Consider the following 126,077-nt stretch of genomic DNA (forward strand, 5'->3'; position numbering starts at 1 on the left):
ACAAGGAAAATAATTGAATAACAATGTAATGCCTCAGCATTAGCTCTTGAACAATATTAGCATAGTATCATATAAATAAAATGCAGTCGTAGAAAAATATTTACTCAAACCATTGGATTATCAAGACCATGGACAGCGACATGTTTGTTCATTTGTGATTTGTTCATTTGCAAATTAATCTTTGGAGAAAAGGGATTATGATATTTTTTATTCGCCAATGTGTCCCCTAACTCAAAAGTATTGGACCAATGGTATCGTATAAATCCTACCCATGGTTGTTTGATTGTCTACCTGTTATTATAGGCCTCGCCTTCCTTGTCTGTGCCAAGGAAGCAATAGACGCATGTTGCTGTAATTGTGACAGGAATCACGTTCCCGAGTTCCCTGTAAGGATGAAGGATGTCGCGGTAGCTAGGATCAGAGCTATCCAGCATGTCTCCTATGTGGAGGCAGTGGAAATAGCTGGAGTGATTAGAGATGCGATGGTAGTGTGTCCCACAGTCTGCAGTGAATGTCATGCAGGAGAAGGATCCGACACACTAACAGTGAAAAATGTGAACTTTGTTGCGTTTATAGCGCAAGTGATACATTTCACTAGTCTATCTAATATCAAATCTAAGAAGCTAGACATCATTGTGAAGGCACAAATATATTTGTGGATGTCCAGGGCTTTACAGCCGAAATGTTACAGGGTGTACTGAATGAAGAGATTCCCCTCCCAGGTTCCAGGGCCTGTGTAGGGATATGAATAGACATTTAAATCCAGCTGGAGTACTGATTTTTTGTTTGAAATTCTGGGTAGTAGCGTGAATTTGGTTAGTGTTTTGGTAATTGGTGTGAATTTGTTCATTCAAAACATATATATATATATATAGATATATATTTGCTACCCTTTCAGTAGGTGGCGGCAATACACTTTGAGTGTTGTCTGCCAATAAACCTCAAAGAGACGGGCAGCGTCTAGTCAACGATTGCAAAACGATGGCAACATTCATGGAACGACTGTCTTTCCTTCAAAAAGTAGGTGCTATTTACAAATATAAACACTTGGAAATAATATTTTGATATAATGTGTATATGTCACGTTTTAGGGAAACAGTAAATCGTTTTGTATATTCCATTACGCCCACTGTTTACTGTACCACTACAGCAGCCTAACTAACGTTAGAATGCTAGCACATCATATGACATCACACTCTCTGAACAGAACTCGTATGTCATCATCAGACTAGACTTGTACCAGACTTGAGCTCTACAGTCCGTTGATTTTTTTCTTCTCACACTGTATCTCCCTGTAGCTCAGTTGGTAGAGCATGGTGTGTGCAACGCCAGGGTTGTGGGTTCGATTCCCACGGGGGCCAGTACAAAAAAAATGCATGAAATGAAATGTAAGCATTCATTACTGTAAGTTGCTCTGGATAAAAGTGTCTGCTAAAATGTAAAAAATGTATCATACTGTTTGCTATAAAGCCAAAAATGATGACATGACAGCAATCCTTGCTAAATGGTCTAACATTATTCTGAGGTTCACCTGTTGGCCAATCCATGCCTGATGATCTCTCTCTCAGGTTCCCACTCTGATGAAAGCAACAGCAGATGATGAATCGCCTTGTCCTGGCTTCCTCTTTGAAGTATCACCTCCCACTGTATGATGATACAGTACTGTGTTCTGATATGAAAGATCATTTAGCAAGATTCACCTCTTTTCAATGTCAACCCAAAGACAGTACAGTTTGCATCTTTTACCCTCCTGCCGTGTAGAAATCTCCCAGGAGTCCACTGGGTGTGGTCAGTTCCTGTTGGAGTACCTGTTGAAGAGGCTGGAGGTAGAATCCTGCCATGTCAAAATAAAGGTGAGCTCAGCTAGCCAGGTTAGCAGGCTTTCACCTGCATTAAGAAACCCCAAACACTGAATTTTACCAGAGTTTGTTAACTGAGGCTGAAGAGGAATCATGTAGAAGAATGCAGCTAATCTTCACCATAGATAATATAATATATTAATCTGTTCCTCCTGAGACGTATCCCTCTTCCCTTTCCATCGTTTCTGTCCTTCCAGGTTCTGAAGATCTTCGTCCATCTCTGTGGCCACGGATCGCCTCACTTTCTGACAGAACTTAGACGGAACTCCACCTTCATCCAGCAGGCCTCAGATGAGATGATGAACATGACGATGATGATGATATGACCACTAACACACCTCACTGTCTCCGTTTCATCTTTCTATTTACGACAGTAGCATTTCAGAGAGCTATGAGTGTTATACTGAATGTGGGTTTTTCCCTTCAGTTTACAGTGGTCCCCCTGAACCCATCCATGGCATTGCTCTGTATCAGAAAGTGAGGGCCACAGCACAGGTAAGCCAAAAAAATGATAGACAATGTCTAAGCCTATCACTATCCCTCTATGTATCTCACACACAATGCTAATCCTGTCATTATCTGTCTCCAGGACACAGCCAGGTTACTTTTCACAGGCACAGCCTCTCCCCAGAACAGCACGTCTCCATGCAAACTAGCCATGCCCAACATGGGTGAGTACATTATATTGTTGTTATTCCATGTTCTGTATGTCTACCTTACATTTACATGTTAGTCATTTAGCAGGTGCTCTTATCCAGCACTACTAACAATTAGTGCATTCATCTTAAGATAGCTAGGTTGAACAACCACATGTCTCAGTCATAGTAAGTAAGATTTTCCTCATTAAAGTAGCTATCAGCGAGGTCAGAGCTAGTAAGGGAGAGAAAAACAAGTTAAGTGGTGGGGTTCGGAGGTGGTGCGAGGCAGGGTGCTGTGGGATCATTTAAGATACTCTTTGAAGAGGTAGGGTTTCAGATTGTTTTGGAAGATGGGCAGGGACTCTGCTGTCCTAGTGTAACCGATGTGAAATGGCTAGTTAGTTAGCGGTGGTGCGCGCTAATAGCATTTCAATCAGTGACGTCACTCGCTCTGAGACTTGAAGTAGGGTTTCCCCTTGCGTTGCAAGGGCCGTGGCTTTTGTGGCGCGATGGGTAACGATGCTTCGTGGGTGTCAGTTGTTGATGTGTGCAAAGGTCCCTGGTTCGAGCCCAGGTTGGGGCGAAGAGAGGGACGGAACCTACACTGTTACACTAGTTTTAGAGGGAAGCTGGTTCCACCATTGGGGTACCAGGACAGAAAAGAGCTTGGACTGGGCTGAGTGGGAGCTGCCCTCCTTTAGGGGTGGGAGAGCCAAGAGACCAGAGGTGGCAGAACAGAGAGCTCGGGTTGGGGGTGTAGGGTTTGAGCCTAGCCTGAAGGTATGGAGGGGCAGTTCCTCTTGCTGTTCTGTAGGTAAGCACCATGGTCTTGATGTGGATGCGAGCTTTGACTGGAGCCAGTGGAGTGTGCTGAGGAGCGGGGTGACATGAGAGAACTTGGGAAGGTTGAACACCAAGTGGGCTGCAGTGTTCTGGATAAGTTGCAGGGGTTTGATGGCACAAGCGGAGAACCCAGCCAACAGCGAGTTGCAGTAGTCCAGACAGGAGAGAACAAGTCTAGGATACGGACCTGCGCCACTTCCTGTGTGAGGTAGGGTCGTACTCTACAGATGTTGTAGAGCGTGAACCTGCAGGATTGAGTCACTGCTTTGCTGTTTGCAGAGAATGACATGGTGTTGTTCAGGGTCACGCCACGGTTCTTTGCACTCTGGGAGGGGGACACGTGGAGTTGTCAACTGTGATGGAGCGGTCTTTGAACGATCAGGCCTTCCCCGGGAGGAAGAGCAGCTCCGTCTTGTTGAGCTTGAGGTGGTGGGCCAACATCCAAGCTGAGATATCTGCCAGGCACACAGAGAATCGTGCTGCCGCCTGGTGTCAGAAGAGGGGAAGGAGAAAAGTAGTTGGGTAGCAATGACAGGAGAGACCATGTGAGGATATGACAGAGCCAAGTGACTTGGTATATAGAGAGAAGAGACGGCCTAGAACCGAGCCCTGGAGGGAAACTATTTCTGCCCAAATACTGCTACTAATGACAGACCTCTGGCTACTGAATTGATTACAATCAAGTTAACCCAATCCTCCTGACAGAGAGTTTGATGAAGAAAAAGGGAGGGAGGGTGGGAGGGAGGGTGGAAGAGGAGATGAAGCAGGGCGAGGGTGAGGGAGAGGGTGAGGGAGAGGAAGAGACGGGGGGAAAGAGGGAGTGGATCGGAAGAGAGAGTGGAGAAAGGTAGAGAGACAATGGTTGTCTTTGATTGCTGAGGTCTGGGTTCTCTCTCTTTCCTTCCAGGCATCGGGTCGGAGTCTGCCCATGGATCCAGAATGCAGGGGTTTGGATACAGCCCAGGGAAGAAGTTAACAAGTAGGCTCTTTCGAATACATTTCAAATGCATCCAGTCAAATCCATGTGCTGTCTGTCTCTTATATTGCTTTCTATTTCCGGCAGGTGGCGAGACCTTGATGGACAAGATCCATAAGGCTACTGAGTTTGTGGCCAGTGCGGCCCTACCCCCAACGGAACTACAGGGTATCCGTCTCCATGACAACCACTACCGGGCGGTGGTGGTACCCTCAGGCCCTGTAAAGGTGGCAGTGCCAGCATATGCCTACACTGTGCCTCCTCACAGACCCAAAGGTGAGAGAGGTTTGTTGGTGTTTTTAAATCGACTGTTATATTGCGCTTAGATCATTAGGCTGTTGTTACATATGGCCAGTTCCTTCTCTCTCTTCCACCTCTCAGTTTCCCAGGGGTGTCCAGAACAGGTGGGCGGGGGCTGGGAGGAGATTGACAGTGGCCATAGCTCCTCCCACAACTCATGTCAGGGGAACGCAGACCACAGCCAGGCCTCAGGGGGTGGGAGCAGCAAGTCATATGGCACCGGGAGCCAATCGGAAGCCAGTAGGGACAGCTTCGGGGACCAATCAGAACGGTGAGTCAAAAAATATATAAAATGATATAATAAGTCTTCACCGTCAAAATACTAAATGAGTCAACCATTCTGAGTCTCCCTTTTTCTCCCTCCATCCATCTTTCTCTGTTAGGGTGGAGGCCATGCAGTTAGGGGACTGTGGCCAGGAGATGGCGCTAATCAGCAGAATGACTGAGGTCTCTAAGGTCTTCCTTTCCAGAAAGGAGAGCCAGCAGTTCATCAAGGAGTTAGTACCGACCAACATTCAACCCTTATTCCTCTCTACCTTTACCTTGATTTTTGTCCAGTGTCTTTTGGATATGTTTTAATTCCCTCCCCTTTGTCTGCAGGTGTTCCACTCTAAACTGTGAGGTGGTGGTGGAGCTGCTCTCTCGCAGACTGCAGGACCCATCACAGACTGTCCAGATGGTACAGTCAATTGGCTGTTGGAATGTGCTGCTATTTTGACCAGATTTTTCTTGAAATAGAAACACGATCTCAAACATCAAATATGTGTGAATGTGCCCCCCCCCCCCCCCCCCCCCCCCAGAGGGCTCTGTGTGCTGTGGCCTGTCTCATGATCTCTGATCTGCTGTCTCTGGAGTAAATCTTCGGGGCGACCCAGAGGAGGCTGGTCCATCTGAGTGAGGAACCCCCAGGGGCTGTAGCCAACAAGGCCACCAAGGTAACCCATAATAACAACCTAGTTATTAACTTTTATAATAATAAATCATGTAAAACCAGAGAGGGAGCATGGGAGTAGCCTGGGTGTTAAAATCTAAGATGATCTACGATGATGGTTGACTATGAGCACATATTTAGTTTTGTATTGTAAAAAAAAGGATGGTTTTGCCTTCCAGATCCTTCGTCAATTTGAGGCTCTGATGGGCGTGCCAATCAGTGGTGCCAGACGTGATGCAGCAGCAGCCAGTATTGTTCTTTCCTCCTCCTCGGACCAGCCCCCTACTCTCACAAGTCCCGCACTTCTACTGCAAACACTCCCAGGTGGCACCACGGTCCTTAACCATCATAGAAGGAGAGACCCTGAGCCCTTACCTGGGGGGCGAACTCACCCCCCTCCTGTACTTGACCTGGGCTGGCACGAAAGGGGTACATCTGAGAGGTTACTAAATTACAACCATGATGATGAGGAGGATAGGTCTGCTACTCAGGATGAAGAGTTTGTGGAAAGTCAGACTGGGTTCAGGACTGGTGAGAACCAGCTCACCTCAGATCTTAAAGTTAAAGATCCAGAGCTCCATACAGAGAGGGACCCCATCCGACTCAAGGACCCCAAGATTGAGCAGCCCTGTGGGGGCAGACTCACTTTGTTCAGTGGCATGGAGCTGGTGACCAGAGGGAAGTCTGTGTGCCCATCAACCCTTACAGAGAGGAATGGAGACATGCAGCCTGAGGCGGAAAAGAGAGACGGGAGGGAACGTCTGAGCGTTGAAATGGAGAGCGTTACCCCTACAAACACACCGCTACTCTGTCTCAATGACAACAGGGATACAACGCCCATGTGCGACCTCTCGCCCACCAGCAGCCAATCAACCTCAGCCTTTTCTTTCCTTAACCTCTGACCTTGAACGGTAACGTTTAGGATAATGTCACCATAAGTATCTCTGCTCTAAAACAACGACTATACGGCTTGTCACGGGAGCCAAGTCCACAGTATGTTCAGTTTGCATAGTTATGTTTTGCAAAAGTGGAGGTAATTTTCATGAGCTAGTTCAGGTTATTAAGAACAGTTGTTAGAGTAATATGTCTTCTGTTCTTCCCTGGCACTTGGAGCACTTATACAATGTTTATATTTACAGTAGTAATGAGTGTTATTTCACAAGTGTGTTTTATTTTTCCTGTTGATTCACATTCAATAGGAATGGGACTGGTTGTAGAGTGTGTAGTGAAGTAATATTTGATATGCATATTAAATATATATACCTATATATACATCACGTGACTCATCATCTGACTCAGATTAGCCTATTAAAATGTTTGACTCCATAAAGATGATGAAAATATACAAGCAAGCAGTAGGCAATGAGTTGATTAGTAGGAATTGGTTTGAGTATTGTCAGATAGTTAATTAACATTGTACAATGAATGGATTCACATACAAGGCATGAAGCTTAAGTTGAAAGCATTACAAGGCATTATTCCAACCATATAGAGTGCAAGGTTAACTTACAAGACAAAGCATGAACAAAAAGATGCCTAGAGGCCTAGGTAATGAGAATTGATCATACAACCTTCTTCCATGGATTGGATACAGGACAAGAGGGAACAGAGGCATATAATTCAATTTATAACATTGAAGGTGTAACTCTTTCAACCCAAAACCAACCACCATTGACTAATCAAACAATACCAAGTTTACAATAACTTGACCACCAAGGCCCAATTTCCACAGAGCGTCACAGCATCTAAAGGCTTGTGTGGGGGATGAGATCAATGTAAATAACATCATTCCTGAGAGGACAATAAAAACCCTTTGCATCGAGTAATTTAGAAGTTACCCTGTACAGATATACAGGTTACCACAGAGATCACACAAACATATACAGTGCCCTTGGAAAGTATTCAGACACCTTGACTTATTCCACATTTTGTGATTTACAGCCTTATTCTGGGGCTACAGGTAGCCTAGTGGTTAGAGCGTTGGGCCAGTAACCAAAAGGTTGCTAGATCAAATCCCCGAGCTGACAAGGTAAAAATCTGTCGTTCTGAACAAGGCAGTTAACCCAATGTTAGCCTTCATTGTAGATAAGAATTTGTTCTTAACTAACTTGCCTAGTTAAATAAAGGTTACATTAAAGAAATTCTAAAATTGATTAAATTATTTTGTTCTCAGCAATCTACACCCCATAATGACAAAGTGAAAACAGGTTTTTAGGCATTTTTGCAAATGTATATAAAACATTAAAAAATACCTTATTTACACAAGTTTTCAGACCCTTTGCTATAAGACTCGAAATTGAGCTCAGGTGCATCCTGTTTCCATTGAGCGTCACTGAGCTGTTTCTACAACTTGATTGGAGTCCACCTGTGGTAAATTTAATTGAATGGACATGATTTGGAAAGGCACACCTGTCTACAGTTGACAGTGCATGTCAGAGCAAAAACCAAGCCATGAGGTCGAAGGAATTGTCCGTAGAGCTCCGAGACATGCTAGTGTCGACGCACAGATCTGGAAAAGGGTACCAAAAAATGGCTGCAGCATTGAAGGTCCCCAAGAACACAGTGGCCTCCATCATTCTTAAATGGAAGAAGTTTGGAACCACCAGGACTCTTCCTAGAGCTGGCCGCCCAGCCAAACTGAGCAAATGGAGGAGAAGGGCCTTTGTCAGGGAGGTGACCAAGAACCCGATGATCACTCTGACAGAGCTGCAGAGTTCCTCTGTGGAGATGGGAAAGACAACCGTCTCTGCAGCGCTCCATCAATCAGGCCTTTATGGTAGAGTGGCCAGACAGAAGCCACTCCTCAGTAAAAGGGTCCTAAAGGACTCTCAGAACATGAGAAACAAGATTCTCTGGTCTGATGAAACCAAGATTGAACTTGATGGACTGAATGCCAAGCGTCACGTCTGGAGGAAACCTGGCCCCATCCTTACGGTGAAGCATGGTGGTGGCAGCATCATGCTGTGGGGATGTTTTTCAGCGGCAGGCACTAGGAGACTAGTCAGGATCGAGGGAAAGATGAAAGGAAAAAAGAACAGAGAAATCCTTGACGAAAACCTGCTCCAGAGTGCTCAGGACCTCAGACTGGGGTGAAGGTTCACCTTCCAATAGGACAATGACCCTAAGCACACAGCCAAGACAAGGCAGGAGTGGCATTTGGACAAGTATCTGAATGTCCTTGAGTGGCCCAGCCAGAGCCCGGACTTGAACCTGATCGAACATCTCTGGAGAGACCTGAAAATAGCTGTGCGGCAACACTCCCCATCCAACCTGATGAAGCTTGAGAGGATCTGCAGAGAAGAATGGGAGAAATCCAGGACCTATATAATATGCGGTGTCAGAGGAAAGCCCATAAAAGTGTCAGAGACTTCAGTCACCCTAGTCATAGACGGTTTTCTTTGCTACCGCATGGCAAGCGATACCGGAGCGCCAAGTCTAGGACCAAAAGGCTCCTTAAAAACGTATACCGCCAAGCCATAAGGATGCTGAACAATTAATCAAATGGCCACCGGACTATTACATTGACCCCCCCCTCGACCCCCCTCCATTTGTGTTGTACACTGCTGCTACTCGCTGTTATTATCTATGCATAGTCACTTCACCCCTACCTACATGTACAAATTACCTCTAACCTGTACCTCCCACACTGAATCGGTACCCGTACCCCCTGTATATAGCCTTGTTATTGTTATGTTATTGTGTTACTTTTAATTATTTTTTACTTTAGTTTATTTGGTAAATCTTTTCTTAACTCTTCTTGAACTGCACTGTTGGTTTAGTGCTTGTAAGTAAGCATTGTTGTATTTGGCGCATGTGACAAATAAAGTTTTATTTTATTTTATTTCAGTAAATGTTTTATTTTCATTTAACCTTTATTTAACTAGTCAAGTCAGTTAACCTCAAGGATACGCCCCTTTTTTAAAAATGTTCGCCTAAAATGACATACCCAAATCTATCTGCCTGCTTCAGGTCCTGAAGCAAGGATATGTATATTCTTGGTGCCATTTGAAAGGAAACACTTTAAACTTTGTGGAAATGTGAAAGGAATGTAGGAGAATATAACAAAATAGATCTGGTAAAAGATAATAGAAATAAAAAACCAACCATTCTCTTGTATTTTTTATGTACCATCATCTTTGAAATGCAAGAGAAAGACCATAATGTATTATTCCAGCCCAGGTGACGTTTTGATTTTGTCCACTAGATGGCAGCAGTGTATGTACAAAGTTTTAGACTGATCCAATGATATGGTAGCAGCACAAAACATGGCACTAACATTATTGGGCACAGACAACAGCACAAAGTGTTGTCTGTGCTGATGTCTACAGAGATAATACTATAGACATCAAGAAAGCCAGTCAGTTGATTATTGACAAGTTTTTCCAACACTTTTGATAAACAGGGCAAAATATAATTAGGCCTATAACAGTTAGGATCAGCTTGATCTCTCCCTTTAAATAAAGGACAAAAAAGTAAAGGTTCTGAATACTTATGTAAATGTGATATTTCTTTTTTTTTAAAGAAATTTGCAACAATTTCTAAAAACCTGTTTTTTATTTGTCATTATGGGGTTTTGTGTGTAGATGAGGAAAATAATATTTTCAATCAATTTTAGAATAAGGTTATAACGTAACAAAATGTGGGAAAAATCAAGGGCTCTGAATACTTTCCGAATGCACTGTATATGTTAACCCTTGGCGGCGTTATCAGAAAGCACAACATTGATCCTCACTGCTACACAGACTATACACAACTTTACATTTCTGTCACCAGAGGATTTTAGCTCCACTGATAAATTATTAGACTGTATTAGTGATTGAAATACTTGGATGGCTCACAACTTCCTCCAGCTAAATCAAGACAAGACCGAGGTACTTATTGTTGGAGCCAAAGCACAGAGAGAGAATATAGCCGCACATTTTTATTCACAGGCAACAAAGTTAAAACACCACGTAAAAAATCTAGGTGTAATTTTAGATTCGGAACTAAATTTGAAATCACATGTTAGGAATGTGACCAAAATAGCTTTTAACCACCTGAGGAACATTGCCAAGTTGCGGCCGTTTCTCTCTCAGGCTGATACAGAGAGACTCATCCATGCTTTTATTACAAGCAGGCTTGACTACTGTACTGCTCTCCTGTCTGGCCTACTCAAGAAAGCCATTGGTCAACTGCAAAACATACAGAATGCTGCATTTGTCACGTTCTGACCAGTAAAGGGGTTATTTGTTATTGTAGTTTGGTCAGGACGTGGCAGGGGGTGTTTGTTTTATGTGTTCCGGGGTTTTTGGGCTATGTTCTTGTTAGTTTATTTCTATGTGAGTTCTAGTCTTTCTATGTCTATGTTTAGTTAATGGGGTTGACCTTCAATTGGAAGCAGCTGCTCCTCGTTGCTATGGGATTCGTGGGTAGTTGTCTCCTGTTTTGTGTCTGTGCACCTGACAGGACTGTGAGTGTCGGTCGTTGTTTTTGTATACGTGATTTGTTTGTTTTCTCCTTCTTTTTATTAAATAAAGAAGATGAGTATACACGTTCCCGCTGCACCTTGATCCAATCCTTATGATGCCCGTTACAGCATTATGCACCACAATACATGTCACACATGCTTTTAAGTTATGTACCCAGTAGGTCCCTCAGGTCCTCCGGTACTGGCCTTTTAACTATTACAAAGCCTAAGACCAAGAGGCATGGAGAGGCAGCCTTTAGTTATTATGCCCCCAGTCTCTGGATTAGCCTGCCAGAGAAACTGAGGGGGGCCGACATAATTAAAAGAGATCTTAAAATACATCTGTATAGCTTTGCTTTTTCTTAGGGTGCTTTTGAGTTCAGTTTGTGTCATTATTTTATTTTTTTTAAATCTTATGTTTCTTGTATAGTAAATATTTCAGCTTTTTAATTTTTAATTATTTTTCCCCTTTTTCATGGTATCCAATTGGTAGTAGTTACTGTCTTGTCTCATCGCTGCAACTCCCATACGGACTCAGGAGAGGCGAAGGTCAAGAGCCATGCGTCCTCCGAAACACAACCCAACCAAGCCACACTGCTTCTTGACACAACGCACATCCAACCCGGAAGCCAGCCACACCAATATGTCGGAGGAAACACCGTACACCTAGCAACCGGGTCAGCATGCACTGCACCCAGCCCGCCACAGGAGTCGCTAGTGCACAATGAGACAAGGATATCCCTGCCGGCCAAACCCTCCCTAACCCGGACGACTCTGGGCCAATTATGCATCGCCCCATGAGCCTCCCGGTCGAGGCCGGCTGCGGCAGAGCCTGGGCTCAAACCCAGGATCTCTGGTGGCACAGTTAGCACTGCGATGCAGTGCCTGAGACCACTGCACCACCTGGGAGGCCAATATTTCAGCTTTTATTTGACATTTTATATTTGTTTTTTTCCTGTAAAGCACATTGCATTTCATTCCATGTCTGAAATTTGCTGTATAAATAAAGCTTGATTTGATTTGCTTCATACATGTTTTTGTGAACACATACACACATAGTCACTGTTCTATTACCAATGGCAGTTCGGATAGGTAATTTCTGACACACAAAACAGGTACAATGTTGAAGTTTAAATAGGTCAGATAAAACCTACCCAATTATGGTCTCTCCATCAAACAACTGAGGCTGCAGTCTGGCATCTACAGTCTATCTGTATAAATAGGCAGAGTTGAGGCAGAGTTCATCAGTGACACATGGAATGAAAAGAGTGTTGCAAATATTGGATATTTCTGCTGTACTGTATTATTAGTAATCACTTTCAGTCGCACATTGTGGATGTGTTGAGTGCCAGGTCTCTCTCGACTCAGAGACATCAGTATCAAGCCTGTCTGTTTGTCAGGACTCCTTCACGTCCTCTTGAAAGTCTCCAAGTGCTGGCTCCATAGATTTTATTTAAAACAAATTTATTTAACCTTTATTTAACTAGGCAAGTCAGTTAAGAACAAATTCTTATTTACAATGACGGCCTACCAAAAGGCAAAAGGCCTCATGCGGGGACGAGCCCTGGGATTAAAAAAATATAAAAATAAATACAATATAAATATAAGACAAAACACACATCACAACAAGAGAGACACAACACTACATAAAGAGAGACCTAAGACAACAACATAACAAGGCAGCAACACATGACAACACAGTATGGTAGCAACACAACATGACAACAACATGGTAGCAACACAACATGGTAGCAGCACAAAAACATGGTACAAACATTATTGGGCACAGACAACAGCACAAAGGTCAAGAAGGTAGAGACAACAATACATCATACAAAGCAGCCACAACTGTCGTAAGAGTGTCCATGATTGAGTCTTTGAATGAAGAGATTGAAATAAAACTGTCCAGTTTGAGTGTTTGCTGCAGCTCGTTCCAGTCGCTAGCTGCAGCGAACTGAAAAGAGGAGCGACCCAGGGAGATGCATCTGAACACATACAGTCACTGTTTATTACTAATGGCAGTTAGAATATGTGATATCTGACAAATAAACACACACTATGTTCAAGTTTGAACAGGTCAGACTAAACCTACCTAATTCTGGTCTCATCACCAACAACCGTTGGTAAGCAAGCAAGAGGTGATGCTGGAGGTAAGGTCTTTCCCAGAGCCCCATTGATGGGCATGGCGGCGTAGATCCTCCTGGCCCCTCATCAAAGATACTGGTTGGTCACAGACAAACACACACAGAGCACTGATTAAATTATCAATGGTGGTTATGATTAGCATGGTGGAACCAACCTGATCACTGCATTTACCTTTCTATTTCACTTCCGATATCATGATATCATATATCACAGCAATCAGACTGGTTCCACCAGGCTAGCTTATTGGGACAAAACTCCAGGTCAAATGTCACCAACCCGACTCAAGTGTCCTCCCTGTTCCATTTATAGGAATGCTCACAGCGAGGCCATGTCTGCGTGATGCTGAGGGGCCCTTTACTGGTCTTCTCTATGTTGCGAACTGGACATCTCTCGAACTGCAGCAGGCAATCCTCATATCCAATGTACTTCCTCATCTTATGAGGTGGTGTTGACTGGAAGGGCCTGTGGCAGGGTGATACAATAGACAGCCAAGTGGTAAATTGCATTTTGTTATTAAGAAAGGAAAATGCTTTTTGATAACGCACTTCACAACCAAAATGACTCTACTACTTGTATCTGCTTGGTTGGGTAACTACCCTACTAGTTTATCAAACCGTGTATTTTTTATGCAACTTTTCACATAACACACATTACCGCTGTTGATGAAGCCGTCTGTGCCTTCATGGCAGTAACTCAGGTCAAGCTAATTCTACGTCGTCACTAATTACCACAGCCACAAAGTCATAAACCTTGCCTATTTCTAAAATGTAACTTCTTAAAATGTGATTTTAAACGTAACCGTTGGCCACCAAGCTAGCGTTAATGTTGCAGAGTTGGGGACCAACGAACTCCAACCACTTTTCCGCATGCTAGGTCCTTCGGCAGGGCATGCAAGCCAAAGAACTTTGTCTGTGGAGGCATGCTCAATCCGTATAGGGCTTTTCAGTCTCAAATGGCCATGATCCTTTGAACGCATTGGGGGCAATGAAACAACAGAGCCCCATTCAATGAAAGAAAGCAAAGTGGGCAGAGGCGATTTGCACATGGAGCTTGGCCAAAACGGGCATAATTTGTTGACATAATTGTAATCCAAACCCAACCTTCACCGCTCTGCCCTTTCATCACCATTTACCCGCTCTCCTGATCAACACCTGTGATTGCTTTATGCCTCTCTCTAATGTCAATATGCCTCGTCTACTGCTATCTTGGCTAGTTTTTATTGCTTTATTTAGAGCCCTCAGTACCGCTCAAAATGCCTTAGATATCTCTTTCGTCCCACCCCACACACATGCGGAGACCTCACCTGGCTTACCTGGTGCCTCCAGAGACTAAACCTCTCTCATCGTCACTCAACGCATAGGTTTACCTCCACTGTACTCACATCCTACCACACCATTGTCTGTACATTATGCCCAGAATCTATTCTACCACACCCAGAAATCTGCTACTTTTATTCTTTCCCCAACGCACTAGATGACCAGTTCTTATAGCCTTTAGCCGTACCCTTATCCTACTCCTCCTCTGTTCCTCTGGTATGTAAAGGTTAAACCAGGCCCTGTAGCCTCCAGTTCCACTCTTATTCCCCAGGCGCTATCATTTGTTGACTTCTGTAACCGTAAAAGCCTTGGTTTCATGCATGCTAACATCAGAAGCCACCTCCCTAAGTTTGTTTTTTTCACTGCTTTAGCACACTCCGCCAACCCTGATGTCCTAGCTGTGTCTGAATCCTGGCTTAGAAGGGCACCAAAAATTCTGACATTTCCATCCCCAACTATAACATTTTCTGCCAAGATAGAACTGCCAAAGGGGGTGGAGTTGCAATCTACTGCAGACAGCCTCAGAGTTCTGTCATGCTATCCAGGTCTGTGCCCAAACAGTTCAAGCTTCTACTTTAAAAACCCACCTTTCCAGAAATAAGTCTCTCACTGTTGCCGCTTGTTACAGACCCCCCTCAGCCCCCAGCTGCGCCCTGGACACCATATTTGAATGAATTGCCCCCATTTATCTTCAGAGTTTGTACTGTTAGGTGACCTAAACCCCGATATGCCCAATGCATTGAGGCTAGGAAACACTGTCACCACTGATAAATCCACGATAATCGAGAATTTCAATAAGCATTTTTCTACGGCTGGCCATGCTTTCCACCTGGCTACACCTACCCCGGTCAACAGCTCCACACCCCCCACAGCAACTTCCCCAAGCCTCCCCCATTTCTGCTTCACCCAAATCCAGATAGCTGATGTTCTGAAAGAGCTGTAAAATCTGGACCCCTACAAACCAGCTGGGCTAGTCAATCTGGACCCTCTCTTTCTACAATTATACGCCGCAATTGTTGCAACCCCTATTACTAGCCTGTTCAACCGCTCTTTCATATCGTCTGAGATCCCCAAAGATTGGAAAGCTGCCGCGGTCATCCCCTCTTCAAAGGGGGAGACACTCTAGACCCAAACTGTTACAGACCTATATCTATCCTACCCTGCCTTTCTAAGGTCTTCAAAAGCCAAGTTAACAAACAGATCACCGACCATTTCGAATCCCACCGTACCTTCTCCGCTATGGAATCTGGTTTCCGAGCTGGTCATGGGTGCACCTCAGCCACGCTCAAGGTCTTAAACGATATCATAACCGCCATCGACAAAAGACAATACTGTGCAGCCGTATTCATCGACATGCCCAAGGCTTTCGACTCAGTCAATCACCACATTCTTATCGGTAGACTCAACAGCCTTGGTTTTTCAAATGACTGCCTCGCCTGGTTCACCAACTACTTCTCAGACAGAGTTCAGTGTGTCAAATCAGAGGGCCTGTTGTCCATACCTCTGGCAGTCTCTATGGGGGTACCACAGGGTTCAATCCTCGGGCCGACTCTTTTCTCTGTATACATCAATGGCTTTTTAGGGGCACTTGCTCTTGAAGTATTTTTTCTCCAATGTATGATTTGGCCACAAATACGAGCATTATTTGGGTATGAATTAACAGAATATTAACTTTTAAAAGTGCGATTTTCCCTTGACAGTTACCTTACTTTAAAATCAAAGTGTAACGGTCGTCGTATGAAGTGGACCAAGGCGCAGCGGGTTGAGTGCTCATTTTTACTTTATTTGAGACACTTACGAAACAAAACAAGAGCACGAACGAACAGTAATGCAGGCTACACACAGCAATGCAAAAACAACCTCCCACACTTCCCATTACAAACACACCCCTATACATAGGACCTTCAATCAGAGGCAACGAGGAACAGCTGCCTCCAATTGAAGGCCAATCCCAATTAACTAAACATAGAACTAAACACCCTAGATCTAACATAGAAATACACTAACCTAGAACATAACCCATAAACCCCGGAACACTCTAAACAAACACCCATCTACATAACACATATCCCAACAAACCCCGAACCACATAAAACAAACACCCCCTGCCACGTCCTGACCAAACTACAACAACAAATAACCCCTTTACTAGTCAGGATGTGACACAAACAACCCTTTCAGTATTTGAAATAGCCTACAAACAGTTATTTCAAGGGTTTTTACATACAGTGGTGTAAAGTACTTAAATAAAAATACTTTAAAGTACTACTTAAGTCGTTTTTTTGGGTATCTGTACTTTATTCACCATTTATATTTTTGACTACTTTTACTACACTACATTCATAAAGAAAATTATGTACTTTTTACTCCATACATTTTCCCTGACACCCAAAAGTACTAGTTACAATTTGAATGCTTAGCAGGACAGGAAAAAGGTCCAATCCACACATTCATCAAGAGAACGTCCCTGGTCATCTCTACTGCCCCTGATCTGGTGGACTCACATAAATGCTTCCTTTGTAAATTATGTCTGTGTTGGAGTTAGCCCTAGCTGTCAAAAAAAAGGAATACAAAAAGGAAATTGTGCCGTCTGGTTTGCTAAATATAAGGAATTTGATGTGTAGCATTTACTTTTACTTTGTACTTTTACTCAAGTATGACAATTTAGTACTTTTTCCACCACTGTACTTAAGTATATTTAAAATGTGATACTTTTAGACTTTTACTAAAGTAGTATTTTACTGGGTTACTTTCACTTTTACTTGAGTCATTTTATATTAAGGTATCTTAATTTTAGTATGACAATTGAGTACTTTTTCCACCTCTGGTTACATATTCATATTAGCCATTATCCACCATCAAGCCATTGATGTATGCTACAGTATCTACCAGTAATTAATAGATTTTGAAAAGGGATTATCTTTGTCTTGAGCATGGTTCCACTGCATGTGCCTTTGCTAAATGGTTTTTGTAGCTGGCATTGTGAATGGCTTTTTAATTAGTCTGAATGTACAATTGCATCTGTTTTAGTGCAGCAGAGGAGGCCTCAGACTCAGCACACTGGCTTCAAATGGATTTTAGTTTAGGATCCATTCAGCACTCTTCCAGGCGTGGATGGGCTGCGGTGCACAGAGAAATAAACAAGGTGTGGGGGGGAGTCCTATGAATGAGTGTGAACCATAGGGCCTAATATGGTTTTATGTAACATTGACTAACTTTAACAGTGATGTCGACCTGTAAAGATCTTTGACTGAAGCTCATTGTGGTGTTATGCTCAGCTCATCTCATCTCATAATGAGACTTGTTGTGAAGGCTCTAACCTACCTGGAGTGGGTGATTCAATAGCTCTCTATCCATTTGCTCTCAAAAAACACTCATCACTCCATTACATTAGTGCCCCTTTTCAGTGTGCAATAGCCTATATTCCCTCTGTTGAGTAGGCCTATGGTATAACCTTGTAGCTGTCTCTCTTGTTGAGAGATTCTGCTCAGCTTCGATCCCCTGAGTGATGTCATGAAAGGCTTCTTGTGTGCTCAATCATTCATGTGCACTGTGCACATCTCATACAGATATGGCAGTATCTACACTAGATGTGTCGTTTTTCTGAACAACTTTTTCCTAGCGGCTTTATTTTTCTCTCCATCTCTGAGGTGTTATTTTTACATCCATAAATGATTGGCAGAAGGCAGCTCTAACCGATCCTGGTGCCCCCCTCACCCCATAAGTAGCTGTTGGGTGTCGACTCTGTGCAATGACTAGGTGTTGAGGACAGAGGAGAGACTCAAAACAGGAGTAATAATTGGTCAGCAGCCAATCCCCAGTTCCTAGAACTAGACCTATACCGACCTGACTGTCTCTTCCTCACCTTGTGAAGCCAAGGTGTTGATGGCGGACCACTGTAGCTATAGCAAGGTCCCCCTGTACTTTCTCTGCCAATCATTTCACTGTCATTTTCTTGACATTTTCTCTGTGCTTTTTGGCAGATAAGATATTTTACCAAATATATACTTCCATTTACCGTAATCACACTGAATACACAAGTTTGTTGAATAGAAAATCCAAACAAATAGGAGGACATTGATAGAATACAGTTGTCTTTGAGCCAGTGCAAGCTGATTGCCTGTCTTTGTCACTGATAGTTGGGAGAATATACAGTGCCTTTGGAAACTACTCAGACCCCTTGACTTTTTCTAAATTGTGTTACGTTTACAGCCTTATTCTAAAATGTATTAAATCAATTAAATAAATAAAAAACAATACCCCATAATGACAATGCGAAAACCGTTTTTTAAAACAGAAATACCTCCTGAGTGGCGCAGTGGTCTAAGGCACTGCATCTCAGTGCTAGAGGCATCACTACAGACCCTGTTTCGATCCCGGGCTGTATCACAACCGGCCGTAATCGGGAGTCCCACAAGGTGGCGCACAATTGGCCCAGCGTTGTCTGGGTTAGGGGAGGGTTTGTCCAGGGTAGGCCGTCATTGTAAAAAAAGATTTTGTTCTTGACTGACTTGCCTAGTTAAATGAAATAAAAATTTACATAAATATTCAGACCCTTTGCTAGATGACTCGATATTGAGCCCAAGTGCATCCTGTTTCCATTGATCATCCTTGAGATGTTTCTACAACTTGTTTGGATTCCACCTGTACTAAATTCAATTGATTGAACATGATTTGGAAAGGCACTCACCTGTCTATATAAGGTCCCACAGTTGACAGTGCAAAAACCAAGCCATGAGGTCGAAGGAAATGTCCCTAGGACTCTGAGACAGGATTGTGTCGAGGCACAGAACTGGGGAAGGGTCCCCAAGAACACAGTGGCCATCATTCTTAAATGGAAGAAGTTTGGAACCACCAAGACTCTTCCTAGAGCTGGCTGCCCGGCCAAACTGAGCAATTGGGGGAGAAGGACCTTAGTCAGGAAGGTGACCAAGAACCCGATGGTCACTCTGACAGAGCCCCAGAGTTCCTCTGTTGAGATGGGAGAACCTTCCAGACGGACATCCATCTCTGCAGCAGGCCTTTATGGTAGAGTGGCCAGACAGAAGCCACTCCTCAGTAAAAGGCACATGACGGCCCGCTTGGAGTTTGCCAAAGGCACCTAAAGGACTTTCAGACCATGAGAAACAATATTCTCTGGTCTGATGAAACCAAGATTGAACTATTTGGCCTGAATGCCAAGCGTCACTTCTGGAGGAAACCTGGCATCATCCCTACGGTGAAGCATGGTGGTGGCAGCATCATGCTGTGGGGATGTTTTTCAGCGTTAGGGACTGGGAGACTAGTCAGGATCGAGGGAAAGATGAACGGAAAAAAGTATAGAGAGATTCGTGATGAAAACCAGCTTCAAAGTGCTCAGGACCTCAGACTGTGGGCGAAGGTTCACCTTCCAACAGGACAACGATCCTAAGCACACAGACAAGACAACACAGGAGTGGCTTCAGACAGGTCTCTGAATGTCCTTGAGTGTCCCAGCCAGAGCCTGGACTAGAACCCGATCTAACATCTCTAGAAGGCCTGAAAATAGCTGTTCAGCAACGTTCCCCATCCAACCTGACAGAGCTTGAGAGGATCTGCAGAGAAGAATGGGAGATATTCTCAAAATACATGTGTGCCAAGCTTGTAACGTCATACCCAAGAAGACTCAAGGCTGTAATCACTGCCAAAGGTGCTTCAACAAAGTACAGAGTAAAGGGTCTGAATACTTATGTAAATGTGATATTTCAGTTTTTCTTTTTTATATAAATAAGCAAAAATGTCTAAAAACTGTTTTTGCTTTGATATTATAGGGTATTGTTTGCAGATGGATGAGGGGAAAAAATGATTGAACAAATTTTAGAATAAGATTGTAACCTAACAAAGTGGGGGAAAAGTCAAGGTGTCTGAATACTTTCCGAAGGTACTAATATATATATCAAATCAAACTTTATTTGTCAAATGCGCCGAATACAACAAGTGTAGACCTTACCGTGAAATGCTTACTTACAAGCCCTTAACCAACAGTGCAGTTCAAGAAGAGTGAAGAAAATATGGGTGCTGGGCAGTCAAAAACAATGATGATATCTACTTCATGAGTTTGAATCAAGACTACCACAACAACGGGTGGAGTCACATTGACAGCAAGCTTTCCATGATTGAGGTAGCAACTGATGGTAGTGTCTTTATATATATATATATACACTGAACAGAAATATCAACACAACATGCAACAATTTCAAAGATTCTAATGAGTTAGAGTTCATATAAGGAAATCAGTCATTTGAAATGAATTAATTAGGCCCTAATCTATGGATTTTACATGAGCGTGAATACCGATATGTACCTGTTAGTCACAGATACCTTTAAAAAAAAGGTAGGAACGTGGATCAGAAAACCAGTCAGTAAATCAAATCAAATCAAATCAAATGTTATTTGTCACATACACATGGTTAGCAGATGTTAAAGCGAGTGTAGCGAAATGCTTGTGCTTCTAGTTCTGACAATGCAGTAATATCCAACGAGTAATCTAACCTAACAATTTCACAACAATTACCTTATACACACAAGTGTAAAGGAATGAATAAGAATATGCACATAAACAAATATATGAATGAGTGATGGTATAGAACGGCTTAGGCAAGATGCAGTGGATGGTATAGAGTACAGTATATACATATGAGATGAGTAATGTAGGGTATGTAAACATCATATAAAGCGGCATTGTTTAAAGTGGCTAGTGATACATTACATCAGGATGGCAAGATGCAGTAGATGGTATAGAGTACAGTATATGCATATAAGATGAGTAATGTAGGGTATGTAAACATTATATGAAGTGGCATTGTTTAAAGTGACTAGTGATACATTTATTACATACATTTTTCCATTATTAAAGTGGCTGGAGTTGAGTCAGTATGTTGGCAGCAGCCACTCAATGTTAGTGATGGCTGTTTAACAGTCTGATGGCCTTGAGATAAAAGCTGTTTTTCAGTTTCTCGGTCCCAGCTTTGATGCACCTGTACTGACCTCGCCTTCTGGATGATAGCGGTGTGACCAGGCCGTGGCTCAGGTGGTTGTTGTCCTTGATGATCTTTATGGCCTTCCTGTGACATCGGGGGTGTAGGTATCCTGGAGGGCAGGCCGTTTGTCCCCGGTGATGCGTTGTGCAGATCTCACTACCCTCTGGAGAGCCTTCCGGTTATGGGCGGAGCAGTTGCCGTACCAGGCTGTGATACAGCCCGACAGGATGCTCTCGATTGTGCATCTGTAAAAGTTTGTGAGTGTTTTTGGTGACAAGCCGAATTTCTTCAGACTCCCGAGGTTGAAGAGGCGCTGCTGCGTCTTCTTCTACACGCTGTCTGTGTGGTTGGACCATTTCAGTTTGTCCGTGATGTGTACGCCGAGGAACTTAAAACTTAAAACTTTTTGGTGTGACCACCATTTGCCTCGCGAAGCGTGAAACACAATGTTAATTGTGGCCTGTGGAATGTTGTCCCACTCCTCTTTAGTGGCTATGCGAAGTTTCTGGATATTGGCGGGAACTGGAACACGCTTTCGTACACGTCAATGTTCAATGGGTAGCATGTCTGGTGAAAATGCAGAGCATGGAACTGGGACATGTTCAGCTTCCAGGAATTGTAGACAGATCCTGAAACATGGGGCCGTACATTATCATGCTGAAACATGAGGTGATGGATGAACGACACAACAATGGACTTCAGGATCCCGTCATTAAAATTGCATTGATAAAAATGCAATTGTGTTCGTTGTCCGTAGCTTATATCTGCCCACACCGTAACCCCACCGCCACCATGGGGCACTCTGTTTACAATGTTGACATCAGCAAACCTCTGTCCCACACAAAGTCTGCCATCTGCCCGGTACAGTTGAAACCGGGTTTATACCACGAAGGCACATTTCTCCAGCGTGCCAGTGACCATTGAAGGTGAGCATTTGTCCACTGAAGTCGGTTACGACGCTGAACTGCAGTCAGGTCAAGACCCGGGTGAGGACGACGAGCACACAGATGAGCTTCCCTGAGGCGGTTTCTGACAGTTCGCGCAGAACTTTTTTGGTTGTGCAAACCTAGAGTTTTATCAGCTGTCCGGGTGGCTGGTCTCAGATGATCCCGCAGGTGAAGAAGTCAGATGTGGAGGTCCTGGGCTGGATTAGAGTGGCATTTTATTGTCCTCAGCATTTGAAATAAATAATATTTTTGTGTGTATGGAACATTTCTGGGATCTTTTATTTCAGCTTATGAAACACGGGACCAACACTTTACATGTTGCGCTTATATTTCTGTTCAGTATATATACAAAGATATTCTATCTTCACCAGCTGAGCTCTGAGCCCTAATGTAGTATGCCACACTGTGTCATAGATCACTAATTGGCTGGATAGTGACTGTTTTGGATGCCACATCCAAAGCCAATCCCACCCGTGGTACATCGTTTCCTGTCTTCCTGCCCGTGCTCCTCTCTTGCTGTTACGATGCTATTGCCTTTCAGATTTCCCAGTCAGACCACGCAGGTGATTCTGCTAATTGAAGTCCTGTGTAGCGCAGTTGGTAGAGCATGGCGCCAGGGTTGTGGGTCCGATTCCCGCAGGGGACCAGTACAAAAAAAAGATTAAAATCTATGCAGTCACTCTGGATAATCGCGTTTGCTAAATGACGTAAATGTAATGGTTTACCCGCACATCCTTTGTCATGAACATTGGTAGATGCCCAGTGTTCTTAAGGCAGGCTGACATAATCAGTGTGGATGGTGGCAATGCTAAACGAGCAACAGTGTATATCCTTATATGGTCCGGTTAAACATCTGTTCCCTTGTCAACTCTACTCACCTAATTTTCCATCATTCCATCAACTTTCCTATCCTCCTTTCCATCATCTTTCCTGTCCTCCTTTCCATCATCTTTCCAGCAGTGTCTAGTTTTATCACACCAGGCGGTTCTCGATTTGTACATGGGTGGTATCAAGATTATTCATAACCCTCTCACTGTGCCTGTCTGTATAACAAACTACCTATCCTTTCACCCGTGGCCCCAGCAGCATGTAAGTCAAAAACTTTCCTCCAATCAGGAACTAGAGGAAGTAACCGTCTAAGCGCAGGGTTATTATGCTGTTGGATAAAGAGCCTGCCAGTACAGGTTTGATGGAACTGAACCATATCTGTGAAGCCTTTTCCTAATTTATTTAATACTATTGTTTATCTAAGGATATAGCATTTTGGACTAGTGGACATTGTTTAAGCTCATCTATTTCAATTGATTGGTCAATGATAATCTAGTACCAGGTAAACACACAACTCAAAAATGACCCGTCCATCATACAGACCCTACCTTTATGGACTGTAGTTACGTCAACATGCTACAACCAATCCAATCGCGCCATACGTCTGACGGTATTCTTCTTAACTCACGGTCGCTGTCCTTTCAGCACTAACGTGCGTAAAGCCAGGGATACTTAGTGTAAACCCAGACTCTTCAGGTGGTTTTATCATTTCCTAAGAATTTATTTTTCAAAATGTTCTTTCCTATGGAATGATAAAGTTTTGAAACAAAATATATCGTGTAATCCGAGATTGACTATGGTATTCCGAGTAGATTACCGCTTTCTCGGTGTGCATTACGCACCGGATTTGAAACGCTTAATCATCGGTTAGGGACCACCCCTGATTTCACTAAAGCTTAACGACCAACATACTGCCGCAGGTATGTTCTTTCTTTTGAGATTGTTGTGTTTTTACGCACTGGGACTGGGCTATGGGAAGCTTGTACGCGGACAGGATGACACCCCGGGCACGGGAACCCGGCTCCTATGCCGAGTCATCCCCGTCGGCGCCGACACATGTTTGGTCCCCGTAGGTCCCGAAACTAACGCAGCGACACAGGAGGAAGAGTTGAGGAACACAGTCATGCAGCTCCGGGAAACGATTCTCCAACAGAAAGAGACTATAGTCAACCAACTTGGGACCATAAACGAGCTGACTGCAAAGCTCTCCCTATGTGAGTCAGCCTCCGATGGAGGGAAGTATGATAGTGCTGGATCTTGGAGTAAAAGCAAAGATAATCAGAATACAATGGGAGATTTACCCAGAGATCCCAATGATACAATCGACAACCTCGGGAAGACCATGCAGAGTTTGAAGGACCGACTAGAGAACCTAGAGGTAAGGCGCAGGAGTGGATAGTAACCACATGACTCTGGTTCCTAAATAATGGAAAGGGAGTGCTGAAAATGATCGTTGTCAGTGTGAATTAAATACATCTGAAATATACCTAATTTTTGTTTTACATTCTTGGCCCTTGCTTGATTGTCTGCTTATTAAGTCATTGAATCTAAAGTGAACACCGGTTCCTGTGGTCAACGTTGAGTAGCCATTAACTTTGCTCCTATTTTGACCTGTAGCCTATATCCATCTATTTTTGCCACCATCCGGAGGCGTGCCCTAAATGGATTAGCCTTCTATCTCATTTACCTTCCAGTGATTAAGTTCCCTTATGTCACCTTAATCAACAAACGTTGTATTTCCTCTTAATGGCACAGTAACAACTACAGTGAACAAAATATGTAAACGCAACATATAAAGTGTTGGTCCCATGTTTGATGAGCTAACATAAATGATGAAAAACAGAAAGGAAAACGCCACACACTGCTGCTCATGCTCCCTGGTGATATTTATTTATAACAATGTTTTGACCATTACGTCTTCATCAGGCATCCATATCCCAGGTGGGGTTGGAAGGTCCTATATATATAGGGGCAGTACTCAGTGACATCACTTCCTGAAACAGGAGGTAAAAAATATATAACATAGGTTCACAATAATAACATTCAATGTATCAAAATATATGATCATACACAAGGAATGTGTCAATGGTGTGCGTTCTGGTAGCGGAGTCAGGTGCAGGAGAGCAGAGAGTTGTGAACAGGCACACACTTTATTGAGGCAGGAGAAACCAACAGAAGGACGCCACTGCATCGAAACCTCCGCCCAATTGGCAAAAGTGCAAAACGCGCAAACGGTCACAATAATTATGTTCAAACAAATAAACATACTTTGTGATAAAACACGGAACAAAAGAACACCAGTCTAGCGCGTCAAAATTGACACATAACATAAAACAATTTCACACAAAGACATGAGGGGGAACAGAGGAATAAATACATGTAGTGTGATTGGGGAATGAAAAGCAGGTGTGAAGGGAATAAGACAAAACAAATGGATAAATGGCTAGAAATGGCCCGAACAAGGAGAGGAGCCGACTTCGGCGGAAATCGTGACAGTACCCCCCCCCCTTGACGCGCAGCTCCAGTGGCGCGCCGACACCAGCCTCGGGGACGACCCAGAGGGCGAGGTGCAGGGCGATCCGACAGGTGTGACCAAGGCCGTCGTGGAACAGGTAAGGGATGTAGCTTATCTCTGGGCAGGTGTCTAGGAGCCTTACACTGGGCGCACACCGAGCAGGAGGAAACATAAACCCTCACATCCTTAGCCAAGGTGGGCCACCAGTACTTCCCAGTCAGACAGCGCACCGTCTGACCGATCCCCGGATGACCAGAGGAGGGTGATGTGTGGGCCCAATAGATCAACTGGTCACGAACAGCAGACAGAACGTACTGATGCCCGACGGGACACTGGGGTGGAGCGGGCTCTGTACGCAACACCTGCTCAATGTCCGCGTCCAGCTCCCACACAACCGGCGCTACCAGGCAGGAGGCCGGGAGAATGGGAGTCTGATCCATGGGCAGCTCCTCTGTGTCATACAGCTGGGACAGTGCGTCTGCCTTCATATTCTGGGAACCTGGTCTGTAGGACAGGGTAAACACAAAACGGTAAAGAACATGGCCCACCTTGCCTGACGAGGATTCAGTCTCCTCGCTGCCCGGATGTACTCCAGGTTGCGGTAGTCAGTCCAGATGAGGAAAGGGTGTTTAGCCCCCTCAAGCCAATGTCTCCACGCCTTCAAAGCCTTAACCACAGCCAACAGCTCCCGGTCCCCCACATCATAGTTCCGCTCTGCCGGGCTGAGCTTCTTTGAGACGAAAGCACAGGGGCGGAGCTTCGGTGGCGTGCCCGACTGCTGCGAGAGCACAGCTCCTATCCCAGCCTCGGATGCGTCCACCTCTACTATGAGCGCCAAAGAGGGATCCGGATGGACCAGCATGGGAGCCGAGGTAAACAGAGCTCTTAGGTGCCCAAAAGCCATGTCCGCCTCAACCGACCACTGCAGACGTACAGGACCCCCCTTCAGCAGTGAGGTAATGGTAGCAGCCACCTGGCCAAAACCCCGGATAAATCTCCGGTAGTAATTGGCAAACCCTAAAAATTGCTGCACCTCCTTTACCGTGGTGGAGTCGGCCAATTACACACGGCTGCAATGCGGTCACTCTCCATCTCCACCCCTGATGTGGAAATGCAATACCCTAGGAAGGAGACGGCCTGCTGAAAGAACAGGCATTTCTCAGCCTTGACATACAGGTCATGCTCCAACAGTCGTCCAAGTACCCTGTGCACCAAGGACACATGCTCGGCGCGTGTAGCGGAGTATATCAGAATATCATCGATATACACCACTACACCCTGCCCGTGCAGGTCCCTGAAAATCTTGTCTACAAAGGATTGGAAGACTGATGGAGCATTCATCAACCTGTATGGCATGACAAGGTACTCATAATGCCCTGAGGTGGTGCTAAACGCCGTTTTCCACTCGCCTCCCTCCCGGATACGCACCAGGTTGTACTCACTCCTGAGATCCAGTTTAGTGAAGAAGCGCGCACCGTGCATTGACTCAATCGCCGTGGCGATCAGAGGTAGCGGGTAACTGTACCTCACCGTGATTTGATTGAGACCTCGATAGTCAATGCACGGGTGCAGACCTCCATCCTTCTTCACAAGAAAGAAACTCGAGGAGGCGGGTGAAGTGGAGGACCGAATGTACCCCTGACGCAGCGATTCGGAGACATATGTCTCCATAGCCTTCGTCTCCGCTTGCGACAGGGGATACATGTGACTCCTGGGAAGTGCAGTGTCTACCATGACATTTATCGCACAATCCCTCCATCGATGGGGTGGTAATTGAGTCGCCGTCTTTTTAAAGAAGGCGAGAGCCAAATCGGCATATTCTGGGGGGATGCACACGGTGGAGACCTGGTCTGGACTTTCCACCATGGTAGCACCAACGGAAACCCCTACACACCTCCCCGAGCACTCTTGCGACCACCCCGTGAGAGCCCTCTGTTGCCAGGAAATGGTGGGGTTATGATGGGCCAACCAGGGAATGCCTAGTACCACGGGAAACGCAGGAGAGTCAATGAGGAAGAGACTGATTCTCTCCTCATGACCCCCCTGCGTCTCCATGGCCAGGGAGATGGTGGCTTCCCTGATTAGCCCGGACCCTAATGGTCGACTATCCAGAGCATGTACCGGGAAAGGTCTAACCACAGGAATAATGGGGATCCCTAAACTAAGGGCGAACGCTCTGTCGATAAAATTCCCAGCTGTGCCTGAATCGACGAGCGCCTTATGCTGGGAATGCGAGGAAAACTCAGGAAAACAAACAGGTACAAATAGGTGGACAACAGAGGACTCTGGATGAGAGTGGTGCATACTCACCTGGGGTGACGCCAGAGTGCCCTGCCTGCTGCCTCGACTCCCAGAGGGACCATCCTGGCATCGACCGGCAGTGTGCCCTCTGCGGCCACAGATGGTGCACATGAAGGCCCCTCCCCTCCATGGGCACCGGAGCGGGGGTGCTGGAAGATGGAACCAACAGAGCCCCCTCTGGACGTCTGCGGGTGCTTCCCGAGGGAGCTGGGTGAACGGTGGCCAGGTATAGGTCCAGTTGTAAGAGGAACCCCTGGCACTGTGCTGCCGTCCCATCATACTCCCTGGGAAGGGAGAGACGCATCCCACTGGAACTGGATCCGGATGGGACGGGTAGAGGTAACCCCGGTTGCGCTGGTCGAGGCGCTGGAGAGACTTCTCTTCCAGCAGTCCATCGTCTGGACAATGCGATCCATCATGGCACCGAGATGATGCAGCATTGCCGATTGTTCCTGGACGCGTTCCTTGACTCTTCTGACCGGTGTACCTGCTCCTGCTGACTCCATGGTAGGTGTGAAATTCTGTCAATGGTGTGCGTACTGGGAGCGGAGTCAGGTGCAGGAGAGCAGAGAGTTGTGAACAGGCACACACTTTATTGAGACAGGAGAAACCAACAGACGGACGCCACTGCGTCGAAACCTCCAGCCAATTGGCAAAAGTGCAAAACGTGCAAACAATCACAATAATTATGTTCAAACAAATAAACATACTTTGTGATAAAACACGGAACAAAAGAACACCAGTCTAGCGCGTCAAAATTGACACGTAACATAAAACAATTTCACACAAAGACATGAGGGGGAACAGAGGAATAAATACATGTAGTGTGATTGGGGAATGAAAAGCAGGTGTGCAGGGAATAAGACAAAACAAATGGATAAATGAAAAATGGAGCGGCGATGGCTAGAAAGCCGGTGACGTCTGTCACGCCCTGACAACTCTTCCATAGAAACTAACAACTTACTATGGTCAGGACGTGACCGCCGAACGCCGCCCGAATAAGGAGAGGAGCCGACTTCGGCGGAAGTTGTGACAGAATGTGATCAATATTTACAGTAATATATATATATATATATATATATATATATCAATATTTACAGTAATACTGTAAAAATGTATCACATTCCTTGTGTATGATCATATATTTTAATACATTGTATGTTAATACTGTGAACCTATGTTATATATTTTTTACCTCATCTTTCAGGAAGTGATGTCACTGAGTACTACCCATATATATAGGACCTTCCAACCCCACCTGGGATATGGATGTCTGATGAAGACCTAAGGGTCAAAACATTGTTATAAATAAATATCACCAGGGAGCATGAGCAGCAGTGTGTGGAGTTTTCCTTCCTATTTTCCATGAGTTTGCCTACAACTCCAGCACCTGAGGAAGTACCGGGATGTGTGTATGTTCTTCAGCTTTTGTAACTGAAAAAAAGGTCCCCGAAATTTTCCATACATACAAAAAGCTTATTTCTCTCAATTTTATTTGCACAAATTTGTTTACATCCTGGTTAGTGAGCATTTATCCTTTGCCATGAAAATCCATCCACCTGACAGGTGTGGCATGTCAAGAAGCTGAATAAACAGCATGATCATTACACAGGTGCACATTGTGCTGGGGACAATAAAAGGCCACTCTAAATTGAAAAGTGTTTAAATGTCTCAAGTTTTGAGGGAGCGTGTAATTGGCATGCTGAATGCAGGAATGTCCACCAAAGATGTTGCCAGAGAGTTTAATGTTAATTTCTCTACCATAAGCCGACTCCAACGTTGTTTCAGAGAATTTGTTAGTACGTCCAACCGGCCTCGCAACCGCAGACCACGTGTAACCATGCCAGCCCAGGACTTTCACATTCAGCTTTTTCACCTGAGGGATCGTCTGAGACCAGCTACCCAGGCAGCTGATTAAACTTTGGGTTTGAACAACTGAAGAATTTCTGCACAAACTGTCAGAAACTGTCACAGGAAGCTCATCTGCGTGCTCGTCGTCCTCACCAGGGTCTTGACCTGCAGGCTGTTCGGCATCGTAACTGACTTCAGTGGGCAAATGGTCACCTTCAATGGCCACTGGCACACTGGAGAAGTGTGCTCTTCACGGATGAATCCCGGTTTCAACTGTACCGGGAAGATGGCAGACAGTGTTGTGTGAGTGAACGGTTTCCTGATGTCAACGTTGTGAAAAGAGTGCCCCATGGTGGCGGTGGGGTTATGGTAGGGACAGGCATAAGCTATGGACAGTGAACACAATTGCATTTTATCGATGGCAGTTTGAATGCACAGAAACACCCTGACGAGATCCTGAGGCCCATTGTCATGCCATGCATCCGCTGCCATCACCTCATGTTTCAGCATAATAATGCACAGCCCCATGTTGCAAGGATCTGTACACAATTCCAGGAAGCTGAAAATGTCCCAGTTCTTCCATGGCCTGCATACTCACCAAACATGTCACCCATTGAGCAGGTTTGGGATGCTCTGGATAGATGTGTGTGACAGCGTGTTCCAGTTCCTGCCAATATCAAGCAACTTCGCACAGCCATTGAAAACGAGTGGGACAACATTCCACAGGCCACAATCAACAGCCTGATCAACTCTAAGTGAAGTAGATGTGTTGCGCTGCATGAAGCAAATTATGGTCACACCAGACACTGACTGGTTTTCTGATCCACGTCCCTACCTTTTTCTTTAAGGATAATCCTCTTAAGGATCCTCTTACGGATTGACCCCTTTTTTTAAATTTTCACCTAAAATGACATACCCAAATCTAACTGCCTGTAGCTCAGGCCCTGAAGCAAGGATATGCATATTCTTGGTACCATTTGAAAGGAAACACTTTGAAGTTTGTGGAAATGTGAAAGGAATGTAGGAGAATATAACACATTAGATCTGGTAAAGATAATAGAAAGAAAAAAACAACCGTTTTATAAATATTCTTTGTACCATCATGCTTGAAATGCAAGAGAAAGGCCATAATGTATTATTCCAGCCCAGGTGCATTTTTTTATTTTGGCCACTAGATGGCAGCAGTGTATGTGCAAAGTTTTAGACTGATCTAATGAATCATTGTATTTCTGTTCAAAATCTTGTATCAAGACTGCCCAAATGTGCCTAATTTGTTTATTAATAACTTTTCATGTTCAAAACTGTGCACTCTCCTCAAAGCGTGGTATTTTGTCACTGTAATAGCTACTGTACATTGGACAGTGCAGTTAGATTAACAAGAATGTAAGCTTTCAGCCAATATCAGATTTGTCTATATCCTGGGAAATATTCATGTTACTTACAACCTCATGCTAATCGCATTAGCCTACGTTAGCTCAACCGTCCCGCAGGGGAACCACCAATCCCGAATACGTTTTTAAGGAATCTGTGACCAACAGATGCATATATGTATTCCCATTCATGTGAAATCCATAGATCAGGGCCTAATTTATTTATTTCAATTGACTGATTTCCTTATATGAACTTAACTCATAAAATCTTTGAAATTGTTATGTATTACGTTTATATTTTGTCAAATGACCAAGAATGCAATGTGTTTCTTGGGATATTTAGCTCTCTTAGAGAGCTATGTTTCATTTCACATATAACGATGTTTAAGCTCATTCTGCATTAACAGACTTAGGAAACTGGTGTGAGACAATTGGAGAGATCCAATGTTCTCCATTAGTTACAACAAGGGCCCAGAGTTTTCCCTTGTCAGGTCATGTGGCCCTTCTGAAGACATACTGGTCTACACACAGTGCACCCGATTTCCACTCAGCCAATGATCTTTCAAAATTACACTCTTTGCGTAAACCTCTACTGATTGTCTTTGACCATCCCGCGTTGCCTCTACTTATTTAATTGTTTTGTGACATCTTCATCTCCCCCCACAGCAACAGCAGCAGAGAGCCAACACGTCGGGAACGTCATTCCCTAGCGAGCTGAGAGACCTGCTGCAGAGCAGGCTGGGAGATCTGGAGAAACAGCTGCTCAGTAAGGTCAACAACCTGGAGGAAGAGAAGTCTCTGCTCTACAACGAGACCGCAGCCCACAGGCAGAAGACAGAGAGCACCCTCAACTCCCTGCTGACCAGGATTAACGAGCTGGAGAAAGGTAAATAACTGGAAAAAGAAAGATATGACAGAGACACAAAAGGGCACACACAGACGTGCATACCCACTCACACATGCCTGGCAGCATACCACCCTGCATCCCACTGGTGGCTTGCCTCTGAAGCTAAGCAGGGTTGGTCCTGGTTGGTCCCTGGATGGGAGACCAGATCCTGATGGAAATGGTATTGGATGGCAAGTAGGGGACAATGCCCTGAGTAGGGTGCCATCTTTCGGATGGGATGTTAAATGGGTATCCAGACTCTCTTTGGTCATTAAACTTCTTTGGGATCAGTGTCCCTTCCACGGGACAGTTGAGCTAATGTGATTAGCATGAGGTTGTAAGTAACAAGAAAAGTTCCCAGGATATAGACATCTGATATTGGCAGAAAGCTTAAATTCTTGTTAATATAACTGCATTATCCAATTTACAGTAGCTATTACAGTGAAAGAATACCATGGTATTGTTTGAGGAGAGAGCACCATTTTGAACATGAAAAGTTATTAATAAACAAATTAGGCACATTTGGGCAGTCTTGATACAAAAATGTGAACATAATGCAATGGTTCATTGGATCAGTCTAAAACGTATTACATACACTGCTGCCATCTAGTGGCCAAAATATAAATTGCACCTGAGCTGGAATAATACATTAATACATTAATAATACATGGCACTTTTTGTAAGAGTAGGGGTCTTAACCCCGGTGTCCTGGCTAAATTCCCAATCTGACCTTCATGGGCACTGAATCATCCCCTATGTTCCAATTGGCTCATTCATCCCTCCTCTCCCATGTAACTATTCCCCAGGTTGTTGCTGTAAAAGAGAATGTGTTTTCAGTCAACTTACCGGGTAAAACTAAAACGCACAAACGTCTGTGTACACAATCAGATGACAGGAGTACACACACATGCAGCAGAAACAGGAAGACTCACATATTGTAAGCACAATGAGTCATTCAATCTACTATCAATTTACCTGCTTACTAACTGTCACTCACTTACTACACTACATAGTAGTAGAAGACTGAGGCTTTAGATAAAATCTGACAAACATTGGCTTATCATTTTGTTCTCTTATACCAGCATTTCCCATACTTAGTCTTCGGGACCCCAAGGAGTGCAAGTTTTGGTTTTAACTACACAGCTGAATTAAATGATCAAAGCTTGATGACCAGTTGATTGTTTGAATCAGCTGTAGTGCTAGGGCAAAAAACTAAACGTACAGCCCTTGGGGTCCCGAGGACCGAGTTTGGGAAACCCTGTCTTATACTGTCTTACTATATGCATACTGCGTATACAGTATAGTGTCGACTTCATAGACAGCTCTCCCATTGCTTTCTCTGTAGGTGGCGGTGGTTTCAAGTCCCCTGAGCAGTTTAAGTTGGTCCTCCCCCTGCGTACTAACTACTTGTACGGCCGCATGACCAAGAGCCTTCCTGAGATGTACGCCTTCACGCTCTGCATGTGGCTCCGGTCCAGCGCCGGCCCTGGCATAGGCACCCCCTTCTCCTATGGGGTGCCAGGACAGGCCAATGAGATTGTGCTCATCGAGTGGGGCAACAACCCCATAGAACTGCTCATCAATGACAAGGTAAGGGCACTCTAAATGACTCAATAACTCTGTGTTTCTCAGTAGTGCTGATATTTGAGGGGGAGCTTACCTTGCTTGACAGGAGTCTTAGTTCTTACTTTTAAATTAGATCTGGCTTTAATGAGGTTGCAGATTTTTTGTTTTTGCATGCACGGTCTAAAACAGTGTCTGGTGTTTTATACCAACTTTACCAAACCCTAACCTTCCTCCCTCTAATATGCACTTCTTCTTTCTGTTTGTAAGCATCGTTACCTTCCTTACACTCCTCTGCTATGTTGTTACCTGTCCAGGTGGCTCAGCTGCCTCTGTCGGTGCGTGACGGTAGGTGGCACCACATCTGTATCACCTGGACCACCAGGGATGGTCTGTGGGAAGCCTACCAGGATGGTCAGAGGCTGGGGGCAGGGGACAACCTGGCCCCCTGGCACCCCATCAAGCCTGGAGGAGCCATCATACTGGGGCAGGAACAGGTGAATCTGCTGGCTAGTGCCTCCTATCTGTAGTATACACAATTGCATATATTATTTGTATGTGAAATATTTTAACCTATTTTACTCTTGGTTTACTAAACTGCATCATCGGGTTTTCACAGATTTTAATTATACAGTAGCTTAGCATGACCATGAGTCCTGTGCTATAGGTTCTAGTGCAGTGGGTATCAACCGGTCGATCTCCAAGGCATTCGTAGTCGATCACCAAACATTTCTGTAAAAGACAATGATTAAGCCTTTTGTTCCTTTTTTATTTTTTAATGTTGAGCTGTTGGTGGTAGGTGCACTTGATTCAGCAGCCCTATCGCTGGGAAGTCAGTGTTCCCAATTTGAACCATTTCATTAGTCTGAAGGTAGAAGACTCCAGTCACCCAAGTCATAGACTGTTCTCTCTGATATCGCACGGCAAGCGGTACCAGAGCGCCAAGTCTAGGACCAAAAGGCTCCTTAACACCTTCTACCCCCAAGCCATAAGACTGCTGAACAATTAATCAAATGGCCACCCGGACTATTTACATTGACCCCCCCACCTCAACTAACCTGTATCCCCACACATTGACTCGGTACCGGAAACCCCTGTATATAGCCTCATTATTGTTATGTCATTTTCTTGTTACTTTTTGATTTGATTTTTTTTACTTCAGTTTATTTAGTAAATACTTTAACTCTATTTCATGAAATGCATTGTGTGTAAGTAAGCATTTCACGATAAGGTCTACTACACCTGTTGTATTTGGCGCATGCGATAAATACAATTTGATTTGATTTGAGAACGCCGCATACCCAGCAGGCTCAGAGAGCAAAACAAGTGCACCTATAGGTCTACCGCTGGCCAATAAGATTGCTCAGACCAACGTTTCTGCACAGTTTCCTCGAGCCATAGGCTGTAAAAAGAAACCTAGAGTGCACAGAAATGTTAATACTGTGAGATTTCCAAACTTTTAAAACCATGACCAGAGAGAGACTCAATGAATACAGCAAAGAGCTGATGTTTTTATACGTTCTTGTGTAAGTTGTTATTCAGCACTGTCAACACTTTTTCAACACTTTTATAAGCCATAAAATGTGTGTTCTCCCTACTTCCACTCAATCTACAACTAGCACTGCAGCAGCAATGAATGAGTATAGCAAAGTGTTTTGATAAGCTTGTGTTGTTATTATTAGCGGTTTGTGTCTTTTTTAATATTGAGGAATATTTAACTTTCTCTGGTCAAAAGAGTAACAACATGAATTGGTGCATGAGGCAGAAATAATGTAGTGCGACTTGTGTTTCGCCATCAGCTGGAAGACTGAGGGAGGGAGAGCAGAGGGACGGTGAGTCGGGTGAGAGGCAGCCTCACCGCTGCTCGCTCCCTCCCTCCCTCCCTCCCCTCAGACTGACCATCAGATGCAGGCCATCAGTCCAATAAAATACAAAAAGCTAATGATTATGCACACTCAGCTGTGCCTCACAAGTAATACAACAAATTATCTATTACCTGTGTTACTTAACATGTTGAAATATAATTTCAAAATGGTCTGAGAAGAACAACATTGGCAGGGCAATTCAAGCATAGCCAATATGCAGTGATAATAATTGGGCCTATAGCCTACTGCACAAACTTCATTGCTACAGAACTGTTTTGAATATGTTAATGTTGCATAGGCTTATGTTTTTAAGTCCTGTTTAAAATAAATCTGTGGTAGATATCGGCTTGCTTTTGGACTCAGAAAGTTATCTTGACTCATAAAAGGTTGGTGACCACAGCTGAATAGCAACCCTTGAGCGGATGGTACCTATTGGGAAAGCGTGCTGTAGAGTGCAGTCCAAATATGAATAGTCCAATCGCTAATAAAATCCTAACTATCAGTGACTTGAGAAAGCAAAACATTGTCTAGAGAGTACAGCATCCTTGAGTGTGACAGGTTGAGCCTGGTGGTACACAGCGAATAGGAGGATGATCTTATTGTTGTTGTTTTTAACGAGGCCTGTCATTTATGGCCTCAACAGGACATAGTGGGCGGGCGCTTTGACGCCACGCAGGCCTTTGTGGGAGAGCTGAGCCAGGTTAACATCTGGGACAATGTCCTGAAGCCATCCGACATCCTCACCATGGCCAACTGTTCCTCCTACACCCCCGGGAACGTGGTGTCCTGGCTGGACAGTGATGTGGAGGTGTTTGGCGGGGGAGCAGCCAAACTGTCTCTAGAGCTATGCCAGGACCGGCTGTCTGAGACTGAGTCTTAGGATGGGCGTCTCAGTTTGTCTATGACTTGTTTAGATTCATGTTCTTGATCTTGACGCATACTGTACATGTTACGTGTCATGCTTGTCATGTTTTGTTTAGCTGTTTGTGTAAGAAAAGGCTTTGATTGACCTAATTCCAGATAATTCTACTACACCGAGACAGTTATACTCACACACGTGCTGACACTCACATACAGACTTACACACCGGCAGACACAGACTTAATTACACTGGATTTGACATGTGAGGCTGGCTAAGGCTTGCGTGTGGCGTGGGTGGTGTAAGGCACAGATTAGCCGTCCCAGGACTCACATACAGTACAGTAGCCTAAGTCTCCTGGTCTCCTGATAGAGGTCATTAAAGCCTCTCCACGTTGACCGGAGACAGCCTAAGCAGATCTAGGCAAATATCAAATCAAACATGGAAGCCAGGTTTCCATGGTACAACCTATAGCAGAGATGATCAGTGACCAGCTATGATCTTTGAGTTAGTATTGGTAAACATGTCATAGTTATGTGTGGAAATTGGTGTTCTTGTACTTGTGGCATGTCTGTTGTAGTATAATGTTAATAAGGTTTTATTTTCCATGATTACCCATACTGTTTTCAAAACCCCAAGTCCACCTCAATGCCTGCAGCAGGAAATGCTGTTGTCTCACAAAACTGTTCCGTAATTATCATCTTGTTGTTTGGGACACGTTGGTTTGTTTAGGTCTACAATGTCTGTGCAGTGCATAGTTTAAGAACAAACAAAGACTAATTTATATGGGAGCATTGTTACTGTTAAATGTGTACATGTACATTTTTAAGCAGATAAGAACAATTTGTTATGTATGATATGAACAATACGTTAATGTGTACAAGTGTTTCTTTCCATGAAAACAATGTTGGGTGTGTAATGTGTGTAAATCTATTACACTGCTGACTTTTCATGTGGCCTTCTTTTAAGGATGTTGTGCCGGATGTGCTTTACAAACCTAACCTTTGCTTTGCCAATGAAAATGAACAAGAATGTGAAAAATTAAGAAAAAATAAAACACTATTGAAAAGCAGTCTACTGTTTATATAGCAGTTACATTTCATAGACCAGTAGCCTTAACCAACAAGTGACCAAAGCCTTGGTGGCATTAGTAATGCTTAATTAAGACATGACAAAGGTCAAAGGTCAACAGTGACATCACAGTCACGTGGGTACACTCCTACACACCAACTCCTACCGACTCCTACAAACTAATGTGAAAACATCTCCCTGACTCTTCAGCAAAATAAATGGAATATGGTTGTGAATAGAAGTGGGACAGGGTCAGTGTCCACTCAGTCTTCACTGTATCCACATGTTCATGCAATGCAGTCCTGTATTACTTATCAAAATCATTCACTTTTTATTCTATTCTACCAGAGACTATTTAGTTGAAGGCCAGTTTCTGTCTGGAATTCAAAGTCAGGGTAAGTAGCATTACTGAAGTACAAATCAAGTTACTCGATGGTATTGTAAGATACAATTCAAATACATATGTTTTGGTACAGTCGTGAGCAGCAAGTACAATTGTAAGTAACATGATACATATAAAGAAATAACAGCCACAGAGGTCTATTGCCTAACAAATACATACATTTTGGGGAACATAAACATGTAAATATAACAAGTTAAATTGCTACCAAAGAATTGATTTGTTTAGATGTTCTGCTCCATAAAAACATTTGTTATTGTGTTGGTGAGTCACACCAAACCCCAAATTCGAATTCAGTTGCTGCAATAAAATGGTACATGTCAATCAAGTCCATGTCTTTCAGCTCAAGGTCATTAGTCATGTGAGTGATGAATTAATCTCTGGTGCTCTGTAGCCCAGACAGAGAGGTGGCTGGCTGCTGTGCTGGTGGGGCCTTTAGGTAACAGCCATTAGGACCGTTCCCTACAGTGTTACTGGCAGCTCCCATCTATCATCATAGGTGGATCCAATCCTCTAAAATACCCTGGATGGTACTTTGTTTTAGGGGTCAGACTTCTGGCTGGGTCTTGGGATCATTAAGGCAAATAGTAAAATTGTAAAATGCACACAAACAGAGGAAATGTAAACTGCAGCGGTATCAAGTTATAATGAATGAATCAATAGTTCAATGTTACATTATTCATCCTGAACTATCCATTTATAACAAATGATCAATATTTTACTTGAATCAGACAAGCAAAGCCCAAATCAAAAGCGTGTAAATGAAGACTAATTGCGGTGCAAGTAGGTGTCAGCTCTGGTCCCGTGCTGCAACAGAAGGGTTTGGACCTCTCCTTTCTCTGCCCTGGACACATACAGTTGAAGTGGGAAGTTTACATACACCTTAGCCAAATATATTTAAACTCAGTTTCTCACAATTCCTGACATTTAATCCTAGTAAAAATTCCCTGTCTTAGGTCAGTTAGGATCACCACTTTATTTTAAGAATGTGAAATGTCAGAATAATAGTAGAGAGAATGATTTATTTCAGCTTTCATCACATTCCCACTGGGTCAGAAGTTTACATACACTCAATTAGTATTCGGTAGCATTGCCTTTAAATTGTTTAACTTGGGTCAAACGTTTCGGGTGGCCTTCCACAAGCTTCCCACAATAAGTTGGGTGAATTTTGGCCCATGCCTCCTGACAGAGCTGGTGTAACTGAGTCAGGTTTGTAGGCCTCCTTGCTCGCACACGCTTTTTCAGTTCTGCCCACAAATTTTCTATAGGATTGAGGTCAGGGCTTTGTGATGGCCACTCCAATACCTTGACTTTGTTGTCCTTAAGCCATTTTGCCACAACTTTGGAAGTATGCTTGGGGTCATTGTCCATTTGGAAGATCCATTTGCGACCAAGCTTTAACATCGTATCTGATGTCTTGAGATGTTGCTTCAATATATCCTCATGATGTCATCTATTTTGTGAAGTGCACCAGTCCCTCCTGCAGCAAAGTACCCCCACAACATGATGCTGCCACCCACGTGCTTCACGGTTGGGATGGTGTTCTTCAGCTTGTAAGCCTCCCCCTTTTTCCTCCAAACATAACAATGGTCATTATGGACAAACAGTTCTATTTTTGTTTCATCAGACCAGAGGACATTTTTCCAGAAAGTACGATCTTTGTCCCCATGTGCAGTTGCAACCCGTAGTCTGGCTTTTTTATGGTGGTTTTGGTGCAGTGGCTTTTGTACCCGTTTCCTCCAACATCTTCACACTGTCCTTTGCTATTGTCTGGGATTGATTTGCACTTTTCGCACCAAAGCACGTTCATCTCTAGGAGACAGAATGCATCTCCTTCCTGAGCGGTATGACGGCTGCGTGGTCCCATGGTGTTTATACTTGTGTACTATTGTTTGTACGGGTGAACATGGTACCTTCAGGCGTTTGGAAACAGTGAATTATAAGTGAAATAATCTGTCTAAACAATTGTTGGGAAAATAACTTGTGTCATGCACTAAGTAGATGTCCTAACCGACTTGCCAAAACTATAGTTTGTTAACAAGAAATTTGTTGAGAGGTTGAAAAACAAGTTTTAATGACTCCAACCTAAGTGTATGTAAACTTCCCACTTAAACTGTACAGATCACTACTGATATCAGGGATGTCCTGATGGGGCTGCAGTTCCATTTTAATGATGGGGCATAGCCTAGTGGTTAGAGCGTTGGACTAGCAACCGAAAGGTTGTAAGATCAAATCCCTGAGCTGACAAGGTACAAATCTGTCGTTCTGCCCCTGAACAAGGCAGTTAACCCACTGTTCCTAGGCCATCATTGGAAATACGAATTTGTTCTTAAAGGTTAATGTATGTAACAAAATAAATTGTCTCATAGTAATTTCAAACTGAACAACTACATACACTGCGAAATTCACTTGACAGGGGTGCTGACTGCAGCCATCCTTTGTTGATTTTTCATCAATGTTTGGTATAGATTGCCCCCTTGTGGACAGTGTAGAACAGACTCTTAAGTAATCAACCAGTGACTATACTTGGAGGAAGAAAGTATGCTTTTTCAAACAGGGCCAAACATTTTTCAACAAGACCAGAGATGTCAGTCTCCCACCTGTGTTGTTGTTGTTTACTTCCTAAGGTGACAGGCTATAACAGTGATTAAGGTAAGCATTGCCAAGATGATCCCAGCACAGGGAAGGATAAGAAAAGGTTATTGGAGGCTGTATGAAAACAAACTCAAAGGCCCCTGCAACTAAATGTTTGTGACGGTATCTGGAAAATAGCAGAGGTATGGCAAAATGTAGATTGTGTCTCGTTACAGTGAACCCACTGACCTTCCCACAGACTGACCCACACCCCTGGGTCTGAGGCGTATACTATTGAGTGGTGTGTGTTCCGTTAAACAATGTTGTAGAGAGAAACAAAAAAATACAATTTCCATTGGAACATTCTGTAATGTTCGATTCACTCCCCTGAACAATGGAGAATGTGGCCTGTTATAGTCACAGAGAAATGTATTCTGTGCAAGTGAGTGTACTCATGGTTCCCTCTACTTTTTCCGTGGTGGGAGGATGAGCAGTCGATGGTGACTGCAGCTGCTGGAAATGCCAGTTCCACAGAAACCTGCCAACATGTGTACACAAGGACAAACCCAAACTTCAGCCTTTATTCTGCAAAGAACCTCGCCTTACCAGTACAAGAAGCTTGGCAGTGTGGCTTGAAATTCTCTTTCGGGATTTCCTCTAGGCCAATGTGATGATCATAGAAAGTAACCACAGAGACTAATCAACACCAACACACACTCAGCTTTGCATAGAAACAGCATGATGAGTACTGGGCTGGACAAGAAAATATAAAACAGGCAGGATAAAGTGCTTCACTTTATTAATTAGGCTACAGCAAGCACTTAGACACTCATACAGATGTCTGTCTGTAGTAGATAGCACCAGTGGCAATGATAATGTCCAACAACAACTCACTCATGTAAGGAGACCACCACAGAGTAGTAGACCCCTCAGTAAAGTGCTGGAGTACATACATACTGCATATAGTAGTACCACAGTGGGTGGGCCATTGGATATGTAGGTGTGCTTTATGTATGGCACATTTCAAGGTGTACAGCACAGGGACAATGGTATGGATTGGGTCCAGAGCCCAAAGGATCTTTACCCACATCTGCCACATCCTGAATCCCAGTAGGATGAAGTTGCTCCTGGACACAAAACTGGGGTAAGTTTATTCTAGATTTGAGCCTATGGGCAACTTCTTCCTGGATCCTACCCAGGGGCTTGTTCCAGTGGGGTAACAAGGGTCTGGGGTGGAGTGAGGTCACGTAGATCCTGGTTGACCTCTGGTCTGCAGACTGCTGAAGTGGGCCTCCCTCAGGACACTGTTGATGTGGTCATAGGGGGTGTCGTTGCCATAAAGACTCAACGAGGAAATGGAAGGGTCTTCTGGCAAGGGTCTGAGGAGACCCTGGGACGTGCGGTTCTTCGTATATGTGCTGCCTCCTCCCGTTGTCCTCTCAGGACTACTGATACCACTACTGCTGTCACTACTGGACGACTGGAGCACAGAGAGAGAAGAACAGGTATGACTTACAGAAAATACTTGTTGCCCAAACCATCACAAGTATGTGTGTGTGTGTGTTCTGTCACCTCAGAGTCCCAAACGTCTTGGCCCAGCTTGGACTCCATGACGTGACCCTCCTGCCCCCCTCCTGACCTTTTGGCCTGGGGGTTCAGCTGGTCCCCCTCATTGTCTCCACCACGCCGCCGCTTCCTGTACACAGTGTGAGTGAGAGAGGCCAAGGAGTAAAAGTGAGAGAGTGACCATCTTAGAGAGAAATAGAGGAAGTTTGTGGTCTGTGTGGCTCAGTCGGAAGATCATGGTGCTTGCAACAACAAAGGCCATGGGGTTGATTCCCACTAGTGCCACCCACACTTCAAATGTATACTGTAAGTCCCTTAGGATAAAAGCGTCTACTAAATGGCATATATTATTAGGCCTATTTTGAGAGAGCAGGTGTATGCGTGAGAGAACACCAAGCACCCAAAATAGAGAGAGAGGCGATCTCAGGCACCGCCTAGTTACAGGAGCAGACGTGCTCAAATGATCAGCCATGGGCATAACAACGTATTGATCAGTACACAGGGTAGAAAACAACCAAGTAAGATATTAAACTGATACGGTGAGATCAGTTAGCTGTATTTGTCTCTCTTGTAGACTAACAGTCACTGAGGTCGATAGTAATTCAATAAGGCGTTATTGTAAGAAAGAAACTCACCTGTTTTCTGTCAACATTTGGGAGACGATTGTCTATGGCTTCTTTTTAGTGAGAAAGACGTTCGTTAAGGCCCCTGCTCTGGACACGTCTGAATGAAAACAACTCCTCTCCCTGGAAGCTTTCAGCCTGGCAGAAAATCTATTATCGTACGCACAGCAGCTCTCCCCAAACTTACCGCACAAGCTCAGTCAGGGCATTCTGATCTATCTGAATGCTAACGTTAGCTTGTTGAATAGCCTCCCTGCCCTGGTTAGCAAGGTAACAACCCTTGACTGGTTAAGTCTTGAGAATTGGGCATTCACTGTCACTTTCCCTGAATATGGATGCCAATTGTGTCAGTAAACTAGCATCTCTCTCAGTTAACGTTATGCAATGAAGTCTATTTCCAGACTCTCTCTGCTAGAGTTGGCTACCGTTCACCGTTGTTAGCTAGCTAACGTATAGCCTACGCTACTTTGCTAACCAGCTAGCATAGAAAACTGTATAAACTATAACGAAACAAGCGAGAAATTCCTCCAAACCGTCAATTTAACTCGAGTGTTGATAGTCTTATTTGAAATCGGTCAAACTATCATTCCGTTTTGGTGAAATGACAGATCCGAAAGAAGTACAGTACCAGGAATCCAAGCTAGCGAGCGAGCTGCTGCTAGGAAAAAGACCCAGCTGATAGTATTTACTTGACGTTCGATGACGTAACGATCCACTTGAAGCAGAAATCGACCGAATGCCATCTGCAAAATCTACAGTACCTTTTGCAAATCACATGTAATACATTTTTTTTTATAACTAACCATCATTGTTCTATCTACCTGTGTCACCGAAGAAAAATAATGACTGTGTGTCATTGTGTGTTGTATGTGTTATTGGTGGTTGCAAAAGTTGACATTTAGAAGTTATTTTTATTCCTCCACCAGTTCTGGAATTATAGGGACCATAATTCGATTTCTGCATAGTGCAGCTTTAAAGACAATAGACAAAAACCAAAAAGTCAGGAGGCTTTCCCAGCTAGCACAGTTGGTTCCTTGGAAGTTGTGGGAACGTATGTTTTTTGTTTCATGTTGGTTGTGGGAACGACGTTATGCATTTTCTGACTGGTAAAACCTATATATAGTTTTAAACATTCTGAGAACAGAAGTGAACATTTTGTCTGGGATTTTTTTTTTCAGTTGCAGGAATGTTCTGAGAACGTTTTACTCTGGTTCCCGAAAGTTTTATTAGCGCTCTGAGAACGGGTATTATAGGTTCTTTGGAGATTTATAATAACTTCCCGAAACATTTTATTGAATGTTTCAATAAGCCTTTTAATAACACTGCTCTCTTATTTTGGGCTAACTCCAAGCATAGATAGAACCAATGGAAATTAATTTCCTTATGCATGAATCATGCAAACACATTTATTGCGACCCTGCATCAATCTTTTGTATCCCTGGAATTAGTCCACTTAAAAAAGGTCATACAAGTTTTGTAGTGATTCCTATGTTGTTGATGTAAAGAATATTTATTGGTCCGTGGTGTGTAATGAGGAGCAAACCAATGCTGCACTTCACACATTTATGAAATTGCTTATCCCAGTTACTAATAAGCATGCAATCATTAAGAAAATGACTAAAAACTTAAATCCCTGTGGATTGATGAGGAATTGAAAAATTGTATGATTGAGAAGGATGAGGCCAAATTAATGACAAATAAGTCTGGCTGCACAACTGATTGGCAAACATATTGCAAATTAAGAAATCCTGTGACTAAACAGAATAAAAAGAAACTACACTAACAAAGATAAATTAGATGAAGAATGATAGTAAAACAACTTTGGAGCAACTTAAATGACATTGTTGGAAAAAGTCATACTCAGCTCCATCATTCATTGAATCAGATGGCTCATTCATCACAAAACCGTGATATTACAAACTACTTTAATTTAAATGTTTTCATTGGCAAGATTAGCAAACTTAGGCATGACATGCCAGCAACAAACGTTGACACTACACATTCCCCTCAGGAGACAGAAAAGATTTGGCATTGGTCCTCAGATCCTCAAAAAGTTCTACAGCTGCACCATCGAGAGTATCCTTACAGATTGCATCACCAGGCGGTGTCAGAGGAAGGCCCAGAAAAATTGCCAAAGACTCCAGCCATTTTAGTCATAGACTGTTCTCTCTGCTACCGCACGGCAAGCGCCAAGTCTAGGTCCTAAAGGCTTCTTGACAGCTTCTATCCCCCCACCCCCATTTTTATGCTGCTGTTACTCTCAGTTTATTATCTATGCATAGTCACTTCACCTCTACCTACATGTACATATTACCTCAATTAGCTCGACTAACCTGTGCCCCCGCACATTGACTCTGTACTGTTACCCAAAATACTTTTCTTAAAACTGCATTGTTGGTTAAGGGCTTGTAAGTAAGCATTTCACTGTAACGTCTACACCTGTTGTATTCGGCGCATTTGACAAATACATTTTGATTTGATTGTAATTTTGAATTCCATAAAGTGAGCATGGAAGAGGTGAAAAAATTATTGTTGTTGTCTATCGACAATGACAAGCCACCGGGGTCTGACAACTTCGATGGAAAATTACTGAGGATAATAGTGGATGATATTGCCTACTAGAAAGTGTGTGCCCCCAGGCCTGGAGAGAAGTAAAAGTGAATACGCTACCTAAGAATAGCCCCCTTTACTGGCTCAAATAGCCGACCAAACAGCCTGTTACCAACCCTTAGCAAACTTTTGGAAAAAATTGTGTTTGACAAGATACAATGCTATTTTACAGTAAAAAAAATTACAACAGAATTTCAGCACGTTTATAGGGAAGGACATTCAACATGTACAGCACTTACACCAGTGACTGATGATTGGGTGAGAGAAATTGATAATAAAAAGATTGTGGGGGCTGTTTTGTTAGACTTCAGTGAAGCTTTTGACATTATCGATCATAGTCTGCTGCTGGAAAAACATGTCTTATGGCTTTACACTCCCTGCTATATTGTGGATAAAGGGTTACCTGTCTAACAGAACACAGAGGGTGTTCTTTAATGGAAGCCCCTCCAACATAATCCAGGTAGAATCAGGAATTCCCCAGGGAAGCTGTCTAGGCCCCTTACTTTTTTCAATCTTTACAAATGACATGCCAATGGCAAAAAGAGGAGGAAGAGAAGCGCTACTAAGGTACACAATAGTACCTTTTGGTAGACAGAAGGTAGAAAGGAGGACCAAGGCACTTCATATGATTAATTAAAATGCCATTATTTGTATGGCATGTTCAATAGAAACAAAGTTTAAAAAATCTGATGCGTTTCGGCTGCATGGCCTTCGTCAGGGAGTACAAAGAAATAATACAATATCCTCTTGAACAGCTTTTCCAATTAGCCCTAATTTGAAGAGGGAGTGGTTACAAAATTGATTGGACACACCTAGTAAGCAATACTATACACATTAAAAAGTGCAATAATGTAGCTATGTTATCCAAAAATTCAACTCCAAGCTAGAAGTATCAGAACGCCTAGAAAGGCAGTTCTAACCTTAAATATGACAGGGAGAAGTGTCAAGAATAAGAAAGCAATATATTCCATATTACACTAGAACACAGCAAACATGAACAACAGTCTAAACATAGCTGAGGGCAATTGAGCAAAATGTCCCCTAGATGACAGCAAATGGACACAGCACGACCCTAAAGGAAATCCATATCTTCATTTAAACCAGGGTACTTAGTGGCCTGTAGTTTGCAAATCCAAAAACGTTCCCTTTGGTTTAACTGTTTAAGACTGTCCCCTTTTCTAATTGAGGCCGGAACATGATCAATACCCATAGCTTGTAGGGAAGCAGGGTTGCCATGGTGTAAGGACTTGTAGTGCCTTGCCATGGGGTAGTCTTCATTGCCTACCTGTATGGCGTACTTGTGTTCCGCTAAGCGATCTTGAAGGCTTCTCTTTGTCCGTCCAATGTAGAACACCTTGCACATTCCAATCTATAGATGACATGAGTGGTTTTGCAGTTAATGAAATGCTTAACTTAATACTCCATTTATAAGCGATGTCCACAAAATACTTTTTCTCTGCAATATTGCTGCAATGGTTGTACTGGTTACATTTTAAAAGAGCCCTTGGGTTTGTGGTCAAGCCAAGTTTTTTGAGAGTCACCAGGAAGATAGCTGTGGACTAATTTGTCATTTAGGGTAGGACATCTCTTAAAGCTTGTGAGTAAGCTTCGAGTAAAGCCAGTGTGTCTATGTATGCGGATAACTCATCACTATACACGTCAGCTACTACAGCGACTGAAATGACTGCAACATTTAACAAAGAGCTGCAGTCAGTTTCAGAGTGGGTGACAAGGAATTGGTCAGTCCTAAATATTTCTCAAACTAAAAGCATTGTATTTGGGACAAATCATTCACTAAACCCTAAACCTCAACTAAATCTTGTAATAAATAATGTGAAAGATGACTAAACAGCTGGGAGTAACCCTGGATTGTAAACTGTCATGGTCAAAACATATTGATACAACAGTAGCGAAGATGGGGAGAAGTCTGTCCATAATAAAGTGCTGCTCTGCCTTAACAACACTATCAGCAAGGCAGGTCCTACAAGCCCTAGTTTTGTTCGCACCTGGACTACTGTTTAGTAGTGTGGTCAGGTGCCACAAAAAGTGACTTTTTGCAATTGGCTCAGAACAAGGCAGCACGGCTGGCCCTTGGATGTACACAGAGAGCTAAAATTAATAATATGAATGTCAATCTCTCCTGGCTCAAAGTGGAGGAGAGATTGACTTGTATATGAGAGGTATTGACATGTTGAATGCACGAGCTGTCTGTTTGAACTACTAGCGCACAGCTCGGACACCCATGCATACACCACAAGACACGCCACCAGAGGTCTCGTCACAGTCCCCTAGTCCAGAACAGACTATGGGAGGCGCACAGTACTACATAGAGCCATGACTACATGGAACTCTATTCCTTGACAGCAGCTAATGAGGATCCATAATAAATACAAATACTGCACCACCAGGATGGAACAAGCATGCCATGTTTTTTTATGCATACAAAGCTGTTCATTTTAGTGTATTCAACCATAACCCCTTTCAAAAGGAAACAAGCACTCATTAGTGGCCGATTAGTGGGTGCAGCCAACACACCTGAACACACTTAACAATATAGAGGAGAGAGTCTTGTTGATGCTGAGAACGGAATGTTCTCTGTACATTACTAAGGTGTTCTTTTGGTTTTATGGAACAGTTTCTTAACGTTCTCAGAACAATTTGGGAACATATCTTTAAATAGAACCATGAGGAAACGTTACGCTGAAATACTGAGATTCCCACAGAAGAATGTTGTTTCTTAATGTTCTCTGAAATTTTTGAGAGCATCCCCAATGTCAAACCAGTTGGAGAACATTACCAACATTGAACGTAAATGTAACCATGTTTAACCTTTATGAAACGTTCTGTTAAAATAATGTAAAGTTCCTTAAATGTGCTGAGAATGTTCCAAAGCCAAGCAACTATCCTGCAACATTCAGAGAAAGTTGTGGGAAGGTTGTATGCAAAATAACCATAGTACAACCAACCTCTCACCAAGCTCGGAGAAACATATGGTTCTCAGAACGTTATGTTTCAGCTGGGTTTAGTTTCTGTTGTCTGAGCCCCACATATAAGGTGTGTCTTACCTGTGCAGTCTTAGTCTCACTTGTCGCTGAGCCATACAAGGCTCTGGAAGATGTTCTACGGTACAAATATTAAACATCCTTCTCAAACCCTAACCAATGCCATTAGGAGGGAGGTACAGTGTCTAGGCCTTTAGGGCAACTTCATCCTACTCTAACTTCACCTTACGTCACACCTGTGTCCTCTCCTCACCTCCACCTGGCTGCTCCACAGATGCAGGTGATCCAGCACCCCCGTATACACTTCGCACTGCCCTTGTGTCCAGCCGCTGTGACCTGACTGATCGCTACTGTAAGTACAGCCGACAAGAGCGGAGGCTCCTGGAGGAGGGTCTCCATCCGGGGGACGGGTCCTGGTTCATCACTGTGTAATCACAGCGGTCAGACGTTTCTTGTAGTTGGCCACCAGGTTTGCACACATCTCAGGAGGGATTTTGTCCCACTCCTCTTTGCAGATCTTCTCAAAGTCATTAAGGTTTCTAGGCTGACGTTTGGCAACTCGAACCTTCAGCTCCCTCCACAGATTTTCTATGGGATTAAGGTCTGGAGACTTGCTAGGTCACTCCAGGACCTTAATGTGCTTCTTCTTGAGCCACTCCTTTGTTGCCTTGGCCGTGTGTTTTGGGTCATTGTCATGCTGGAATACCCATCCACAACCCATTTTCAATGCCCTGGCTGAGGGAAGGAGGTTCTCACCCAAGATTTGACGGTACATGGCCCCGTCCATCGTCCCTTTGAGGTGGTGAAGTTGTCCTGTCCCCTTAGCAGAAAAACACCCCCAAAGCATAATGTTTCCATCTCCATGTTTGACGGTGGAGATGATGTTCTTGGGGTCATAGGCAGCATTCCTCCCCCTCCAAACACGGCGAGTTGAGTTGATGTCAAAGAGCTCCATTTTGGTCTCATCTGACCACAACACTTTCACCAGTTGTCCTCTGAGTCATTCAGATGTTCACTGGCAGACTTCAGACGGGCATGTATATGTATTCTTGAGCAGGGGGACCTTGCGGGCGCTGCAGGATTTCAGTCCTTCACGGCGTAGTGTGTTACCAATTGTTTTCTTGGTGACTATGGTCCCAGCTGCCTTGAGATCATTGACAAAATCCTCCCGTGTAGTTCTGGGCTGATTCCTCACCGTTCTCATGATCATTGTAACTCCACGAGGTGAGATCTTGCATGGAGCCCCAGGCCGAGGGAGATTGACAGTTCTTTTGTGTTTCTTCCATTTGCGAATAATCGCACCAAATGTCACCTTCTCACCAAGCTGCTTGGCAATGGTCTTGTAGCCCATTCCAGCCTTGTGTAGGTCTACAATCTTGTCCCTGACATCCTTGGGATGCTCCTTGGTCTTGGCCATGGTGGAGAGTTTGTAATCTGATTGATTGATTGCTTCTGTGGACAGGTGTCTTTTTTACAGGTAACAAGCTGCGGTTAGGAGCACTCCCTTTAAGAGTGTGCTCCTAATCTCAGCTCGTTACCTGTATAAAAGACACCTGGGAGCCAGAAATCTTTCTGATTGAGAGGGGGTCAAATACTAATTTCCCTCATTAAAATGCAAATCAATTTATAACATTTTTGACATGCGTTTTTCTGGATATTTTTGTTGTTATTCTGTCTCTCACTGTTCAAATAAACCTACCATTAAAATGATAGACTGATCCTTTCTTTGTCAGTGGGCAAACGTACAAAATCAGCAGGGGATCAAATACTTTTTTCCCCCCACTGTATGTGGGAGAGGATATGCAAGGTTAAACATTGAGTGGTACCATTCAGCTGATTTCACCCATCTGTGGGTTATTTCACAGGTTCCTATGGGGAGGGAGAGACAGGCCAGTACTTGGAGTTGCTGAGGGACTACTGCCAGGCCTTCTTTTGGGCTGATGGTTAAGCTATTGCCTCCAGTGACCACTGCCGCCATGGTCTGTGCATTCAGGGTCAACTGCAGTTCACGCAACCTACAGATTCACATAGGTGAGAGAAACCACCTCATGGCATACCCAGGGGCATGGGCCAGGGTTCCCCTTTGGGGATGTTTCCAGGTGCTATGGCCCCCAAAGGGTCACTTTGAGTACAAAATATACAGAAATAAATTATCCTTTGTCATATCCTCACATGGTCTCTCCTATCATTGCTATGCGGATGACACTCACCTACTCTACTCCTTCCCCCCCTCATATACCCAGGTGACAAAACATGCATCTCTGTGTGCCTGGCAGACATCTCAGCTTGGATGTCAGCCCACAACCTCAACCTCGACAAAATAGAGCTGCTCTTCCTCCTAGGAAAAGCCTGCCCAGTCCAAGACCTCTCCACGACAGTTGATAAGTCCACATAGTGATGGGGAATCGAAGCTTGCTGAAGCATTGACGTTTTCCAGCCAAGTGTGCCGAAAATAGGTTCATTACTCAAGGCTTTAATCAACAGTGTACACTAGTGGCACCTGCTGGTCAAAAGAATTTAGAGTAGCCAAATTATTATAGATGACTTACCACACCCGTAGCGTGTGCGCAGCCTAGTCTTTTTGTCTTCTACCAAACCAATACCAATCCAATCAGGTGGTTGTTAGACTAAACAAAGCTTCGGACGTCATTGATCACGTGCTTCTGATAAAGTGATACAGGCATCGGAACACTGCTTCTAAGTACACTGCTTTGCGTGCCTTGGAACTCCGGCATAAGAGGTAACATCGCTAAATCCATGGTGTCCCCCTTCCAGAGTGCAAAGAAACTTGGCATGACCCTGGACAACATCCTTTAGTTCTCTGCAAACATCAAAGCAGTGAGTCGCTCTTGCTGGTTAATGCGCTACAACAGGTGTATTCAACTCTTACCTTACAAGGTCCAGAGCCTGCTCGTTTTCTTTTCTACCTGATACTAAATTGCACCCACCTGGTGTCCCAGGTCAAAATAAGTCCCTGATTAGGGGGAATATCAAAACCCTGCAGCTTATCCAGAATGCCACAGCCTGCCTGGTGTTCAACCTTCTTAAGTTCTCCCATGTCACTCCACTCCTTCAAGGTGGAGCAATTACAGATCCTGGAGCATTGACAGGTTTTTCCACTGTCAGCTTGTGGATTTGAACTGGCGACCATTCGGTTACTGGCCCAATGCTCTAACCGCTAGGTTACTTGCTGCTTCCACATTTATGCCTATTCCTACCCTATGTTTGCCTCCAGATGGTCACCCATGAGATAGGGCAAATCTTTGGGGTGAAGCAATGCCAGTGGCTGCAGTGTGTCATGCAGGGCTCCAACCACCTGGAGGAGTCAGACACCCAGCCCCTGGACCCCTGCCCGCTCTGCCTCTGCAAGGTAAGCACATCATTTGCATAAACTTTGATACACTACTATATTCTGCAGCCTGGTTGCAAGTCTATTTCCCATGGTACAGTATAATGGGGTGACTTGTTTCTCTCAGGCCTTGCTGCGATGGATGGAGGAGGGAGCAGCTAGCCATGGACACCTCACTGTCTCCCAGTCTGACTCTGAGCCCCATTGTCCCAAACCCACCATGGTCTTCCAGACCTCCAGACAGTGGCAGATTTACCTCTAGATTCTAGAATGGTCACACTGCGGAAATAGATATGACTGATGAATGTACACAAGGATGAGATGAAGATCCTAGAATGTACATTTCTATTCAAAGTACTTTACTGACTTTACACATTATTGTGATATGTTTGATTTGTCCAAAAATATCTTATGACTCTCACATTATTTAATTGTCTAGAAAACAAACAGTTAAGATTCAAAAGTAAATACAACAATGTCATGATTTGTCATTCTCCTGCACTGTAAAAATTTTCTTTAACCAAATGCTTAATCAGCGTTATTCTGCCAGTTGAGTGGATTTCAAATGGATAACACATTTGCTCAAATGCTTGAAGAGGGGATGCCCCTAAAAAGCAACTTCTCGTTTTGAAAATTGCCTATGTTTCATCGATATGAGTCAAAAACATTTATTCTAGTATCATAATTGACTACAAAGTGTAAATAAGATCATTTTGGTCAAAAAGTAAGTCTTGTCCAAAATTGAGATTTGCGAGATGATAAGAAAAAATAGTATGTCACAGAAGAAAGGGTAAGTAACAGTTTTCTGTGGATTGTGTTTATTTTAATTCTGTCCACAGCTGACAGCACCCAAGTAATTTTCAATTCAGAGTGCAGCTGCAAGTGATCTGATCATAATGCCCTATGGAGCTAGTTAGGGACCATCAGTAAATGACACAGTGTACATGGGACAATATTTTACAAGGTCAATAGCTCCAGATTTCAATGACTTAACCTCAAACCAACTAGAAATTCATATACAAATATTGAAAGCATTTAATGAGACAACAAAATATGTGCAACATGAAAATGTTGTCCCATTTACATTGTGTCATTTATTGACCGTCACTAACTATACCCAGAGATGGGCTATCCAAAGTCAAACCAATTTTGCTATGGTCGCATACCAACCAGCTGAAGCTAATTGGCTAAATCATTTAGCTAACTTTTCCCACTTGTGAACACACACAAGAGACATCCACGTCAAAACAAGTCCCACGTTTTAAATTCAGTCATGGCTGCTATCATTTCTTAATTAGCCAAATCAGGAAGAGCAGTCCCCCTTTAAAGTTTGTTCACTCAACAAACTCGAAGTGAGCTGAATTTTAAAAAAGCTTTTTGAGTAAAATGTCAAATTCATGTTTGCCTTTGGAAGGCAACACTGTATGTTGGTTCAGCTATATGCCCAAATGTTGAGCAAACTCCCAATCCTATTGCAGCTGGTTGCCTTACAATTGTACATTGATTCAACAAACTCTCCTTGAAGTGAGCTGAATTTGAACAATCTTGTTGAGTAACATTATAAATGTATGTTTGCTCAAAACCACTCAACCATGCCCATCATTATTACATTTCCCAGCATGCTCTATTGCAGGTTGAATTTCAGAATATTTTGTTTCAATACCTGTTTTTGCATGTTCATTGATTTGGTTGATTAATCTTTTGATACGCAAACATAAATAAAATTTCTAAAGTAATTCAATCTGTTAGTGGTTGGACTTTTTAGACCCATTACTGAGGTGTCTGTTCCAGTTTATATGATTTAGGTAGTCTCAATAAACAATCTTACTTATGCTGGCAGTCATTCTGAATGCAGGTTGCAGGTGATTAAAAGTTCCAGTAGTTGGCTATCCTTTGCAAGTCAGCATAATGTGAATTGCAGATGTGGCCTGTTAACATGGAGTTTCAAACCACTGTGTTAGTGTGTAATTAGGCCCTCAAAGAAAGGCCTTGTGATTAATGTATTGTCATTTTTCCTAGTGTAAAATGAAACTATGCGAATAGTGTAGAATACATTCTCAAGTTCAATTGTATCCTGAACAAAAATATAAACTCAACATGCAACGATTTCAAATGTTTTATTGAGTTACAGTTCATATAAGGAAATCAGTCAATTGAAATAAATGAATTAGGCCATAATCTATGGATTTCACATGACTGGGAATACCGATATGCATCTGTTGGTCACAGATACCAAAACAAAATTGGGTGCTTGGATCAGAAAACCAGTCAGTATCTGGTGTGATCTCCTTCGCATAGAATTGATCAGGCTGTTGATTGCGGCCTGTGGAATGTTGTCCCACTCCTCTTCAATGGCTGTGCAAAGTTATATTTGAAATTGTCTAGAACTGGAACATGCTGTCGTACACGTCGATCCAGAGCATCCCAAACCTGCTCAATGGGTGACATGTCTGGTGAGTATGCAGGCCATGGAAGAACTGGGACATTTTCAGCTTCCAGGAATTGTATACAGATCCTTGCAACATGGGGCCATGCATTATCATGCTGAAACATGAGGTGACGACGGCAGATTAATTACACGACAATGGGCCTCAGGATCCCGTCACGGTATTTCTGTGCATTCAAATTGCCATCGATAAAATGCAATTGTGTTCGTTTTCTGTAGCTTGTGCCTGCCCATACCATAACCCCACCACAATCATGGGGCACTCTGTTTACAACGTTGACATCAGCAAACTGCTCACCCACACAACGCCATAAACATGGTCTGCGCTTGTGAGGCCGGTTGGACGTACTGACAAATTCTCTAAAACAACGTTGGAGGCGGCTTATGGTGGATAAATAACATGACATTCTCTGGCAACAGCTCTGGTGGACATTCCTGCAGTCAGCATGCCAATTGCACGCTCCTTCAACTTGAGACATCTGTGGCATTGTGTTGTGTGACAAAACTGCACATTTTAGAGTGGCCATTTATTGTCCCCAAGGTGCACCTGTGTAATGATCATGATGTTTAATCAGCTTCTTGATATGCCACACCTGTCAGGTGGATGGATTATCTTGGCAAAGGAGAAATTCTCACTAAGAGGGATGTAAACAAATTTGTGCACAACATTTTAGAGAAATAATATTTTTGTTTGTATGGACAATTTAGGAGATCTTTTATTTTAGCCCATGAAACATGGGCTTTACACTTTACATGTTGCGTTTATATTTTTGATCAGCGTATGTTCACTCAACCTAAAATTAAAAGTTGAGTGAACATACAATTCAACTTGAGAATGTATGTTTGTTCAGCTTTCCTCCCAAATGAGATACAATTGTAAGTTGAATCAACTATAATGTTATTTTTGGGAGCAAACTCACAATCCATTTTGTAGCTAGTTGCCTTACAATTGACCTTTGAAATCAAGTGTGAGCGTAATAAGGTTTCCCAGCTGACTTCATAAATCTAATAACTGGCCTCTACATATTGTTTGTATATCCTCTCTAACAGTACCATGAGCTAAAACACAGTGTTTTGATGTTCATGGAAGCCATAATAACATTGTTGTCTCAGTTTACAACAAAGGTTGTAGTGTTAATTTCACCCCTTACATCCAGGATGTTCAGTATGCCCTTTCCTTTATTCAGTGTGAGTGACTGGAGATATGAAACCTCTTCAGACTCCCAAAACCAGATCTGAAATCACAGGATAGAGATTCCTTATCCGTCCATGGCAGTCTTTATTCACATATTTGTCTGATTTGTCTCAATCAGCACTAGCTTAACCAAGACTTCAGTTCAGACTCTTATGGGGTTTCCTTCTGAGCTGTGTGATGTCTTTTCAAGTAAAGATTGTCATCAGTTGGCCTTTTTCAGTAATGATTTCCTGTTTCTGGTCCAAATCAAGGTCAACTTCTAGGAAGTCCTGAAGACTGTCTCTGTCCTGGGCCTCCTTCCCCTCTCGCTGAGGTACAGGGTTCCCTGGCCCCACCTGCAGGGGTTCTGGGCAATTTTGAGGCCCTCTCTTGCTGCAGCAGGGCAAGCCTCTCTTGGCTGGTCGTACCAGTCCCAGGAACACAGCTCCCAAACCCATACCCACCGCACACGAGTAGAAAGCTGAGCCGTAGTTCTGAGTCAGGTCCACCAGAACACCTGAGAGAGTACAATAACATTTTTATAAGTTGAAAAAATTCATTCATAAAAATGATGCACAAATTAATCAAGTTATTTCATTTGATGATAATGAAAATAAAACAAATGGTAAATCTATCATTAGTGAGAGAGAGAGCAAAAGAGACATGACATGACAGAGAGCTGTGAATAAATATGAGACCTGAATGCATCTCTTACCTCCTAGAGGTGGTCCGGCCAGCCCAGCGAAGCTCTGTATAAAGACATAGACTCCCGCGGCTGACGCCATCCTCTCTATGCCCACCACATCTTTCTCTGCCAGCATGGGTATATGCGTTGATGACACAGTGCCCATAAAAAAACCATAGAACCCACAACACATCGCCAGACCCCAGAACTCCCACACCAGGGTAAAGGCCACCAGCACCAGGCACAGCAGGACTACACATCCTAGCAGCACCAAGGGCTTCCTGCCTCTAAACAGCTTCCTGCCTAGCACCCAACCAATGGAGATGCGACCAAAGATCTCTGCAACCGCCATGGTGGAAAGCATGTAGGTTGCACGGTCGCGCTCCACGCCACGGCTCACGCTCAGCTCGATGATGTAGAGCTGAGGGGCAAAGAAACCCAATGTGGCGAAGAGGCCGAAGAGAGCATAGCAAATGAAGCTGCCTTCTCTCAGCACGGAGAAGTCAAGGAGTTTTGGCTTTTGGGCGGATACTGTCGGTGTCTGCTCCTCGTCCTTCTCCATCTCCTTCTTGCTTCCTAAGCACAGCTGTGAAGACGCCTCCTTCTCTCTTCTCTCTTTCCCCCCCTTTTCTCCCTTCTCCTCTTTCCCCTTCAGAGGAATCTCCTCCCCTGCCTTGCTACCATCATCCAGGACCTGGTGATGGAGGGACTGGACCCCAGAGTCCTCAGACTCTCCAGAGCTCAGGGAGTAACAATGAGTCAGCTTGTTCTCCTGAGAGTAGGAACTCTGCAGTGTGTAAGAGCTATCCTTAGCATATGAACTGTCCTTAGTGTACAATCTCTCCTTAGTGTAGGACTCCTCCTGTGTGTTCAGAGTATCCAGAGCCTTCAGCTCTTGGTCAGCCAGTCCACCTGTCTCTGTCTCCGTGGCTGGTCCAGGTCTGATGAAGATGGGTCTTAGCAAAACTCCACAGATGATGATGATGCCCTGCAGAGCTCCGATCACCACCAGAGTGTAACGCCAGCCGATACAGTCCCTCAGAGCAGAGAATGCTGAGGAGCAGATGGGGGAGAACAAAGAGGAGAGTTTTTGAAATACAATACTATAGTAGTCAGGGTTTGCAATCTAACCTCAAATTAAATGCGGGTTAATTTTGAAAGAAAAAGCAATTGAGAAAAGTGAGATTAAGGTAATGGGAAGTTGGTAAACTGAAACATTGTATTTTTAAAGAGAAACTTTGCTAGTAAGCAGAGTTTCCACTGTGACCTCTTACCTGGGGCGAGGGCGAACACAGAGAAGGACTCTCCCGTGGAGGCGACAGCTGTGACCAGGGAGCGTCGCTGGGAGAAGTACTGAGACAGTAGGGTGACGGTGGGCAGGAAGGTCAGACAGTACCCCAGACCTGTGTAGGGGAGAGGACACACATGCACACCCACTGGTGACAACACTGGTGCCGCTGTGACAGTTATGATGGTCAATATCCTTTGTGTATTTGTTTTGTCTTACCTGCAACGAGTCCGATGGTGATGTACATCTCGTTGATGGAGTTGGTGAAGCCACTGGCGATGGTTCCTATGGAGACGAGGAGTCCACCAATCATAACAACTGGCCGGAACCCAAATCGGTTGGTCATTATAGAAGCAAGAGGAGCTGTGAGGAGAGAGCGGATAGGTATCTCTTGTTAGCACGAAGATATGACACACTATAGAGCATCTGACCTTTTTCAGTTAATATCACCCTAAAAACATTATTATGAGGTCAAGCAGTCTGGCACAGTAACACAAGCGTTCACACTCAGCAGCTCTTCAGAACCAGAATTGCCCTGGACTAGGGTTTCTTAAACTATGGGTCTGGACCCAAAGTGGGCCCTGGGCATGTGAGAGGTTATGAGTTATGAGAATACATCTATAATCATGCACTATGTCTTCTTAATTTGGAGAACCATTTGGCTCACGAGAGGACAGTAAATTCCTCATTTGGGTCTTGAGCTGAAAAAGCTTAAGAACCCCTGCCCTAGACCCTCTCATCCCCCATCCCCAGTCTCACCAGTGAAAGTCATTGTGAAGACGCAGATGGAGATGATCCAAGACACTCGGCTGTTGCTCTCCCCGAACTCCCCCATCAGGTCCTGGAGGAAGATGCCCAAGCTCTTGATGACTCCGTAGGTGAACACTTCCACCAGGAAGAAGGAGACCGCCACCACCCAGCCCCAGCCACCATCTGGGGGAGCCGTGTAGACGTTAGGCCCCATGTAGCGCTTCACTCTGGACCCCCACACTGTCATAGTTGGAGCAGAAGATGCTGTAGGGAAGAGGGCAATAGAGAACTTTTAAAAAAGGTAACAAGTAAACAACGCTTGTGATTGGGAAGAAAATAAATACATAGTTAATAATGCAAATGTTACTGGTATGGTATAAGGTTAATATGTTAATATTAACATTGTGTGTGTATATATATATATATATATATATATATATATATATATATATATATATAAGGCTAGGATTAGCTGATTTATGAAGAGCAAAAAAAAAAAAATGCAGTTTACATGTCACTTTCTGAGTCAGTCCCTCCCAACTGTAACGAACCCTCTTTGGTCACTGTGGGTATGTGTGAACGCGCATTGTTGGCGTGAACGTGCACGTTCTTCGAGTCTGCAATAACTCTGCAAGCAAGACGTCACTGTAAAGCGGTAATACAAATCACTGTTACCTGTGGATTACCTGGCAAAATTGCAATACAAAGTATCCTTTATCAATTTCATATGTTAGGTACATAGTTGCAACTTGCAAACTATTGTCGTTTCAGGCAATGTTATGATGAAAGTTGTTGCTGCTTACATCCGGAACAAGCAACGTGTCCTGAAAAGCTACATCAACGCAACTGTTACTTTGCATCAAGGATCCTAATCAATGCTGCAGCGCTAATTAGCACATCTTCAATTACGCAACAATAACTACAATTCGCACACACATAAACCTGTTTCACTCACTGCCTTTTTATTGTCGTTCCACATATCCAGTTAGCCTTTTCTCAACGAATGAATGAGCAATGCCATCCCTTGATGTCATTGGTGAATAGCCTATGGCATTGGTAACTCATCCATTCCGACGGTCATAACCTATGCTGCAGTGCTGACTTGTCTTTTCTGACTTGTCTGTCTTATAACCAAAAGTGTGTGTATAGATCTGTGTGGGTCGACCCACACCAATGTTGAATGTGCCAACACGTTATCTCATTCAGCCAAAGGAAAGACAAACAGCAGATAAATGTAAGCCCTCTATAGACTTGACTTGCCTAAAGTATAACACCAATACTACTTTACTTGTCTTAGCCCATGGCATCATGTTCTCTTACATTCTAGGGCCTTCTAGATATTTAGCATCTAACCGATTTGGCTATAAGCTGTAAGCTATAAGCTGCCAAAGTATTTTAATCAGTAATTAATGTTAGACCACAATGAAAATTATTCTAACTAGGCTACAGAGGTGATTATTGGGCCTCTTGAAAAACCTGTATTTACAGTAGGAAAATGGGGAAGGGTCATGCTTTTTCAATTTCAGTCAAAGGGAGGGGTTAGTATTATTTAAATCTAGTCCAGGGGAAGGAAGGGTCATGTCATTTGTCATTAATTACGTTTCAATATTTCGGAGTGTTTTATAATGAGTTGATTATTAGGCTACATATTGATGTGTGCCGAATGCCGCCCCTCATCTCTGATTCTCTGCTGGGCGCTCAATATCATATTATTTTTTGATTTCACCTTTATTTAACCAGGTAGGTCAGTTGAGAACAAGTTTGTTAACAAACTATAGTTTTGGCAAGTCGTTTAGGACATCTACTTTGTGCATGAAACAAGTAATTTTTCTAACAATTCTTTACAGACAAATTATTTCACTTATAAATCACTGTATCACAATTCCAGTGGGTCAGAGGTTTACAATCACTAAGTTGACCGTGCCTTTAAACAGCTTGGAAAATTCCAGAAAATGATGTCATGGCTTTAGAGGCTTCTGATAGGCTAATTGACATCATTTGAGTCAAACCTGTGGATGTATTTCAAGGCCTACCTTCAAACGCAGTGCCTCTTTGCTTGACATCATGGGGAAATCAGCAAAGACATCAGAAATAAAATTGTAGACAAGTCTGGTTCATCCTTGGGAGCAATTTCCAAACGCCTGAAGGTACCACGTTCATCTGTACAAACAACAGTACGCAAGTATAAACACCATGGGACCATGCAGCGGTCATACCACTCTTGAAGGAGACGCATTCTGTCTCCTAGAGATGAACGTACTTGGGTGCGAAAAGTGCAAATCAATCCCAGAACAACAGCAAAGGACCATGTGAAGATGCTGGAGGAAACAGGTACAAAGGTATCTATATCTGCAGTAAAACGAGTCCTTTATCAGGAGGGTAGAAAGGCCGTTCAGCAAGGAAGAAGCCACTGCTCCAAAACCGCCATAAAAAAGCCAGACTACAGTTTGCAACTGCACATGGGGACGAAGATCGTACTTTTTGGAGAAATGTCCTCTAATCTGATGAAACAAAAATAGAACTGTCTGGCCATAATGACCATCGTTATGTTTGGAGGAAAAGGGGGGAGACTTGCAAGCCGAAGAACACCATTCCAACCGTGAAGCACGGGGGTGGCAGCATCATGTTGTGGGGGTGCTTTGCTGCAGGAGGAACTGGTGCACTTCACAAAATAGATGAGGGATTAAAATGATGTGGATATATTGAAGCAACATCTCAAGATATCAGTCAGGAAGTTAAAGCTTGGTCGCAAATGGGTCTTCCAAATGGACAATGACCCCAAGCATACTTCCAAAGTTGTGTCAAAATGGCTTAAGGACAACAAAGTCAAGGTATTGGAGTGGCCATCACAAAGCCCTGACCTCAATATTATAGAAAATTTGTGGGCAGAACTGAAAAAGCATGTGCGAGCAAGGAGGCCTACAAACCTGACTCAGTTACACCAGCTCTGACAGGAGGAATGGGCCAAAATTCACCCAACTTATTGTGGGAAGCTTGTGGAAGGCTAGCTGAGATGTTTGACCCGAGTTAAACCTCTTAAGGATCCACCCCTTTTTTCCTAAATTTTCGCCTGAAATGACATACTCAAATCTAACTGCCTGTAGCTCAGGCCATGAAGCAAGGATATGCATATACTTGGTACCATTTGAAAGGAAACACAAGGTTGTGGAATGTGAAAGGAATGTAGGAGAATGCGCAAGCCTAACATTGACCGTGTAGAATTAACCCTTAACAGTGAAAACAGGGTGTTTTCTTCTGACAGTTTACAATGACATCTCTCCCCATAGGAATACATTGCCTCCTCCCCTAAATTCAACCTGATGCTTTCGTGGGTTATAATTGCCAAATCAAACTGTCTTCAATGACAATCCATCAGGCCACTATGAGGATTACCTGTGTTGATTCTTAGCTTCCTGGAGCAACCGGGAGTGGTTAAATTCACCCTAAAATTGGTTTTGATTTCACAACTTGTAGTTAGTGAAAAACACTGCATTCAACCCTCTATAAATCAGTCAGTTCTTAACGTAAAGACTTGAAACTCAGGAACGTCTATCACTGCTCGGCCATCCTGAGTTCAACGAGCCATTCAATTGGGCATTTCTGCAGTATATTAGAGCATGTCCAATTCGTGATGTTAAATGCCCATTGTAAGACATTGTCAATGGACAGTGTACAATTGTACATTTCCAATGTATTTAATGAGGGCTTTAACATCACCAAATGGACAGGCTGAAATCAACACCAATGAGCGATTAGACAGTGTCCATTACACATTCTATATTGTCAGTGTGAATATGCTCTTCTGCAAGTTGACAATGTCCATTGCCAATGTATATCCATAAGGACTTCCCATTACGAAATGGACATGCTGAATCAACATCAATGAGAAATTCTTACTTCCTATGATCAAACATGACAAATAAACCTTCTAGGTTGATTCAGGGCTTAACATAGTGATATATATCATTTGGTCAGTATATATGCCATTTGGACATGGTACACTGACTTTTTGGTTCGGAAGCCGACTTCCTATGATCATATATTGCAAATGGACAAAATATAGCCTTATGGACAAACTCAATAAAATAAGACAAATGTATGTCCGTACAGTTACTACATATGTATAATTGACCCAAAAATATGTATAATTGGCAAAACAAAGCACTTTTTATGAGGTTTAAACATTTTGAAAAAATTGAGATTTTGAAAATTTCACCCTTGGGACCTGACTTTGTGACCATTTCCCATATGAAAATCGATGGTGGAGTGCGCTCATCCCCTATGGGAATTTTGGTTTATTACACTTTGCATTTGCAATGTTCCCGGTTGCAATATGGTTTTGATGAACTGCCGTCCATTTGAGTGGTATTTGCAATTGTGTATATGGTTCTTCCAATGCCAATAAGTTGCCATTCATTTTTGTCCGTTTCATGGGGGTCTTACTAACAACGAGTGCTTTGTGTTGGAGCCTATTTCTTCCTATTTTAAGAAATAATAGGTAGGCCTACATGTTTAGGCTATAGGCTGCTATATCCATAGATCTGTGGGTCAATTCCTCCACCCACCATAAACTCGAATTGAGGGGGTATGATGAGAGGATATGCCATAGGCATACCTTTTTATTACAGAAAATGGCAAATGATTTTGAAGAAAATCAAATGTATCCGATTATATAAAGTGATCTATAACAGAGCTTTAGTCTGCGATGCTTTATGTTAGAAACAAGCTGTAAAATACCTGGGAAAGACGTGACTCCGATGCAAATTGGGATATCATTGTTTCGTTGGTTGACCTTCAGAGGCTGACTTTGCTTATGAAGTAATCTAATCCTTTCACTGTCAATTGATTAAGCTATTAACTGATTGTACAATAGAAGATGTTTAAACAGCTTTTAGGGAAACACTTGTGACCTTCTCTCGTTGGGTTAAGCCACGGAAGAAGAGTAGCCAACAGTTAAAGCTTACACTGTTCTGTGTCGGTAGGCCTACTCTGTCTGGGTTAGAAATGTAGGCCTAACTTTTGAAAGTACAATGCTCAGATTCCTAATGACGTCTCGAATGTAATTATTTGCAAACGAACAGTTTCGTTGCAAACAAGACACACTGATTTGGCATGGGAGAAATGTGATAAAATGAACACATAGGCCTATGTCTCTTTCCATTCTTAGGCTGTAATTTCGGTAATTTGTGTGGTATAAAAAAATATTCCTCTAATATGTAAAATGAATTAGAAAATGCAATTTTTTCTATATACGATGATAGATGAATGCAGTGCTTTTACTATAAAGGAGATCTTTGCACCCCTACTCATGTCCACGGTGGTCTGCGTACACACCACCTCCTGACCTGCAGCCCTGTGCACTATCAAAATTCCGCATTGCCATGTAGGCTACAGGATGAAGAACAGTTTCTCATATTTGAGGCTCTGCCTGGTCTGTCCAAGAAGTGCGGGTAAACGCCGTCCACTTTTGTTTTAATTATTAATTTAGCTGTAGGGAGGGTCTTCTTATTTGTTTGCGTTCAGATAGGGTTTAGGTAAACTATTTTGCCAAAGGGAGGACCATCCATTTTCTACAGGTAAACCTTATTATAAATAACATTCACTTTCTAACTGAAAAATCTCACTAATTTGGAACTGTCCAAATAATTATTATAATGAGAACAGAACTTTAGGCTCCTAACCTTATTCCTCACCTTTAGTGGACTGATCTCGAATAACCACCGGTGAAAGCAAATCCCCAGGCTGGGTCTCTGCCATATTGCTTCCACTTCTCCAATATTTTGAAGAATTAAGGAAAGGAGAGCTGAGGAGAGGAAAGCCCGCGTCTTCAATTTAAAGGTAGCACGTGTTTGTGAAGGACAGCGTTGAACTACCCATAGTATAGGTCTCATGCTGTTGGCAACGTGGATTGTAGATAACTGTAGGTTTGTTTACTCTTTGCCAGCTCACTTGTTGCTCCTTTTCAATCAATACTTCTCAGTCAGATACAGAATACTTACTTCAAGATAGTAAAATGAGTGTTGCATAAATCTTACCTGTTTTTCAGTTTTAGAGATAAAAGATCTGTCTCTTTCCCAAATGTTTTTCACATTGTGCTGTGTGGTAATCCTGTGTGCTGTTCAGTTTATGACCGGTGAAACCAGTGACAACCTTACTGTGTCTCTCTCTCTCTCTCTCTCTCTCTCTCTCTCTCTCACACACACACATACTCTTACTCTCTCTCACACACACACACACACACACACACTCATGAGGAAACACAGGGGTTAAGGGGATCAGGTTACAATCAGTCAGCTCGGTCCTATATCAGTCTACTGCAGCCCCCTGCACCTAATAACTGTCAGAGTGCTGCCTGTGTGCAGTTGACCATGATTGTTATAATTGTTATAGTAATGAATAATACATTGTTCAACCCAAAGCTGCTATAAAAGTGTCTCTTGGGACCTTAGTTTTGATCAGTTCTTTAACTTGTCTTACTCTGTCACTCTCCCAGGTCTTGAACCAGAATGGCAGGGAGTGTCTTCCTGCTCCTATTAGCTGGGACACTGCTCTGTGGGCTACTGTTCCACACAGTGAGCCAGAATGAAGCTGGGGACAGGACCCGCAGCAGGAGACCCAACTTCATCATCATTCTGGCAGATGATATTGGATGGGGAGACCTAGGAGCCAACCAGCAGGCGGGTCAGAGGTCAAGCCTAACCCCTCATCTGGATCTGATGGCCCAGCAAGGAATGAGGTACAGCTCTTGTTAGCCTGTTCACTAACCAACTAGCCTAACTTAAAGTAGGCTTTTTCTCACAGGATAGAACTGTCATGGATAACTGCTACAGGAGGTGAAGGCTTTAGTTCCAGTCCTGGTGTCAAATACCTTTATTGAATCATGAGCTACACATGTCTTACTTATGTATTGTAACAAGTATTTGCACACCCTGTAACTCTCTAGTCCAGAACAAGTGTTGGTCACCACCACTTTATTTGTTCAAAACCCATCTTGTCCTCCATAACCCCTTTCATCTGTATCCTCCAGGTTGACAGACTTCCACTCCCCAGCCTCCACCTGCTCCCCGTCCCGTGCTGCTCTCCTCACAGGCCGACACGGCCTGAGGAACGGGGTCACACATAACTTCGCTGTGGGGTCCGTGGGGGGGCTACCCCTCTCTGAGACCACCCTGGCCGAGATACTGCACCAGGGTGGATACTACACAGCCATGATCGGTGAGAGGCAAAGAGACCTCTTCTATTTTATTCTATATTTTATTATGTTTTGTTCTATTCTATCCTGCTCTATTCTATTTTATTCTGTTCTAACCCGTTGTGTTTTCTCTGTTGTAAGTGCAGGTAAATGGCATCTAGGGCACAATGATCCGTACAGTCCCACCAACAGAGGTAAGAGGCATTGAGTTCTTGAGTTAAATGGTTGACATATTATATCTACTATATCTATCTGCATGAAGCCACAGTAGTGCAGGTGTTACAGTGAATGTGAGGACTTAAACAACGAGTGTCTTATTGCTTTTTGCGGGCAGGTTTCGACTACTACCTGGGGATCCCATACAGTAATGATATGGGCTGTACAGACCTGCCTGGTTACGACCTGCCCTCCTGCCCTCCCTGTCACCCCGGACCACAGATACTACACAACAGGTGGGGGTTGTATGCTCATGGTTAACACAGGTACACAAACATACACAGGGGTCTTTGTTTGCTCTCATAGACAGATGAGTTTATACAGACTGGGCTAGATCCTAATTTGAGACCCAGAAATATAATTTTTCCTGCATGAATCATACATTTTCTTGCCAGAACTAGGGCTGTGGCGGTCACAAAATCTTGTAAGCCGGTGATTGTCAAGCAAATAACTGCCGTCTCACAGTAATTGACCGTTAATTAACATAAACACATTTAGCACCTCCTGTCTTCCACACATAGCCTACAAGCCGCTGATGCAGACCTTTGGAACATCTACATTTTAACAAGTCTAATAAATCCATGTAATATAGCCTACACCTTCACAATAAAGCCATTATATTGTAGGCTATTAAGATGGCGCCGGTGAGGAAGGCAGATGTTTTACGTTCCCCTAACCGATTGTGTTTTTTTGTTAGTTTATTTGCGTTGTTTGTAACGTATTTTTTTACTTATTTTGTACATAATGTTGCCGCTACCATCTTTTATGACTGAAAATAACTTCTGGACATCAGGACTGTGATTACTGGCAGAATCCTTTTTTTCCTTTAACGAGTCTGACGAGGCCAACACGAACGATATACTGCTTTCTCGGGAACAGGCCCAGATCCCCGTTATTTGCATGAAGAGGAGGTGGAGAAAAGGGGGCAGGAGGCCCGGCTGGCCGCTGAGAATTCCTAGGCGATTGAATTAACCCCCACTTCCTTCCATTCTGCTAGCAAACGTGCAGTCTTTGGACAATAAAATAGATGACCTACGCAGAAGATTAGACTACCAAAAGGACATTCAAAACTGTAATATCTTATGCTTCACGGAGACGTGGCTGAACGACAACACTATCAACATACAGCTGGCTGGTTATACACTGCACCGGCAGGATAGAACAGCGGCGTCTGGTAAGACAAGGGGTGGCGGACTATATTTTTGTAAATAACAGCTGGTGCATGATATCTAAGGCAGTCTCAAGCTATTGCTCGCCTGAGGTAGAATATCTCATGATAAGCTGTAGACCACACTACCTACCTAGAGAGTTTTCATCTGTATTTTTCGTAGCTGTTTACATACCACCACAGTCAGAGGCTGGCACTAAGATTGCATTGAATGAGCTGTATTCCGCCATAAGCAAACAAGAAAAAGCTCACCAGAGGCAGCGCTCCTAGTACCCGGGGACTTCAATGCAGGGGAACTTAAATCCGTTTTACCAAATTTCTATCAGCATGTTAAATGTGCAACCAGAGGAAAAAGAACTCTGGGCCACCTTTACTCCACACACAGAGACGCATACAAAGCTCTCCCTCGCCCTCCATTTGGCAAATCTGACCATAATTATATCCTCCTGATTCCTGCTTACAAGCAAAAAGCAGGAAGCACCAGTGACTAGATCAATAACAAAGTGGTCAGATGAAGCAGATGCTAAACTACAGGACTGTTTTGCTAGCACAGACTGGAATATGTTCCGGGATTCCCCCGATGGCATTGAGGAGTACACCACATCAGTCATTGGCTTCATCAATAAGTGCATCGATATCTTTGTCCCCACAGTGACCATACCTACATACCCCAACCAGAAGCCATGGATTACAGGCAACATCCCCACTGAGCTAAAGGCTAGAGCTGCCGCTTTCAAAGAGCGGGACTCTAACCCGGAAGCTTATAAGAAATCCCGCTATGCCCTCCGACGAACCATCAAACAGGCAAAGCGTCAATACAGGACTAAGATAGAATCGTACTACACTGGCTCTGATGCTCATCTGATGTGGCAGGCCTTGCAAACCATTACAGACTACAAAGGGAAGCACAGCCAAGAGCTGCCCAAACTACTTCTATGCTCGCTTTGGGGCAAATAACACTGAAACATGCATGAGAGCAGCAGCTGTTCTGGATGACTGTGTGATCACACTCTCCGCAGCTGATGTGAGTAAGACCTTTAAACAGGTCAACATTCACAAGGCTGCAGAGCCAGACGGATTACCAGGACGTGTACTGCGAGCATGCGCTGACCAACTGGCAAGTGTCTTCACTGACATTTTCAACCTCTCCCTGTCTGAGTATGTAATACCTACATGTTTTAAGCAGACCACCATAGTGTCTGTGCCCAAGAACACTAAGGTAACCTGCCTAAATGACTACCGACCCGTAGCACTCACGTCTGTAGCCATGAAGTGCTTTGAAAGGCTGGTCATGGCTCACATCAACACCATTATCCCAGAAACCCTAGACCCACTCCAATTTGTATACCCCCCCCAACAGATCCACAGATGATGCAATCTCTATTGCACTCCACACTGCCCTTTCCCAACTGGACAAAAAGAACACCTATGTGAGAATGCTATTCATTGACTACAGCTCAGCGTTCAACACCATAGTGCCCTCAAAGCTCATCAATAAGCTAAGGACCCTGGGACTGAATACCTCCCTCTGCAACTGGATCCTGCACCTCCCTCTGCAACTGGATCCTGGACTTCCTGACGGGCCACCCCCAGGTAGTAAGGGTAGGTAACAACACATCCGCCACGCTGATCCTCAACACAGGGGTCCCTCAGGGGTGCGTGTTCAGTCCTCTCCTGTACTACTCCCTGTTCAGTCATGACTGCACGGCCAGGCACGACTCCAACACCAGCCTTCCCTGTAGCTCAGTTGGTAGAGCATGGTGTTTGCAATGCCAGGGTTGTGGGTTCGATTCCCACGGGGGGCCAGCGCAAAAAAAAAGAATGTATGAAATGTATGCATTCACTACTGTAAATCGCTCTGGATAAGAGCGTCTGCTAAATTACTAAAATGTAAATGTAAATCATGAAGTTTGCCGATGACACAACAGATCACCGACAACGACGAGGCAGACTATAGGGAGGAGGTAAGACAACAACCTCTCCCTCAACCTGATCAAGACAAAGGAGATGATTGTGGATTACAGGAAAAGAGGACCGAGCACGCCCCCATTCTCATCGACAGGGCTGCAGTGGAGCAGGTTGAGAGCTTCAAGTCCAAGCACACCAAGACAAAACCTATTCCCCCTCAGGAGACTGAAAAGATTTGACATGGGTCCTCAGATCCTCAAAAGGTTCTACAGCTGCACCATCGAGAGCATCCTGACTGGTTGCATCACTGCCTGGTATGGCAACTGCTCGGCCTCTGACCGCAAGTCACTACAGAGGGTAGTGCGAACAGCCCAGTACATCACTGGGGCCAAGCTTCCTGCCATCCAGGACCTCTATACCAGGCGGTGTCAGAGGAAGGCCCTAAAAATGGTCAAAGACTCCAGCCACCCTTGTCATAGACTGTTCTCTCTGCTACCGCATGGGAAGTGGTACCGGAGCGCCAAGTCTATGTCCAAGAGGCTTCTAAACATTTTCTACCCCCAAGCCATAAAACTCCTGAACACCTAATCAAATGGCTACCCAGACTATTTGCATTGCCCCCCCCCCTCTTTTACACCGCTGCTACTCTCTGTTGTTATCATCAATGCATAGTCACTTTAATGACTCTACCTACATGTACATATTACCTCAACTAACCGGTGCCCCCGCACATTGACTCTGTACCGGTACCCCCCTGTATATGTGTCGCTATTGTTATTTTACTGCTACTCTTTGTTTACTTGTTACTTTTATTTCTTATTCTTATCCGTATTTTTTTTAAACTGCGTTGTTGGTTAATGGCTCATAAGTAAGCATTTCACTGTAAGGTCTACATCTGTTGTATTCGGCGCATATGACTAATAACATTTGATTTGATTATTTCTTTTAGACAGGTCTAAGGCTGTATCACAACCGGCCGTGATTGGGAGTCCCATAGGGCAGCGCACAATTGGCCCAGCGTCATCCGGGTTTGGCCGGTGTAGGCCGTCATTGTAAATAAGAATTTGTTCTTAACTGACTTGCCTAGTTAAATAAAGGTTACATTTAAAAAAGAAAGATAAAAAAGAAACATGATATGAAGAAAATGTAGTCTATCTCAGAAGAACAGAATAGCATACTCTAAGTAGTCCTGATCTGGCTATGCCAAATGGCTGTGGGCTCCACTAGCTCATTTAGCAGACAATATTTGCTTAGAATTCCATGGCATTATTTTATAGTATTTTATAGCATGAAGAATACAATTGAACAAAGCTGAATAAAATAGGAAGGATATTTTCTACAAACTATTTAAGGGAGTGCACACATGCGGCTATTCTGTGTTGAGCGGTTAATAAAGAAACAGCTACTCCTATATGCTTATTTTAGAGATATTAATGTAACTTTAGTTGTGATACAAACATTGGGCTATATGTTTATACATTCTAAAGCTGAATGATGTTTATACATTCTAAGGCTGCATGATGCGACTCTAATGATGTTTGGAAAAAAGTAGCACGAAAGGCATGAGCTCTGCTTAGTTTTTTGCGCAGGCTGTACACACTACATCAGTCTCTCATTCACAATTTGACAAGCATTTGATAATGCCTCGAATTTCCCGGCGGCATCCCCTTTTTGTGACTCTAATGCCCCCTAAAAAATCCATGCATTTTGTGGCCAGTGGTCATTGTGCCCTTGGGCTGAATATAATAATTTTAATTCCCTTCTCCCTGTGTGCTGCTTGCTCCGAATCACCTCTCACTCACATGGCTCGTCACATGATCGGGTCTTTCTCATAAGCTACAAGTGAAGACAGACACATCGGGGACTCAACTGCGCGCGTACTTATCCAATTCTGAGGTGCATATAGAAGATATTGGAACAACTGTCCACATTTAATTTTTGTCAGCCAACAAGATGAGTAGGCCTAACGAACAGCAAAAGCACTAACCTATGTCAATCTACTATCCCCATAGTACAAGAGTTAAACTATTCTATTCTGCGCGAGAAATAAATATTCCAAACATAGTCTGGGACATTTGTGGGATGTGATAGATCCTAAATTAATACAACCACTAGCATCAATTTTTTTTCTTCCAATGAGGCTGATGCAACAGATCAGAACATTTAGCTTAAAATGTTGATAAACTATAAGGCTATTTCTTCACATTATAAGCGCAGCAATGAGCACACGGCAGTAGGCTATTAGCGGGAATGTTCCACTAAACGGTCACGTGGAATTTGACTGCCTTCATGACTCTTGACCACTGGTGTGGCGGTAATACGGTCACCGTAACAGCCCTAGTCAGAACTCTGTATTCTCCTAATACTGAATATTTGTGTTGTCTACTTAACCAGATTGAAGAGGAGTGGTTACAGCAGCTGTTACACCAAAGTGGCTCTGCCTCTGTTTGAGAACCGGACCATTGTAGAGCAGCCTCTGGACCTGTGGAGGCTAACACAGCGATACACATCCACTGCACTCAATGTCATACACACAGCCAGGTAAAATATGCCCATAAAAACATATGTGACAGGAAAAAACATACAGCTATTTAATAGAACAAACCCTCATATGCAGTACTGTAACTTGGGTTGCTGCCGTTGATATAGCCTACATACTCAGTGAGACAGTTGTATGTTGGTCATGTCGTGATATGTTTACAGGTTAGTGCAGGGGAACATAGTTCTGAACGAATGTAGCCCAGATTGTTAGAACAGAAATGGTAACATGTTTTTGTTAGTGCACCTGGTGTTTATTTTCAGAACCCAATTTCACAATCTGTCTGTGCCAACATTCTGATTCCGAAAGCAAAGATGGTGTTCCATTCTCTAATGTCAGAGCACAGCTGCCTAAACAGTAAGAAATGTGTGTTAAGAGGGGGTTATTTGTGCTGAACAATATTCTGTAAGTCTGACTCTCTCTCGTTTTACATCACACCTGTTTGAAGTGCCCATCGCTTACAGTATCAGGTCTCGTGAAGGCTTAATACACTCTCACTCTGCCAAAGAGAAGAGCTTGCCCTTTCTCCAGCAAGTCAAGTGGCTATCTATAGGCATATACAGTAGCCTACCATACTCATAGCTCAAATATACCTTTCTTCTCAGTGCTCAAACATTTAAATGTGGGATCTTTTATGTTATCAATATCATGATGTCATGTTTCTTCATAGGGAACGGGGACAACCTTTTCTGCTCTATGTAGCTCTGGCACACATGCACGTCCCCCTGTCCCCCCCTTCCTACGCCCCCAACCCCTCAGAAGGCGGTGTGTACGCTGCCAGTCTGCGGGAGATGGACGGTCTGGTGGGGGCAATAAAGAATGCCTCTGATGCCTCAGACAAGAACACTCTCATCTGGTTCACTGGTGAGTGATCACTGACTACCAGCGATCATGTTTCCATTTGGATCATTGAACATCACTGTATTGTGTGTTTTTCTCCAGGTGATAATGGCCCCTGGGAGCAAAAGTGCCAGTATGCAGGAAGTGTGGGTCCTTTCCTGGGGAAGTGGCAGACCAGCAGAGGTAAGTACTTCCTGGGTCAGCACTTGCATTCTAGTGCATCAATTCACTGAACTAAATTATGAACCTTATGTATATTGATATCAATGGTCCATGTATTGGTCTGTTACCTGTCTGTCAGGTGGGGGCTCTGCCAAGCGGACCACTTGGGAGGGGGGTCACAGGGTGCCCACAGTGTCCTACTGGCCTGGCAGAGTACCAGCCAACAGCACCAGCTCTGCCCTGCTCAGGTTTGGTCATAATTACAGTACAGATATATCTGAAGCTACTCCCAGCTCAGATACAAAACACAGGTGAATGAATGTTACACTTTTGCGTTATTTGTGCAAACTTGACCCCCTCTTTCTCCTGATCTCCCTCCCTCTCCCCTCTCCATTCTCCCAGTGGTCTGGATATCTTCCCCACCCTCCTCTCCCTAGCTGGAGTGAACCCCCCATCAGACAGACGCTATGACGGTATCGACGCCACAGACGTCCTCCTACACGGCAAAGAAACAGGAAATGAGGTATGACTCACTGAGCTATCAGAGCTAGTCATAACACAAATGTAGTGTCGTAGAACTACTCTGAAACAGGAATATGATCGGATGGATTTCTGGAACGAGTCTCTCTCATTTGTCTTCCTCTCCCTACTTGCAGTTCCTCTTCCACCCCAACAGTGGCGCTGCAGGGAAGTATGGGGACCTGCAGACCGTCAGACTGGGGCGCCACAAGGCCTTCTACATCACGGGTAATACAGCCGCTAAAGTAACGGCTAAAAGGGATCTGGATAAACTCCATTGGTATGCTTGGTCAGGTGTAGTGAGTGACTGACTGAGATTTGATTGGTCTACTGTAGTATTGATAGTTTAGTGAAATAGTAGTATTGATAGTTTAGTTTACTGTAATACATGTTGCCCCTACAGGTGCGGCTGAGGCGTGTGGGGGGTCTACAGGGAGGCAGGAGCTCCACGACCCCCCTATGATATTTGACCTGTCTGTCGACAAGGGCGAGGAGAGACCCCTGGACCCCACCACGGAGGAGTACAAGAAGGTGGATGAGAGGGTGAGGAGGTGGAGGGAGGCGCTGCTCTATGACATTGCCACTGACCAATCAGTGTCCACGGCCGACTACGCCACAGACCAATCAGCAGCCCCCTGCTGTGACCCCCGGCACACAGCCTGCCGCTGCCACACCCTGGGCTGAGGACACACACATTCAGTGTTACACAGTTTGACATTCACAGAAAAAAAGACCGACTGATACGCAGACACACACACACTTTAGTTTTAGTCCAATAATTGTTTGCTCTTGGAGGTATGTGCGTGCCCATGGGAATGTAGAAATCACTGACCTGTAGCCTACATCTGGGTTCATGTAAACAACCCCAGAGACCAACCAGAAACATCCGCCAGAGTGAAGAAGAAAAGCCAATAGTAGAACTAGCATCTGCCTGTTGTGAGGAGGCCGGACTGTGGGTCATTCTCCTGGAGGTCAGTACCGGGGACTGACTGAGACACATTGCTCACTGCTGCTCTGAGGGGAAACATGGGAAGACAGCTGCTGTTGCGTAGCAAGGACAATTCACCGTATTATTACCAATATTAAGTGTTTTCCTGTACACAGGTTTTTTGTATAGTAATACCACGGAGGCTTCTGGGTTGCTCTAGCACTCTCTGGTGGGAAGTGTATGACCATGCAATAAGTAGGATGAAGTTGCCAATACACTGATCTAAGACCAGTTTAGTTTGTCCCACGAATAACTTCACTTTCACCCAAAATCAAAACATCCAAAGAACATGAGTGTTCTTAAAGCTCCACCCTTTGGCAAATCAGTCACAGGATCATAACAATAGGTGTGCTATTTACATACTATATGTATAAATTTATATATACACAAACAATAAAAAATCACTTTCTGTCAAAACCACTTAAGTACTGTAGATCTAATGTATTGATGAATAATACTAATTTCATATTCCAAAAGAGTATTTAGTACAAGTCAACATAATTTTTTTACAAAGTAAAAACATCTGTCATGTCTGAAATGTTACAATATTCAATATTATGTAGTCAATGGTGTTAATAATGAAATAAAAGGACCTGTACAATCCTATAATACAGTTCTCTATTCAGTTTTTCACATTTCAGTATTTGACTCTTCATTCCACCTTTTTTCCTAGAGCTGTTAGAAAACTATCGCTTCAGACATATGATAGCAGCCCCCCTCTTTCTATCTCTTCCCTCCCTCCTCTCTCAGGGCGTGCCACAGCTAGAGCCCACTGATAAGCCTGTCTCTGTGCCCCTCTCTGCCACCCTACACTGGGTTCTAGCCAATCTGCATCAAGCAGCAGAATAGGACTCCGACTTCACTATCCAGTCAGTGTTAAATATCACTAAACGATACTAAGTGGTTATAAAAGTACAATTGAATGGTTTTGCCTCTTCCCCTTTTGACAATGTTAAGCACTTTGAACACTTCTCAATAGCTCTATATGAATGCAATTAAATATTAAAGTCCCTGTTTAACCATGTTAATATTGGTTAATATTAGACTAGAGGTAGGCTACAACTTCAGAGCCCAGACCTCCTTTCCTTCTGATAGTTAGGGAATGGAATGTTTTTATTCATATTGATCTTCAGGGCCAGGTATAAGACAATGTACAGAGACCGGTCTACTGTCTATCCATACACTACTTCTGAGTGGCACATGATAGTAACCAATCACCATTGTGGCATCTACATTTCTCCCATCTGATTGGCTCATTGGGGACATGGGGGTGGGACCTGGGCGGCGAGTTCTCTGAATACTGATATCCCTTCTAGCTTGAATGGCTCCAGTTGATTGGTTCCCGGGAAGAGTCGGGTCAGTTGCTCTGGTTGCTGACTGGAGGAAACTCGTTCTCGTCATCCAGACAGACGGGTCCCTTGGTAAACTCATGTTCAGGGATCACATCACCTTTCTCAGCCCCTCCGTCTGAGTAGCCTGGGAGGAGGATTGAGGGAATGGAGAAGGAAGAAGATGGAAAGAGAGGAGAGATGACAAAAGGTCACATCACCAGACTAAACTACACAAGGTAAGACAGACACACACCATACACACATACCATACACACAACCAAACATCCACATAATACCTGTGAGAGTGGTAGAAGAGGGTGGGGTCGAGGGGAGAACCACAGTGGCAGCGTATGATGGGCTGTTTGACGGTGGGAGGGACCTTCTATCCTCAAGCTCCTTCTCTTCCTGTTGTTCTTCCTGTGGCTCCTCATCTCCTTCCAATAGTCTGGAGAAAACACAATGAGAGCCTGAGAGCAAATACACACACACAGAAGCGCATATACGAATATGCTTCCACACACACCAGGGTTGGGTATATTCTATTTAAATTCCAGTCAATTCAGAAAGTAAACCAAATTCCTGATTGAAAAGCATTGAAGAGAATTGAAATGGGACTTTCAGTGTACTTCCTGGAATTTAAATGGAATTGACCACAACCCTGAGGCTCACACACTTATTCACCTATGTTTCCTGACCAACACACACTCTCCTCCCTCCTGTGGGTCGATGTTATAGATGTAGATATGTCCATCTGATGACGCCACCAGCAGACGAGGCAGCTTCTGAATCCTGAAAATCATAACAAATAGGACTGTCAAATAAAGAGTTACCAAACATCGAAACGCACACAGACACACACCATCCCCCCGCAAACACACACAGACTTACGTGGCCAAGGCGCAGATGTTCTTGAGTCCGAACATGTTGAGTCGTACGGTGGCGAAGGCCCGGTCCTGGTGCATCATGTCAGAGACCTGGGAGGGAAGGTAGGTGCTGGCTGCTGTGAACATCTTCCCCACGTATGCACCCCACGTAGGAGATTCCCCCGCTCGACTAAACAGGTAGGAGAGACATAGTCACACTCAACAAGTCAATCACACTCCTCTTCCCAACTGACTACAAAGACAACTGTAACACAAATCATCTTCCACTCCTGACAACTAGCCACTGAGGACCAGAAAGGGCCAGGTTGTAACACAATCAACACAACAAAATCAAAAGGGAGTAAACCGTGTGTACCTGGGGTTGTGATGTTCCAGTTTGAAGATATGGACCGTTTCGGTGTTGCTGGAGGCACAGAGGAACTGGGCGTCTGAACTAAAGGACAACGAGCTGATACTCACGTACCTGAGACAAACACACATGGTAAAAGTCATCATCCTCAAGAGACCAAACCTACCCCTACAAAACCTTATAGTGGGAGACATTCTAAAGTATTGTGTGTGTGTGTGTGTGTCTGTAGTCTGTCTGTCATAATCTGACCTCTTCATCCCTCTGCGGAACTCAAACAGTCTTTGTCCCTCTGGGATGGTGAACACTCGGATCACTGTACCCTGGAGAGGAGGAGGAGGAGATGGTCAGACAGAACTATTGTACACAGAGAAAGGGAGTGACACACTGAGTGTACAAAACATTAATAACACCTGCTCTTTCCATGACTAGGTGAATGTTAGAATCCCTTATTGATGCCACTTGTTAAATCCACTTCAATCAGTGTAGATGAAGGGGAGGAGACAGGTTAAAGAATGATTTTTAAGCCTTGAGACAATTGAGGCATGGCTTGTGTATGTGTGCCATTCAGAGGGTGAATGGGCAAGACAAAATATTTAAGTGCCTTTGAACAGGGTATGGAAGTAGGTTCCAGGCGCACTGGTTTATGTCAAGAACTGCAACGTTGCTGGGTTTTTCATGCTCAACAGTTTCCTGTGTGTATCAAGAATGCTCCACCACCCAAAGGACATCCAGCCAACTTGACACAACTGTGGGAAGCATTGGAGTCAACATGGGCCAGCATCCCTGTGGAACGCAACTCAATATTAGGAAGGTGTACCTAATGCTTGGTATACTCAGTGTATATAGAGAGAGATACAGTAGAAAGAGATAAACAAAAAGAGAGAGGGAGGAACAGTCAGACTCACCCTTTCAGAGGCGCTGGCCAGTTTAGTTCCTGACGTGTTGAATGTGAGAGCTGCCAGGGGACTGTCATGGGCTGGGATCATCGTCACCGTCCTCTGAGGAACACACAGGTCATACGTCATTGACATTAACCTGCGACCACTTCAACAGCCGTGACATGCAATGACTGTACTCCATGTACTCAAAAGTATTAAGGCATTTCCACTACCACGGCAAACACTCTACTACCTAATCGCAAGCTGCCATTGAGATCAACATGAATACCCCCTGCGTTGTGCTGTGTAGACTGACTTGAATAGCAGCAGTGGCAGAAGAAGTTTGAATGTCAGGTCTTACCAGGTTGTTGGCGTCATAAACCATGATCTCCCCGATGGTCTGACTGCCAGGGTACGCCAGGTAGGAGTTAGCATGGTTCACAGAGAGGGCACAGAGACCTGACGGGTTGGAGGGTGTGACTGTGTTTAAAAACGGAGCATAGTTGAGGGTACGCATCGCGTGTGTGTGTGTGTGTGTGTGTGTGTGTGTGTGTGTGTGTGTGTGTGTGTGTGCCTACGTGTGTATTCAGTACCTGAGGGGTTGTGTGGTATGTTGAGCAGCGTCTTGAGCAGCTTCATGTCTTTGATGTTGTGGATGTAGACTGACTCCTCCAGACACACTACCAGCCTCTACAGGGGACGGAGAGAGAAACGTTACTGCAGAGCTATAAGGTTTGGAATGGGAATCCCTCTCAGGTGGGCCTCAATCTGACCTAGGGATAGGGGTGAGGAGTGGGTTTGGAATGGGAATCCCTCTCAGGTGGGCCTCAATCTGACCTAGGGATAGGGGTGAGGAGTGGGTTTGGAATGGGGCCTCCGATGGCCATTACCTGTCTGTTGAGCCTGACTGAGAGGATGTTGTTGGAGTAGCTATAGTTGCAGATCTCTGTTCCCCTCTTGAAGTGGTAGACGTTCATACGTCGGGGCATGGAGAGACTGACCACCACCACCAGACTGCTGGAGAACAACCGCTCCACGATGCACACGTCTGGACACTCCGCTGGGAAAGGGAGGGAAGTGGGTGGGAAGGGTTAAATCACATAGATGTGCTTATATAAAAACGATTTGCATAGAATACACACACACACACACACACAGGTAAACTTGTGCATAGAGCACACATGCACAGACACGCAAACACGTACACACTCACGCAGGCGCACATTCCATCACATTCATTTCATAGTTTAATATTTTCGGAACTTTTATTTTTCTTAAAACTGCATTGTTGGTTAAGGGCATGTAAGTAAGCATTTCACGGTATTTGGCGCATGTGACAAAATTGTATTAGATTTTTTTGATTTGACACTCATACCAAAACATTAATACGCTGACACTTTCCTCTCACCGTGATATGAAACACTGATAAAATACTTGTAGAATGCATTACTGGGAACAGGCTTATGGTGTAACACATTACTCACTACCATTGCTTACATAAGTGGGAGAGGGTGGACTGTGTCAGCTTAGAACAACTGGTTCTCTGGTTACAGAGACTACCGTACAACCACGCTGGTTGACCTGACCACAGCTTACTAGGTGCTTGTTTTGTCCCTGTCCTATGATACCAGTTTAGTGAACATCTGCCAGTGTCTAACTGTAGTAAACTAGCTACCAGTACACACAGGCTATAAGGAAACTCACTCACCTCCTGCATGGATGCAGTCCATCTTGTCCACCGAGGTGACAGAGAAGAGTCTGTAGCCTGACTTAGTGCCCACTGATAGAGACCTGAGACACAAAGCGACTGTTATTACACATCCAAGATGGTGCCCACTATGTGTATACTCTTTATCAGACTTTCCCAAACTCAGTCCTGGTGTTAAACAAATCAAAATATATTTAATATTTGAGATTCTTCAAAGTAGCCACCCGTTGCCTTGATTGCTTTGCACACTCTTGGCATTCTCTCAACCAGCTTCATGAGATAGTCACCTGGAGTGCATTTCAATGAACAGGTGTGCCCTGTTAATTTGTGGAATTTCTTTCCTTCTTAATGCATTTAAGCCAATCCGTTGTGTTGTGACAAGGTAGGGGTGGTCTACAAAAGATATCCCTATTTGGTAAAATACCAAGTCAATATTATGGCAAGAACAGCTCAAATAAGCAAAGAGAAATGACAGTCCATCATTACTATAAGACATGAAGGTCAGTCAATGCGGAAAATTTCAAGAGCAGTGCAGTCGGAAAAACCATCAAGCACTATGAAGAAACTGGCTCTAATGAGGACCGCCACAAAAAGGAAGACCCAGAGTTACCTCTGCTGCAGCGGATACGTTCATTAGAGTTAACTGCACCTCAGATTGCAACACAAATAAATGCTTCACAGAGTTCAAGTAACAGACACATCTCAACATCAACTGTTCAGAGGAGACTGCGTGAATCAGGCCTTCATGGTCAAATTGCTGCAAAGAAACCACTACTAAAGGACACCAATAATAAGAAGAGGCTTGCTTGGGCCAAGGAACACGAGCAATGGACATTAGACCGGTGGAAATCTGTCCTTTGGTCTGATGAGTCCAAGTTTGATAGTGATAGAGTGCTGCATCAGATGACCTGGCCTTCACAATCACCCGACCTCAACCCAATTGAGATGGTTTTGGATGAGTTGGGCCGAGTGAAGGAAAAGGAGCCAACAAGTGCTCAGCATATGTAGGAACTACTTCAAGACTGTTGGAAAAGCATTCCTCATGAAGCTGGTTGAGAGAATGCCAAGAGTGTGAAAATCTATCATCAAGGCAAAGGGTGGCTACTTTGAAGAATCTCAAATCTATTTTGATTTGTTTAACACTTTTTTGGTTACTACATGATTCCATATGTGTTATTTCATAGTTTTAATGTCGTCACTATTATTCTACAGTGTTGAAAATAGTACAAATAAAGAAAAACCCTTGAATGAGTACGTGTGTCCAAACTTTTGACTGGTACTGTAGATGTTAACTTGTGGTGCCATAATCTATGTAAATCATAAACCATAGGGGTCTTGAGCTATGGAAATAAATGCACATATAACAGAAAAAACATACAATAAAAAATTAGATGACACAATGTTTATGAGTGGAAAGGCTGATTGGACCACTAAAGGCAGAGGATGTTGTTTTCTAAGGACAGTCATACACACACTCGGCTGACCGGGAAGTGTAGGGAATATGTGCAATGCCGCACTACCCAGTGAGCTATATATAGCGGTCATTGGGAAATTAAGGATACACAGTGTGCTGTATAGCCAACACAGTAAAAGTTGAATCAGGTCATGTATTATTATATATATATTTTTTAAGATCCCCATTCGCTGTTGCGAAAGGATGTGATCACCTTAAGCACTTCAAACAGCACTGATAATCAAGCACACTATCTATGGGCATATACAGAAATACTGTGTAGAGAAAAGGAGGGGCAGGCGTCTGTCAACAGATGGAATAGGATGGAGTAGGATAATATAGGATATTCAATCTAGAATAGACACTGATTTAAGATCAGTTTAATGTTTTCCTCCCGTATGGTTTAGGTTACGCTATCGGGAGGGTGAGCTGATCCTAGATCTGTGCCTGAGGGCAACCGCTACCCAGAGTTGATCAGGTGAGTGGTTCAGTTGGATATAGGCCCAGCCAGGCAACATATAGCCTAACTGCTGACAAAGATTGAAAATGGGAGAGAATTAATGTGAATGTGTCTGTTTGACCACCTGGATTGTTTACGACGCCAGACCCCAGCCATGCAGCTGTTATTACACCTGTAATTGACCTGTAGATCAAGTGTCTGGATGCTCCTTTATCACTCACACTAATGTTGCCATTACCCAATACATCCAACCGCCCCATTCATGCAGTTGTGATTGTATTTGACAGTTCCAAAACTCATTGCATGTGTCATCATCTGAGACAAATACCAGACTTGCACAATACACACAAAAAAATGTGGGTTCCTCAAGTGTTCTTTGCGAAGAGTGATGGTTCTATGTGTAACCATACTAACCCAAAGAACCCTTTGAGCCCTTCAATAGTTATTTGCAGTTAAAAAAAGGTTATTTCCTTTTTTTGTGATAATTAAAATGTAGGGGTGGCGGCTCATTTGAATATTTTGGGGCTTGGTTTGCTCACAGATCTTTTTGTGCAACTGTGAGTGAGTGTCATTCCAGTTATTCTAAAATGTTGTGTTATGCTATCATATGTTATACAGTATATGACTTAGGCCAGTGACCGTGTTTTATGAACAGTTGACTAAGTCAGTAGTTCTCAATTCTCTCCCCAGGGACCCCCAGCAGTTCCAGAGCTAGCACACCTAATTCAACTTGTTATTAAACATAATAAAACCTGTGGAATATTTATAATATAATATGGCTATCAAACCAAAACGTAAAAAAACGTGTACAGCTCTACAATAGATATACGAATGAATAGAACAGGCGTCTCCATTCAAGTAAATTATGGCATAAAAGAGTATCACAGTAAGAGTCATAATGCCCATAAAACATAGCAGTCAAACAGGGAAATGGTTCCAATCGTTTTTCCACCATTCATTTTTCCCATTGGGGATTTTATAATCACTTCAAATAAGGGCTGTGTTTCATGTAGACTTACCCTGGCTTGACATTTTGATAACCACGTAAATCTCTCCAGGACAAGGTGACTTTTATCAAGATATTGCCTGTACTTACCCCCCATAAAAAAAACATTAAACGCTGATTAGCTGCTAATGTGGCTATCATAAAGAACTAAAAATGCCATGATGATATGGACAAGAATGCCGAATCGAAGCGAAGGTAAGAATCTCTGGATTAACTATCTAAATTTAGCTAAATGTATTAATCAATAACTTGGTTACATTTCTTTAAATGGAAAAATATGTGAACTGTCTCATGCTAGTTTTAAATTGACAAAATACATGTTAGCAAAAGTGTCAACTGGAGTTAACGTGCAGGAGCTTACAGGGATTTGTAGTTTTGCATGATGTCTCTTTTGACGCTAATGAGCATTTTCGAATCTGAGAGTAAATACAGCCGAATATATTGATAAATCACCTTATCCGAGAGAGATTTACATGGTTATCAAAACGTCACGCCAGGGTAAGTCTACACGAAACACAGCCCTTATTTTAAGTGATTCTAAAATCCCCTATCCCCTTTCTAGTGGCGCACATATTAATTATGATCATGTCCGAGCGCGGAGTTGTGTCCATAGTTTCCACGTTTGGCTTCCGTGTTTTAAAAGCGTTCGAAAATGAGGTGGATATGTTAGAAGCCAAATAACCCTGATTTGGCACTATATAGAACCATTTGTTTTTAGTGTGTAGTCTGCTGACCAGTATCTCCACTGTAGGTCAAATCTAGCTTGGATACTTTTCTTTGGCCACCAATAGGCCTTCGTAGTGTGGTGGCCTACTTCACAAGCTAGTAACCTATATTTTAGGAACTGTGTTGAAGAGACACCATGGGACAATTGGATTAACAGTGATAAACAAAATGCACAAGTGGGAGAGGTTGGAAGATACAATTCTTACAGTAACATATTTCTGCTACAGACCATATTATAGCTGGAAGCATAAGGATTTACTTCGGCCCTAGATTATGCAAGAAGAATATATCTAGCAGTATGACAAGGAGAAGCCGCTAGATTACGTGGTGTCCTGGTTGAACGAGGAGCTGATCAAGTCTTGTGGCCCTCCTGGACCGTCGAATGTCTCCCGGTCCTCCATCTCGTCCACGGTTATTATCCTGCTCCACTGCCCTAGTTTGGAGAGCTGGGTTCTGATCGATCACTCCGAAACCCAGCTCCTCTACACACGTATGCGCTAGAGATGAGTTAATACAATGTAATAAATGCTATACAAATTACAAACGGCTGGTTTGAATCCTGAAACTATAATTCCCTGTTATTGTTTTTTTTTTTTTTTTACTGTTTGAGGAAGGCGCTTGTATTGTTCTGTTTTTATCCTTAACGTGAATAATTAACAGGAGACCAACAAGTGAAACAAAAACCGCTGAGGGCTGTATGAGTGACTTTTCTATTGGCTGGTTAGAACATTACCTCTGCACCACTCAGATTGGCCGACCTTTTCATAACTTGTATCTGATTGGTTTTACAAGAAAACAGTCCAGAGAGCACCGCCCATTCTAAATTACACGATTGCGATTGGTTCACTTTACCTTCTTCGGGCACGAGGAATTGTTTTGATTGTTTTGATTGGATGGACCCATCAAGTGTTTTGCTGACCGCATCTTTGCTACATCTCTCTATGTGAAGCTTTGCAGTTTGCACAAAAGCAATACATACATTGGATTTTACTTAAATTCATCACTCTTTTGTTGCTGGGAATTTTCTTGCGCAGCAGGAAATGCAAATTTGTAGTGTATTTGAGTTTTAAAAAGGCTTCTAAAGTCTGTGATTTCCACTTTGAAATTTCAGACTTGATATGCCCTAACGAAAAGGTTATCGAGCCCTACAAAAATGTACTTTAATTATAATCCACTGAATAATTAACATTTCCTGTTGCTCCAGGATTATTTTACTGCTGTAGCAACCTGGCTCTAATTAAGATCCTACATCTGTACAACAATGCATTTTACATATTCCTTGGCTGATCAGTCATTAAACATAATCTAATCCAATGGCACTGCGATCAGCCATATATTGTTTATATTAAGGTTAAACTGCTGAAGCACAGTGCGCAGAACATTTATCTTCTTAAAACAACAATATCCTCCCAAAATATTCATACATTTAGTATTATTTGAATAGAGGACGCTCCACTGTTCATGGGAAATTAATATGAGGCTATCAGGTCCTTATATTTGCTATTGATTTCCCATTGACGTCATGATTTCCATGCTTCCCCTTTAAGGTTGCCAAGGGTTACGGCTCACGTGTCAGAATGAGGCGAATTGACGTCAATGACGGTTCGTGATTGGTTCTAAACCCATATCCGGTGGGGCAGCGGTCCAAGTTTTAGGAAAAATCGAAGAGAGATTTTTTGGTAAGCTTGTGGAAATAACATCCAAAACCGAGTTAGTGTCGAAAGGGCTCGCCAATAATTTGCGGATTCTTGTAAGTATTGCGCACATTGTTTGAAATTGATGCCATTTGCGATCGCGGGATATGTAGCCTCCGCCTTGTATTTGTTTATGATAGAGCTCAAGATGGCGTCATTGGCAAGACTGGCCAGAACTGAAGTATCTCTGGACTGACTGGCTTTGCAGGCCAAAATGCCAACTAGTTTTCTAGCTAGCTACCTAGCTGGTTGATAGATTTGATATCCATCAATACAGTTTTAGCAAGTTAGCTTCGTCATGATTATGTTTATTTAAGTTAGCTAACGTACCAGTAAACTGCGATCAAACAGCCATCTGATGGGTATTAACTCTAGTAACGTTAGCTACGGTGTTATAGCCTAGGCCAGTTAAGTATTGGTTGCTGTCATCTCTTATGCTCCTACTTAACGTAGTGTTGTATCTTTAACAGCTATATTATCAGAGTTGGCTTGCTAGCTAACATTGATGCCACCGAAATGTACCTTGTTTTCCATGTTTGTTGGTAGCCAACCATAGTTTGCCTTCTATTTGATCGAAGTTGTAACGTTACTGCTCCAGTCAACGTTTTGAAAGCAAGAACGTTTTGAAAGCAAGGTCATTTTGAATGTTTTTCTTTTTGGTGGGGGATCTGTCATATTATTCCAGGAGACAGTTCATGGGCAGTATTGAAAACGTCAGAGCAAAAGCATTGCTAGATAGCAGGACATTCAAGAACTGTCTGAAATCCTAATCAGCAGTAGCTCGGCTAACTATTTATTTTATTGATACTTGATGTAAATGGTTGTTTATATAATTTGACTCTTCATGATCTGTACTTAGTGTACAATGCAACCATTTGGTGGTGTACCTAACGTGACCAATGCACTAGATCCTCTCTTTTGAAGTAAAGCAGCATGTCGTACTTGCTACTAGCTCCATTTTTTTTGTCAATATTATAAATCTAAATCTACTTTGACAGATTAGTAAGGACTTGGTCCTATTTAAATGGCATATGATATACAGTAATTTTGACCGCAACATGATGAAACTGATAAGAAATGTAACTTTTCTTCTCCCGTCAAACAAGGACACAGTTTGTTTTGTTGTTTGGGCCTATCTGTTTACCACCATTTTAAGACTTAATCACATCATATGACAAGTTACCCTCAAGCATCCCTGAAATGCCTATCTCTTTTTCTTTCTGTCTCACACTCTCCCTTCCTTCCTCCAATCCCTTCCAATGAGTCCCTCCCTCTCTTCCTCTCTCTCGCATCTGCATTTTAGTCAGTTATCAGATGTTATAAGACTATAACAACCACATTAGAAGAAGATTGTAACTCTTTTAAAAATATATATATGCGTAGTAGAAGTAACAATCCAAGTTGTCTCACTCAATCTCTAAGTTTAGAGGCCAGAGTTCGCCAGTTCACCAGGTCGTAGCGGAGCAGTAGCGCGTCTTCAATCGTGATGGCGTCGGGCAGTACGAGCAGCGAGGAGGAGAGGAGTCTGAGGGAGTGTGAGCTGTACGTGCAGAAACACAACATCCAGCAGCTGCTGAAGGACTGCATCGTCCAGCTGTGTACCTCCAGGCCTGACAGACCCATGGCCTTCCTCAGAGAGTACTTCGAGAGGCTGGAGAAGGTGAGTCTGGGCGGGTAGGGTGGCACGTGCGTGTGTGTGTTCAACTGTGCGCATCATCCAGCTGTGTTCCTCCAGGCCCATGGCCTTCCATGAAACTAGTTTTATAATTGTAGTGCCTTTATATTGTAAAGTCTTGCCCTGGCAGCTGATTGGCTGTGTGACCTCTGACCTGTGAACCATGCAGGAGGAGGCCAAGCAAATCCTGAACCAGCAGAAGGCCAGCAGCCGTTCTGACTCCCGGGATGAGGAGGTGTCTCCTCCCATGAACCCTGTTGTCAAGGGTCGCCGGCGGAGAGGAGCCATCAGCGCTGAGGTCTACACAGAGGAGGACGCTGCATCCTATGTCAGAAAGGTGAGGATACACACACACCCTTAACAACATACTGTACGCACACACACACAACTGCACACATAAAAACGTACATAATCTTGAAACACATGGCTCTACTAAAACAACAAAGCATCTGACAAAACGCAGTCATTTAGACCAGCCCACAAAACAATATTCTCTACTTACAGTCATATCTATAGGCTGGCTGGAGATTTTGTGAATACTTAGGGTGATTTGCTTAATCATGGATGGTTTTTGTTTTCAAGGTCATTCCTAAAGACTACAAAACAATGGCTGCCCTAGCTAAAGCTATCGAAAAGAATGTGCTTTTCTCTCACTTGGATGACAATGAGAGGAGGTATGTTGTTAACACGCTCTGTTGTTAATGGTCTTTGATTTGTCTGTAAAGATTGGTTGTCAATGTGAGTTTAGATCAATCCCACTGATCATGCCACAAACCTGAAACTTTACAAACACGATCTTTATTCACAGCGACATCTTTGACGCCATGTTTTCAGTTACCTACATCGCTGGAGAGACTGTTATTATGCAAGGTATAGTAGGTTCTCATTGTCCTTTAGATTCAGTGGAAATTCAAGTAGACCTGAAGTGTCTTTTTATTCCAGAGAAAAGATTAACTATGTCTTCCTTCTCTCTCAGGTGATGAGGGAGATAATTTCTACGTCATCGACCAAGGAGAGACGGATGTAAGTCTCTTGATGTATTTTAGGAACACACATTTTTGCACAATGACTCTTGTATTAATAAACAAACATTCTCACACAAGCATTCCAGTTTGAAAGAAAACAGGCCCCCAAGTTGAAAGCTTGTCTTGTTTTCTTTCCCTCCTGAATATGACAGGCTTATTTTTGCAACTGTCTTTTTAGACTGTTCTGTCTTCTTTTTTTGTCATATGTTACTTCGCTATTCAGATCCCTATTATCTGTTACGTTAGCAATGCCTACTCTAATAGATCTAGTGTTCTAATTATATGGCTACGTCGCATCATTTCTATATAATACAAGAAACGACATACACATAGGCAGTGAACAGCATCTAATAGCGACAGTAACACGCTGACCTTACCTGATCTTAATGTCTAAATACCCTTCTCCCCCTTCCTTCCAGGTGTATGTGAACAACGAGTGGGTGACCAGTATTGGGGAGGGGGGCAGCTTCGGAGAGTTGGCTCTGATCTACGGGACCCCCAGGGCTGCCACCGTCCGAGCCAAGAGCAACGTCAAACTGTGGGGCATCGACAGAGACAGCTACAGGAGGATACTCATGGTGAGCCTCGTCCTGCTCTGCTCTGACACTTCACCTGACTGACATGCTTTGATTTACTTTTGGAGTGATTAACGATGAGTAAGGACATGTAGAAATGCTGCATTTTTTTTTTTTATACCTGCTGGATTTTACGAATGGAAAATACAGACAACTACAAAAGGTTAGCTGTATGACCAGTTTATGCATGATGTTTGAAGGCTTACAACAATTGTCAGAACTCAGGAATAAACATTATGACTTGTTGTTATTCTTCACAGGGAAGCACTTTGAGGAAGAGGAAGATGTACGAGGAGTTCCTCAGCAAAGTTTCCATCTTAGGTAAGGTTCACTGTTTATTTTGCTTTTTGACATTTCTACTCATAATAATAATAATAATAATAGCCAATGTTGAAAAAAAAATTTGTCCACCAGCCACTGTGGCATGTATAGTGCATTCAGACCCCTTGACTTTTTCAACATTATGTTATGTTACAGCCTTATTCTAAAATTGATTGTCTACATACAATAGCCCATATGACAAAGTGAAAACAGTTTTTTAGAAATTTTAGCAAATGTATTAAAAATTAAAAACAGATACCTTATTTACATAAGTATTCAGACCCTTTGCTATGAGATGTGAAATTGAGCTCCGGTGCATCCTGTTTCCATTGATCATCCTTGAGATGTTTCTACAACTTGATTGCAGTCTACCTGTGGTAAATTCAATTGATTGGACATGATTTGGAAAGGCACACACCTGTCTATATAAAAGGTCCCACAGTTGACAGTGCATGTCAGAGCAGAAACTAAGCCATGATGTCAAAGGAATTGTCCGTAGAGCTCCGAGACAGGATTGTGTCGAGGCACAGATCTGGGGAAGGGTACCAAGAAATTTCTACAACGTTGAAGGTCCCCAAGAACACATTGTCATCCATTATTCTTAAATGGGAGGACGTTTGGAACCACCAAGACTTTTCCTAGAGCTGGCCACCTGGCCAAACTGAGCAATCGGGGGACAAGGGCCTTGGTCAGGAAGGTGACCAAAAACCTGATGGTCACTCTGACAGAGCTCCAGAGTTCCTCTGTGGAGATGGGAGAACCTTCCAGAAGGACAACCATCTTTGAAGCACTCCATCAATCAGGCCTTTATGGTAGAGTGGCCAGACAGAAGCCACTCCTCAGTAAAAGGCACATGACAGCCCGCTTGGAGTTTGCCAAAAGGCACCTAAAGGACTCTCGAACCATGAGACACAATATTCTCTGGTCTGATGAAACCAAGATTGAATTCTTTGGCCTGATTGCCAAGCGTCGCATCTGGAGGAAACCTGGCACCATCTCTACAGTGAAGCGTGGTGGCAGCATCATGCTGTGGGGATGTTTTTCAGGGACTGGGAGACTAGTCAGGATCGAGGCAAAGGTGAACGGAGCAAAGTACAGAGAGCTCCTTGATGAAAAAGCACTCAGACTGGGGTGAAGGTTCACCTTCCAACAGGACAACGACCCTAAGCACACAGCCAAGCCACTCCTGCTGTCACAGGGGTCGTTGAAAGGGGACCAAGGCGCAGCGTGTAAAGTGCTCATATTTCTTTTATTTATGATAACACTTCAACAAAATAACAAAACGACAGCCAACAGTTCCATCAGGTACGTATACAAAACGGAAAACAACTACCCACAAACCCCAAAGAAAAACAGGCTGCCTAAGTATGGCTTCCAATCAGAGACAACGAAAGACACCTGCCTCTGATTGGAAACCATACCCGGCCAAAACCTGGAAAACAAAACATAGAAGTAGAATACTAGAAAAAGCCCACATATAAACAAAAAACCCAAAACCACCCAACACAACCACCTGTCACGCCCTGACCACTCTACTATGGCAAATGACTTCTTACAAGGGTCAGGACGTGACACCTGCGTTGTCTTCGGACAAATCTCTGAATGTCCTTGAGTGGTCCATCCAGAGCCCGGATTTGAACCCGATTCGAAAATCTCTGGAGAGACCTGAAAATAGCTGTGCAGCGACGCTCCCCATCCAACAGAAAAGAGCTTGAGAGGATCTGCAGAGAAGAATGGGAGAAACTCCCCAAATACAGGTGTGCCAAGCTTGTAGCGTCATACCCAAGCAGATATTAAAAAAATCTACCATTCACTCAGATTTTTTTTACCAGACAAAATAGATTATTTTCTGCTAAAGTTACACAAAAAAACAGATGAGCATGCTTTGTAATGTTTTGAAAACAATACATGTATTTTTAGTAAGAAGAAATGTGGTATTTGTTTCATTACATTTTTTATGACCTGTGTCTTTTAACCAAAATATTATATGAGACAAAAATGCAGGATGTTACCGTGGTAATGCAACTCCAGTCATGTTTGTGCCTGTGAGATTGAGTCTGACAGTTAATAGCGTTATCTTCTCTTCCCTAGCAGTTGAAACTCAAACATTGGAAAAACAACCCAGCTTGTGAACAAAACTATGTCAATAGCCAAGAAAAACAAGGACAAAGTCTCACTTCAGTAGACTTTCGTTTCAAGTAAATTAGACCAACTTTTATGCCTGTGCGCAGCGCTTCTAAAAATGAATATTTTACTCAGCTCTTCATGTGCGTACAGCCCCCAGCCAGGCTGTGTTGCAGCGCAAGGTGGGATAGGCTATATAGGATTCCTAGTACTTTTACTTTTTGCAATTATTTTCCCATCTATGAAACATGGCAGAAATACTTTGATAACAGCTACTGCAGCATTTGACTATAAATGTGATCATACTTGACAATTTGTATTCACAAATGTAAGTGAAATGCTTGCATTGTGGAGGCCTGACCACCCGGCAACGTGATTAGTGAAATAGACATCTTACCCATCAATGCCAAAATCTACCCTCATTTAGCAGGCCCTGATTATAGCCACTTGCATACAGTGGCTTTCAAGACACGTTATCAACTCTTCGTCCACCACCTAGGTGTACTGTACAGTGTATGGTCTCTTTATTGTGATGTCACTTACGTCTCTGTCTTGTGATTCCATCCCCTCAGAGTCTCTGGACAAATGGGAGCGTCTGACGGTGGCTGATTCTCTGGAGCCGGTGCAGTTTGATGACGGACAGAAGATCGTGGTGCAGGGAGAACCTGGCGATGAGTTCTTCATCATACTGGAGGTATGTACTTCACTCTAGGGTTTCATTGAGTTTTTTTTCAGTTCCCCCTACTGAACAGGACCCTGATGTTGGTGTTCTGTAGGGTTCTGCAGCTGTGTTGCAGCGTCGCTCTGAGAACGAGGAGTTTGTGGAGGTTGGGAGATTACAACCGTCTGACTACTTTGGTAAGAAGAACCTGCTCAGGCTTCAGCTCTCCCTCTCTTCTCATCAACTTTCTTTCTTTCTTAATTTGTTTGTATATGCACTATATAAGCCTGAATCTCACATTTTTAAGGTGATATGATGAGAAAAGCACAAAGCTCTAACCTGATTTGGCAAGCCTCTTACAAATTTAGATGTTATATTAGCAGAAATTAACCCAATCCGTGAAGCCTGTTTTGTATTGACCATGTACTCCGTTCCTCCAGGTGAGATTGCTCTGCTGATGAACCGTCCCCGTGCTGCCACTGTGGTCGCCCGCGGTCCTCTGAAGTGTGTGAAGCTGGACCGACCACGGTTCGAACGCGTCCTAGGACCCTGCTCGGACATTCTCAAACGCAACATCCAACAGTACAACAGCTTCGTTTCACTGTCTGTCTGAGGGGTTTCCCCACCCCCTGTACCCCCTAATCTCCTATGTAACCCCATAACCTCCCCCCCTTCTTTTAGACCCAGGGTCCACCAATGCAATTTTGCTTCAATGTCAATTAATTTGATCTTCCGTTTGCTTTAGGTTTTTTTTTTATTACACATATTCATTTTATGCTACCCATCACCTAGCCATCCTAGTCACCCATACAGGAACAGTTATGTTACAGTTTGTTACATGTACCAGCTTCATACAGTATGCTTTCACTGCATTCACTTAAATATATATATATATATATATATATATATATATATTTTTTTACTCTAATTTAAACACGGACGGTGATTTAGTAGGGGATTGGCCGAGGTTAGGACAGGCCAATGATAAGATGGGACAATCAAACATGGTGAAGTAAGGATCCATGATGAATATTATGCAGATATTTTGGTTCCATATAAAAGTGTCAAGTTTGGCATTCTCACAAAATTATAAAAAATTTCCTTTCAGAATGAAAAGAATGCTGGAAGCATAAGAATTGCATCTAATTTCTTATGTAGCTTTCATGTTATGATCGCCTGTTTATCCTCCATTGCTACATTAAATCAAATTTATTTTGACATTTCTCATATTGTTTCCATTGATTGTTCCATCAATCTAATTCACTATTGTTTTATCTAGTTTGAGAGCGTTTGTACAACTTAATGCAACCAGAAGGTTTTCTGTTGAACAGCGATCAAACTAGTGCCAAATGTTGATAATTATTTTATAATACTTTTCACAACTCGGAAGTCATAGAAGATTGTTATTTTATAGTCCGAAACAGTGGAACTCAAAACAGGAAGTATCTATCACCATGTTAACACTCACCTCTGATTGGTTGGTACATTATTGGCTACAATGGGGGGAAAACATGGGAGTATAAGTCTATTTCAGTATTCATAATTATTCAGTATACACCAAATAATTTCATCACTATAATTTTTTTAACAGAATTATTATATAGTTATTCTATTATTATTAAAGGTATTATCTTTATTGACTGAACAAACTAATGTTACGCTATGGTTTGGAGTGATGGTAATCTTAAGTATGTTTTAAATGTCTTTTTGTAAATGCTTATTTTTCCATAAATTCTATTTTAGGTGTTCAGTGCCACAGCGTAAATAAATGCTTCTTGTCAACCGACAAAACAGTATGTAGTTGTATTGTGAAAAATGTAATGGGTTAACCTTTTAAAAGTAGGCAAAAGGGCTTTAAAATAATTAGCATTTTAAGTCTCCAAATTGTAGATTGTTTTATGGGTTTAAGACTTTAATTATTTATGTATTTGAGCGCTGAATTTAAAAAAGCAAAAGAATCCCAGTGACTGACTCAGACATCAGATTAAATTGTCTTGCGTTTTAAGATTACATATTTATTTTAACAGCGAAGCCGCTTTAAAGCTTTGTGAGAATTATTTGAATGTGTTTTTGAAACAATCTGTGATCTACTTTATGCTTACCTACAGCATAATGTAAAGTGATGAGATGGTGTGAATGAAAGAGTATTCTCAAACTGGTATTCCCTGTGTTGGTCAAACAGTTTCACCCCTTGAATCTTAAGAATGCAATGTAATTCTGTCAAATGTATTTAGCATTTTTTCCCCCTATTAACTCCTGCAGAAATCTATAGTCTCAAGGTTGTATTCCTTTGCACTCCTGCCTCACAGCTTGCCCCTCACCCCCTTCTTACAGAAAGTACCCGTACATACGGTAATGCTATTATCCCTTTCTGAGGTGTTCTCCTTGTTTAGGCTCTGTCATGTTTCCAATCTTAATCTTGTGTACAAAACAGTATGGCTGATTGGATGGATGGATTGACTTGTGTAACCGCTTGTTTGTATGTCCAAAACCAATCAACATGATCCTGAGTCGATTGCAGTGTTGCCTACTTGGTCCAAAACTTTTGTAGTGCTTTCAGATTCAGTTGATGTTATGGAATTTTGCAGTTGTCAATTTGCTGACTGTTCAAACTCCCACCAATGATTTGCTTGTGTTTCTTCTGTCACATAGCAATCACATAGAAGTACTGATGTGGTAAAACACATCACCACAAGATTACTACTAACTAGTAGGCACACTGCAATTGACCCAGTTTGCCTTAGCTTATGTAACCTGGGCGTAGGCACTCCTGCTAGCCCGACCTTCAGCAAGTTTGCGCGGCCTGCAGCAGGCTCTGAGAGCTGCAGGTCATCTGAGGACCATTCTTTTTATATTCTACCAAATGACTGTACTCGGTTTGACTTCCTGTATGTGCAAAGACATTTATCCTTTTGGTATAGATTGTTCCAGATGGCAGTTTAAGCAATAAAAGGTAAAATCACAGACTGAGTCATTTACTCATTGGTTGTCTGAATATGTCCCTACTATAATATTAATGAATAGTCCTAACTCTGTAGGGCAGTTTAGTACCTCTTCTCAATATTCTTCAGTGGTTTCCTTTACTCACTATACCCACGTTGATCTGAGAAAACAGGACAGGTGAAGGCAAATCTCCAGGAGGGCCTCTTGACATTCTGTTTTATTGGTTCAGTGCATATGAAGAAAAGAGATGAGAAAAGGACTCCACTGTAGGCTATTGGTGTTCGGTGAAATTAGATGTTTAACTGTCGGTGGATGAAAGAAAGCCACCCACTTCATTGGAGAGCTCATAAAGTTAGTAAACCCAGAACCCACTCCTGCATGCATTTATGATCAGTCACTGTTGCACAACCAATAAATGTTCTGAGCGTTTTTGCTGCTGACACCTTATAAAACAGTCTTCCATAAGCTCCCTCCAGCATTGTTGGACAGAAGCCAAACTTCATTTGGTGTGATTTCACTTACTCAGGCTCTTTAAAATAGTTGTGGTTATTCTCCCTCTTCAAAAACATCAGGATGCATTGGATTTGTAGTCAGGACAACAATGAGAACAGCTCGGAGCAAAAGGTCCAGACATGTTGAGATGAAATGGCATCAAACAGAATGTTGTTTGAAGACAATACTTTGTTTCAGACTAGTTAGAACAAAGCTGCACGTACACATACAGTACTGTAGCTGTGATGAGGATGAGGTATTTATGTCAGGGTGTGTTATGGTTGTGAAAGCGCTTAAAGGGCAGACAGACAGATACCTGATTAAACAGACAGACAGCCACCTCCTGATGAGACAAAGACACCTGATGAGACAGTCAGAAAGACAGACAGACACCTGATGAGACAGACAGACAGACGGGTATTAGACATCTACATGCTATCTGGAAAAACCATGGGCCGTTTATATGAAGGTTTAATAGGTAACACTTTCCTGTAGGAAGAAACACCTCATACACACACTTTCTTTTTCATCCATGCACTTTCTCTCGGTTTCTCTTTTAACTTTCACTATGTATGTCTAATGTGAATCCAGATCAATCAAACAGTTACACAACAGAAAGCAGTGGAAATGTAATGCGTATTGAAGTGTCATCATTTCTTCGTATTAGAATTTTGTTCAATGAATCACCCAAAATCATAACCTTTATTTACAAATTTATATTTGATTAAATATCTGTTGGCACAAGGTTACTTCACAGAACCGATGTGCAATCATCCTTACATAGAATTCAAATAACAGTCACATGACTGTTGAGTACCGAAGAAAGGTGTGAAATCGTGAAAAGGCAGAAATCATCTTAAATTATCCAGTGCTTCTTCCACAGTCACTAGGCTCCTTTGATGCACTGATACTGTAGGTCCATTTCAATGCACTGCAAGGCAGAGGGGATCTCCAGAGAGGGTGGAAGGTGACCTCAGGTGACCTCATAGCCCAAGGCCATGTGTGACATTTTGACAGTGCAGGAAAGCAGTGCTGCTGTCTATTGTCAAAGCAGACCGTATCATTCCAAAGGTTTGACTTCAAAGACTAGTTCGGAATGCATTACACTGTGAGAGGGACCAGACCTTGTGGTTCCTGCTTTTACAGGACGAGGTCACCTGACATCATGGTCCTCAGGCTGTCCTTGGTCTAAAGTTACCTCCCCTTGTAGGACTTGGGGATACGTCCAAAATGTCACCCTATTCCCCTATTATAGTGCACTTCTTTTGAATTCCTTGTTAACCTTAGTTACCTCTCCTTGTTGGGCGCAGACACTGGTTTGACAGACTCAGGCATGGCGGAGGTATCAACAAAGTCTGTGGTGATCACCTGAGCCTCTCCCAGCCTGCGGACACACCTGTGGACTGTCTTCAGAACACGCTGCAGCCGGCGGTCCAGGGCCTGCAGGTGGGGCTCAGTAAGGACCGGCTGCAGTGCGTCTCCTCCCAGGGACTCCCTCATCACGTCACTGAGCCTGTAGCGGTCCTGGGAGAGGAGCTGCAGCCGCAGTAACGTGGAACGCTTTATACTGAGAGGTGAGGAGGGGTGGGAGAGGGGGTAGAGGGAGGGGAGGGATGGAAGTGAAGAGGGGGAGAGAGAATGAGGGAGAGATAGGCAGAGAGTGAGACTTGACCCGAGAATTGCCATGCCAAGTTAAATATGAATACAGGTTCAATATTGGTGTTAGTTCATCTGTGTTAGTGACTACAGTGTATGCTCTCCATATTTACATGCAGCACTGTGACAGTGGAGCCAGTATGGACATCTCATCTTGAGAATGCTTCCCAAACCTGAAACACAGGAAGTGATGTCATCATAAGAGAACTAGAAATATTCCATTGTGCAATGATTGAAGTTATAAAGCAACTCTAGTACCCACCCTCTGGCGTTGTCAAAGTGAAGAAGAAAACCTTCATCTCCAAACTTGGTGAAGATCTCATAATGGTGCCTGTCCATGTTACCTGAGGGAGAGTGCCAAGAACAAATATTCACTCACATAGGGCTACAGACAAAAGTAGTGCACTGTAATTGGGAATAGGGAGTCATTTGTGACAAAGCCTGTTTATTCAATGTATAGACAAAGGTAGTGCACTACATAGGGAATAGGGTGTCATATGGAACAGGGACAGGGATCCATCAGGGGTGATGGGTGGTCGTACATACCAATAAGGAAGTCAAAGATGGCCATGTCTATGATGTTGAGCAGTCGATTCCCTGAGTTGTAGGGATACAGCTGCTTTATGGTGTCACAGTACAAGGGGTTCACCTCCCACCTGGTAGAGACAGACACACGCAGATTGTAACAAGATAGTATAACAACATATTCATTGTACCAAGATGTTCAGTCTGCCATATTACCTTATCAAAAAAACAGTAAAATGGATAACTTTCAAAATGGAAATGAGAGGCTCCAAAATGGCATATGGGAAGAGACGACAGTAGGTCTCAGTGTTAAGTAAGGGTTGTACGCATACTCCTCCCTGCCAGTGAAGGTGTATGATCGTATCCACGGGTTGGGGATGGAGATACGAGGGGCGATGCTGAGACCGGGGAGGTAGGCTGACATGGAGCCCTCCAGCAGGTCAGGGCTCCCACACACTGCATACTCCGTCTTACACACGTACAGACACTTAGCAAAGAAACACGTGTTGTTCGCTGTTTGAAAGAGAATATACATAGACATACTGTAGATTAGTTTAAACCAGCAGTATTCATCCTCGCCTTTTAATCACAGACTAATTCATTAAGATCTAGGTAGCAGGTGTGTAGACTCTCAAGCCAAATGATCTTATTGTGGAACTATATTGCTCCAGTAGGGTAATGCCTACCTGGTGAGGTAAAGAACACACTCCTAAGGTCCTCATTGTGAGTGGTCAGGAGAATCTCCCCTGTCAAATTCACCAGTCTGCCCACCACTGGCGGTACCCTCCGGAAGTCCAGGATTCTAGAAGAGAGAAAGATAAGAGTTCCATTCTGATGAACGCAAACTCATACATCTTCTGCTACTCAGAGTTGTAGAAATAAGAGTTCCATTCTGAACAGAACAAACAATAGAAAGTCAGATGAACTCATAGCTCCTGCAATCTCTCACCTCAGTTGACATAGGCAAAGTCACAGGAATTTAATTCAACTTTACAGATTTCTATCCATAATAACGCCTATGTAATTGCCTCCGTTCCCCGCTGTGTAGTCCTAGCAGTTGTTGATGTGTGGCAACAGCCCCCAGGGCCATATTTACAGTCTGACAGAATTGTGTGTCTCAATAACAGTCATCAGTGTGTGTATCTGAGACTAAATACTGTAGATGTTATTGAGGTGCTGCATATCTCACCTGCTGATTGGGCCTTATAATGATAAAGCCTCTGTCACAACACAGAGACAGAGACACAACACATTGGGAACACACAGACAGACTAGACATACAGTATCTAGCCTTAGACAGTACGGTAGTGTAGAGTCACAGTGTTCAATTCATGAATGATAACTGAGCATTTACTCTCTCTTTTCTTCTCTTCTTGTCCACTTTGTGAAATTCGAAATTGACTAAATGGCATATTGTGAGGTAAAAATGTATGGAACGTAGAAACTTGATAACGTCTTTGAGCTTTATTAGCCTACACCCATGTACACCCATCCATAATGTTGTTGTGCGTCAAGGTATATCAACCACGTTGACTTGCTGTCTTGTGTGGTTTTGGGTTGATAAGTTGTGACTCAAATGACTGTATGTGACTGATGACTCACTTCAGTTAATGTGCAGGAACCTGGAGGCATGGAGGTTAGAGAGACTTTACAGTAGACAACAGTAATTACACCTAAGTCTGTGGAAATAAAATGCTTGGCTTGGGAAGGAGACGTGTTGAAATAGTGGAGAGGCCTTAATCTCCCCAAGGACACTCTTTCACAATCAAAGGTATACAGAGGTACACATTTTAGGATCTGTTTGTTGGGAGGCAACTTGGGAAATACAGTATGCTTGAAAATCATTCAATTTGAAGGGTTCTTATATGCTTTCTCAGAAAATAGATTGAATCCGCGAGAGAGTTCCAGGTAAGATAAGGTTGAATAAAAAAAAACTAAATAAATATGAGGAGAGTACAGATTGCCAAGGTTACCTGTCCAGGTGAAAGGCAGCAATCTCAGCATTGTGTCTCTGGAAGTCAACGAAGTAGAACAAATCATCAGGAGTCTCCTGGTCTCTCTGCTGTCTGAGAGAAGGAGATGAGAGGAGAGAGTTGCTAACGAGGGGTTCATATAACTACAGCACTGTTCAAAATATCACTACAAACCAGAGCACTCCCCCTGATTGATTCCCCCAAAAAACAATCACCTCATGGGTTTGAACATGGCCTTGCCAAAGTTCTGCATCTTCAGGGCCAGCTTGAGGTGGTATCCACTGGGCTTCACCACTGATACCGGGAAAGAGAGAGAAAGAGATCGAGAGAGAACATGAAAGATAAAGAGAGAGACAGTGACGGATCAGAAATTAAATTAACTAAATGAGGCCTTTTCTCTAACCAACCACTCAGCCAACCACCTGCCCTCAGCTTCTGTGTCTCTCTCGGCAGCTCTTCGTCTCGTACAGAGAGAAAGCTTGGCAAAGCTAAGCTCGCTAGAAATCCTATCCAAAAAACACATAGTTGGCCGGAAATCTGACCCAAGTTTATTTTGCAGCTCGAATCCTTGGGGTTTCTATTTGATTCTGTTGGATATTATTTTCTCTGCTCTAGATCTGTTTCAGCCTGGACCTGTTCCCAATGATAAGACCATGACAGAGGCTGTAATGGTTCCACAGATGGAGAACTACACTCAGTAGGGTTTCTCTAGTATGTCAGGGTATTTAGCATAGCGTGGCAGAAAGCAAGGCTAACCAGTAACCATAAAGATACACACTTCTCCTCTTGATTCCAGCTGATTCAGCTCAGTCTTCTGAAGTTGTGGCTTATTAATAGTTTACAATCTCTCTCCGCTGTGTTTAACTGGAGGGAAATCAAACAGACACAAACAAGCTTTGAAGTGCAAAGGGAACATTGTTGCTATTTCAACTGTTCCAGAAGTGGTTGAAAAAGCCATAAATATTTTATTTTTTTAAAGCGGGACAGAGGAATAGAGGGATTTTGGGTTCTTGGAAGTGTGTTTGTGTTGTTGCTGAGGTTGGAGCCACCTGTTTTTAGGGAGTGTGGTTGGAAGCTCTACAAATCTTGGAATGCAGCCGGCTGCAGGTCCCTGTTAGATGAGATTGCTGTGTGTGTCTGTCTGTCTGTCTCTCTGTGAGTGTGTGAGTGTGTATCCATGGTCTGAGTTGTTTGTTGCTTGAAGGTATAGCAAAGCTGTGGAGATTGCCGGTGTGTGGGCTGTTGTAGCATCTCCCCACTCTCCTGCTTCATGAGATAAAGCTTTTTAAAGAACACTCTTCCTTTGAACTAAATGAGTCTGTCTCTGCTCTCTGTCTCCAGGGATGTGACTTATGAAGATCTGGAGAGTGTGAGAAATTAAAATGATGCTAATTTATGGGGCTTGGAACCAGATGAAAACAAAAGTATTGTCGGTGGTGCGACTGGGTGTTCGGCTCTGATAGCACGGCTGAGCACCAAAGGAAATAACAGAGGGAGCAAAACTACAAAAGAACCAGTCATGAAGATGACCGTGTCAACTGATTCTCTTTTTTCTCTCCCTGTCCTCATGGGAAACTTGTTAAGCAAATGGAATGCATCTAAGAACTGTGGTAGCAGGTTTACAAGATGATGTTATATTTATGCACCAAATGGTTGTTTTATTTAATAGAGTCAGGTTCTTAGGACTCTCTCTCCTTTCTGAGTTAACTGAGAGAAGTCTTTATGGAGCTTGGGCTGGCAACTGATTAAGGGATGGCTTGGTGATTAAAACCTACAGCTGGCCTTCCATAGATCAGATGTGGTGGGTGTCACTGAGATAGAGTTAGCCTGGAGGAACAGAACAAATGCCTCAGTAGTCCTAATTATCCTGGCATCTGGGAGACAATACCAGAAGCAGATGACCACAGGATGAACCCAAAGTGGCTTATGGTGCCCCCAATCTATATGGGGGGAGTTGAACCAGCTATGACTGAGCAATCTTGGTATCAGGTATATAAGAAACAGCATGTTCTGTAAAGGGTAGGCTCTCAACCCAACAGTCAAGAGTGTTGAGTCGACGGTTTAATTATTGCCATAATTAATCGATATTGAATAAAGATGATTGTTTGAAGAAATGACCAAGTCTCTATCACTTGAATAGAATATTCCACCACAGAACACAAAACACATAAATCATAGAGGAACAAAACAGAGCAGATACGTAGACAAGACAGCACTGGACCTTACCCCGGGTACAGTCACACGCTCCTTTGAGGGCCTTTTCGTCTTGAGTGTAATCTGCATAAAGACATTTCTGCAATGAATACCTATAACAATCATATAAATGATTAAAGCTTTGGGTCCTATAGCACCTGCATGCACTGTTGACAGTGACTATAATGCAACACTCAAATGAATACCGCTTATATGAATGGTTATAACACTCATACAACAGGTCCAACCTGCGCTGATGACGGCGGTGGACTGCATGTCCTTCAGCAGGCGGGTGATTGTGGGGTCCTCGCGGGCATACAGAGCGTAGCGATTAATACCCAGGTGGAACTTCAGCCAGCTGGCCTCAGGGTCAAAGGTCGCTTGGTGTTCTAGCAACGTTGCTGCCTCGCTGTACAGCTTCATATGCCTGGGAGGGAGAGAGAGAGGGTTGTTACAGTGGTGTTAAGGTTATGCAAAGCCTTGTCCTTGCTGTACAACGTCATAATGTATGCCTGAGGGGGTGAGAGAAGAGTTAGAGTATGCAAAACAGTGGAGTTATCCTTGAAAGCCTGTGATACACACTGTGAAACTCATACAGTATCAAATCAAATCAAACTTTATTGAAAGCGCCTTTAAAAATACACTTGCAACATCCATGGTGAGGACAACAGCTCCTTCACCGGACCAACAATCATCCAAACCTTTAGGGTATTTCCACAGAGGAGAATAGAGTCAGCGGTAATCAGTCAAAGACAAATGCAGATTATTCTCGGAGGAAAACATTTGTAGTGGCAGCATTCCAGACAAACTAAAGCCTAGTAAACAGTCGCCACCTCTCTCTTGGACTCTCTGACTCCCTCTCGAAGCTTCCGAGCTGTTCGCCCTCACTTAGAAATCCCCCTTCCTTCCTCTCCTGACACTTCTGTATGTATCCCCACAGGAACATACACTTAAAGTAAGGGCAGGAATCACCCCGGATCCAAAGCAAACATTCAAACCATTAAGGAGGTTTGGGAAGCATGTGCATTGGTGCACCGTTCTGCCAGTTCTGACCACGGTGGGTGGGAGGGTTGGTTGCTTCTCTGCGTTCAAACATCATCAGTTGCTGTGGTCAGATGACAGGAGGGGTCGTCACAGGAAGGCTGACCACAGACCACAACCGGAGACCACAAACCCAGAAACTAGAAACTAGGAACCAAGCAGCTGGCTGCAACACCACATCGCCTTCCTCTTTCAGTGGTCTTGATTCAAACTATTGTTGTATGCCACCCACACACACACACACACCATAAATCGTAGTGGTTGACTTGTAAGCCAGTAAACTATAACTGCTCTATTTCAGCCTCCAAATAAAACAGTCAAAACTTTCCCCAGAAGTCCCTATGAAAACCATCCATCCTCTTGTTAAGTCCATTTCTCTTCTGTTAACAGGCTGCTGCAAGATTTTTGCAAGACTCTAAGCCCTGGGGTATCTATTGTTATGTGCCATTTAAAAGTAAGCCAGGGGGGTAGAAACCTCCTCTCTTCATATTTCTTCTGGTTTTCCACCAATGAAGCACAAACAGGATCTCTCTGAGGGGAATGCACTGAGCTGTGATGGACAGTGTTAGACAGGAGTCAAGACAGCTACAGTCTGTTCAGCTCTCACAGGTTTAAAGGATTTCATCAGGTTTAAGGGTCTTGTTTACCTAGCACAGGGAGATCCAGACATAGCCTCTCAAATGATGTTGGAGTACTGCTTCCAGACCACCATTAAATGCTGTTTGCAACATCGACTTTAAAGACATTTTACGGGGTTAGTCTTTATGGAAAAATTGCTTGCCTAAGATAAAACGTTTTGAGTCGACGTGCTTATGCTTGAGTGTCTGTGCGTGCGTGTGTGAGAGAGAATAAGAGAAAGAGGGAGAAAGAGAACGGTGTGTTTATGCATGTGTCAGGGATCCACAGCCGTAATTTCAGGGATACCCCTCCACCATATCGAAGCCACAGTGGGGAAACAGTACGGGGGGAAAAAAATATGAAATGTATGCATTCACTACTGTAAGTCGCTCTGGATAAGAGCGTCTGCTAAATGACTAAAATGTAAAATGTAAATGAAACACACGTGTCTCATAACATTTCTAGTCCCACCAAAACTAAATCACAACCACAACAAAACATTGAGAAATGTCTAAACTCAGGGCTGTGTGTACTGTACTCACCTCTCCCAGCGCGAGACCTTCCTCCTGTAATACCCCATTACCTCTTCAGACTGTAACAGCCTCTCTTCTAGCACCAGCTCCGGTGTCTGGATGTTATACAGGGGGTGAGCAAACAGCCTCCCCAGCTTCGAGCCCCAATCTGTAGGGTTGTCCGTAGCTCTGACCTCCATCCCCTGGAGGTCCATGGAGGTGGTGTTGGAGGGCCAGGGGGTGGTGAGGCCGCTGTACCCACCAAGGGTGAAGTTAGTCCCCCTGGAGGAGGGACAAATGCAGCCTCCATCAACTGGTCCTGGTTGTCTGTGGCGGAGCTTGGGGAGCAGGACGAAGTAGAGGTCAGCAGTGAAGATGGCTGTGAGGGTCACAGACAGGAGCAGACGGTCTCTCCTCAGCATCATAGCGGGAGGATGTGAGGAGACAGAGAGGGAGATGGAGGGGAGAGACAGAAGCGAGACCAGAAAGACTGGAGGAGAGAGATAGTGGCTAGGGAGAGACACGGGAGAGAACAAGAAGATGGAGAGAGTAACCAAAGAAGTCTTAAAAGACAGAAGAGAGAGACCAAGATAATAAACTAGACAGTGAGACTAAAGAACGAGACCATGTAAGGAGCGAGACCAGAGAGAACAGAGAAAGAGAGTAGGTGCTGCTCCACAGTAGACAAGCCGTCACACCGCCAGCCACAGGTTACAGGTGAGAGGTCAGAGGCTAGATCTGGGTCTCTGTCTGTGTGTAATCCTCCTGGATGAAGGTGGTCAAAGCCCAAAGCATGTGCTGGACACAGTCAATGTTCCAGGTTCCAGGTGCTTGGTTCCGTTCTGGCTCAGATCAGATGAGGAACAGTGTGTTACTCCAAGTGACAGATTGTTTTGTGACGAGAGTGTGTGCCCATCTCTTGTCACAGCAGAATGTAGAGTGCAGTCCAGCTTCTGTCCTCCTGGTCTTGCTCTGACGGTGTGTGTGTGTGTTTGTTACACGGCTGTTGGTGGGAGATTTCAGGTCCAAGTCCAGTGTGTGTTTCCTGGTCGCCTCTCGTCCTCCTGAACGCATTCCTCTGGACCTAGCGAACAGTGTTCTCTGAGAAAAGTGAAAGTCTGTGTGTGTTTGTCTGTGTGTTTGTCTGTGTGTTTGTCTGTGTGTTTGCTTGTACATGTGTCTGAACAGATTTACAAGTCTTTGTGCATGTGTCTGAGTTGCTCTCTTTAGGTGTATGTGTGGTGTGTGTGTGTGTGTGTGTGTGTATATGTGGTGTGTGTGTGTGGCGTGTGTGTGTGTGTATATGTGGTGTGTGTGTGTGTGTGTGTGTGTGTGTGTGTGTGTATATGTGGTGTGTGTGTGTGGCGTGTGTGTGCGTTGGTGGGTGTGTTAAGTCAACCGTCTCAGTGTGATTGCCTTGTCTCTGGTCATCTGTCTCTTGCTCTCCTCTCTTCCGTTGGGTGAGTCGGGTGTGAACACAACACTCTCAACACCCTCTCTCCTCTTTTCTTCTCCATTCTCTCTCCTCTTCACCTCTCTCTCGTCTCTCTCCACTCCTCCCCCTTTGCACCTCTTTTATTCTATTATTCTCCACCCATCTCCTGTAATCTCAACTCCTCTCACCTGTTCCTCAGTCAGATCCACTCCCCCTCTTCCTCTCCCCTCTGCTCCTCTCGGTCTTCCTCTCCTTTACTCCTCTGTTCTAGACTGCTCCCTCCCTCCCGCCCTCTTCCTCTCCTCTACACTGCTCCCGCCCTCTTCCTCTCCTCTACACTGCTCCCGCCCTCTTCCTCTCCTCTACACTGCTGCCGCACTCTTCCTCTCCTCTACACACCTCCCTCCTTTCGTCTCTGCTTCACTATGTTCAGCTCCTAGGCACTGTTCCAACAGCACTTTCCCCCCCGTCCCACTTCCCATGAAAACACACACACACACACGGACACACTCCTCCCTTACTCTGTCATACTTGCAAGAGGGAGAGAGGGAGACAGAGAGAGAGCGAGAGCATGGTGAAGAGAGCTAGAATACGTCTACCCACACAGAGTAAGACAGCGTTGACAGACACTCACACTCATACACTCTTTTTTATGCTTCTGCTGTTTCAGTGGGAGAAAAGGTTATTCAATGGCACGACTAAAAGTCACAGTAGACTACATTTGTTATTCTCATTCCCTGAGCAGCAAGAAACTCAGAGGGTATTTCCCAGACTCCATCTGTGTGTTGTTGTTATTTTAGAAACATCTGTCGTGTGTTTGGGTGTGTGTGTGTGGAACTCATTCTCTGGGGGGGTTTCACTCTCTCGCTGAGAAGGAGAAAATGGACCCAGACTCTCCTTGATTGATGTTGGAAATTAGCGAAAGGCCTCTGTAACCTGACCTTTTAGCGGTTAAAGTGCTTCTGTGTGAAGACACTAAAATGAGTGAAGTGAGCACTCCCTGGAAGTGCTAGGAATACCACAACTATGAAAATATGAGCAGCTATTGTTGTTCTAACAAACCTAAATGTTTGATGTAAAAATAAGCATTTTATTTAGACAGGCGACGACCACGCTTTTTCACAACATACTGAGTTTTCCATTTAATGAAACTGTTGTTTGCATGTGACTCCTTAAAAGGCTATTGTCACAGTCCCCTTAAAATAAACCTTGGTAGCCTGACACTGATAGAGAGAAATCATTTTTTAAATTATAATATGGGTTCAATTCATAATACCTCCACATTATCATCTGATAATTCCGAAAGCAACATATAATGTCTGTGTTAGTATGAACCGTGAGTTGTTTACTTGCTTTGAGCTAACCCTGTCTGTTTCTGTTTTATCCCCGACACAAACACTGCTCTGCTCCTACTAGAAACGTTGTTTCACTCTCTCTCCAGAAAACCAAGTGTAAAATAGCATAACTCTGGCTTTGGGGAAATACACAAGGAGGACACACGAAGGCAATAAGTAAGTAGGGGGGAAATAGAATAAGAAAACAACCCAACAAAACTACCCAGGTTGTACGTCATTGTTTTTACTTCTATAATTAAAATGTGCAGTGATGAGGATGGGATGGATAATATTGTAAAAAATGTAATTGTGCTGATAAAGGTTTAGTCTCTTTTCTTCTTACACAGTGAAGCCTGCCCACTGGGCACACACTAGTTGAACCAACGTGGAATAGACATTGAATTGACGTCTGTGCCCAGCGGGTGGTGTATTTTATGTACACCTGTCATCACAACTCACCCTGATTCCTATTATTTGGTCTTTGCGATGATGTCATGAGAACCAGAACATGTTGTGGGAGATGATAGTGCCAAACAGGTCAGACAGAGAGATGGGAAAAATATGGGAGGGGGGAGGAAGAAGGGGAGGAAGAGAGAGAAAGAGAGAGAGAGAGAGGGAGCAAGAGAGGGATAGAGGGAGAGAGAAAGAGATAGAGAAATGTGACAGATAAAACCAATGAAGAAGTAGAGAAAGGACAAGAGAGGAGAAAAAAATGGCACAGCGACTGACCTTGAATGCTCTAGAGTTCCTTGCAGTAGTTTAGTCAAAGTTGTATCACATTACCCTGTAAGGACGCCAGCCCTGCCATAGCATAGTACCCCGTGACGTGCAGTCAGGGTACACCGTGCTTACACTGTGATAATCTAATAAAAAAAGCTGTTAATGAAAAGCCAAATAATTTTTTACATTATATAACACATTTTAATTCTTTATGGTTTATTTCATGTTTTTTCCTAATGATTCTGGTCATTTTTATGAAAGAAAATCAAAAAAATGTGCTTAAACTGCATTAAAGAAATGAATACTAGACTGTCCACTTGTCTGAAAAGTCATTATCAGTTAATACTTTTTACCCAGACTTTTACACATCTTGGACATTTACTTTTGCTTTGTGGATGTAAGGAATGGGAATTACTTTTTGTGTCAGTGTCAAGTGTGAACCTCGTATTTGCATTCACAAAGTGGAAAGCGCTTGCTAGCTAGCTAAGCTTAGGGATTCAAAACCGACCGGCTGAAAAGGTAAGACATAGCTTATATATCTTGCTAGATATTTAAGTGATATGTCGCGTTTGCTATTTAGTTGTAAATATGTATGTGAGTGTTATAGCTACTATGGAATACTTGTTTTGATTGTTGTTTTCAGACCACGTTAGCAGCTAGCTAGCTGACTATGTCATGCATTGGTTTGTTTAATTTTAATGTAACATTTCGCTTAGCTATTTAGTTGTAACTCGCTATATCTATATGTATCCTGGACATTGTGTTATGTTTATGATGTCTGTGATCTGAAAGCCACGCATCTAATTAGCTAGCCAGCTATTTCAATTCACACTAGTGGCACGGAAAAGCCATGATCATTGGAAGAATTGTAAATCCATTGTGAAAGGCTTTGGACTATTCGGATGAATTGTGTCCATATATTGCTATTTTAGTGCCACCTATCAGTTGTAACTGTGGATTCTACATCGGTCTATAGCTGAGCAGTTCAGTAGTGTATCATTTTGTCGGATAAAATTGAAATATGTCGCCGTCAGAGGTTTCGTTTGTGTATCTTTGCTACGTTGGTATTTACAATTTGTGATTTTTTGGGGGGGTCAATTTCAGTTAATAGCCTAAACCACTCTGGTTGTTGGCGCTATCTGTTTTATGGTGAACGTTAAGCTTCATCAAGGTTTATTTGTGAGTAAAACTAGCTTTGCTAAACGCTAGTGCTTACCCAGCCACCGACCTTACCGCACGTCACTGATACAGTAGCACCAGACACATTGACTCACACGCACTCCCTGGGATAACAGTAGAGTAGAATCAGGGTATGTATAAAAACACGCATTTGAGCTATTTTGTCATTGTGTTTGTTTTCAAACTAAGGGGTTATTTCAGGTGTGAAGAAAGTCAATGGGTAAAAGACAAAGTAAGCGACATTATAACTTAAAGATATGAAAGACCTTACTTCATTTTCTACCATATTTTCTTTACCATGAAGCTAGCCTAGCTTATTTGAGGTGTTATAATACGTACTGTAGTCCCATTGTTGGCATGTATACAGTGCCCTACAGCGTACTAAACGCAGGACATTACTAGGTGCATGAGTGCATTTCTGAGGTACAGCATTCTACCCAGGGCCAGACACAGCAGAGGAAGAGGAGGAGGAGGAAGAGGAGACTGGTCAGGTGGCTTCCTGTTCTTGCTCTGATCTGTTGATTGACAGCGGTAGGGAGCTAAGCCCCACTTCACTCATACACCTCAGAGCCTGACACTGCATCCACCGGCTCAAATGTAAATCCTCTGGTAAGAACACCTCCTGACAGTCCTGGGACAGAAGGATGAGAGGGAAGAGGAGAAGAGGGAGAAAAATAGGGGATGAGGGTAAAGGAGGTGCAGAGTGATATGGGAATGAGAGGGAATGGGAGGAGGTTCAAGGAAGAGTGTGAGGTTCAAAGTTCAGGTTGAGAATACATTTGTCATGCAGGCTTAGGACTGACGTTCGAAGAACAAAACATTTCTGCCATTCTTTGTTGGAATAATTCCCTCTAAGCCTGAGAATCTTTTGAAACCTCTCTTTATCTTGCTCTTTCCATTCCTCCCTCACTGACCATCACTGAGTCAGCAGGTCAAAATCCCTCACTTCAGGAAGAGCATGGCAACAGACACACAACAAACACAGGGAGACAGAGAGAGGGAAATAGAGGGAGAGACAAATAGAGGAAGAGAGAGAGAAGGGGAAATAAAGAAAGATGGTGAGAGAGAAGAAACTGCATCCAAACTCCGTCGCTATGTAACAGTGCAGACAAATACCTTTTCTCCCCAAAAACCTCTCCGAAATAGAACAGCAATGTTCTTCCTCCTCCTCTGCTCCCTCTTCTACTCCAGTCCTTCTGATCACAGAATATTTGCCTAAAGGATGTGGAGTTATGCTGTAAAATTCCTTCTGCATTGATCATTGGTCTTTTTCAGTTATATTACTGGTAATAGCTATTATAATACTGGTGTAAGTAACCCAGATTTAAATGTCAAGTCCCTTAGCAACCAAATGTTTATAAACCCAGTAACAATACAATGTAATGCAATACATTAATCAACTATAACTCGGAGGGAATGCTGGTTTGTGACATTTGACCTTGACTCACCTGCACGGCCAGGGCTTGGAAGGTTGTGCACACGCCCCAAAACACTTGCCTCCTCTCTCGCCTTCATCATCCTCTGGATGTCCCCATACAGCTGGTGACACAGAGACACCTGGGGGAGAGGGAGGGGAGGGAGGGAAATAAGGTTCTGGTTGTAAATGGCAAACAGAGAGAGAGAGAGAGAAAGAGAGAGAGAGAGAGGACAGTGAATGAGAGAGAGAGAGAGAGAGAGAGAGAGAGAGAGAGAGGAGAGAGAGAGAGAGAGAGAGAGAGAGAGAGAGAGAGAGAGAGAGAGAGAGAGAGGGAGAGAGAGAGAGAGAGAGAGAGAGAGAGAGAGGAGAGAGAGAGAGAGAGAGAGAGAGAGAGAGAGAGAGAGAGAGAGAGAGAGAGAGAGAGGAGAGAGAGAGAGAGAGAGAGAGCTCCAAGCTCATTGTGTCAGGCTGTGTCTGTAGTGCTGTTATTGTTTGTTACTAGTGTCAGTGTTAGTGTCAGTACCAGTGTGTGTCAATGTGTGTCAATGTGTGTCAGTGTCAGTGCGTGTAAGTGTCAGTGTGTGTCAGTGTCAATATCAGTGTGTGTCAGTGTCAGTGTGTGTCAGTATCAATATCAGTGTGTGTCAGTGTCAGTATCAGTGTGTGTCAGTGTCAGTGTGTGTCAGTATCAATATCAGTGTGTGTCAGTATCAGTGTCAGTGTCAATATCAGTGTGTGTCAGTGTCAGTATCAGTGTGTGTCAGTGTCAGTGTGGGTCAATATCAGTGTCAGTGTCAGTGTCATTGTTAGTGTCAGTGAACGTCAGTATCAGTATCAGTGTGTGTCAGTGTGTGTCAGTATCAGTGTGTGTCAGTGTCAATATCAGTGTGTGTCAGTGTCAGTGTCAGTGTGTGTCAGTGTCAGTATCAGTGTGTGTCAGTGTGTGTCAGTGTTAGTGTGTGTCAGTATCAGTGTGTGTCAGTATCAGTATCAGTGTGTGTCAGTGTGTGTCAGTATCAGTGTGTGTCAGTATCAATATCAGTGTGTGTCAGTGTCAGTGTCAGTGTGTGTCAGTATCAGTGTGTGTCAGTGTCAATATCAGTGTGTGTCAGTGTCAGTGTGTGTCAGTGTCAATATCAGTGTGTGTCAGTGTCAGTGTGTGTCAGTGTCAATATCAGTGTGTGTCAGTATCAGTGTGTGTCAGTGTCAATATCAGTGTGTGTCAGTATCAGTGTGTGTCAGTGTCAATATCAGTGTGTGTCAGTATCAGTGTGTGTCAGTGTCAATGTGTGTCAGTGTGTGTCAGTGTCAGTATCAGTGTCAATATCAGTGTGTGTCAGTGTGTGTCAGTATCAGTGTGTATCAGTGTGTGTCAGTATCAGTGTGTATCAGTGTGTGTCAGTATCAGTGTGTATCAGTGTCAGTGTCAGTATCAGCATGTGTCAGTGTCAGTATAAGCGTGTGTCAGTGTCAGTATCAGTGTGTGTCAGTATCAGTGTGTCAGTGTCAGTATCAGTGTGTGTCAGTATCAGTATCAGTGTGTGTCAGTGTCAGTGTGTGTCAGTGTCAGTATCAGTGTGTGTCAGTGTCAGTATCAGTGTGTGTCAGTATCAGTGTGTCAGTGTCAGTATCAGTGTGTGTCAGTATCAGTATCAGCGTGTGTCAGTGTCAGTGTGTGTCAGTGTCAGTATCAGTGTGGGTCAGTGTCAGTGTGTGTCAGTGTCAGTGTGTGTCAGTGTCAGTGTCAGTGTGTGTCAGTGTCAGTATCAGTGTGTGTCAGTATCAGTGTGTGTCAGTGTCAGTATCAGTGTGTGTCAGTGTCAGTGTGGGTCAGTGTCAGTATCAGTGTCAGTATCAGTGTCAGTGTCAGTATCAGTGTGTGTCAGTATCAGTGTCAGTGTCAGTATCAGTGTGTGTCAGCGTCAGTATCAGTGTGTGTCAGCGTCAGTATCAGTGTGTGTCAGTGTGTGTCAGTATCAGTGTGTGTCAGTATCAGTGTGTGTCAGTGTCAGTATCAGCATGTGTCAGTGTCAGTATCAGTGTGTGTCAGTGTCAGTATCAGTGTGTCAGTGTCAGTATCAGTGTGTGTCAATATCAGTGTGTGTCAGTGTCAGTATCAGTGTGTGTCAGTGTCAGTATCAGCGTGTGTCAGTGTCAGTATCAGTGTGTGTCAGTATCAGTGTGTGTCAGTGTCAGTATCAGTGTGTGTCAGTGTCAGTATCAGTGTCAGTGTCAGTGTCAGTGTCAATATCAGTGTGTGTCAGTGTCAATATCAGTGTGTGTCAGTGTCAGTGTGTGTCAGTGTCAATATCAGTGTGTGTCAGTGTCAGTGTGTGTCAGTGTCAATATCAGTGTGTGTCAGTATCAGTGTGTGTCAGTGTCAATATCAGTGTGTGTCAGTATCAGTGTGTGTCAGTGTCAATATCAGTGTGTGTCAGTATCAGTGTGTGTCAGTGTCAATGTGTGTCAGTGTGTGTCAGTGTCAGTATCAGTGTCAATATCAGTGTGTGTCAGTGTGTGTCAGTATCAGTGTGTATCAGTGTGTGTCAGTATCAGTGTGTATCAGTGTGTGTCAGTATCAGTGTGTATCAGTGTCAGTGTCAGTATCAGCATGTGTCAGTGTCAGTATAAGCGTGTGTCAGTGTCAGTATCAGTGTGTGTCAGTATCAGTGTGTCAGTGTCAGTATCAGTGTGTGTCAGTATCAGTATCAGTGTGTGTCAGTGTCAGTGTGTGTCAGTGTCAGTATCAGTGTGTGTCAGTATCAGTGTGTCAGTGTCAGTATCAGTGTGTGTCAGTATCAGTATCAGCGTGTGTCAGTGTCAGTGTGTGTCAGTGTCAGTATCAGTGTGGGTCAGTGTCAGTGTGTGTCAGTGTCAGTGTGTGTCAGTGTCAGTGTCAGTGTGTGTCAGTGTCAGTATCAGTGTGTGTCAGTATCAGTATCAGTGTGTGTCAGTGTCAGTGTGTGTCAGTGTCAGTATCAGTGTCAGTATCAGTGTCAGTGTCAGTATCAGTGTGTGTCAGTATCAGTGTCAGTGTCAGTATCAGTGTGTGTCAGCGTCAGTATCAGTGTGTGTCAGCGTCAGTATCAGTGTGTGTCAGTGTGTGTCAGTATCAGTGTGTGTCAGTATCAGTGTGTGTCAGTGTCAGTATCAGCATGTGTCAGTGTCAGTATCAGTGTGTGTCAGTGTCAGTATCAGTGTGTCAGTGTCAGTATCAGTGTGTGTCAATATCAGTGTGTGTCAGTGTCAGTATCAGTGTGTGTCAGTGTCAGTATCAGCGTGTGTCAGTGTCAGTATCAGTGTGTGTCAGTATCAGTGTGTGTCAGTGTCAGTATCAGTGTCAGTGTCAGTGTCAATATCAGTGTGTGTCAGCGTCAGTATCAGTGTGTGTCAGTGTCAGTGTCAGTATCAGTGTGTGTCAGTGTCAGTATCAGTGTGTGTCAGTGTCAGTATCAGTGTGTGTCAGTGTCAGTATCAGTGTGTGTCAGTGTCAGTACAGTATCAGTATCAGCGTGTGTCAGTGTCAGTATCAGTGTGTGTCAGTATCAGTGTGTGTCAGTGTCAGTATCAGCATGTGTCAGTGTCAGTATCAGTGTGTGTCAGTGTCAGTATCAGTGTGTCAGTGTCAGTATCAGTGTGTGTCAATATCAGTGTGTGTCAGTGTCAATATCAGCGTGTGTCAGTGTCAGTATCAGTGTGTGTCAGTGTCAGTATCAGTGTGTGTCAGTATCAGTGTGTGTCAGTGTCAGTATCAATGTGTGTCAGTATCAGTGTGTGTCAGTGTCAGTATCAGTGTGTGTCAGTGTCAGTATCAGTGTGTGTCAGTGTCAGTATCAGTGTGTGTCAGTGTCAGTATCAGTATCAGTGTGTGTCAGTGTCAGTATCAGCGTGTGTCAGTGTCAGTATCAGTGTGTGTCAGTATCAGTGTGTGTCAGTGTCAGTATCAGCATGTGTCAGTGTCAGTATCAGTGTGTGTCAGTGTCAGTATCAGTGTGTCAGTGTCAGTATCAGTGTGTGTCAATATCAGTGTGTGTCAGTGTCAATATCAGCGTGTGTCAGTGTCAGTATCAGTGTGTGTAAGTGTCAGTATCAGTGTCTGTCAGTATCAGTGTGTGTCAGTGTCAGTATCAATGTGTGTCAGTATCAGTGTGTGTCAGTGTCAGTATCAGTGTGTGTCAGTGTCAGTATCAGCATGTGTCAGTGTCAGTATCAGTGTGTGTCAGTGTCAGTATCAGTGTGTGTCAGTATCAGTGTGTGTCAGTGTCAGTATCAGTGTGTGTCAGTGTCAGTATCAGTGTGTGTCAGTGTCAGTGTGTGTCAGTGTCAGTATCAATGTGTGTCAGTGTCAGTGTGTGTTAGTGTCAGTATCAGTGTGTGTCAGTATCAGTATCAGTGTGTGTCAGTGTCAGTGTGTGTCAGTGTCAGTATCAATGTGTGTCAGTGTCAGTATCAGTGTGTGTCAGTGTCAGTGTGTGTCAGTATCAGTATCAGTGTGTGTCAGTGTCAATATCAGTGTGTGTCAGTATCAGTGTGTCAGTATCAGTATCAGTGTGTGTCAGTGTCAGTTTGTGTCAGTGTCAGTATCAATGTGTGTCAGTGTCAGTGTGTGTCAGTATCAGTATCAGTGCGTGTCAGTATCAGTATCAGTGTGTGTCAGTGTCAGTGTGTGTCAGTGTCAGTATCAGTGTGTGTCAGTGTCAGTGTGTGTCAGTATCAGTATCAGTGTGTGTCAGTATCAGTATCAGTGTGTGTCGGTGTCAGTGTCAGTTTTAGAACATATTTGGTAGTCAATGATTTACTCTCTCCTGAATATGTCAACGTGGTCTGAACAATCTCTGAGTTTACATGACCTGAAAGCAGAATACTGCAGTGTGTGTGTGTGTGTGTGTGTGTGTGTGTGTGTGTGTGTGTGTGTGTGTGTGTGTGTGTGTGTGTGTGTGTGTGTGTGTGTGTGTGTGTGTGCATTGGAGTGTGTGTTGGAGTGTGTTGGCGTCAGCCTTAACTTGGTGTGTTGAGTTTGACTCAGAGCAGGGCTTTCTTGGGTGCCAACAGGCCATGTCTGGTTCTCTGGTGTTGGGGCTTCCTCTACAGGCCCTGTCTGGTTATCTGGTGCTGGGGCTTCCTCTACAGGCCCTGTCTGGTTCTCTGGTGTTGGGGCTTCCTCTACAGGCCCTGTCTGGTTCTCTGGTGTTGGGGCTTCCTCTACAGGCCCTGTCTGGTTCTCTGGTGTTGGGGCTTCTTCTACAGGCCCTGTCTGGTACTCTGGTGTTGGGGCTTCCTCTACAGGCCCTGTCTGGTTCTCTGGTGTTGGGGCTTCCTCTACAGGCCCTGTCTGGTTCTCTGGTGTTGGGGCTTCCTCTACAGGCCCTGTCTGGTTCTCTGGTGTTGGGGCTTCCTCTACAGGCCCTGTCTGGTTCTCTGGTGTTGGGGCTTCTTCTACAGGCCCTGTCTGGTTCTCTGGTGTTGGGGCTTCTTCTACAGGCCCTGTCTTGTTCTCTGGTGTTGGGGCTTCCTCTACAGGCCCTGTCTGGTTCTCTGGTGTTGGGGCTAACTCTACAGGACCTGCAGGGAGGAAACTGCTTAATGTGTGTGTGTGCCCGTGTGTGTGAGTGTGTGAATGAGTGTGTGTGTATTTGTGTGTCTGGAAAGAGGAGCACAGCTAATCGCTTATTTTGGCAGGGACAAGGAAATAGGCAGACTGGGAGAGGAAAGTGTAGGAAATGTTCTACACACACATGCACACACATATACACACACACACACCTGCTCAGTTCTGCATTTCAATTCCAGCCTCCGGGTCCTGAGTGAAACGTTGGCCAAATGTACTAAACTCCTGCTCCAATTCCTGTTCTAGAATGTCAAGAATGTACAGATTCCATGCTTCATAAGTCAGTTAAACTGAGGGTGATTGAGTTATAGCATCAGGTTTTATTGGGTCTGGCTATGACCTGTCTGGCTTTACAGTAACCTTTCTCCTTTCTCAACACTGTCACTGTATGTTAGACTCCTGTCGTAGGGCCACTGTGTGTGCAGGTTTTCGTTGTGTGATTTTACTGCTTGCATGAGTTACTTGATGTGGAATAGAGTTCCATGTAGTCATGGCCCTATGTAGTACTGTGCACCTCCCATAGTCTGTTCTGGATTTGGGGATTGTGAAGAGACCTCTGGTGGAATGTCTTGTGAGGTATGCATGGGTGTCTGAGCTGTGTGCTAATAGTTTAAACAGATAGCTCAGTGCATTCAACATGTCAGTACCTCTCACAAATACAAGTAGTGATGAAGTCAATCTCTAATCTACTTTGAGCCAGGAGATATGTACATGCATATGATTAATGTTAGCTCTCCGTATACATTTATGGGCCAGCCGTGCTGCCCTGATCTGGGCCAACTGTAGTTTTCCTAAGTCCCTCTTTGTGGCACCTGACCACACGACTGAACAGTAGTCCAGGTGTGACAAAACTAGGGCCCGTAGGACCTGCCTTGTTGATAGTGTTGTTAAGAAGGCAGAGACGTAATTTCTTATAGACAGGAGTGGAGGCTGCTGAGGGGAGGACGGCTCATAATAATGTCTGGAATGGAGCAATTGGAATGGCATCAAACACATAGAAACCATGTGTTTGATGTGTTTGATACCATTCCACCTTTTCCGCTCCAGCCATTACCAAGAGCCTGTTCTCCCCAATTAAGGTGCCACCAACCTCCTGTGATGGACAGACCTCTCCCAATCTACTGTTGCATAAAGATGTTTTGACCATGACAGTTTACAATCAAGGGTTACTCCAAGCAGTTTAGTCTCCTCAACATGCTCAATTTCCACATTTTCATTATTATATTTAATAGAGGTTTAGGGTTTAGTGAATGATTTGTCCCAAATACAATGCTTTTAGTTTTAGAAATATTTAGGACTAACTTATTTCTTGCCACCCGTTCTGAAACTGACTGAAGCTCTTTGTTAAGTGTTGCAGTGATTTCACTTGCTGTGGTAGCTGACGTGTATAGCGTTGAGTCATCCGCATACATAGACACACAGGCTTTACTTAGAGTCAGTGGCAGGTCATTAGTAAAGTTTGAAAAAATAAGGGGCCTAGACAGCTGCCCTGGGGAATGCCTGACTCCATCTGGATCATTTTGGAGAGGCTTCCATTAAAGAACACCCTATGTGTTCTGTTAAACAGATAACTCTCAATACACAATATATTCTGGGGATGTAAAACCATAACACATAAGTTGTTCCAGCAACAGATTATGATCGATAACGTCAAAAGCTGCGCTGAAGTCTAACAAAACAGCTCCCACAATCTTTTTATTATTAATTTCTTTCAGCCAATCATCTGTCATATGTGTAAGTGCCGTACATGTTGAATGCCCTTCCCTTTAAGCGTGCTGAAAATCTGTTGTTCATTTGTTTACTGTGAAATAGCATTGTATTTGGTCAAACACCAATTTTTCCAAATGTTTACTAAGGGTTGGTAACAGGCTGATTTGTCGGCTGTTTGAGCCGGTAAAGGATGCTTTGCTATTCTTGGTATAGAGGAATTACTTATGCTTCTCTCCAGGCCTGAGGGCACACACTTTCCTGTAGGCAAGATTGAAGAAATGGCAAATAGGAGTGGCAATATCGTCCACTATCATCCTCAGTAATTTTCCATCCAAGTTGTCAGACCCAGGTGGCTTGTTATTGTTGATAGACAACAAATATTTTTTCACGTCTTCCACAATCACTTTAAGGAATTCAAAATGACAATGCTTGTCTTTCATAATTTGGTCAGTTATGCATGGATGTGTGGGTTCAGAATTTGTTGTTGTCATGCCTAAAATGTAATTTAGGTGCTCCAAATATCATTCTTTATATCATTAATCTTTGTTTCATAGTACAGTTTCTTCTTCTTCAGTTTCTCTTTCTCCTCCTCTGTCATGTCATTCAGTTGGTCTTTGTATAGAAAACATAGCTGTTGAAAAGTTTGATGAAACTTACATATAACCTTTAATTATCATTGATATAAATCACTTTCAAGAGAGACTTTGTGAAAAACATTTAGAATAATGATCTCTTTTTTGAAAACCTATGTTTCTAGGGAGCTTAATTGGCCAGCAAACATCTAATGACATGTTTTTTTATCCTACACAGCCTATACTGGGGTTGCACCACAGTGACCTCATAACCACTAAAACCAGTACCACACACACTGTCACTCACATCAGGTCTGTTCTCAGAGCTGGTAGTCATTATGCCCTCACAGAACATATTGATGAGTAGGTGTGTGTGTGCATGTGTGTGCGTGTGTCTTTTCCTTGGGTTTCAACATCATGGGAAGATTGATGATGTTCTGTTCACCACATCCCCACAACAACAAACGGTCGCTACGGGTGACTCTCTCTGTCCACACACACAGACACACACAGACACAAAAAGACACAAAAAGACACACGTGCACACACACACACACACACACACACACATCTACTGAAAACTGTCGAAACCGAACCAAACTCCATCTGGTTTAACTCAGCTGTGCTTACAGTAAACTATCAACAGAAGTCAACCATTGAGGTTGTTGAAACAGTTAGCCAATTCATCAGGATGTCTTTCTCATTGCTTCCCATCAGAATTGACACACCCACCCACGCATGCACTCACACACACTCACACACACTCACACACACACATTGTGAATAAAGTGAGTCTTTACAGTTCAGCCTAGCCCTGTTTTCTATGCCTCCGACAAAGCCTCTCCAACATTCCAACATCCTCATTTATTTGATGCAAATCTCTCATTTTGTGTGTTTTTCCCAGTGCCTTTAAATACACCACGGTCTTACAGAAATACTCCCCAGCCAACAGCGGCACACCAGACCAGACTGCTTTGTTCTGGGGTATTTTCTGATATATGATGGCAGCCATTTCAGGGTTATATATAAAAGACTACAAACCTCTGCAAAGGAGCAGATTGAGAAAGACTGCGGTAGGCTAGAAGACAACTCAATCTCCCAGGGAAAGGTTTGTACAGTTGTAATGGGGGAAATATTCAATCACTTAAATTCAGCTAGCACATAATGTTCTCCGAGATCCATAAAACAGTAGATATTAAGAACTTTGTGAGTGATGTGTATCCAGATGGGCCATTTATGGAATACTGACAGAAAGAGTACTGTACAGCACCTAAAGACCACTTCAGTTCAGTATCTGTAAATATGGTAAGTGGCTGCGTCATTGAGGCTCCACTGTGGTTACTGTTCCGAAGGACCCTACATGCACTCCCTCCCCCGTCAACAGTCTGGTAGTCCCATCCACAGAGCCAGAGAGGAAGAAAAGCCACTCTGTGTACACCAGCACCTCCACACTCGTGGGCCCTCCAGGACTGCAGGGGAGGAGGGTGGCTGGAGGAGGTGAAACAGACAGGTAGACACACCTGAAGATAGAGTACAGTGTAAAACACATAAAACAGAGATAAATAAAGAGATGTATCCTAAACTTGCATATACTGTGCTAAAAACAGAGGTGATGATCTGGATAATACTGTATACCCCCGACCAGAGAGAAACATACTGTACTGTACAGTACATACCAGTGGAGGCTTCTGAGGGACTTCTCATAATAATGGCTGGAACGGAGTATTATGGCTGGAATGGGGTGAATGGAATGGGATCAAACACGTTTGATACCATTCCATTCACTCCATTCCAGCCATTATTATGAACCGTCCACCCCTCAGCAGCCTCCACTGGTACATACAGTATTCCCACACCCACACAAGGACAGAGAACATAAATATTAGTTGTAGTTGTGAAATTTAAGGCGAGTAACGTTCTTATTCAGTTTAGCGTAATTAACACAACGCTTAGCATACTTTCCCCCCCTTTTCTGTAATACACATGATTTCCAGTGTTCTATTTGGGATGCACTCAAATGTGTGAATGGGTTGATGGTCACTTGTCACGTGTGCTCCCTCTCAGGTCTCTAGGTCACCAGGCTGCTCGTTATGGCGCACACCTGTCACCATCGTTACGCTCATCAGCGCATAATGACACTCACCTGGACTCCATCACCTCCCTGATTACCTGCCCTATATATGTCACTCCCTTTGGTTCCTTCCCCAGGCGTCATTGTTTCTGTTTCAGTTTCCTGTTTGTGCGTTGTTCGTGTTTCGTATTATGTTTCATTTATTAAATGATTCACTCCCTGAACTTGCTTCCCGACTCCCAGTGCACACGTTATATCACTAGACTTGATTTTGAGTGTTATGGGTTCCAGGCACGGCGCCAGGATTTTTTATCTCCTGGTGCAAAGGGGGGGGGGGGGGGGGGGGCTTGACCAATACATGGGGGTGCTAAGAAAATAGTTGATTTTCATGACTATTTACAAGTGCATTTATTCCATATGCATAATCAGACAACTGTGCATTGGTAATAATGTTTCGGATGAAATGGCTATCACAACATCAGAAATGAAAGGAATAATATCCGAAGTGCAGCCACAATGAGAAGTGTAATGTATTTATCCTGTGTCTGTTAACTGTGCACACACTTGTAAAACGAACTGGCTATCATCACAATCTTAGTGATTATATTTCTATTGCAAAAATACTTGTAGGCCGACTGGCCGACAATATGCATGCGTCTTCTTGTTCCACCCAGATAAGCGCGATTGAATCATGTTCCGACCATAGGACAGGCGCGCCCTGTCAATAAATAAAAGGCCTTTCAGTTACCAAGAGTTGTTTTTTAGGAGGACGATGCGTCTGATGTGGTTCAGTGCAAGTGAGTCTATAATCTTCTGGACATCCAGGGCCTTGGTTCTTTCTGTGTGTATAGACAGGCAGGCAAGGTAGCTGACTTGAGGGTTTGCCTAGTATTTCATTCTGTATATCATGATGCGTGTACTTAGAATATTTAGGATTATCTGAGATTTTCTGTGCAACTGTTTTGTCGAATTTGCCTATGACCTGTAAAAGTTGAAGGAGGTTTCCCTGGTTGACAGCCATGTCGTTTTCTATGTCTCTGGTATGCAGTGTAACACAATGACTCCACAACTGCTCTCATATACTCTCTGTTCTCTCTGACTATTTTCGAATGTCCATCGCTTAGAGCATTGCATATTGTTGAGCAAGACTCTTTCTGAATAGTCCACTCATTCCACGCTGTCATTTCCTATTTATGCTCCACACTAGCATTGTGTGGCTTGAACGAACTTGTCGTCTTCTTCGAGTTCTGGTAGCCATCGTGGGTAAATACCGCCTTCTCTCCACCATGGTTTCCTGGACGTTGAAAGTGGCGGCATGCAAAACAGAAAGCACGGTCCTTTGAAATAGAATATTCCAGCCATTTGTAATCCTCAGACCATTTACGATTGAAGTAACGATCCTGCTGTCCAACTTTTGTGGCTGGATAATGCCGAAGAAGAGGGCACCTTGGTTCTTCAACAGGTGACTGGCTTAATTCAGAGGGAGCGGTGGCTGTGCTAACAGTGCAGCTAACGGTGGCAGTGATGAACTGCTCTGGTGCTCCCTCACATCGTGGCTCACGAGTTTCTCTCTCCGACTCATCTTTCTTATCTCCCTCTTCTTCTTTGGCCACCTCGAAGACAGGGTATGGGTCTGCACTCTTCTCTTGATCAGAAAACGGTCCATCGCAACGGGGCGAGATAGGTGACTAGCTAGCTAGAAGTTAGCTCACATAACGTAGCCTAACATTATATTTACATTTACGTCATTTAGCAGACGCTCTTATCCAGAGCGACTTACAAATTGGTGCATTCACCTTATGATATCCAGTGGAACAACCACTTTACAACAGTACATCTATATCTTTTTGGGGGGAGGGTGGGGGGTAGAAGGATTACTTAATCCTATCCCAGGTATTCCTTAAAGAGGTGGGGTTTCAGGTGTCTCCGAAAGGTGGTGATTGACTTCGCTGTCCTGGCGTCGTGAGGGAGCTTGTTCCACCATTGGGGGGCCAGAGCAGCGAACAGTTTTGACTGGGCTGAGCGGGAACTGTGCTTCCGCAGAGGTAGGGAGGCGAGCAGGCCAGAGGTGGATGAACGCAGTGCCCTTCTTTGGGTGTAGGGACTGATCAGGGCCTGAAGGTACGGAGGTGCTGTTCCCCTCACAGCTCCGTAGGCAAGCACCATGGTCTTGTAGCAGATGCGAGCTTCAACTGGAAGCCAGTGGAGTGTGCAGAGGAGCGGGGTGACCTGAGAGAACTTGGGAAGGTTGAACACCAGATGGGCTGCGGCGTTCTGGATGAGTTGTAGGGGTTTGATGGCACAGGCAGGGAGCCCCGCCAACAGCGAGTTGCAGTAATCCAGACGGGAGATGACAAGTGCCTGGATTAGGACCTGCACCGCTTCCTGTGTGAGGCAGGGTCGTACTCTGCGAATTTTACATTTTAGTCATTTAGCAGACACTCTTATCCAGAGTGACTTACAGTAGTGAATGCATACATTTCATACAATTTCATACATTTTTTTTCTGTGCTGGCCCCCCGTGGGAATCAAACCCACAACCCTGGTGTTGCAAACACCATGCTCTACCAACTGAGCTACAGGGAAGGCGAATGTTGTAGAGCATGAACCTACAGGATCGGGTCACCGCCTTGATGTTAGCGGAGAACGACAGGGTGTTGTCCAGGGTCACGCCAAGTCTCTTAGTACTCTGGGAGGAGGACACAATGGAGTTGTCAACCGTGATGGCGAGATCATGGAACGAGCAGTCCTTCCCCGGGAGGAAGAGCAGCTCCGTCTTGCCGAGGTTCAGCTTGAGGTGGTGATCCGTCATCCACACTGATATGTCTGCCAGACATGCAGAGATGCGATTCGCCACCTGGTTATCAGAAGGGGGAAAGGAGAAGATTAATTGTGTGTCGTCTGCGTAGCAATGATAGGAGAGACCATGTGAGGATATGACAGAGCCAAGTGACTTGGTGTATAGCGAGAATAGGAGAGGGCCTAGAACTGAGCCCTGGGGGACACCAGTGGTGAGAGCACGTGGTGCGGAGACGGATTCTCGCCATGCCACCTGGTAGGAGCGACCTGTCAGGTAGGACGCAATCCAAGAGTGAGCCGCGCCGGAGATGCCCAACTCGGAGAGGGTGGAGAGGAGGATCTGATGGTTCACAGTATCAAAGGCAGCAGATAGGTCTAAAAGGATGAGAGCAGAGGAGAGAGAGTTAGCTTTAGCAGTGCGGAGAGCCTCCGTGACACAGAGAAGAGCAGTCTCAGTTGAATGACCAGTCTTGAAACCTGACTGATTTGGATCAAGAAGGTCATTCTGAGAGAGATAGCAAGAGAGCTGGTCAAGGACGGCACGCTCAAGAGTTTTGGAGAGGAAAGAAAGAAGGGATACTGGTCTGTAGTTGTTGACATCGGAGGGATCGAGTGTAGGTTTTTTGAGAAGGGGTGCAACTCTCGCTCTCTTGAAGACGGAAGGGACGTAGCTAGCGGTCAAGGATGAGTTGATGAGCGAGGTGAGGTAAGGGAGAAGGTCTCCGGAAATGGTCTGGAGAAGAGAGGAGGGGATAGGGTCAAGCGGGCAGGTTGTTGTGCGGCCGGCCGTCACAAGTCTCAAGATTTCATCTGGAGAGAGAGGGGAGAAAGAGGTCAAAGCATAGGGTAGGGCAATGTGAGCAGGACCAGCGGTGTCGTTTGACTTAACAAACGAGGATCGGATGTCGTCAACCTTCTTTTCAAAATGGTTGACAAAGTCGTCCGCAGAGAGGGAGGAGGGGGGGGGAGGATTCCGGAGGGAGGAGAAGGTGGCAAAGAGCTTCCTAGGGTTAGAGGCAGATGCTTGGAATTTAGAGTGGTAGAAAGTGGCTTTAGCAGCAGAAACAGAGGAAGAAAATGTGGAGAGGAGGGAGTGAAAAGATGCCAGGTCCGCAGGGAGGCTAGTTTTCCTCCATTTCCGCTCGGCTGCCCGGAGCCCTGTTCTGTGAGCTCGCAATGAGTCGTCAAGCCACGGAGCAGGAGGGGAGGACCGAGCCGGCCGGGAGGATAGGGGACATAGAGAGTCAAAGGATGCAGAAAGGGAGGAGAGGAGGGTTGAGGAGGCAGAATCAGGAGATTGGTTGGAGAAAGATTGAGCAGAGGGAAGAGATGATAGGATGGAAGAGGAGAGAGTAGCAGGAGAGAGAGAGCGAAGGTTGCGACGGCGCAATACCATCTGAGTAGGGGCAGAGTACATGGAACCCATCGTGCATAAATTTATTTTGTCCCCCCACACCAAACGCGATCACGACGCGCAGGTTAAAATATCAAAACAAACTGAATCAATTATATTAATTTGGGGACAGGTTGAAAAGCATTAAACATTTATGGCAATTTAGTGTGCTAGCTTGCACTTGCTAGCTAATTTGTCTTCTTTAGCTAGCTTGCTGTTGCTAGCTAATTTGTCCTGGGATATAAACATTGAGTTGTTATTTTACCTGAAATGCACATGGTCCTCTACTCCACCAATGAATCCACACATAAAACAGTCAACCAAATCGTTTCTAGTCATCTCTCATCCTTCCAGGCTTTTTCTTCTCTTGACTTTATATTGCGATTGGCAACTTTCAAAAATTAGGTGCATTACTGCCACTGACCTCGTTTGTCTTCAGTCACCCACGTGGGTATAACCAATGAGGAGATGGCACGTGAGTACCTGCTTCTGTAAACCAATGAGGAGATGGGAGAGGCAGGACTTGCAGCACGATCTGCGTCAGAAATAGAACTGACTTCTTGCCCTTGGCAACGCAGATGCTCGTTGGCGCGTGCGAGCAGTGTGGGTGCAATATTTGCGGCGCGAGCAGTGTAGTCAGCCTGTAATGTGCGCGAGCACACACACTAGACCCCCCCCCCCTCCCACACACACACACACACACACACACACACACACACACACACACACACACACACACACACACACACACACGTCATAGGGTACACGCGCGGCACGAGCACGCAGCCAGGGATCAGATTGGGAACAGAAAGGCTGGTTATTAACTTTTACAGATTTCTTTATTTAAAAATACAAAAATGCTTGAGGGGCCCCCCTAGCCCCGGTGTAGCGCCGTTCCTGATGGGTTCTCATATCTGTTGATAGTGATTAACGCTAGACTGGACTGGATGTACAAGGACCGAGGACACTTTATATTTTTGTATTCTGTCACACTGTGTGATTATGTAGCAGCTGATGTTGTGACTTCCTGCAAGTCTCTAGGCGTGTTACAGAACATTGGTGCTGTGAGATTACAATATAAGGGGCCTGCTTAGAGAAGGCAAGTTAGACTTCTTCTATGATTCTATGCTGGAGGTTGTCTCCCTACTTGTAATTAATCCGAAATTATTTTCGATTAATTAGATCAATGACTGCTCTCCTTTTTTTCACCTGGAAATTCCCACTACGGTAGTGATAGGGGGGTATTATTTTTGACAATATCGCAATATATTTTTGGGCTATATTTTTGGGCACATCCCATATGACACACCACACACAAGAGGCCATATAACAACATGTCCACCCTCACATACACATCCTACACCAACACACACAGGACGCCATATTGGAACCATACGTTCACCAAAATAACATACTAATTTGAACCTTGGTGCCAACATAGCATCCATTAAAATGGGAAAACAAACCAAGTTTGCCTCTGTATGCAGTATGTATGACTTTATATTTACCCATCTAGTGAGTGATACTGTGAGCATAACAAGACCCAGAAGTCGTACTTTGAGTCATTCTTTAAGTCAACCAACTGCACTGCTGGTTAAGGGCTTGTAAGTAAGCATTTCATGGTAAGGTCTACACTTGTATTCGGCGCATGTGACAAATAAATGTTGATTTGATTTGATTCACTGATATAGTTTACATACACCACCTCTTAGCCAAGTTGTTATAGCATAAAAAGGACGTGTTCTCAAAACCCCACCAGGTTCTGCTGACGTCTTACAATAAGAAACCTCCAAACTAATATGCTATATATATATATATAAATAGATATTAATTCATGAAAGCTCTCTTGTAAGGAAGGTATGTGTCTGGTACCTCTGAGTGGAACCACATGGAGCAGACATGGTCTGGCGGTAGTGTAAGATAACACTGGGGTTGAGGTGTGGTGGACTCTTTCACCAGAGAGTGCAGCATAGGTGTTTATACTGGCTGGAAAACATGCACTTTTTATTGACAAGGAAAGTGTGTGTGTGAATATACCTTAGCCCTTGTGATGTCATACTGAGCGATCTGCTGGCTCCACCCCACAGCCAGGAGCTGATTGTTATGGAGACAGATGATCCCTGTGACCTCTGAGAAGGTGGCATGCTCTAGCTTGTGTAGGTTGAGGCCGCTCAGTAAGATTAAGTAAGATTAAGTTAGAACAACTTTAGATGGACACAGATGTAATTTACTGTGATGTGATGTTTCTGTCTGTTAAAAGGTGTGGAACTTTTAACAGACAGAAACATCACATCACAGTAAATTACATCTGTGTCCATCTAAAGTTGTTCTAACTTAATCTTAGTCAATCCACCCCCCTCAAAGAGAGAGAGAGACACAGCTGCATGTGAGCTCTCACATTTTTCAGCATGTTTTTTACAAAAGGATGAATTTGGAGTTAGATAAACTTGGATTTTTTGGCAGGGACATGTGCAGGATGCTACCCTCCACAGCATGGCCTTCGCTCCAGATCAAAACTCCAAACCTACAACCTAATTTTGACCAACATTAACTGTAGAGATTACTGCTACCAAGGTTTATTTTTTCCAAGCTATACGGAGGGTGCTCAAGCAAACAAACAGCAGAGACCTGAGGACACCATCCAACCTGGAACTGAGTGAGTAGTGTTTGGTCTGATGCTATTTTGAAAGCCAAGAAGAAAAAGACATTTAAAAAATGAAAATAAATGACATTACAATGATATATTTTACTTTATAGGGACTGAATGCTTAGTTAAGGCTGCCAGGCTTGCAAGGACAGACCAGATACAACTTCAATTAGCGCTGAGGTGTGAAGTAAAAGGTGTCGAGGCCTTTGGGCCCAACAAGTGGCAGGAGTCTTTGAAGCGTCCTCTGAAGCCCCCTCCTGCTGTTCAAAGACCATTCACTGGCATTTTCTACAAGAAATCTGCCTCCCAAAATAAAAGCTTCTCCCAAGTGGGTGTGACACCTACTCTCATTGCCTGCTGCACTGCTGCTTGGATTCCACCTGGTGATCTGTTCAGCGTCTGCCCTGGCCTGTCTCCCCCTGTCTGGTACAGGTACCTCCACCACACTCCCCCCTCTTTCCTGAGCTTTCGCTCGCCTCCAGCACACACACACTGTTGGGGCGAGTGACTCTGAACTTACAATGGCTAGCCCCAAGTCGTTATATATTTTATTTTTCTTGTGCATTTTGCTGTTTGCCTTATGACTCCTGCATGCTTCGTTGACTACAAACTTTCTTTACCCAACCGTGGGACAGACTATGTTTGTTCCCACACTCAGGACTCAGGACTCAGGACTCTCTATTGGTTACATAGACTTTTGGCCTCCCATCCTGTTCTAACCACCTCTCGCTGGCTTTGTATTCATGTTACCTGATGAAATTGCTGTACAATATGATCTTGTTGCCATCTGATGCACATTCAGATGTCATAAATCAGAACTGCAGAGCTCTCCCTGTCCTCTGCCGTGCCTTGATTATATTAC

General features: G+C 43.7%; 8 protein-coding genes across 15 annotated transcripts; 4 read left to right on the forward strand and 4 right to left on the reverse strand.

Annotated features, from left to right (window-relative positions):
- The first annotated feature begins 23,894 nt into the window (after window positions 1-23,894).
- LOC115201409 (neuronal pentraxin-2-like) lies at window positions 23,895-37,462 on the forward strand. Its single transcript, XM_029765012.1, has 5 exons — window positions 23,895-24,605; window positions 31,931-32,150; window positions 33,496-33,740; window positions 34,031-34,210; window positions 36,222-37,462. Exons 1-5 carry the CDS (start codon window positions 24,150-24,152, stop codon window positions 36,456-36,458), a joined length of 1,338 nt encoding a protein of 445 aa, XP_029620872.1. The 5' UTR covers window positions 23,895-24,149; the 3' UTR covers window positions 36,459-37,462.
- A 3,802-nt stretch (window positions 37,463-41,264) lies between these two features.
- Window positions 41,265-43,357, reverse strand: si:dkey-21c1.1 (protein FAM104A). Its single transcript, XM_029765029.1, has 3 exons — window positions 42,684-43,357; window positions 42,055-42,178; window positions 41,265-41,962 (listed from the first exon to the last, which is right to left on the reverse strand). The coding sequence occupies exons 1-3, from the start codon at window positions 42,698-42,700 to the stop codon at window positions 41,726-41,728; spliced, it is 378 nt and encodes a 125-aa protein (XP_029620889.1). The 5' UTR covers window positions 42,701-43,357; the 3' UTR covers window positions 41,265-41,725.
- Window positions 43,358-51,298: 7,941 nt separating this feature from the next.
- On the forward strand, window positions 51,299-52,102 carry amz2 (archaelysin family metallopeptidase 2). Its single transcript, XM_029765030.1, has 2 exons — window positions 51,299-51,653; window positions 51,760-52,102. Exons 1-2 carry the CDS (start codon window positions 51,519-51,521, stop codon window positions 51,892-51,894), a joined length of 270 nt encoding a protein of 89 aa, XP_029620890.1. The 5' UTR covers window positions 51,299-51,518; the 3' UTR covers window positions 51,895-52,102.
- A 2,568-nt stretch (window positions 52,103-54,670) lies between these two features.
- On the reverse strand, window positions 54,671-64,149 carry LOC115201400 (monocarboxylate transporter 7). 3 transcript variants are annotated; one of them, XM_029764993.1, is made up of 6 exons: window positions 64,011-64,149; window positions 57,985-58,239; window positions 57,445-57,588; window positions 57,212-57,340; window positions 55,968-56,990; window positions 54,671-55,769 (listed from the first exon to the last, which is right to left on the reverse strand). In XM_029764993.1, the coding sequence occupies exons 2-6, from the start codon at window positions 58,220-58,222 to the stop codon at window positions 55,459-55,461; spliced, it is 1,845 nt and encodes a 614-aa protein (XP_029620853.1). In that variant the 5' UTR covers window positions 58,223-58,239; window positions 64,011-64,149; the 3' UTR covers window positions 54,671-55,458. The 3 variants fall into 3 exon arrangements, with proteins under 3 accessions (XP_029620853.1, XP_029620852.1, XP_029620854.1); XM_029764992.1 differs by lacking the exon at window positions 64,011-64,149 and adding an exon at window positions 63,669-63,751; XM_029764994.1 differs by lacking the exon at window positions 64,011-64,149 and adding an exon at window positions 60,009-60,033.
- Window positions 63,683-74,113, forward strand: arsg (arylsulfatase G). The gene is made up of 12 exons (XM_029764998.1): window positions 63,683-63,813; window positions 64,469-64,711; window positions 65,003-65,190; window positions 65,314-65,361; window positions 65,502-65,619; window positions 70,854-71,000; window positions 71,669-71,862; window positions 71,941-72,021; window positions 72,140-72,248; window positions 72,403-72,523; window positions 72,657-72,747; window positions 72,923-74,113. Exons 2-12 carry the CDS (start codon window positions 64,482-64,484, stop codon window positions 73,201-73,203), a joined length of 1,608 nt encoding a protein of 535 aa, XP_029620858.1. The 5' UTR covers window positions 63,683-63,813; window positions 64,469-64,481; the 3' UTR covers window positions 73,204-74,113.
- Window positions 73,969-83,205, reverse strand: LOC115201407 (WD repeat domain phosphoinositide-interacting protein 1). Of its 3 annotated transcripts, none has more exons than XM_029765008.1 (12): window positions 82,509-83,205; window positions 78,658-78,740; window positions 77,840-78,009; window positions 77,543-77,639; window positions 77,311-77,408; window positions 76,977-77,069; window positions 76,321-76,391; window positions 76,078-76,185; window positions 75,727-75,891; window positions 75,520-75,627; window positions 75,135-75,283; window positions 73,969-74,983 (listed from the first exon to the last, which is right to left on the reverse strand). In XM_029765008.1, exons 1-12 carry the CDS (start codon window positions 82,532-82,534, stop codon window positions 74,865-74,867), a joined length of 1,287 nt encoding a protein of 428 aa, XP_029620868.1. In that variant the 5' UTR covers window positions 82,535-83,205; the 3' UTR covers window positions 73,969-74,864. The 3 variants fall into 3 exon arrangements, with proteins under 3 accessions (XP_029620868.1, XP_029620867.1, XP_029620866.1); XM_029765007.1 differs by having other exon boundaries at window positions 82,627-83,204; XM_029765006.1 differs by lacking the exon at window positions 82,509-83,205 and adding an exon at window positions 81,590-81,746.
- A 680-nt stretch (window positions 83,206-83,885) lies between these two features.
- On the forward strand, window positions 83,886-93,341 carry prkar1ab (protein kinase, cAMP-dependent, regulatory, type I, alpha (tissue specific extinguisher 1) b). Of its 3 annotated transcripts, none has more exons than XM_029765016.1 (11): window positions 83,886-83,981; window positions 85,419-85,656; window positions 85,841-86,008; window positions 86,254-86,345; window positions 86,480-86,541; window positions 86,648-86,694; window positions 87,116-87,274; window positions 87,532-87,592; window positions 90,289-90,410; window positions 90,493-90,574; window positions 90,818-93,341. In XM_029765016.1, exons 2-11 carry the CDS (start codon window positions 85,483-85,485, stop codon window positions 90,988-90,990), a joined length of 1,140 nt encoding a protein of 379 aa, XP_029620876.1. In that variant the 5' UTR covers window positions 83,886-83,981; window positions 85,419-85,482; the 3' UTR covers window positions 90,991-93,341. The 3 variants fall into 3 exon arrangements, with proteins under 3 accessions (XP_029620876.1, XP_029620874.1, XP_029620875.1); XM_029765014.1 differs by having other exon boundaries at window positions 83,921-84,052; XM_029765015.1 differs by having other exon boundaries at window positions 83,921-84,052; window positions 85,424-85,656.
- Window positions 93,342-94,265: 924 nt separating this feature from the next.
- On the reverse strand, window positions 94,266-104,026 carry LOC115201401 (pseudokinase FAM20A). 2 transcript variants are annotated; one of them, XM_029764996.1, is made up of 12 exons: window positions 103,954-104,026; window positions 102,361-102,840; window positions 100,408-100,586; window positions 100,193-100,243; window positions 98,182-98,260; window positions 97,967-98,059; window positions 96,680-96,795; window positions 96,326-96,506; window positions 96,015-96,124; window positions 95,731-95,812; window positions 95,582-95,641; window positions 94,266-95,379 (listed from the first exon to the last, which is right to left on the reverse strand). In XM_029764996.1, the coding sequence occupies exons 2-12, from the start codon at window positions 102,753-102,755 to the stop codon at window positions 95,100-95,102; spliced, it is 1,626 nt and encodes a 541-aa protein (XP_029620856.1). In that variant the 5' UTR covers window positions 102,756-102,840; window positions 103,954-104,026; the 3' UTR covers window positions 94,266-95,099. The 2 variants fall into 2 exon arrangements, with proteins under 2 accessions (XP_029620856.1, XP_029620855.1); XM_029764995.1 differs by having other exon boundaries at window positions 102,361-104,023.
- Between the last annotated feature and the right edge of the window lie 22,051 nt (window positions 104,027-126,077).

This window comes from Salmo trutta, chromosome 10, assembly GCF_901001165.1.
Source record: "Salmo trutta chromosome 10, fSalTru1.1, whole genome shotgun sequence".
NCBI lineage: Eukaryota > Metazoa > Chordata > Actinopteri > Salmoniformes > Salmonidae > Salmo > Salmo trutta.

Excerpts from the sequence above, each read along its gene's own strand:
- LOC115201409 (XM_029765012.1), top strand. The coding sequence starts at position 24,150 with ATGTTCTTTCTTTTGAGATTGTTGTGTTTTTACGCACTGGGACTGGGC. Across the intron at positions 33,741-34,030 it reads AACTGCTCATCAATGACAAG|GTGGCTCAGCTGCCTCTGTC; the intron begins GTAAGGGCACTC and ends TTACCTGTCCAG. Across the intron at positions 34,211-36,221 it reads TCATACTGGGGCAGGAACAG|GACATAGTGGGCGGGCGCTT; the intron begins GTGAATCTGCTG and ends TGGCCTCAACAG.
- si:dkey-21c1.1 (XM_029765029.1), bottom strand. Across the intron at positions 41,963-42,054 it reads AAGACGTTTGGGACTCTGAG|TCGTCCAGTAGTGACAGCAG; the intron begins GTGACAGAACAC and ends TCTGTGCTCCAG.
- amz2 (XM_029765030.1), top strand. The coding sequence starts at position 51,519 with ATGGTCACCCATGAGATAGGGCAAATCTTTGGGGTGAAGCAATGCCAG. Across the intron at positions 51,654-51,759 it reads GCCCGCTCTGCCTCTGCAAG|GCCTTGCTGCGATGGATGGA; the intron begins GTAAGCACATCA and ends TGTTTCTCTCAG.
- LOC115201400 (XM_029764992.1), bottom strand. The coding sequence starts at position 63,732 with ATGGCAGAGACCCAGCCTGGGGATTTGCTTTCACCGGTGGTTATTCGA. Across the intron at positions 56,991-57,211 it reads TGTGTTCGCCCTCGCCCCAG|CATTCTCTGCTCTGAGGGAC; the intron begins GTAAGAGGTCAC and ends TCTGCTCCTCAG. Across the intron at positions 55,770-55,967 it reads GGCCGGACCACCTCTAGGAG|GTGTTCTGGTGGACCTGACT; the intron begins GTAAGAGATGCA and ends GTACTCTCTCAG.
- arsg (XM_029764998.1), top strand. The coding sequence starts at position 64,482 with ATGGCAGGGAGTGTCTTCCTGCTCCTATTAGCTGGGACACTGCTCTGT. Across the intron at positions 64,712-65,002 it reads ATGGCCCAGCAAGGAATGAG|GTTGACAGACTTCCACTCCC; the intron begins GTACAGCTCTTG and ends TGTATCCTCCAG. Across the intron at positions 72,524-72,656 it reads GCAAAGAAACAGGAAATGAG|TTCCTCTTCCACCCCAACAG; the intron begins GTATGACTCACT and ends CCCTACTTGCAG.
- LOC115201407 (XM_029765006.1), bottom strand. The coding sequence starts at position 81,717 with ATGATAGCCACATTAGCAGCTAATCAGCGTTTAATGTTTTTTTTATGG. Across the intron at positions 76,392-76,976 it reads TGGCCAGCGCCTCTGAAAGG|GGTACAGTGATCCGAGTGTT; the intron begins GTGAGTCTGACT and ends CCTCCTCTCCAG. Across the intron at positions 76,186-76,320 it reads TTCCGCAGAGGGATGAAGAG|GTACGTGAGTATCAGCTCGT; the intron begins GTCAGATTATGA and ends TGTTTGTCTCAG.
- prkar1ab (XM_029765016.1), top strand. The coding sequence starts at position 85,483 with ATGGCGTCGGGCAGTACGAGCAGCGAGGAGGAGAGGAGTCTGAGGGAG. Across the intron at positions 86,346-86,479 it reads TTGGATGACAATGAGAGGAG|CGACATCTTTGACGCCATGT; the intron begins GTATGTTGTTAA and ends CTTTATTCACAG. Across the intron at positions 90,411-90,492 it reads AGTTCTTCATCATACTGGAG|GGTTCTGCAGCTGTGTTGCA; the intron begins GTATGTACTTCA and ends GGTGTTCTGTAG.
- LOC115201401 (XM_029764996.1), bottom strand. The coding sequence starts at position 102,755 with ATGATGCTGAGGAGAGACCGTCTGCTCCTGTCTGTGACCCTCACAGCC. Across the intron at positions 96,507-96,679 it reads TGTGTTCTTTACCTCACCAG|CGAACAACACGTGTTTCTTT; the intron begins GTAGGCATTACC and ends TCTTTCAAACAG. Across the intron at positions 96,125-96,325 it reads ACCTTCACTGGCAGGGAGGA|GTGGGAGGTGAACCCCTTGT; the intron begins GTATGCGTACAA and ends TGTCTCTACCAG.